General features: G+C 45.6%; 1 protein-coding gene and 1 long non-coding RNA gene across 6 annotated transcripts; one reads left to right on the top strand and one right to left on the bottom strand.

The window, feature by feature from the left end:
• Positions 1-14,985: 14,985 nt before the first annotated feature.
• RALGAPB (Ral GTPase activating protein non-catalytic subunit beta) lies at positions 14,986-79,586 on the bottom strand. 5 transcript variants are annotated; one of them, XM_054644141.2, is made up of 31 exons: positions 79,431-79,586; positions 72,670-72,882; positions 71,802-72,004; positions 67,655-67,818; positions 66,841-67,027; positions 62,337-62,468; positions 61,009-61,187; positions 58,567-58,715; positions 58,240-58,456; positions 53,302-53,337; positions 51,352-51,553; positions 49,807-49,974; positions 48,922-49,036; positions 48,664-48,811; positions 46,083-46,147; positions 45,789-45,921; positions 43,693-43,826; positions 41,619-41,801; positions 39,452-39,603; positions 36,332-36,519; positions 34,049-34,155; positions 32,313-32,465; positions 31,495-31,704; positions 30,366-30,524; positions 28,248-28,413; positions 25,367-25,489; positions 24,556-24,692; positions 23,661-23,769; positions 21,168-21,246; positions 20,621-20,769; positions 14,986-19,003 (listed from the first exon to the last, which is right to left on the bottom strand). In XM_054644141.2, exons 2-31 carry the CDS (start codon positions 72,850-72,852, stop codon positions 18,810-18,812), a joined length of 4,524 nt encoding a protein of 1,507 aa, XP_054500116.1. In that variant the 5' UTR covers positions 72,853-72,882; positions 79,431-79,586; the 3' UTR covers positions 14,986-18,809. The 5 variants fall into 5 exon arrangements, with proteins under 5 accessions (XP_054500116.1, XP_054500117.1, XP_054500118.1 ...); XM_054644142.2 differs by having other exon boundaries at positions 43,693-43,814; XM_054644143.2 differs by lacking the exon at positions 53,302-53,337.
• Positions 79,587-81,922: 2,336 nt separating this feature from the next.
• LOC143695419 (uncharacterized) lies at positions 81,923-95,243 on the top strand. The gene is made up of 3 exons (XR_013184579.1): positions 81,923-82,062; positions 88,005-88,101; positions 93,047-95,243. It is a non-coding gene; the product is annotated as an uncharacterized LOC143695419 (long non-coding RNA).
• The last annotated feature ends 16,330 nt before the right edge of the window (positions 95,244-111,573 follow it).

Here is a 111,573-nt window from a genome sequence, read left to right as displayed (position 1 = left end):
ATGCCGTTGTGGACCCAGCTCTCTCAGAAACCTCAGCAATGGAGTCTCCAGCCCCTCCTTCTTATGACTGGGAAGATTATTCCCACTGCCTATCTTGATTTTCCCTGTCATAATCTAAGCCTGATTCTATTTGTGTTATCTGGCATGGGCAGATTCCTTGTTGCAGGAATAATTTACATTCCAGCAGACTGCTGCTGCAGCCCCCTTCACTCCCTCCTACCAATTAAACATTCCCACATTTGCTATGTTTTCTTGCAGTCATGTTTTCCAGGTCTCTGACATCCTTATCTGGATCCTCTCCAACCAGCCCAAAGGGCAATGTCCACACATAGCTGTCTTCTCCAGCCACTGCTTCCAGCTGTTGTGGAGAAGGGCAGAGCTGCCTCCAGCAGCCCTGCAGCCCTTTCACAGTTACACAACTCAGTATTGTGCTTGCCCCTTTTTTTGCTGTTAGCCCCCTGCTCTGCAGTAATAATTAGCATGTCAGTCCCTCCCCTAGAAACTGCTTCTTGCAAGTGGGTAATTTCTTTGTTTATACGATGTGCTGGCTGTGCTGGGATGCTGCTGGTATGGGGCTGTGCTCCATGATGTCCTGCTCCCCAAGCCTCTTTATCTAATTTCTCAGAGAGGTGGTGTGTAGGGAGAATTTGGCGTTAGGAATCTGCCTTCCAACATAATCTCCACACTTCCTATCTTCCTACTGTGCCTGCGGTTGTGTATCTCATGATCTTACTTGCTGACAGCCACAGCCTGGAGCCTGAGCTGGGACCAGCACTCATTTCACACCAGGGTTAGGCTGGTTATGATCTGCTGCTTGCTGCTGAGATGTTTTTATGGACCTGTGTCAAAGTCTTTTGAACATCAAGCATACACACTGTGTTTTGTGTTTTCTGTCAGAGGAGAGAACCAGACCAGGTTTGCCACAATTTCCCCTGAGAAGCTGGAGTTGGCAATTGCTCCCCAGTGTGCCGGCCTGCAGGGTTCCAGGCTGCTTTGCTGCTTATCCTTGTGTTTCCCAGAGGTCCAAAGCAGCACTGAGCACTCAGGTTTCTCCTCTTTTTAAAAAGTCACACACACTTCTGCTGTCCCAGCTCCCCAATTTTGCCCTCCTGCTCCCAGCTTTCCTGCTGTCTGCTGTGCCTCTATCCACATATGGCTGCCACACCTGGCCTGCCTGCACTGCTCTGTCTCTCCAGGCTCCCCAGCCCTGTTCCTGGCAGGATTGTTGCCTCTCACTGGTGCTGACTGCATATCCTGGCTTGTTCAGGCTGAAGCACTGAGACTGTGAATGCTCTTGGCATCACAGTATCCATCATTCCCCTTTCCACCCCAGAGCATCAGCCCTGGCTTTGCCTGTCCCCTTCCTCTCCATGTGCTCTCACTGCCTTGCCTGCTGAATCCTTTCTCTATTCCTTTTGGCCTTCCTGATCTTGCAATCTGAGTAGATGCATTTACTCTCAAAGCTGCCTGCCTGCTTCCCAGTTGCTCTGGAGTTTGGAAAGAGCACGGGATGTTCCCCATCCTGCCATGGCCTTTGGTGTGGCCATTGCTGTGGTGTCCCACAGCTTCTCTTCAGCTGGGCTGGTGAGCTGTGAACAGCACACATGGCCAGTATCGGGGGAGGGCAGGGGGTGGAGATGCCTGAGGTGCAGAGAGGGGCAGGGCAGCACCAGCAGGATCAGGGAAATTGCTCTAAGGACAAGGTTTTCCCCTGAGGGTGGCTAGACCCTAGCCCTGGACTCACAGCTCTGGGCTGTCCATATGTGGAGCTATTTGAACCATACCTGAACAAGTCCTGAGCATCCTGCTCCCATACCCCAGAGGTTCCTATTCCCAGTCCCAAGCTCTAGCCCTTTCCCCTCTGCAAGGCAAGGAGTTCTTTCATGTCTGGGTGGCATTCATCCCACTGTTTTTCCCCCACAATCCACTTCCACACCCTAAGGTTATAAGCAAAGCTATAGCCTTTCTCTTCTACCAGCCTTTTCTCAAAGAAAAAAATCAGTTTTAAAGCCTTGGAATTGTTCTCTGGACAATCTGTCCCTGCTGTTCTGGTACTGCACCAGCTGCTTTGGTCGGGACATTCTCCATGATCCTGATGTCCAAGGTTTTGGATGAGCCTGGCAATTGCTCATGGAAAGCCCCTCAGCTTGGCAGGATGGCATCCAGGTTCCCGTTGGATTGCAAGCCACATGTATCCAGCCTTCCTATACAAAACAATACATTTCCCCTTAATCCGCTGGCTGTCTTTCCAGAGCAAGCTTCATCCTTCTATATTAATATTCCAGTCATGAGCCTGAGCCCACCAAGCCTTTGTTATGCCAATTAAATAATAATCATGATTGCACATTTAGACTTCCAGCTCCTTTTGTTTATCCCTCTGCAGGGCCCTGACAGGGTGGGCATGCAGTAGGCTGACCCTTGTTCTCCTCTGTGGCCAAGGGCTGTGCTGGGCATGTCACATCCCTCACAGGTGGCTTCTGCAGGCTTCCCCTTCCACCCAGGTGCCAGCAGGTGAGTGAGAATGGCCAGGGAGGAAACAGGGCATGGGGGAGCAGTGAGTACCCAAGCTGGGCTCTGAACAGCATCCATCTCCATGCAGCAGCCCCAGAGCTACTGGAGGCAGCTTTGGGCAGGGGTGCCACTGGCTGGGGATGGTCTGCACTGCAGGCATCAAGGCAAGGAGCTGATGGGAGGGACGGGACTCCCAGACCCCTCTGTGCCGGCTGCAGAGTCCGTGATGGTGCAAGGCAGGGGTCCGTGTGTCCATGTGGATGTGAGTTCAGCAGCAGAGCACCGGAGACGGGAAAAGCCATGTTTGAGTTATTCCAGCTACAAGGCTCTGCTTGGACATTGTCAGTATCTGGTGTAAATCCAAGTTCTAGGCATACTTCCCAAGGGTGTGAACCCTCTCCTGTGCTTTGTCATCAACACTGGATGGAAAAACAAGCCCACTCAGCGCTGCCTGGAGCAGCCTCAACCAGCAGGATGCTCCCTGCCCACACCACTCCAGTGCATGCTGTGGATTTAAGGCACAGCCTTGCTCAGAGGTGCCAAGTCCTTGTTTCCTGGAGGCAAACCAACTCACAGCAGAACCCAGGGAAATCAATAGTGCTAAGGAAAATGAGCTCATTAAACAGCCATCAGCTCAATGTGAGGATCCTCCTGTCTTCCTGCTGCATCCATACAGCTGTTGCCTGGATCTGGCCATAGCCAAGCCCAGCTGCCAGGCTGGCAGCAGGAAGAGATGTGCTTGCTGGGCTACCCAGTATTCCCAGCTCTCGTGTGGGCACTGGACTTCCCTGGCCTGGCAGGGGTGAGTGGGGCAGGTTTTGGGAGCTGTTCCTCTGGAGCAGTCCAGGGCAATGGTCAGGGCCGGGCACCCAACACAAGATTTGCCACTGGCCCTGCCAGACCCCCAGGCAAAAGCAGCATCTTCCTACCACAGGGGCCCCTGGCTGCCAAGACCCCCTCTTTGACCAGCACCTTGAGGAGAAGCACAAAGCTTTTGGGACACACTGGTCCTCCAGGAGAAGAACACAGTTTCCCTGAGCATCACCCCACCCAGGCTGTTTCCACAGCTTTCCAGGGAGTTCTTTTTTTCCCAGGGGAGGTGGGCTAGTAGGGGTGGGAGGAGGGAGCTGGGAGGAGCGGGTGGCTTGGCCACAGAGGACCAGAAGCACACAGGGCTGCAGGAGCAGAGGCAGAACAAGGTTCTTTGCTCTGCAGTGAGGGGATAAGGGACAAGGGGCAGACATTGGGACAAGCAAAGCACAGGCTGGGGCTGGCAGATTCCAGCATCCCATGAGTCATCCTGCCATGCTCCAAGCAAGGGTCTCCACTGAAGATGAACAGAGAAGGAAACAAAGGAATTTTTTAAGGTCTGTGCTGGACCTGAATATTGTGGGATAGGGAAGTTTCTTTTTTGAAAGCAAAACTCAGTTTTATTTTCCTTGACACAACAATATAATTTCCTACCTTTGGATATATTACAGCAATACTTAGGGAACTAAAAAAAATCAATTTCTTACAATTTTGTTACAAACCCTGCTGAACCAGCACAATTATTTCATGGGAATTAATGTTACTGACTATTTCCAGTCCCCTATGTGGGCAGAGGGGTGGGTCCCACAACAGACAGTCCCCTGGAACAGCACCCCAAGGCTTCCTGGCACTGTGCAGCCCTGGTGGGTGTGATGTGGCCCTGGGGCATCAGCTGTTTGTCACTGATGGGGAAACTGAGTCAGGGAGCATCCAGGTGTCACTAAATTTTGAATCCACCACATGAAGGGCTGCTGCTGCTGTTCCTGAAACACTGACAATAGAACAGCCCAAAGCCAAGAACCACCAGGGTGTCAGTTCATTACTGAGCCCGGTGCTGGCATGGAGGAAAGGCCCCGCTCCTCCTGATTTGTCCCTTGCTGTGCCAGGTGGAGGACAAGATTTATTTAGGCCCAAAGCAGGTAAATTGTGGGGGAGGAAGAAAAAAGAGAGACAGAAGCCAATAAGAAAAACTTCAGGCACATATTTTTAGGGCAAAAATGTGGGTTTCCCACAGGACCGGTCAGGCAGGTGGGAAGGAATAGGGGCATGAGGAGCAGACATTTCCAGCAAGTTTCAGCAAGAACAAACTTCAGTGGAATAGGAGGGAGGGTCTTGAAGTGTGAATGTGCTTTGGGAAGTCTCCAGTACCTTTTCAGGCTGAGAGACCATGAAGGATGACCCCAGCCTCAGCCCAGGGTTGTAGCACATGCAGGAGAACACCATGCAGCACTGTGAGGGAGGTGACTCTTGGCATTGTCCCCAGCTGTCACCCTGCCCCACCACTTGCCAAAGGTGGCCCCATCTTCCCTGTCCCCCTAATCCCAGGTGACCCTGGCTCCTGTGGCTGTGCAGGAGGGAGTGGCATGCTCTGAATCGATATTAGCTTGTCAGTTGCTGCTCCCCTGCCCCCAAACACTGGTGGCTTTTACAGCCACTGCCTGGCTGGGGCTCTTGTGGCCCTGGAAGTCGGTGCGCTGGGGCACCTCAGCAAGCAAAGAGCAGTCCCTTGGGACATCCACTGTGCCCAGGGCAGCCTGGCATCAGCCACCCCCCAACAGCCCCGCTGTCCCCTCCCCATCCCCACCCTGCTAGCTCTGCTCTTGCTCCCCTTTCATGGCAGTCAGTCATCAACCATAAATGTTGCTTTGTGTCCCAATGGCCAACAACTGCTTAGGGGGGGAATTAATACTTAATTAGACAAAATTATAAAGAAATTTATTTTCAGAGTGATAGCACATCTGGCCTGATGTGAATTCCTCCTCACTGGGGTATTATTCTCCCAGGAAAAGGGAGCTGCTTCAGTGCTGGGTTTATGCTGGCACCAAGACACAGCTCAGCAGAGTTTTGCTGCAACAAATTTCTGCAGAATGAAGACTGGTCTGTGGGTTGCAAACAGCCATTCTGGGTGGTCCCCATATCCCCAGTGTCCACAGCCTTGCAAGAAACCTGCATAAGATGGATGTGCATGATGGCTCTGGACCAAATAATTAAACTCATCCCCAGGGTAACCCAGCCTGGAATTATTTTAGAATTATCAGGAACAGCAGCACCAGTCACACTAGTGGTGGATGTGAGATTTAAGGCAGAAGAACTCTGGTATTTTTAAGGGAAAACAGCTCCTGGCAGAATATGAAAACCAACTGTGTCCTGGGCTTCTTTCCCAGCAGCATAGGCAGCAGGTCGGGGCTGGGGGTGGGGGGGATTCTCCCTCTCTGCCCCACTCAGGGGAGACCCCACCTGCAGAGCTGCCTCCAGCTTTGGAGCCCCCAACACAGGGAGCACACGGAGCTGCTGGAGTGAGTCCTGTTGGAAGTTAGGATTTTTCCTTTCTCTCAGGGAATTTTCTCCCATATGTTGCCTAAGAGATGATAATAACGAGCTACTAAAGAGAGACTAAAGAAGTGGCCAAGATGGGGGAAGGGGTGAAGCTGGCTTCAGCCACTTCGCCGGGGGCTTTTCACTTGGGAAGGGCAGAGATACTGCGACATTTTTGGCTGGTGAGGGGCTGGGCTTAGCTCCTCACTCGCTCTCTCTCGTTCTTGGGATCCAAAGGGAACAGTTGGGTAGCTGCTACCACGGGGAGAATTTGCTGCCACCACAGAGTCCAGCCCGGCACTGCTTCTTCCGTACCGTGGATGAACATCTGCTTGTAAGAGCAGCCAGTGAACTGGGACCTTATTAACTCCCAATCTGACTGGAAAGGACTCTCACAATCTACTCGAGTGCCTCAGGGGAAAAACCTGGGCTCCAAACCCTTCCCCCTTCCTGGAAGGAGCGTCTCCCCAGCTGTGTGTGGCAGCTGCTTGCAGAAGCTCAGCTGCCACTGCCCAGCCCCGCTGCTTTTTGCCGCTGCCTCCTGAAGCTGCCTCGAGCTTTTTCACCACAGTCTAACCCCATGTCTGCCTGAACCCTGCGGCTCCTGCTAAGGCTGCAGAATTTTCTCTTACATTTTATTTGTCACCCTGGGTGTGCCCACCTCTGCCGTTCCAGCTGCTTCCAAGGTTCCTGCTGCAGTCCATTTCACCAGCCAGAGGTGCAGCAGGATTGGCCGTCCCTGAGGGTTCCAAAGGCAGCCCCTTCTCCATCCCTTCTGCCAGCCTGCCGCCATTGCTGTGCGCAGAGAGGCGGCCGAGCTCGCGCCACAGCGCCCCCTGCAGCCCCAGGGGAATCATTGCCCCGCCCTGCCCGGCCGGGAGCCAGCAGCGCCCCTGCTGGCTGTGCCCGGAACTGCACCGCAGGGGAAGGTGCCTGCAGCCGGGACCAGGCCGGCCCTGGGGCTCTGCGTCTGCTCGTCGGTGCTGCCGGGCTTGGTGTTGGCTTGCCTTGTTATACACACACACGCTAGTAAGGACCTGCTATTCCTTTTCTGGTATCTTTGCCTGAAAGTTCCATCGTTTCAAAGTTATAATAATTCAGAGGGAAGGGGGTCATATTCTGCGTTCCAAGAGAGGTTCCCGCCTTCTTTGGCAGACACCTGTCCTTCAAACCAGGACTGTCCAGATAAGAACACAAAGATGCTCCAAGGGCTGGAGTCCCTCTATTCTGGGAGCCAGACTGGGAGAGCTGGGGATGTCCATCTGCAGAAGAGGAGGCTCTGGGGAGACCTTATAGCCCCTTCCAGTGCCTAAAGGGTCTCCAAAAGAGCTGGAGAGGAACTTGGGACAAGGGCCTGGAATGCCAGGACAAGGAGGAATGGCTTCCCACTGCCAGAGGGCTGGGTTAGATGGGATACTGAGAAGAACTTCCTTGTGGGGGTGGGCAGGCCCTGGCACAGGGTGCCCAGAGAAGCTGTGGCTGTCCCTGGATCTCTGGAAGTGTCCAAGACCAGGCTGGAGGGGACTTGGAGCAGCCTGGGACAGTGGAAGGTGTCCCTGCCCAGGGCACGGGGCCTGTACTAAATAACCTTGAAATGTCCCTTCCTACCAAAATCAGTCTGTGATTCTGTGTTTCCATGTTTATGTGCATGGGTAGGGCTGAATAGGGCTGTACAGGGCTGGGCTGTGTCCTCCCTGTCCCTTCTGATGCATGAAGCCAAAGGCTGAAAGCCATCCTGTGCTGTCTGGGACCTGCAGCCCTGTGTTCCTGAAAGCCACTTTCAAACTGTGATTTGAAAAGAAAACTGCTCCACATCCTTGATTTCCCCCTCCCAGCTTTCCCCTGTGGTTTTTTGCGTTTTTGTTTGTTTGTTTTCGTTGGGTTGGTTTTTTGGGGTTTTTTTTTGGTGGTTTTTTTTTGTTTGGTTGGTTTTTTGGTTTTTTTTGTTTTGTTTTGTTTTGTTTTTTAACTTCCCTTGTCATTTTTCCTGCTTATTCTTTTTTCTTTTTGACCCAGGAAGGTTCCCCTTGCAGGGGACCAGGCAGGGTCCATTTCCATAAAGGCAATGCAGTCATCAGGGGGTCCTGGTTAAGCTGGAGGTGTGTGAGGGGCTGTAGGACTGGGCTGACCCTGTTTGGACACGCTCAGCCCCAGTGAGGAAACTCTGGGTCTAGGACAGGCCAGGAGCTTGTTATGACCCATCTCTAAGGCAGGGTAAAGTCTTGTTATAAATCCCTTGGAGTGAATTGGAGTGAAATAACACTGAATGACCAGTCTATATAAGAGGCAGATTTGTTTTTAAAAAAATTAATTGTAGCAGAAAAGCAGTAGATGGCTGGTTTTGGTTTTCCTATAAAAGTATAAAAATAGCATGAAGAAAATATATGAGCAAAAGAAAGAAAAGGAAAAGACAAGAGTAGATAGATGGTGGAGAGGACATACCACCACCTGTGGATCCAGTGAGGAGACTTGATCACTGCAATTCCGATGTCTATGGTCAGAGTAATGGTCACTGAACCATTGGGAGTGGAGGCTGTGAAACAAAAAGTCAGGTTATATACAACCAAGCTGGCATGGGAATGCCTACATCCTTCTCCAGGGAGGGGATTCTTTATGCCTGATGTAACAGGATGGGGCACACGCAGCTTTCTGCGGGAGAGTTCCTGAAAAGAGTCCAGGGCTACCTGGGGATCCTTGGTGGTATCGCTCCCCCTCTGTTCATCTTGGCTACTCCTTGACTGCACTTCTGCACTTGTGCTATGTTGTGTGGTCACCATGGACCTGAACAGGAAAATTGGCTCCAAGCTTCTTCCCAGCCTCTGCAGGCCCCCCTTTCCAGGCATGTCCTGTTCCAACTTGCTGGTCATCAGTGGTTTGAGGCATAACAATGCATGGACTCCACTGTCCAAGCTTCTACAAAGCTGGAGAAGTGCCCAATGCTCATCCCAGCCACCATCCTACTCCATTCCCAGCTGCTGCCACCAAAAAATGAGGAGCTTTCCTTGGTATGGAATTGTCGGGGCTTTCTTAAACGTGTCCACGGTGAACAGGCTCTAGAGATACTATTTTGGCTGCCCCAGGCAGTGCCACAGGATGCAGACAGGCAGCATGGGTCTCTGCCAGCTGCAGGAGGCAAAGGGTGGAACTCTGGGAACTCTTCCCAGAAAGAGGTTCCCAAAGCCCATGGGAGGTTCCAACAGGACAGTTTTCAGGCTGTGCATGGAAACAAAGGGAGTGGTGGGTGAGAATCAAGGCTGGAGCTGTGGTGGGGGCAGTAGGGGCTGCAGTGCCTTGTGCCCACTGGGCTTGGCACTTGCTGGATACACTGTGGGGCTTCTCAGGACACAGCTGGTGCTGGGTCTGCCAACATCTCCCTCTTCCTTGGCCGCATCTGTCCCCAGAAATGCCGCACAAGGGACTGAGTAGCTGCCAGGGGCAATGTCGTCACCAGCGGCTTCTCCCGCTGTCAAACTATCACAGACCAGCACTGTCTTCAACAGCTGCTGGGCCTCCAGGGCAGGTGCCAGGCTTCAGTGGAACTTCAGGGGGCCTCAGAGACTCAGGATTATGGGGTGATGAGGTCCTTTGAGGCTCAGGAGGTGCTTAATTCCAGTTCTTGCCCAAAGCAAGGTCACCAATGCAGTTTGGAGTGGGCTGCACATCTCCCAGGATGGAGCCTGTGCCACTGCAGGAGTGCCCTCAAGGAGATAAATCTTGGGCCTCGAGGTTTTGGAGTAGCTCTGCTGCGAGGAGGGGGCTCCGTGGGCTCCGTGGTTCCTGTGCTCCGGGCAGGTAGCTGTGTCGGGGCTGGGCTGCTCCCTCTGCCCCGCCACGCGCCGCTGCTCCATCCCCAGGGGGCTCCAGGCTGTGCCCGCGCTGCCGGGAGCTCCAGCCCGGAACGTGGCAGCCGTGCCCGGTGAGCGGATCCCGCTGCATCCCAGCCCTGCTCCGTCCCGCTGCCCTCAGGGCTCCAAATGTACTGAGCCCTGCTGCGCCGTGGTGTCCCGCGGTGCGGGCTCCGTGCTCGCCGTCCCTCCCGTGCCCGCGGGCAGGGCCGGGGCCGGGGCCGGGACTCCGGGGCTGCTCAGCCGGGGAGGAGCGGGCAGCGCCGGCACGGCCGGGCCGGGCCCTCTGCTGGGGCCCCTCTGCCCAGTGACTACCGTGGCACCTGCAGTGCTGCTACACGGAGTCGGTGCTCGGAGACAGGGATGACACAGACTCCGAGATCCACGTGACAACAGCGTTTGCTGATCCATGTAAAAACAGTGTTTTATCGCTCAGACCCTCTTTATATAGAGGATTTGGATTTCCCTGGCTAAGACAAGTGACGGGTTGGAATCTTGTCTCCACCCAGCTCCTTTGATAGCTCCCCATTCTGGATTGAATATGATCGGCTGAGGTCCCTGCTTGGGTTTGAATCCAACCTGTCCCTGCCTCAACTGAGGACTTGTTTTACTTCTAGGCTGGTTGAGTTTGGAGGTCTGATATGACCAAATTTCTTTGGCAGCTACAGGCTAGCTGCAACTGTGACACAGTGCCGCCTTCACTCCATCTCCAGCAGGAATCTCATCCACACCAGTGTGCCAGAAGAGTCTCTATGGCCAGTCCTCATCCCTGTTTGTACCTCTGGGGTATTACAGGGCCACGAAAAGCCAGCTGCCTGGAGAGTGGTCCCTCCTTACACCCCAAATTCCCCACTGGAATAAATACAGGTGGTATTTATGAGCAAAAGGCTGGAGGGAGCAAAATCCATCCTCTGCCCATTGTGCCAGTACCAGGGAAGTGACCTGGGTGCCAGAGCCAAGCTCTGAACACACCAAACCCCCAACATCCACTTCCCAGGAGCCAGTGGGAAGTTGGGAAGAAGCTCCAGGAGCTCTTGACAGGCATGTGAATGTGGCCTGGGCTCCCCAAATGCAGCAGCTCCTGCCTGTGGCCAACACATAGATCAGCACAACTTGCAGCCCTCAGGGAGCGATGGGGGGCTCTCAGCATCCTCCCTGCCTACCTGGCTCTCAGAGCAGGACATCTCTGATGGAAGAAGTGGGAGGTTCCAGGGCTCCCTCTGCACCAGTGCTGCTGTCCCAGAGCCCCTGTGGCCCCATGGCCAGGTCGGACAGGAAGAGTTTCTGCACAGCACCACAAATGGTGCCCACCCAACCGCTCCTGGACTCTCACAAGGTGCCAGGAGCAGCTCCACATGCTCTGGATGGCTGGAGCAGAGCTTGGGATCACAGGACACATCCTGAACAAGAAGACCCCCAGGGAAGAGGAGTCTGGGGAGCAGCGCCCCTACATCACACTCTCCCCCACCTGAGCCCCACAGCCTTCAGCAGGAGTCCTTGGTGCTGGCTCTCCCCCCATCCCTGACCCCCTCCCACTTGCCTCTGATGGCTGCTATTAAAATAAATTGACAAAATAAACCTAATTTGCACTGTAACTCTGTTTTCTCAACCTGAAAGGCAGCGTCCTGTAGTCGATCAGCAGCAAGTCCCTACAGGCTCCTGCTGCTGGGTAAGACAGAGCCGTCACTGCACTAATGAGTGAATTAGCTAATGAAAACAGTATTTAAAATAATCACAATATTTCTTTATTTGCATGTAAAGATGACATAATAAAAGATAATTAGCAGCATGTGAAACAGTTCTACTACTCAATTTTCTCAGTTTAGCTAATTAATTATCTTAGTAAAATGCATCATTATGGCTAATTTTAGAAAATCCAGCAGCTGCAAGGTCAGAGTGGGAACAATTTCAATTTGTAATTGGAAGAAACATTAAAGTGAGTCAGATAATCTTTTATTAGATAATAATAATAATAATAATAATGAATCACACAGGCACGTATATTAAGTACTTTAAGAGACAGAAAATGCACTGAATCATTTAATAATGTCATCAAATGGGCTTTGTTAGGGGCTGCTGTGGGAGCATGAGGGAACTGGGCCCTCAGCCCTGCCTGGAGGAACACATAGCCCAGTGCTGGCTTGGGGATGCCTCTGTCAGGATGGGGCTGGAGCACCATGGAGGGTCTGTCCTGGCTCTCTCTGCCCTCAGCTTGTGCCAGCAGCACCCCAGGGCCTGGGCAGGAGGGTCCCAGCCAGGGGAGTCCCAGCAGACCACCCTCCCTCTGAACTGGATGGGAGGGCTGGGCAGGGACCCCCAGGGCTCACCAGAGTCTGCAGGATGGTTGGGGGAGGCTGTGGGACCCTGGGATGGCAGAAGGGCACATTCTGGCAGGGGGCACATTCAGGCACAAGGGCACATTCCCACTGGCTCCTGGTGGGAATTCCCCAGGGATGTGGGCTGTGGGTACATGGCAAGGGTGGCCTGTGGTGGCCACCAGCTGGGGACAGGGCTGAGGCACAATGGAAGGGAGCCCAGGACCACTGTGGCACTGACCACCAGCCCCACATGCTGGCCCCACACCTCCATCCCTCCTGGGACATCCCTGCTCTGCCTGGGCTCTGCCAGAGAAGAGTCTTTTCCACCCAAAAGCAGCCTGTTCCCCCCACTCCCCTTTCCCCAGGGTGGCAAAGGTGAGGATGTCAATGGCCATGGATCTTCCTGTCCCACCAGGACCAGCTCTGGAGACAGTCAGCAATGGGTAGACTGGCCCATCTCTGCCTTTCCAGTAACACCTTTGTAAGGATCCCTGGCGTGAGCCCAGAGCTGCAGTGTCACTCCATCCTGTCACACTCTGCTGGGGTGCCAGGCCCAGCTGGGCCCTATGTGTAGGGTGGGTGCTTTTGGTAGAGCAGAAATATAATAAATCTATTGTTTATTAATGTTAATTATCATCTACAAAAATACATATAATAAAGAAGAAAATCGCATGGCTCTTGGAGGAAGGAGAAAACACGTTTAAACCTCACTGCACCCAGGTGAACCTCCACCCAACTCCCATGGCTGCTGTGCCCTGGGTGCTGCCCACAGCTTCCAGAGGGCATAAGGGGGATCCCCAGAGCAGCATGAAAAGGCTAAAGCCAGGGCTGAGGCCCCTGGGATGCTCCTGGTTGCCACAGCAACATGCTGCCTTCCTCCATGATGCTGGGATGTTGTCATGGAGATGACCTGACCCACACCCGGCTGCCCTGGGGTACACAGTCAGTGTGGGCATCAGGCAGCCCAGTGTCACCAGGGACATCCCAGCAGCACAGATGTGGGCCAGGGACACTGGGGGCACTGGCATGATCCAGGGACATCAGCACCTGCCTGGCCTGGACACACCCTGCACTCATCACTGCAGCAAGTGTGCTGGGGATACCAGCAGCCATAGCTCATCCCAGTTCCACCTTCAGCCACTTACCTGACACATCGTGACAGACATTTGTTCACTGCAAGCAGCCAAATGTTTTCTCAGTTTAAAGCAGTAACTAAATTACATTTCACCCTGGAAAATTATCTGTACTGCCATTTGGCTTCATTTATGGTGAAAACCAGCTATGCTACAGCGAGAACAGGCATCTTGGGTGTTGGTGTGCCATGCTTCTGCTTCCTCAGGAAGTTTATAGGAACAGCTGATGAAAATAGAGGACACTGGGGAGGAGTCATCTCCTCTACACTCCCATGGCAAACCTGCCACCAGCTTCTCTGCTTGACATGGGGTGCTGCCAGCTGATGTGTGCCCCACAGAGCAGCTCCCCTTCATTAACAAATTAGAAGTTAAATCTCATTTCTGGCTGGGGCAGAGGGTACAGCCAGGGCTGCTTCACACTGCAGCCACTCCTGCCTCATCCCAGGATTTATTATTCCTGTTCTTGCAGCAATCACTTGGTGGTGCCAGGTCACTCCACTCACATGGAATGGAGCACCTGAGGGGCATGAGGAACCTTTCACAGAAACCAAGGAGCTGCTTCTGGCTGGGCCCTCCTGCCCTGAGGACCTGGAGGCCACTGGAGTTGCCTTTGAGTTCCTGGGCTCAGAGAGGAAGGTTGTTCCCTACTGTGCACCTACACAGGCCCCATCTGCCAAACACCACCTGCTCCAAAACCTAGCTGATGGGAGACCCACTTCCAATCCAAACCCTTAGGTGAGATTTCCAACCTCCCAAAACAGGAGTATCAATCCCTCCCCAGTAGGAAAGAAAGCATTAGGCTCCAAACCAGCCCCAGAATGCCCTTCCTGTGCCTGGCCCTGCAATTTGGGACTGCAGAGGAAGATACTCAACTGTTTATCACTCACGTTTGTGATTCTTCAGAGATCACTGTGGGACCTGCCTTAACCTTCTATCCTGGTTTAGGGCAAATTTGGGAGAGAACCTCCAAAGGGTTCTCTCTGAACCCATCACACCTTCCCTCAAGTATTGTGGTGAGGAGCTTGGGTGGATGGCACCAGCTGAAGTTACTGAAGATGAAGCCAACAGGAAAACAAATGTTCATATATCCCAGCTTGAGGTTTATGGACAGTCACTTCAGTGTTTTTGTTCTAGTCCTCAGGTTGGGCGGCTTGGGCAAAGCACCAGAGCTGCTGCAAAGGTGAAATCCCAGGGAGGATTTCCCAGCACAGGGCCCCTGCCAGAGAAACAGCCCCTGCACTGCAGCAGCAAAGACCAACACACTTAAGTCCTGCAGCCCTGACCCACACTGGGAACTCATCCCCTCCTTAAGGAGCTCAGAGATGGTCCATGGGGATTTGGCTGGATGGCACCAGCAAACCCTCTCTCTAATCCACCCAGTTCCCCAGGGCTCGCTGGGTGCATCACCCTCGTGGGACACAGGCCCCAGCGCTGCACAGCTCCTCTCCAAATCCAAAGCTGAGGAGTTCTCTCCTTTCTCCCCTCTCTGCCCAGACAGCAGAACCCTCACCCTCACAGGATTCTGCACTTGAAGCACACGGCTCCTCCCTGTCCAGGTGGGTGTCCACACTAAGATGGGAAGCAGCACATGGAGTGACTGGAGAACACTGGCAGGAGCATCAGGCTCCCTTCAAAAGCCACTTAAATGTTTTCACTCCCCAGACTACTGAAATGCAACATGATTTTCTTACCAATGAGCCTCACTGTTCCCAGAGCTACTGAGGTGTGTAGAATTGCATACCCTCTATCTCCTGTTGTCCTGGGAAACATCTCCATTGGAGAATTTCAACCAAGGTTTTGGAAAATACTAAAAATTGACCAGTGCAAAGTTACTAGATAAGAATCTTTAAAATTTATTGGACTAATTGTGTTACATTCAATATTTGATGTGTTTCTTCTGGACAAAGAATTGGCATAAATACAAACAAGCCTTTGTGTGCCTTCCCTAAACAAATAAGAGATAAGGTACTAGAGACAACAGAACATAGTTCACATCTTCATATTTACATTTTACCTTTACTTTACAACTTAGCGCCAGGAATATTTACAGAAAAATACAGTAAGAACAGAACGTTCATGTCTTGGCAACATATAGGAATTCATACAAATTGTCTATGATTGAAGCACATGATATCTGGCATTCTCACTTCTAATTGCTCCTGCTAAATCCATGGGGAAAAGGGCTGTGTTTGCCTTCAAAGGTATCACTCAATTACACAATCAGGAAAATGTATCAAATTTGTCTGTGAGGCTGAAATTTAGTTTTCTCCTCCTCCTGGGCATGCAGAACCTTGTGAAAAGAAACACTGTGACCTACGGAGCATCCAGCAGGTATGGCCTGGGGCAGCCAGGGCTGCTCCTCCCTCCAGCCTTGCACACTGCTACCCACAGATGCACCAATTTCCACAGGCACTGTCCTCCCCCTCTCCTGCTTGCTGTAAGGTTCTAATGCCTTCCTAGAAGTACCTCTAAAAGAATGGCTTTTCTTTAAAAGTCTCTATTAAGGTACTAAAATGTAAATTCAACACTGTCTTTAACAATGTGACAGTGGTCACTTCCTGCTCTGTTTAAACAGAATTATGGACTCAAACTGAAAGGCTGGATGAAAAGCAGCCCCAGGTTAATTACTGTGGAACACTTGCAGGTCGAGGGGTGGGGGGTGGTGTCAGCCCTCATCCCCTCTGATGGACAGGGATGCTGACCCAAGCCACTCAAGCATCAAGTCAGGAATTCTACGCAGCAGTTTGTGATATTAAAAAAAAAAAAAAAAAAAAAAAAAATCTCAATTCTTGGATAACTCTTGCAAGTCATCATGGAAATAAACCTCATTTGCTCTGACCCTTCACAGGAAAAGCTCTCAAGACAGTACCCTGGACTAGCTAAAGCCATTGGAATTCGGTCAGACTTTGAGAGGGGATGGATATAATTCCCAGACTAGTGGGGTGCATTTTGTTATGAAGCCTGAGACCTCCACACATCCTGGGGAAGGAGTAACAGTCCCTGCAGGCACCCCTGCACTGGCACAGTCTGCCCAGGGTGCCCACTGCTGTGACCAGCACCCAAACCATGAGGGCTGGCAGCACAGTTTTGCATCACGTTTTATACTGAACTGTGATTTTCCTGAAGGCTCAACTTTCCAGAGAGCCAATCCCACCACGTACAGCCATGTCACACCACCTGTAACCTGCTCACCAGCTGGTTCTACAACTCAACTGATACATGAGACATCCATCCCCTGGCACTGGGAGTGGCCACAATGTGCCCAAGTTCCCTTCTTTCCAGACTCCTGCCAAGTCATATGGCTCTCACAGCTGTTACTGCTCCCATGGGTGTCTTTAGGTGAACATGGAAATAGACCCAAGACAACCCTTCAGCCAAGCACAGGTCTTTTTAAAGAAAGTAAATCTTCAGGCAGTCTACTTGACTATCCCTATCAGAAACCACTCAGGGTTTGCCCCAAGGCCCATCTGCATTTGTGACTGCTCCCGACTACCTGGCAGCTGTGCTGCAGCTGCCAGGGCTGTAACACTCAGCCATGGTAGGTGGGGTTGCTTTTACACTATCAGTGTGCAGACACAGGGGTTGCTCAGGATGTTTATTGGTTACACATGCACTGCTCATGCCTTTTAAACCAGTGGGCTCAAGTGTGTTTGGCCATTAATTAGCTCTCATAGATACATACACAGTGTGGGTAAATTTAGCGTCCGTGCATTCAATTGCTCCTGGCAAGAGTTTGGCAGAGGAATGAGGCTGTCCAAGTTCCCTGCACAGCTTGGCCAACGCGCCCAAACACTGACCTGGAGCTCCTTCTGCCACGTGCCACCTGGGCAGCACACAGGTATGGGCCAGCTAGCACACATCCTGATACAGGGGTTTTCTTTGGGTGGTTTCATTTTTTCACTTTTTATTCATCTGGATCAAATTCCAGAGCTCCTGAATTGAGAAGACAGTGCACTTGTTCCTTGCAACAAGCACACATCACCTTGGCTGACCACCTCAAAGTCCTTCCACATGTATTTTTAGGGGCCTGTTTCCATGAACTCTTTGTGAAAAACCACAAGGAAAGCCAGGAGTGAGGTCTGTCCTTGGCAGATAAGCTGTAATGAAACAATTAAGACTGCTTCAGGTCAGAACTGTTGCAAAAAGTAGATCTGAAATACCAAAATTTAATGCCTGACAAGTATTACTGCAATGCATAGCACTGTTATTAAAACCACTTTGAAAATAATGTGAAGAGCTCCCCAAATTCCTGCTCACTCATCCTCTTCCATTACCTGGTGCTGGAAGCATCAGGATCCTGCTGCTGTCATGCTGCACTTCCCCAGGAGTGTCAGCCACAATGCACTGCAGCAACACCAGCTGGGATGTGCCAGGATCCAGAGGTGCTCCCAGGGCTGCCTGCACCCACCACACCTCTGAGATCCTAACCATAGCTGTAAACATCTTTTCCCAGCACATCCTTTGAGTCCTGAACACATCAATGCCACAGGCTGAAAACTCCTGACCTAGGTGGAAGGGAAGCAATGCTGCCGAACATGAGAACATACTGGAGATTCAAAACAATGTGAATTTTAACTCCAAAGGGGCTTTCATGGCATTGGAATTAATAGGGAAAAGATGAATTCGTGAATTTTCTTTTTGAGTTGTTTAGTCTGTTTAACAGGAGCTTCTGAAAAGTGTTGTAGAAGCTGCAAAAACTGCTCATGCTATAAATAACAGGGAGGAGGCAGCCCCAAAATCTCAGATTTCAATCCAATGGAAGGAAGGCAAGTGATGTTTATGCTTTTTATGGAAATAGTGAGGAGGTGATACAGACACTTGAAAATAAATTAAGTAGTTGCATTAAAAAGGAATTGAAAAATAAAAATCAAGCTACTGAAATTAAATGTGACATTTTGCAACAGACCTGAAAGTCATAACCTCGCTTTTATAGAATCAAAAGCTCTATCCAATAATAACTCTTTTTGGAAAGTCAGTTAATTTCAGGTTATGGTGGTTGTCTCGTATGCAGATGGACTCACTTGGAGCCCTGGTGGGAGTGGCCACATACAGCATCTGGGCTTTGGCTTTCAGGGCCTGCTTCTTCCAAGCCATCTTCCTCCTCTGGCTTCTGGTACACAGATGGGTTACACTCAGTGAAGGATCTTCTGTGGAGCACTGAAGGGGGACTCAAAATGTCTTTGAAGTTCTTACAGGGGAAGTTAATGCTCTGGAACAGACTCCTCCTCCAAGGAAAGATCCTGCTCTCTTGCCCTTGGACACGTGGGTCTAGCAAGGCATCTAATGGCAGGTTGGTTTGTATTCTTATGTCCATCCTCATATGCAGAGATGGCTTTACTTTGATTGTTTTCCCCTCAGAGCAAGACACCTACAGTTCCTAATTAGTTGGGAAAGGATGACTGGGTGAAGAGATTATTTTGCTAGCATCCAGGAAGACTAGAATTCAGTAATCTTCTGAGGGTAGGTGAATCAATTCAATATCCCAACTGCAATGTTTCGGATTCATTTCTCATTCCTCCCACGTGGTATCTGCTGACTTGTGCTAGAACATGATTTCCTGAATTCTGGAGGGCTGAGAAAATTTGTTGTTGCTATTTAACTGTTTTCATTCGTGTAGCCACCAACCTCTTATCTAATTGTCCTGGAAGGATAATGACCTAGGGGTTGCAGTTCTTGAGCCCAACCTCCTGGAAAAGTGAGGTATAAAACTCTGGCTCCAGCTGCCTGTTCCGGTATTTATTGACAATATCTGCTATTTTCTGTTTTCGGCGGACGTGGGGGGGGTTGTATGAGTCACTTTCCAGCCTCTTTCTCCGACAAATGTTTATTACTGTCTGTCTCACTAGAAAACCTGAAAAAGAAACAACATTTGAATCAAGTTTAAATTCAGTCCTGCATGCTTCTTCTGGCCTCCCAGGCAAAGACAATTTTTTGGGTTCTGTCCCATCTAAAGCCAGGGAAGATGTTCAGCACCACCAAGTCAAGAACTTAACTCCATGAACAAATGATAACAGACAGCCATGGTCCCCAGGCTTCTAATGACCTTCACAGTAAAGAAGGAAGAAAGGGACTCACTCAGTGGTGCCCTAAACTAACCAGAGGAGAAGGAGCAGTATCCTCAGCTTTGCCAAGAGCCAAGCAGCTGCCTGGAAGAAGCACCCTCGGGACAAGAGCACAAACCCAGGGCAGCCAATACAAGAGTCACAGTACCACAGCCCCAGCTACGCTGCACATCTGGACCTTAGGTGGGCCCTGAGGTCATACCAGGTAATTCCAGGGGAGCCCTGAGAATGAAAAAAGTACCTGTCAGTACCTTTTTCCAGTAGGAATTGCAGAGCCTTCCCCTTGGAAAGGAGATGAGGAAAGACCTGATGGGTTGTGGCTGCAAACAAGTTTCTCTTCCCCTCACTGCCTTTTCACTTTTGTCACCCCTCTGTAACTCACACTGCTGGATGCAGATGGAGGAGGAGGCAGGGAATCAAAGTAGTAGCACTCAAAAGCTGGCAGCTAGCTTTATCTTATTTTATTCTGAAAGGAAATTTCTATGCTTCTAAGGAAGCAAGTATCCCTTATCCCCCTTGCTGTTTCACAAGCTCCTTCTTAAAGACAGAAACATGTAGAGGACCTCACTGCACTCAAACGACACCTGCTGAACTTAGAGAAGAGAAAAATTTCATTATATTAACAGTCCTGATGCAGCAGAAAAACAAGCCCAACTCTAGGAAAACATACCTGATAGTTTTTCAGTAAAAGCCACTGTCTTCAGCTGAATTCATAAATGCTATTTAAGGGGCCAGGTCTGGCTTCAATTTGCCAATCACTGAATTAAGCATACCAGCCCCAGAATCTGAAAGTCACCTCCAACAGCAGGTATGTACAGGTATCCTAATGTTCATTATTTCATTTTACTCTGTCCTGTGTACTGCTCTCGCTGGGTGGAACTTCCAGTTACTGAAGCTAAATAGCACCAATACCAGGACAGGTCCATGAATCTATCCAGGAACAGAGGAAAAGGCAGAGGGCACACATGGAACCTGTTAACACACACCTGCATGGCATTTTTATTGAACACAAGAAAATCCTCAATTGCTGTGGTTTTAATCCCTGTCTGGCTTCTAAACCAGAAGGAACACACAGCATGCCAGCAAAGTAACAAATTCCATAGCACCCTCTAGTGCACCTTGGTTCTCTGTGCTAAATACCAGGGTCACATTTTGGATGTCTCCTATTTAAACAGGTCTGTTCTTACTTCCAACACTCTTTCCTGCTATTCTGGCAGCCAAGTGCTGCCCACCTGCTCCCTCTGCTGTTGCTGCTCCCACTGCTGCTGCAAAAAGCATGGCTTTCATTTGTTCAGCAATGCCTAACACTTTTTCCAAAGAAAGATTCCAGACCACGTACTTTGCAGATATATCATTATTATTAAAAAAGCCAAAAACATGAACATTCCTAAAACCCTTTAGCTTACCAAGAGCTCTCCTACTGACTATCATTCCATCCACCAGTGGGATAACCATGTTGAATTTCCCAGTTGCTCCTTGTAGTTTTATCCTGAATAAGCCAGTGTTTAGAGGATGGATGAAGATCACAGGAACTTCCTTCTCAGGAATGGTAGATCTTAAGGGAAAAACACAATTGTTGAATCAGTTTTAAAGCACTGTTTCAATTAATGACCCCTTTAAGTGTTAAAAGAAAGTTTTAAAATGCCTCATGGCTAAGGCAGCAGGATCCTGGGGCCCTCAGAAGGGCTCTGTCAGCTCTGCCATGCCTATGATCTCTGTCCCCACAGGACTGGAGAGCCCTGCAGTCAGGGTACAGTGTGTATGCAGCATTAACCACTTCACAAGGGAGCTAGTCAGCAGGGAGGCTCATCACAGACTCAGATAATACTGCACATTTTCTATTCTTTAATTTATATTTTATCTGCAGTGATATGAAGAAGTCTTTCACTTTTTCAACCAAAAACCAGTCCACTGAGAAACCAGTAAAAATAATGAAAATAAGAGTGGCCTTACCTCAGGGAAGTGCTACTATTGGCTGTGGTTTCCACACCAGTGCTAGTCTCAGATACCAGATCAGGGAGGGGGAAGTTTTCTGTAAGAACAGGATGCACCAAATAAAGTTTATCTAATACAGTTTTGGATTTTTTTTTTTTTTGTTTTTTTTTGGTTTTTTTTGTGTACAAGGAAAAATTATTTATCATCAGTCAAAACCATGCAGTCCTCAAGCATTTATACCACTAGTGTTCTTTGCACAGCTAGCATCTTTGGCTTCCAGTTTCAGCATTCATGGAGGGTACACACACCTCAGCCATCTGCACTCAAGAGATGAGGTCCCAAACCTCAAATTCTCTCAACCCAAAGGTAAAAATCTCTAGAGGAACCATGAAAGCAGGAAGGAGATGAGCTACTTCAACCACAAAAAGATCTTTCCAATTATTGTTCTCTGCATCTTCACCCATTCACAAGTGATCAGCCTCCAGAATACCGCAAGGAGCATTGAACAATGCCAACCACTCACACCTACGGTTCCCTTGAGCCCTGATCCCACAAACATGATAGACTTCCTCAAATCCAAGCTCTGTGGATCTCTGCCATAATCTACAACTCTGCTGCCATGCAATTGGTAGCAAAGACTGGATACTGAACATGAATGAGAAAAAAGTAAGAACTTGAGTCCCTTAAGGGGATTTGGCACTTCCCAACACCTTGTTCAGGGGTTAAGAGATGTTGAGAGTTACTCACAAAAGTACAGTTCAGGCAGCAGGAGAGTGCTTCCAGCAGAAGGAGCCTAAGGCCCAAATCCAGATGAGGCCACAAAGTGTTGTGTGCACTTAGCTGGGATGCTAAGTGCACACAACAGCTGGAGCAAGCAGAGGGAGATCATGGCAAGCCATGGACACACTCTGAGATGGAGCAAGAGGGAGGGCAGGCAGTTGGACCCAGGGTGATAACCTTGACTACAAAGTGACAGCTTTTCAGTGTCCAGACTCCAAGATGTACCAGAAGCATAAGGCGACAGCCAAGAGCATAAGGAGCATATGGCAGAGCCTCTGGGCTAGGAGTAATTTCCAAGAGCTGCCCTCCCCTCCATCCAACTGCCAGGCTTACTGAGGCTCACAAACTCATTTCTTCAGCTTCAGGCCCAGAACTCTGGGAGATTCCTATGGCTGCTGAAAGAAACAGTCAAGCAGTTGCGCCTGTGTAGCACAGCTGGTGCCCCAGCAGTGAAGGGGGTCAACTGCCACCCAAGAAGGAAGTGGGTCAGGGACACCAGCTTGGAACACACTCTGGGCCAATGTCTGGACAAAGAAATGATGATGCAGAACTTGCTGTTTGCTTCCTGATCTCAGTAAGGCTCTGAGGGACATGCTACGGACAAGGTGGTCTTCCCGAGAATTTCCATCTACACTTAACAGGAAGCTTCCTATTGATTGCTGCTCCCATTCCCTTAGTCTGGAAGGAGCTAAGGCCTTAATTAAGGTCCACCCTTACTGCCAGACTGGGAACCAGGATTAGAAATCAAAGACAGAATAAAACAGCAGTTCCTGGCCAGTCTTGCAGACACTGGTGGGCTAGGCCAGTGCACAGAGACTCTCACATAGCACTGAGGCCAGGCCATGGCTTAGAAAAAGTACACAAGAAACTCCTGGGGACAAAGAATTCCTCAACGCTGCTCACCATGGCCATGCCATGGCTGTAACAGGATAAGCAAAGCTGGGTCTCTCCCAGAGCAGCAGTAACCTAAGGCAGAGAGGAAACACCAAACTAAGAAAGTTGCAAAAGGAGCCAGAGCTTGCCTGAGCAACACAGCAGAAAGGGAGCATGGAGCAGGCACCCTGAGTGCAGAACAAACAAGTCCTCCCCTGATGAGAATATGGAGTTCCAAAGGTGCAATCACACCAAGGAGGATGATGATCCCTCCAGCACAGAAGCAGCAGGTGTCAGAAGCCATTTTTTTAAAGAAAGAAAACCAGATCCACCCATAGGAGACAACAGCCAAGGAGGACTCAAAAGCAGAGGAACACACCTGCCTTGGGTGCTGAGCTTAAGAAGGTTCATTCCAGCATTTAACAAGTACTGCAGTGCTAAAGGAAACTTCAGACCTCCACATGCCACTGACTCAGATACACCCTTATGGATCACAATTCAAATACTGAAGAACTGATTCAGAATCTCAGTGTTGTTATAGACATTAATAAGGACTTATTTTGATTGTGAGGGTGGTGAGGGCCTGGCATAGGTTGCCCAGAGAAGCTGTGGCTGCTCCATCCCTGGAAGGGTTCAGGATGGATGGAGCTTGGAGCAATCTGGTTTAGTGGAAGGTGTCCCTGCACATGGAAGGGGGTTGGGACTAGATGAGCTTTAAGGTCCCCTCCAATTCAAACCAGTCTGTGGTTCCATGATCTAGCATTTTATTTAATTAAAAAAAAAAAAAAAAAAAAAAAAGGTTTTCCTCTGGTTCCTGCCCTGTTGTTACTTTTGTGAACAGTCAGAAGCTGTACATACCTATATCATCATAACGTTCCACCCAGACCACATACACTTTGGTTTCAGGTCCCATTGGTGGAATGGTTCGGCCCTGAGGCATCCTCTTGGATCTAGAAGTTGGACTGAGCTGTTTCGAACATAAGGGAAGAGTAGCGAGTAGCATTTGCAAACATCATGAATCCAATAATGCAGCTAACAAGTATTTCCCAGCTGCTCCTCAGTCATTCATATCTCAGCCAGGTACAACCTCTGCCAGCTATTGAGCAGGGGCAGCTCTGCTGGAACTACTCACTGCAATCTGGGTCACCAAGCTACTAGTATTCAGTATAAACTAATATATATATATATAATCAACCTTGAATCAGTTAGACGTTTTTCTTAATGTTCTTGAAGACCTTAAATGAATAACTAAATACACATTTGGAAGCGAATTCTAAACAAGTAATCAGCAGTAGTAAGTCTTTCACTTACAGATACAACAGATCATGGTTTTCTGCTTGTTAGTGTAGAAAAGCAACTTCTGGTACTTCAGACACAACTGACACTGTAACTGGGTAGGTAAGAAAAGTGTTCATATCTATCCACCCCCAATTTCCAAGCACGGATGCGAGGATGAATTACTCTGTAAATACTGCATATACTCTTCCCTGCACGCATTTCAAGATTTCAGGATGCACAGTATTACCACTTAGCATGTCTAAGTGCTATATTTAAGTAATGTAATCTTGCTATCTGCTACTGTAGAGGCAGGACCAAAGCAGATATCAAAGATTAATGACAAGAAACAAGTAGCTCTACACACCAGGAAACCAAATCATAGACGATCAAAAATTCTGAGCATTGCCAAGCATGCTTCTTGAAAGAAAAAAAAAAAAGAAAAGAGCACAATTTTTTAATGCAAGTTTTGCCTTACCCGCTGGGAGGGATTAAGATTGTCTGTATGATTGGGGAAGAGTTCAAGTGTCAGAGGCTGCTGCTTCAATATTCCTGGCAGCAGATCCATGTTGGAGTCACTTTCTTGGTCAGAAACACTGCTTTCCAGTGAATCAGCTGTAAGTCAGAAGAAAAAAAAAGATGGGTTTTGTCTATTCTTCCACCAAAAAAATTAAGCTGCCATCATATATAAGGTTTTGATACTAAAAAATGTAAGGCCTTTGCAACTAGACATGCATAAATGTACATTCAAGTCAATATAGTCCTCATAAGCAGGAAGATAAGTTAGGAGATAACTGCCTGTTATTCCAGAAACAGACTGCCAATAAAGCACTCCCTATGGGCTTACACACATCCCAGCAATTTCCTATAGAATAGTCTCCTATGGCTACACCATATTTTATTCCAGGCAACTTTTAGCATGCCAAGAATGCCATGAAAGCTGCTGCTTTTCTACTTAGCAGTGGTACAAACACTGACAGGAAAGGAAAAAAAATAGGCATCACCAGTTAATGGCGAACCACATGTCCAACCTAAAGCACCCAGGCAACAACAAAACTGCTGTGCATGCCTGGACATCTACTAAGGTTCAGAGAAAGGTACAGAGCAGATGCCACATCTAGAAGGAGTTTAAGGATTAGAATGCTGTAATTTAAACGTCCACACCTCTCTGATAAGGATCTTGCTAAACATGCTACTTAATTGATTTAGGTTTTGCTTCTGAAAGAGTTTTCAAACAAAAAAACCTGTTGGTTTCATTTTTGTATAGAGCATGTACAGACAGATCTTACTCAGGGATTCCACTGGTGATGGGACAACAAAGGCGATTTCTGTCAGGGCATCTGCATAATACAGCACCTTCTTCTGCCCATTGAAGATACTTGCCCCAACATCTTCTGAGATAATTAGATCATCTGAAATGGACAGAAAAGGAAAGTTCAGCCAGAAGGAAACTCTACTTCTTAACACTCTGCATCAGAAATGACCTTGAAATACAAGGTGCAATCAATGAGAAGAAATCATGCAAATCTCATTTTAAAATGAAAGGAGTCAAATCTCATGGCTAACAACCTTTCTCAGATAAATATTTTTACTATCTTGAAGGAAAAGGCATTTTGGGTTGGGAATGGCTTCATTTTGAACACATTTCCAATGTACTGGATTCTTTATTTCCTAGTACTCTAGTAAGCACATCTGCCACAAGAATACATCTACTACCTATTTCTGAGCATTCCGTCCAGCAACATCATGCAGTTAGTAATTAATTTCTAAAGGATTCTTAACATTTATCACTTCAGTCTGATACTATTCTAGAATTCCAAGCCAGTTTCTACAGGCTCTCCTCAGTCTTTTCTCTGTCAAGCAGAGTTAGAAAATGATCTGTTACCAATCAAGTAAACCATGCAAGAAAGGTCCTCATTTTCAGTCCCCACTGATTCCCTCACCACAACTGACCAATACAGGCCATCAGAGCAGAGAAAGAACTTCCCTCTCCCCTTTTCCTTCCCCATGTCCCCTCCAGAAAGACTAGCAAGGACTTTAAAATGAATTGTTTCTCTGATCCAGTTTACAGAAGGGTTCCTGGGATAGCTGTCTCAGCAAAGCCACTGGAGCAGTGAAATTCGGCATACTGACAGAGAAGTGGCCAGAGACTCCAAGCCATTCTTCAGCATGAGGAAAAGATTCCCACAGCTCCAGTGCACAGGCTCCCAAGGAGCAGCACCACAACTTGAACCATCTCTTTAGGAATTTCTTTGTTTTTGGGGGTGCTGCAGGGAAACATTCCCATGAAATTATTTTAACCACATCTCACCAGAAGCTATTTTAGACTCACAGGATCATTGAGGTTGGAGATCATTGAGTCCAACTGCTAGCTCAACACTGCCCAACTCACCACTAACCCATGTCCCCAGGTCCCACATCTGCACTTTTAAATCCCTCCAGGGATGGTGACTCCACCACTATCCTGGGCAGCCTGTGCTAATGCCTGACTACCCCTTCCATAAAGAAATTATCCCTAACAGCCAATTTAAACCTGCACTGAGGCTATTTCCTCTCATTGTGTCATTCATTACCTGGGATACTGACCCTGACCTGGCTACAATGCTCTTCACGGAGTTGTAGAGAGCAAGAAGGTCTCTCCTGAGCTTCCTTTTCTCCAGGCTGAGCCCTCCCAGCTCCCTCAGCTGCTTCTCATTGGACCCGTGCTGCAGCCCATCCGCCAGCAGAACCAGATTAGAAGTAACCTGCCCTTCCTCCCTTCCATTTCTGAATGCATTTTCTGTTTCCTTCTTCCCTGAGCTGGTTGAATTAATTCAGTTATTTCGTGGTCTGTGTTTTCATTCAAATGGCTGAAAAAATTCGAGCTGAAAAGTCCACATCAAACCAGGTCTCTTGCTAATTCAGGGACCTGCCTTCTGCAGTTGTTCTGACACAGGGAGGTCATAGGGCTCTGCCTCTGAGAAAGTACAGCCTGACTCTGTCCTTAAAGCAAAATTAAATCCAGACCTGGCCATTCTATAATCCATCCTGACTTGCTCAGAAAAAGCAATGCTTCTGTACTCTAACCTCTCCTGAACACTTCCAGCCTTCTGTGGTTTGTACTTTTATTCTGTAACTTAAGGGAGAAGCCTCCAGCTGGCTGCAGATACAGGTGAAGGGCACTCCTAAGACACTGTGAATGGACAGCAGAGCAAGTGCTACTTAAGCACTTACAGCTGTAATTGTGTCACACCTGATGCCAATATCAGGTCAAGGATGGTGAACAAGCTGCACCAGCCTTGCCACTGGCTTTGGGTGGCCAACCTGAGGCTGTGACTCTGGAGATCAACCAGAACAGGTCTGGGCCTTGGAGCAGTGACACTGAAACCAGCACAGATACTACCAATTCCCAGAGGATTTGACCAAGTTGTCCAAGGGAGAAGCTTCCCCAACCCCCAATTTCCCATCCTGGGATAGCAGCTCACATTCCTAAGGATCATTTTGGGTGACAGAATGGGGAGAGGGTGGTGTATGTCAAGCTCAGGGTAGGAGTTGCTCTAGTGGAAAAAAGCAAAGCAAATGAAGCAAAACAGAGAGCCATGAGGGGGTTCCAACACCTCCAGGACCTATAAACAGCAGCTTGAGTCAATATTTCATTTTAATCTACTTAGAGAACACTAAAAAAAAAAAAAAAAAAATTAAAAAAAAAATCACACTGTATTTCAAGCCTATTTGCCAATACACAGAACAATCTGCAACAGATTTCACCTGAATACTGGTTTGGAATAATAGATTAAAGACTCTTCAAATCTTAAAAAATATAGCCCAGAGGTATTTTTTTTGCTGAGGCTACTTCCTCCCATACTTCCTCCCAACAACATACAGACATTAGTTTTGCTGACTCTGACTTGAAGCTTCATTTAATATTTACATGTTTCTTTCTAGCAAACATCATTAATCAAAAAAACCAACCAAACAAAAACCCCCAAAACAAAAACCTCAAAATCAAAGAAAAACAAAAACAACAACAAAAAAAACCAAACAAAAAACCAAAAAAACCCCACCAAAAAGACACCAACCACCAAAAAAAAGTGTGCCAGTGTTCAGATAGGTACACAGGAGCAAAAAAATTGTCTTATAAAGGAGCCTAAACATTTTAGTTTACTACAAAGGACATTTACTGTGTCTTACCTTGTTCATGTCCCTCTTCATCACTGCAGCTGTTGATTGACCAGCTTGTTGCGACATGACCAGTCCACCCAGGGTGCTTCCCAACATCAACAGACCAGCCAAGAGACAGCAAGAACTCCAGGAAGTGAGGCTGAACAATTCTGGAAGACTCCATGTTCTTCAGGATCTGAAACCACCAGCAGCACCACATTGGGACAGAAGCAGGAAACAAGTCTCTTCCTCCCCAGCTTTTTAATTAATTTTTTGTCACCAACTTGGTTTGGCCCAAATATAGCTACAGAACAAGCCTGGAACCCCAGACTTTCTACATGGACATTATTCCCTGCTCCTCAGCATCCCCTTTCCCTGCTTGGCCTTGTTCTATTCAATCAACTTGGCTTTCTGCCAGCATTTTCAAAGCCTGTAAACCAGTGAATGAAATGGCTGGAAATGGTAATTTTGAGACTCAAGCACCCATCAGAAAAAACACTGAGTACTCAGTGCAGAACCTGCATTTGCACCAAAGGTAACACAAGAGTTTTCTAGACAGTTTTCACTATTAGACCAAGTTAAAATTTGAGGAGGTATTTTCCTCACTACTCACCTGTACATGACACATAGTACTTTAAAGGGCAGGTATCACAGCACATTGAAGTATGAAACAGATTTTCCAAAACAATTTTCAGTAGCATTGAGTGTGCACTTTAATCAAACATCACAGTGTACCTTAATCCAAAGATCACACTTAAACTTTAATTCTACTTCTGACAGAGATCTGGGATGTTTCCACATGTTAAGGCAATTTTTATCTCATTATGACCAAGTGAGAGTTGAGCTCTTCACCAAACAGCACACAAGGACACGTGTGATTTGGATACCAGAACCACTGGGGTTGGTGGAACAAACAATCTATTAATTCTTTCCAGGCCATGCAGGAATTTGTTTTGCGGCAGAGGCATCAATCATTTTGGCTTGTGCAGGGGCAGAACACTGGGACACAGGCTCCAACAAAGCAGAAATTGCAGGGATGGCTGCTGAAAGGAAAGCTTTCAGGCTGGAGGCTTTGTGTAGCCATATAGTCCTGACACTCCATCTTCATGTCTCATACAGTGTTCAGCAGTGACTAGACACACTGCATTGAAATATTATTAATCCTCATTACTGAGCACATTGAAACCATAGCCGTGCTTCAGAAAGAGTCAGGGTAAGTGTGGGCTGGAAGACATAAGAGCTCCATAAGAGCATATAAACATTGTGCTAGTTGAGCAAGTGCATGTCTCAACTCAAAGGCACACCTAGCATATCTTGTTTCATAGCTCACTTTGCAGATGAAAAGATTCTGCACTGGCTACTCTGAATGACCATTTGAACACTCACAGACAGACGATCCTGGTTTCAAGAATTGTCCCCCACATCAAAGTAGAAGGTGTTGCAGTGCTCTGCCAACTGTGCATTCACAGTGACACAAGGAGTTGGCACAATGATTTATTACGGAAGCCACGCTTCTACTCTTTACTACAAGAGTTATGAATGGAATGAGAAGGTACTAGAGAAACATCCTTTCCTAATGAGCCCATTAACCCTCTTAGCATGTTTCTAGGTCACAAAGAAATCCTAATTTAGAATTGCACACATTAACCTTATTAACCTAATCGCCTTTGAATCTAAATATTATAGCATAAAGACTTACAATACAATAATATTTCCTTACTTGCAGAAAGTTTTTCATTCCTTTAATATGTGTTTAGCATTAGAATGAAACCAAACTACCTTGACATTGCTCATTGCTGGAACAAACTGCAACCTTCCCTGCAAGCTGAGCCAACAAAGCTGAAATGCCTTTCTGATCTGAATCTTTGAACTCTACAAATAAGGACAATAAGGACAGAACAGATAATAAAAATACTATTAATATTATAATATATCTCTTATCTATATTTTAAAATACAGTAATTTGTTACAATAATCCTAAGTGTGAGCAACATACTTCAATCTACAGATGAAGGGAGTATGCAGGGACTTGTAGCTCGCACTGGTTCTGACACTCCACTCTAATCACCAGCACTGATGCTTTACTCACTTGGAAACTACTAGAAACAAGACAATATAGGCTAGTTGGCACTCTACACTTTCACTTACCTCCTGGCTAGTTTTCTGGCCTGCCTTCATGTAGAAAATGAAAACAGTATCAAAAGGACGACAAGGTAACAAATCCAAGTAGCCAAGGTCATCAAAAAACCCAGGAAGACCAGAGTCAAGTGCAATCAGGTGAGGAGGTAGACGACTGTTAGTGGGTTCCTGCCCAATAGACAGAGTTCAACAGCTTAAAAACCCATCTACTAATTGAAAGGTCTTTATGGCTTCAATGGCAATCCATTAAAATACAAAAAGACAGCTTCCCTTCTCTAAGAGCAAAATTATACAGGGACTTCTGATGCAATATAATCTTGTCACTGTAAATGAGTAATGGCAAGCGTAACAGGTTGACAATTTGTTGCATTCCACTGTCATTAAATAAAAGTGGCACTTTGCCAGTGAGAGACATAATATTTTGCTCAAGAAGAGCACACAACAAAAACAGCAGATGCTTTCAGAATATCACAGCTATGCACACAGTTGCATGTGCAGTTTCAGATTAACATGTGCAGTTTCAGATTAACCAGTGATATGTAATATACTGAGCACTTTCAGACATCATTTTTGCAAACGCTCTTTAGTCTACTCCTCCTGACAGCTTTCTGGAAGGAAAAGCAACAAATACAAGGGAGACTCCATAGGTAAGAGGCAGCATTTCAAATTAAGAATATAGATCACCTCTAAAAATAATTATTTTAATTTTAAAAATAAACCTCTACATCTACTATGTTCCAAGTGTTTATGTATGATTAAACCACCTCAGCACAACCACCTCTGAAGCAAAACTTCTATGGCAGTTGTATTTCAGAGAGTCTTCAAGGACCATCCCAAAACCTAACTCAAGTTGTGGAATGATTTTAAGTGTGAACATCTGAGTGTGATGGCTTATGCACCCACTAAAAACAAAGATACAGACACCTATTCAGAGCATTATCAGCTTGAGGCCCAGCCTTTCACAACCTTGTTCTGAATCCTGGAATACTGGATTCTACCACTTGATTTGATTATATTGCAGCTGAACAGTAGTTGGAAGTACATAGATCTTCCACTAACAAAACTTATTTCTCCTTTTTTCAAGCCAGACCACATGAAAACTGGAGGAACTGCACAACACCAAGAGGTATCAGATCACCTTCAATGCCTCTAACGAGAGGAACCCGAAGTGAGAGAGGAACAGACGTGCTGTCTGGAACTCCTGTGCTGGCGGCGGGGGCTTACACTCCGTGATGGGATCAGGAAAGCTCTTCTTCCGCCACTCCTCTTCACTTCTCTGATCTATGGAAGTCTCAAAGACAATCTGCTGGGCCATGCCATTCCTCAGCTTCTCATGGCGCTCTTCAAGCTGGAAAACATTGCATGAACTGCTGTTGTCACCAAAATTACAAATATCCACTAAGAAAACAATTCCATCACTTAGGAAAGCTCTACAGCAGCAGTCCACCATCAGAATGGCTACTAAAACACTTTCAAAAAGACCTTGCAAGATTGCAAAGTGAGCACTTTAACACCTGTTGGCACAGGAGAGCTCTGTGAATATCCAGTATCAGCTATGGCTTCTCCTATTCAAGAGGACAGAAACTAAAACAAATTAGATCCCGTGAAACTTTAAAACATGAGACATGCATTCTTTTCTTCCCTCAGAAAGGTCTCAAAAAAGACCCTTCAATTTCCCCAGAAGAAGCAACAAATGCAAGTCATTGTTTCCTACAATACCAGGATATTAGGATCAGTAATAAAACATGTTGAGCAATGTCTCCCAAATAACTCAACCAAAGCACTGGCATCTTCTTGAGAAGTGCATAGATTTAACTAATTTTCAAAGGTTATTATTCCATTAATATGAAATTGGATAAGCCAAAGAGTAAAACTATTTACACTAAGACATAAGTGCACAACTCATGAACAGACCAAAACCCCAAGAACAAAATCAAGTCAAAGATAGTTACTTACTTCCTGATTCACAATTTCATGTAAATCTGGAATGCTCAAGTCAGCTTTCACAAATGGAATCTTGTCCACTTCTTCAGGAAAAGGGCGTTGTTTCACACTATGTTTCAACCCAACATCATTTTTAGGAGCTGGTCTAGGTTCTGGTACAAATGTCTGACAAAAAAAGGTTGTTTTTACATTCAAGGTATTGCATCAATAGACAATATCGTAACAGATGAAAAACATTTTCCCTGCCCACCAAAACTACAATAATCTATTAGTGAGCAGCATTATTAAAAGATATTAAATACTTTAAACTAATAGACTTGTATTGAAAATGTGACTGTAAATTTTAAAAAGACACAACTGTCCATTTTGAAATCTATGAACCCTGCTAAGCATCTAGCCTGTAAACAGTTGCAAACTCCCCCCCCTCAAAAAAAGTAAGTTTACATAGCAACATCTTTTTTTTCAGCCCATTCTAACTGTATTCAGAGAAAGCTGGCCAGTATTTGAGAAGCTCCATTTGAACCCTCCTGACTGTGATGATCACAACAAGCCAAGGCCTCACAGCAATGCCGTGGGTCAGGAGATGCACTGCCAGAATAGCCAAAGGACTTGCATCATGGATCATGATGCAATTTTGACATTGCTACTACATCATGTTCTATACTGTCATTATGTAATTCCAAACTTCAAGTTACCAAAGAATGCAGCAAATTATCTAGGTGCAGGTTTAGAGGTGCATCAGCTCCAAGCAAGCAAGACTTTATGGCATCTTCAGTGCTGTTTTCTAAGTTCACTACTGATTACATTTCAAAAGGCCAAAAACATTAACAATTATGTTATAGAATGTCTTCAAGTTGGAAAAGTTCCCTTAAAACTGGTGAGGAGGTCAGCAGTCAGATCATGGCTTGCCCTTTAGTGAAGCAGGTAGCACACCTGGACTGAGATTATTTAGCCAAGGGTCTCAGCTCCAGAGACAGCAGAGCTCCAAACACATCCTGATGGTCTTCCCAAAGGCTACTTTACAGAGACCACATTCATCTAAATGTGAACATGCCAGCTGAGACTGACAAGTCTTCATTTCAGCTACATTAGTGACTTTCTTTTACGGAGGGTCATGAGAAGACTTGAAAGATTTGGAGAAGTTCACAGACAGAAATTCTCATGACAAGAGTACATGCTCCATTAGACAACTGCAGTAAGAAATTTTACTGTAAAATAAGACTGAGGTATTTTTCCTCCACCATTCCTCTCCAGAGCTGTTCCAGAGTTCCTCTAGATAGTTTTTTTTCACAGCAGGTTCACAGCCAACTTTGCGACATCAGGCCTTGTAGCTTGAAGACCTGTTCTCTCTGCAGCACCGCATTCTACACCTCCAAACTTCACTCTCTCTGCTGCATGGGCTTTCTTTGTCTGACACCTGAAAACTAGCCCAGCCTACACACTAAAATACACTGTACCTTATCCCATCACTTCAGAAGATGCTTTCAGGAAAAAGAAAAAAAAAGAGAACTCTCCCTCCCTTTAAGCAAGTCTGCAAGTCGAGAAAGCAACAGCACTTTCACAGTCTGTAGTTAATATTAATCACAAGTGGTAAAGAGTCACCAGAGATGTGGCACATTACCTACAGCTAAAGGCCCCGTGGCTCAGCCTTAATGCATAATCACCAGCTCTGGGGGGCTGTCTCACATTAGTGGAATTTCTGTTGAACATCTCTAATTAAAGATTTCTTTATGGGCTTTGATAGAGACCTTTTGATTTGCTTTAGCTCCTCTTGGTAAAAGACAGAGTTGCTGGGCCCACGCAAATCTTCCAGATGTCCCACGGATCAAAACCGTGACAGAGGGGAAAGAGTCATCTGCAAAGCACATGGGTAAAGAGAATAAGACATCATCATATACTGCAAACAGTTCACTGTGTAATCATTCAAGAAGACGAAAACGCAGGCATCACAGTAGAGGTTTTTCTTTCATAGTTAACTCCCTCCCTGACCCTGAAGAAAACTCCTGGTGAGAATCAGGCAAATCTTTCTGCAGCAGCTAGTGCCAGTCTACTATGTCAGTTCAATACTTGCCAGCTCAGTTTCATCATTAAAAGCAACTTTAATGATGTCCATCCAAATTCATGCAGATCACAATTTCTCCAAATATCTCCAAAAAAACCAAAGAAGATTGTCTAGTCACTGCCTGTTTAGGTGAGACAATAACCATATGGAGGCACCATTTCCATGATGCTTCCATGACCTTCTGCAAAAGTTCCTCACAAATAGCAGCAGTAAGGAGAGTGGAAGGACAAAAGATAATGGTCAAACAAAGACTCGGAAGATTCTGACTCCACATCACGGAGAATTTTTCCCCACAAGGAATAGGGACACAGAGAAGCTGTCCTCTCAGGTTTGCAATACCCACTTGGGCAACACCAGATTGCGTTATCCTGGTCCAAATCCTGGTCCAAATCCAGTCTTGGCCTTGACTACAGCAGGAGGTCAGAGACTACAGAGTCCTGAGGTGCCTTTCTACTGGCACAATGGTGGTTTTAACATTGCAGGGATTTCAGTCCTCCTTCAAGATTTAAAAGTCTACCAATATTAGTCACCTTGGATGAGATCATCATACTTCATATCATAAGCTTTTCTTCTTAAAGGTATTTGCACTTATCTTTTGTGCACATAAACGACACACTGGCACTATCAGGTAATTAGCAGAATTCTATTCCTTCCCCAGTATTCCCTGGGAAGTTGAGGGTGCAGCACAGCCTATGCACACCCTGTACATAAGCACACAAACACAGAGAGAACCCAAACCAGCTCCTCAGTCACTCACTTCTGTGATCTGCCTCAGAACTGGCCTGATGTGCATTATTACAATTAATCTTGCAATTCAAAGGGGATTTGTAAGCAAGTTATACACAGCAAGAAAAGATAATTTAACTTTTGATTCCAACAGCTTTGCAGGATTCCACAGTAACACATTTAGCAAAGACAGCGTGAGGATGAGAATTGCTTAGCAAGCTCTAATCCACTCCAGTCAGAAACACACTTGCTCCAACACAGACTGGGGGTGGACATGTGGCAATGGCTCCCAGCATTGACACTTCCTGCAAGATCTATTCAGTGATTCTCAACATGGTCAGAGCACTCTGGACAGCAACGCAACTTCTCAGCACTAGTTCATGCAGTTCTGTGCAATATCTGCTTTCAAGATTAGTTTTTAGGCTCCATCCCATCTACAGATGAGGAAAATGTATTTGGGACAGTACATCAGCTCTAACGTAAGTTAGTCTTTTACTGAGGTAACATGTTAAAGAATTTTCATCTGTTCTATTAGGCAACACCATGACACGTGAAGACTTACGGGGGATCAGTTATTCTGTTCAAAGCATCATTTAATACCAGATTTTTGTAATAGAAGTTCTTGATGGTCAAAGTCTATGAGGCTGAAATGAGTTAGGCTCAGCTGTGAAAGGCAACACCCTGTGACAAATCTCCTTTACAAGAGGTGTCATTGACAGAACAGGATCAGACACAGGAGTTTTAACAGCTCCTAAGCAACTTAAACCACCTGAGCTGAAAGCATCCACAAAAATATGCAGTAATAGGAGGTCTAAAGCAAGCAGCAAGGAGACATGGTGCAAGCATAAAGGAGACATACGAACCATATGTTAAGCACTTTTCTCTATCAAGTTTCCTATACTCCTTAGATTTTTATTCTTGTACGAACAAGGGTGTTTCAAAGCATAATGCTATTACTTCACCCATTATTTCAAGGGTAGTCAGCAGCAAGAATGTGATCTAACTCGTTGAAAGACTTGGACAACTGCATAAACAATTTGGGTAGGATTGTCCACGTTTGATTATCACTGGCAATGAAGTTATTCCCAGCACTTCATCCCAGAGCAACACTCTGCTCTGTGTGCCCACCCACAGACAGGAAAGCCCCTGAAATGTGAGAGAGACACTTAAAGTAGCTTTGTTTTGCAGCTCTATACAGAAAGTTTTAGCCTGAGAAAGAAGGAAATGGGAAATCTGAACTTACTCTGTTCATTTCCTAGAGGCTGCTCCAACATGGCCAGGATGACACTGTTGTCCAAAACAAAGTAACGGAAGCTGTGCTTGTTTATGGTAGGGAGACGGGAATATTTAATTAACGTGGTTTCATTCACCAAGCTGCAAGGAGAAGCAGGACCACTGGGAGAAGGAAATGCTCCAAGTAACTGCATAATGCTGCAAGTGAGAAAAAAGTTGAGAGTTATGTTAGATTAAGTGAACTGCTCCACCCAAGCACAAACTTTCACTCAGATTCTTCATCTGTATCTTGACCTAGCAGTTACATTATCAGGGCACATTTGCCCTCAGCCATCAGGTAGTTTTAAGATAACCAGCACCTTCAGAAAAACATGCATGAAAACCTACAAAGAAGGGTACTCTGCCTACAGAATGAGCTTCTTTATAACCTGGTTATAAAGCTATTAAGACATTCTTTAAAGCATGAAAATCTGTACCCTTCCATAGCTTTATGTTCATTTTTAAAACATTATTTCTCCAACCATCCATACTTTAGCCCTTTCATATCAACAAGTAGGACAGACACTGCAGTGCACTAGTTAAAATTGCCTTTGCTTTCTTCAAGTCCAGATTACAGTACCTTAAAACCCTTTAAGAGGTTGGCACCCTAAAAGGTCCAGGATCACACAAGCTCAACTATCACAGATTGTAATCTTCCCTAGAAGAAAGCCTCCAGGTGGGGTCCAACAGTGCCCACCTCCTTGGAGCCACAGCCTTAGGAGGCCCCTAGAAGCATCATTTTAAATCATTTGAAGTTGTACAGGGTCTCACTAACCCTATTATAAATTGAAAATTTCTATGGCAGGAACCAGTAATGAGAGTTGTCCAGTGTCGGACTGAAGTTCACACAATCTAAGTCAGGACTTTACCACCCTTAACACCAACACCCAGAGCAAAAGTAAGTCTATTGATTGCCCTCCCCACACACTTTTCCACTTTACTGTGTGTCATGGTTTGACACTGGCACAATGCCAGTGCCCCCATGAAAATACGTTCTCCTCGGTGTTTGCTGTGAGATGTGACCAGGAATAAGCAAAGCAGGCCCCCACTTAGAAATAAAGAAAAGAAAAACTTTATTAACTAAACTACAACTGTAAGTAACAAGAAACACACAGGGAAAATGAAAACTTTCCAAAAACATTTCCTCCTCCCCCCACCAAATTTCCAATACATCAATCCCCCAAAATCACCAACTCTCAGTCCATCACCACCCTTTAGGTAATCAATTCTCAGTGCACCAGAGGAGAGGAGTCCTTGTGCCATAGGCTTCCCCTGGAAACACCATTGAAACCTCATGTGTTTCCTGTCACTCATGGCACCGCCCGGAGAACATCTGCCATCATGACCTCTTCCTTCCATGTCCGGTGATCTCACCACTGCACATGGACCAGAGCTGCTTCTAGGGTCATCCTTTTAAGGATGCTTTGTCCCGTTCCAAAAAGAGCACAATCTCACCTTTGGGACACCTGTCCCCCCAAGATTTCACCCCCTGGGGCTGAGGGGTCTCAACACTGAACTCTCTTGGCTCTGAGCCATTGCCTCCCCCTGGATGCAGTCTCTGTGTCACAAGGAACATGGTTCTGTCCATGGCTATAATAAGAAGAGTCCAGCTAAGGCCACTCCATCATCTCTTCCCACCTAAGATTCTTCTCTACCCTCCCGACATCTTTCACTTGCCCAGACCTTCACACTTGCACATCTCCTTCTTCAATTTCATCTCTATCTCTCTTCTAGGAAAGGTTAGCGTTCTGTAAAGTTTTCATTGTCCAAAAAAAGGGTCAAAAGCTTGGGCTCTACCCACCAAGAGCTCCCACAGTAGCTCTTCTACACTGGCTGGGCTGTGCTGCCAGCACATGATATCAAATTTCAAGGTGGCACAGGCTGTCTCTCTGTCTCCTGGGGGGAGGTGGGGTGGGGGGTGCTGCCCGATGCCTCTTGGTGCTCTCTCTCTCTCTTCCACCCTTCCATCCTGGGGGCCAGGCCTACCTCCTACCTCACCCGGCCAGCCAGCAAGCAGCTGGGATGGGGGAGGTCTGACCTGCTTCCCTCCAAGTAACTCGAGATCTTCCCCCAGGAGTGCTCTGCTTTTTAACCCCTGTGTTCTCAAGGCATATCCATGTCCCCAGTGGCCACTCCAGGTGCCAATATTAAAATCTGAACACCTATTGGCCTGACCACTTCATATCCCAGAAAACTTACGTCCTCTCAAACCACGACACTGTGAAAACAGTTTCATCTCTCTAAATTAAAATAAATACTTTCAGGCAACAATATGGATTTGTCCACAAATTCCAATGAGCAGTTACTTTTTCTTGGAAATTACACAGTTGTTTTTACTAACAGTAATGTTTATAACAGTTGGATTCTTAAGCAGAGCAAAAAAGAAACCAGCTATTGCCTTTTGCAAAACATATTTATCCTCCCCATTATCAATCTGTCCTGTCTGCCACTGTGCTGTTCAGCTCATAACACAGTGCTTTCCAACTTCTCTGGAGCAAATCCCAATTTTCCTCTCTGTGCTTCCCTTCCCCAACCCACACATTATCTGTTACTGCATTTCCAGCAGAACCTCTCAAATTTATTAATCAAGCCCAATGCTGTGGGCAAGAAGCCATCTGATCCTGCTCCAGCATCCGTGTGCTGCATGTGCCATTCCCTGCTGTCACAGTGTCTACCAGTTTCCTCACCAGAGTGGGGACAGCATATGCTGTCAGGCTGAGAAGAAGAGGAAATGGGAAGACAGGATCACTGGGGTAAGTGAAAGAGAGAAGGAATTGCTGTCTGCAGAGAGGCCTGGCCAGGAACAGAACACCTCGGTTGGAGGAGGTTCTGGGTTTTGCTGTGCAAGGAAGAGAGGAGGCAGGAGGGGAAAACAGTGATCAGAGGGATCTGTTTTCTGTAAACACCTGCAAAGGGAGGGGGAGAGAGTTAAGGCAGAGCACAGCCCTGCCCAAAGGGCAAAGATAGGGAACTTCTGCCTAATTTCTTAAACACTTTTGTTACATCAGGGACCACCAGCTGCAAACTCCCTGTTAAACACTCTCAGATAAGGCAATACTGAACATTAAAGGTGCTCTGACAAATTACATACCATGTCAGTGTAGCTTCAGCAGCATCCTTCACTCGCATGGATGCAGGGTTTGGCTCCTTATCTCCTTTGTACTTGACTTCCTGTTCACTGTTTTTGGATTTACTCCCTGAAATGCCCAGCTCCACAATCTCCAGTACCTCTTTTAAACAATCCTAAAACACAAGAACCACACTGAAGCAGAAGCACTTGGATAAATCTATCCAAAACCTCAGGGAAACAGTGATATATCATTACATAAAAAAACCACTGCTTGTAATATGAGTTCTTTATTTAAAGGCAGAGGATTACTCCTACACTGTTAAAATAAGATCACGTTTGCTATAGAACTGGTATTTTTTCCTCTTTATAGATGTGTACTTATATTATCTATTTATATTCTAATGGCAAAAAATTCTCTGAATGGATAAATACACACAATGTATTTCATTGCATGAGGACTATTATGAATGCAACAGAAAAATGTAAACACACTTTAAGAGATAATACATATATTTCTAAGACACTCTGCAGAAGTTTTAAGTACTAAGCACATTAACAATGAACTCATCTGGAAAGCTGCAAGATATCCTTTTCCAAATTTTTCAATTGCCAACATCATTAGTAAAAATACATTAGTATTTCATTAGTAAAATACATCACGGTATTTAATTCACCAAGAGAAAAATAAGAACATTCTAAAAGCACATTCTAAAAGCTTCAACAAATCTATTAGAGGAGAAGCCAACACTCAGTAGACCTACAGATATGACACACCAGTGCTGTGCAGAACAAAATCACCCGCTGAAAATATTCAGATTGCTACAACAAAGGTTTGGGTATCATGGCTTGAGCTACAGAATAATAAATAAGTGATTAAAACTGAACACAATTGGTCAGGTTGTACCACCAGAAACCAGACAGGTTTCTGTGTCTTGGGCTTTGTCCTTCCTTATATTCGTTGTTGATACAGAATAAAAGGTGAAGAGAAAAATCAAAGTTCTCTAACAGAGTAAAATTAACCAGCATTGAGCTGAAAAGACTGGCCACAAAGAATTGCAGCAGGAGTTTACAGACTAGCAACACAGCATGTGAAATTTAAAGCAACTGTCACAGCAGGCACCTGGGAAGCTGCACTTTTAATACTTGCAAATGTAGGGAAAGGTTATCATCTGACTATCATGACTCAGGAATGAGCTACTCAGTGTTCAGTATATAATGCACACAGTATGTAACACTAATCTCCTTATAGTGGTAATTGAAATAAAAAAGACCATAATGAAATGGAATAAAGCATTATGCAACTGACTAAACACAACCTATACCCCATACAGGGAACCTATCCTATCACAGTCAGCTGCTGCCATGCCAGTACTCCAAAGCACATGCAGAAAGCATCTTTAAATGGAGTACTGCTTGTGAATTTTCAATCTTCTTTTTTAAATATATATATATATTTTTATATGTTACAGAATAAACAAAATATAAAGATATGTAATGCTCTATCTAAAAAGATAACAAAATATTACATAATACATATATATCTACTATCCATAAAAACACAGAAAGACCACTAAGTTGGCTCTGAAAGAGACTAACAACGAAAATGTGCATTCAATTTTTTTTCATTTTTTATTAAGCAGAAGGGCAGAAGGCAATTGAAAACACGTCTCTCATTTCCTGCTCTTCTCAAGCTTACCAAGTAAATTCCACCTTATATTGAGATATGCTTTGCTCAGTTTCCAGAAAATTGGTGAAACAAACTCTGATTATCAAAATATTAGCATCCAAGGAATTCCGTTAAGCCTAGAAAATGCTTTAGTCAGGTAAGAGCTGAGATATGAGGAGAGTCATGGCTACCTGCAGCAGGTAGCTATGGGATACCCCATTCATTTCTATATTTCTCTTTTGGTTTTCTCCAGGTTTCTTTTCTCTCTTTTTCCAGTTTCACAAAGTAAGAAGAAAGACTGAGACATTCCTATAACTATAAAGGTAATTTTAAAGCCAAAAACTGTATCAGCAAATAAAGATTAGGAATTAAAGTTCAGAAGTATTTTGCACAGAAACTATTTTTGAAATTCTTAAGAAAGCTAAGCAAACCACACTATTTTAAAGTATTGAGAACAGACAGGTTGGGCACAAAAGGCATTTCGGATGCAGCAGTCCAAATCTGTCCATGGGAGACTCTGACCTTCTCATCCAGCATGTCGGGGTGCTCCGTGAGCCAGACGCAGAGGCACTGGAAAGCCGCCACGATCATGGAGTGCAGGTCGCGCGAGTGCAGCGGGGCCGGGCGGCTGCACTGGTACACGATGTAGCTGCACACGGAGCTGATGGCGCGCTTCCGATCCGTGGGATCCACCGCCACCTTCACCTGCGGCGGCAAGGGCAGCAGCGTGAGAGTTCCTCCACAAATATCTCAGAGACAAAAACAGTTCTTGAAAACATTTCTAAATGCAGTTTCAAGAAACAGCAATAAACTGAGCTTTTTTTTGATTACAGCTTAAAATTGCAGGGAAAATTATTTAACAGTGATGGATATTGAAACTAAAAGTAAGGAAATGCTGCACTGAGGTGTGACCACATTGCATAGCTTGGTTTCAAAGAGCAGGAGTGGTACCTGCTCTTGGCTTGGTAAGAAACCAAATGTGTGCTGAATTTGCTTGGTAAGAAACCAAATGTAAGCTGAATTTGCAGTATTGAATTTTTTTTTCCCCACAAATGCCTCTTCTTCAGCTCTAGCAACCCATTCCGTATCTCCAAGAACCCACTCACTGCTAACTCTCCCTTCCACAGGGCTTCATTCTGCTCAAGTAACTTTCCCCTAGATATATTCCCAGGACTTTCAGTATATATTCCCAGTAACTTTCACCATTCATAACAGGAACAAAAAAGCCATCCCTGGACAAGCAGACTGATAAAAACCTCATAACCTCTTCCCCAAAACTCACTGCAAACACCTCTCTCTGCTTCTTTCCCAGCTCAGGGCTGCAGAGAGCAAGGCTCCAGATGAGAAGGTCAGGAAACAGCACAATGAGCCATGAGGACCTGAACTGTAAGGCTAAAGAACTTTCTCTCTTATTCATGGCTTGTGACTCAGCACAGGAACAGATGGATTTTTCTACTCTGTAGCATCTGACCATGCTATCCAAGCAAGAAGGTGGATGGACTTGCTAGCACCAGCACTGAAGCCTGGCAGCTGTATACCACAAATGGGAGTGACAATTCAGTGCCCCAGGATTTAGCTAGGACATCCTTCAGAAGCTCATGATCTACAGCAGAGTCCCCTCGAGGTAAGCTTATGAAAGGCAGGTTTGTGAACCAACACTCCTGCAGGAAACATTTTGATTTTTGACTTTTCTAAGCCCCACTAATAGCTGCTGAACAGACACGAGACAGGGGAACGGCCCCTACCTGAGAAAGGCTTTGGGACCTGTCACCTCCAAAGACACATGCAGAACAAGTCCCCACAGTAGTTCAGTAGGAGGAAGTGATCTATTTTTTCCCACTTTGTTGTAAAGGGGAAATGTATTCCAGGGCAAGAATTACCTCAGTTGCATGAGAATTATACATAGACTACAGTATTTAACATTAACCTGGGAATACATTTGAAAAGACAATATATTTCCACATTCCCATAATCCTGGAAGAAAAAAAAACAAGAAGACCCTGGCTTAACCACACAAGCTGCAGAAAGCCCAGGTTCTGTATGGTGCTCTATAAGATCCAATAATACACATTAATTCATTTCAGAACACTTTCAAATACATTCTTCAGCTCATGCTACTGCAGCAGTGAATAAACACCCAGTCCAATATGGCTCAGTGCTGACTTAATGCTCTAAAAACTGCCTGAGACACACATTAAAAGAGATCTGTTGAGTTCCTGAGGGATTATGACAGGAAATGATGAATTGTCACACCAGGTTATAATGGCTGCTCTAAGTACACTTCCTATTAGCAATACACTACATTTTATCCAACTCTAAAAACTATTTCCAAGATGAGAAGGAAGAGGAAAAATGGAACAACACAAGTTTCAGCTAAAAAGCATTCCCAGGCCACATGTCCTTTGAACCACAGTGTGCTTACACTGGGAGAAAATTACCTGCAACGGCAGTACTGTTTCCTTTTAATTTCCAAACAGAAGAGTTGCTAACAAACTCAGCCACAGAATCTGTTTTGTGCCATGACTTTCACCCAAGGCAGCAGGACCACAACCACTCTATGAGAAGGGGCCAGAGCACACCAAGCTGCATGTCTCACCTTTGCCAGTCCAGAGAGCAGCTCCAGGGCAGCCAGAGAGATACTCATGTCCTGCCTCCACTGGGAGTTGAGCCTTTGGGTTACCAGGTGAATGCTGCGGATCAGCAATCCAGCAGCTGTATCTGTATGAAGAGCTAGGATATAACCCCAAAACCACACACCACAGGGAGGGAAAATAACTAAGCATTAGTGACAAAAAGCAAAGCACAGGCACAAGGCAAAGCAGACACAATACAGACATAAAATAAACCCTAACCATCTTGAAACTGGTTGATGCCTTTTGCACAGGCTAACTTCCTCACATATTCTCCAGGCATTATACAAACCCATTCGGACCAGCTAGCTAAATTTAAATTTTTTAAAGACATTTTGAATAATCCCAGAGTTCTGCTGCTTTTCAGCAGCAAAACAGCCAGCTTCAGGTTTTGCTATTGTACTTAAATTGTCTGTCATGTTATGTCTTTTAGTCTCTGGAAAATACATGCTGTGGTAATGTATATTAAACATCAGTAGTTGTACTGAGGAAGCAAGGAGAACATGTCATTTCAGATATCTGTGTTAGAAGTTAACCATTCTATCCACACCTAATGTTTATCAAAAGCTGCACTGGTTCAATAGACACAGATAATGAAAGAATTAGTGCTAGAGAAACAATTCTTTTTAACCTTCTGTTTTCTTGAACCTTTAACTGAAAATTAAAAATGGAAAACGTTTTAAGTATCAGTTGCTCTCATTTCAAAATGCTATGAAACATTAATACTATCCGTATTTGTTAAAACTAAAGTATGGAAATTAATGTCAGAAATAAAAAAATGGTCAATGACTAGTTATAAAGAGACATGAGAACTATGACAGATAATGCATATGCTTCCCAAAATTTAAATTATCTTATTTAACACTCAAGAACTATGTCCAATGTCATAGCAGGAGCAGATTCAAGAGTTTACTATGGCTAAACAGTAACAACAGACCATCATGTTTTCAGTTTTCTCTTGTTTGAAGCATCTAGTAGAAACACTAATTTTTTTCATAAGCTCATAACAACCTTCGGGGCACAGGAAATTTTAAAAATCCAATAAAATGAATACACTACAAAAATATATTTCAAGTTATGTCATGGTATGAGACTGTAATTCCAATATTTAGAAGATTTTTAAAATCTTACAAATGGGTATTTTTACAAGCACTCATCAATGAAAACCCACATAAATTAAACAAACAATTTAAATGGTGTGCAGAAAACTAGCACTTTGATAATTTCAAACAAGCAAATCCTTGGGAAAAGGGAAAGCACCAACATGCTTATATGAATCCCTACAATATCCTGAAGCCTTTCCTGATAATCTCCTTCCTCTGGCTGTTTACTGAACTAGATAAAAAAACCACCACCGAACATTTTTGGTTGGTGATGATGGAACTGTCACTTTAGGCTACATTACAATAAAGGTGATTTGTTCTCACATTTAATTGGCCAACATTAAACTCAAGACTAAAGGAACAAATGAAATTTCAGGATCTTGACAGTCAGCCAGCTTACCACACACAGATTTAGAACATGGATTTTACTACAAAGAGTCAAAAATGGACAGTACAAGACATAGCAAACTAAAGTTAATTACTAAATTCTATTGTTACAGTGTATGACATATCACAAGCCTCCTGCTTACTTGCTCTATAAAAGTCAGAGTTCCTGGAATGTTCTTAAAATGTGGTTTAAGAAAAGGTGCTGCAGAGGTCAGGTGAGCATTTGGAATGCTATCAAAACTAATGAAGTGATTAATTCAAACTTGATGTACATATATCTCATTCTTGTTGACAGAATTTAGGTATCCTGAAAACCTAAGTTAAAGTTTGCAAACACCTTTTTCATAAGCTTTTACATTCTGATTTTGAAAATGTTTATAGAGTCCTTCAGTAGGGTTAAAACAACCACTGGAAGGGCACATGTGAATGCAGACTTGCAGCACACAGCTGGGCTATCCCCCTGGCTCCAAACACCTGGGCACATTAATCCCGAAGCCAGAACTGCTACAGAAAAACCCAGAAAACACCAAGCTGGTATACCGTGCCAGGGTTTTCCAAAGAGCTCTCCTTACCATAATCCCTCAGGAGGGCCTGTGCTGGCCGCTCACTGTCAGGTGTTGTGGGCTCTGTGCTGCCACCGCTTGCAGTGCTAATGCCACTGTTCGTGCGACTGTGGCTTTTGAAGAGGTTGTTTTCACCACCATTCTGCAGAATGAAAGGCAGTTTAGAGAGATGAGAAAATTTCTGAGTTGCCCATGTTCTCACATGCAAAAGACCAAACCTCAAGATGCTACCTGAGCCCCTTCCAGTAACAAGTGAGGAATGCATTCTTTCTGAAGAACTAATTAATAAACAAAAATACTCACTGTTTCCATCTGACAGCCAATGGCTTCTAGCAGTGCTGAATCCTGAACAATATTTAACATTGCACCTGCAGAATCAGATAGAAGAAGGTAACTATGGACTACAGAAGAATTCATTACTAGAAGTCACCAAGCAGCACAGAAGGTCTAACGTAGAGGTTTGCAGTCCTGTCTTATAAAATCTCTTATTAAAACACAGGACTTGCTTTGAGCTTAGCCATTTTGAAGCAGATGAAATTTGAGACAGAGAGTAGTTTCAGCTATGTTAAAAATGCCTTGAACAGAATCTAAAAAAGACTGAGAGGGGATCTCGTCATTACACATCAATATCTCAAGGTGGGTGTCCAGAGGATAGTGCCAGACTCTGTTTAGTGGTACCCAGCAACAGGACAAGGAGTAATGCACAAACTAAAATACAAGAAGTTCTATCTTGACATGAGGAAAATGTTCCATCCATGGAGGGTGGCAAAGCACTGGAAGAGGCTGCCCAGGGAGGTCATGGAGTCTCCCTCTCTGAGGACATTCAAAACCCACCCAGACAGGTTCTTGTGTCACCCACTCCTGCTGACTCTGCCTTGGCAGAAAGTTAGACTGAATGATATCCAGAGCTCTCCTCCAGCCCCAACTGTTCTGTGATAGGTCTGTCAAATTCCTCAGTTTGGAAGGATTTTGGCTTCACAGAACGGCTGGAGTGGTTCCTTGTCTCACATCAGACTGTGCTCATTTAAAAACTCAGGTTATCTGCTTGGAAGCATCACCTCCAGATAATGAGGAAAGCAATAAGGACATGGACCTGAAACTGGCTGACACTGGCACATTTGGTGGCTTCAGTTTAAATTTTCTGCCTCCTTCCCTTGTCTCATCCATCAATGAACATTTAGGAAAACACAACTTACTCTATGAAGGGAAATGACAGGACAAGGGGGAATGTTTTCACACAGAGAGGGCAAGGTGAAGTGGGATGGTGGCAAGAAATTCTTTCCTGTGTGGGTGGGAAGGCCCTGACACAGGCTGCCTAGAGAAGCTGTAGCTGCCCCATCCCTGGAATGGTCCAAGGCCAGGCTGAACAGGGCTTGGAGCAACCTGGGCTAGTGGAAGGTGTCCCTTCCCAGGGAATGGGCATAGAATGCATGGTGGAACGACATGAGCTTTAAGGATTTTTTCCCAACCCAAATCACTCTGTGATTCTATGAAATGCACCACTTGCTGCCAAACATTTATTGGCAGATGGAAACAAACCCTGCTTTTTTGAGAAGCTGGTGGCACATGTGAGAATTTCTGGCTAAAGTGGAGATTCATGAATCCCCTCCAGCTAAATCCAGCAGGAAATAACTTCACATATGGAAAAAGGAGCTTAAGAGGAGGATTACAGGGCAGGTGAACTGGCAGGGACTAGCATGGGAATAATAATTCTCAGGAGAAAAGCCATTCCAGGTAGAGCAGCTATCCAGCCGGCTGCAGACCAACTCAGTGTGGAGGGGCATAGGACCACAGGGGTGGGATTTAACAAAGCATCACCCTGAGGTGTCAGACACAGTAGTGGAGGTGGGACAACCTCAGGGGCACCAATGCTCTGAGAGTCTCACTTGGCAACCACAGATATTCTCACCCCTTCACAAGCACTGGGTGCAAATTATTCTTTCAAATTATTCTCCTCTAGTCTTCTGCAAGAAAAGAAACTGCTCAAACTATTGCAAGATAACCTTCCAAAAGTCTTTGCAGACTTGGATTTGTTTCCTTTCCTTTAGCTATGCATCATTTTCTTGCTCTCCCCTGTTAAGCAGGTAAACTATCTGCCTCCCAGAACAAGGCAGACACTCCTCTCACACCACAAGACTGTTGCCTTTTTAAACAGACAAGAGGAAAGTTGTAAGGGCAAGAACACCATCATGTTGAAAAAACCACTTCTAAAAAGAGAAGAATAAGGGGGGACAAGTAAGAATAATAGGCATGTACATTTGTACTCATCTGAAAACATACTTAACTTGACAGATTATGCACTATCCAAGTTTTCATCTTCTGCTTCCTTTCTGAGTATTCAGCATAACGTTAATCCACTCACTACTTTGAAGAACAGTGTGCTAAACTGTGAATAGTGCAGCTCCACACTCTATTCCAAAACTTCTGGATTTTGTCTGAGGATTTACACACCACTAAAAAAATGTCATCTGTATTTTGCCAATGCTGGATGACCAGTCACCAATATGTCAATATGTTTCTTAGGCTTAACCATGCCAAAACCAAAGGTTTTCTCTGAAATCCATTAATCAGGAATCCTTCCTAAAATTATGACTTTTTACCTACTTCCATTTCCAGTTATGACTGACTTTCTGTGCTAGAATGTGCTTCACTCTTGCTTCTACTTTTCAAGTACTACTCCACATAAAAAGGGAGAGATTAACAAAAATGAGAGGCTTTTTAAGATGTTTTCATAGTATGAGGGAGATTACACATATGACAACCTGCCAGGAATTTAAACCTTCTTCTTGCAAAGCAACACATCACTAATAACCCATATTATCCCAGGACAGATTAAGACAGACATTTCTATAATACAGTTAATAAATTAAAAAGCTGAAATAACCTAGTATCATTTGAGTGTTGTTGGGATCAGTTTCCGTTTGCAAAGCTCCTATAAGGATATTCACAAGCCTCAGCTTCAAGGACAGGAATGTTACTGGTTTATCATATGCTGAGCTTTCATCATTGCTGAATTTCCCTTCCAGGACAACCTGAAGAAAAAATATACTTATTTCAGTATCAATTAAAGATCATGTCAGCAGGGTTTCAAAAGCCAATGTTCACAGCACACATTGCTACTGACAAATGATAAATGTCCTACCTCAGACTTTATTGTTCCAAAATGATGAGGGAGAGGCAACAGAGACAGCAAGATGTTAATAGAAGCTCTTCTTAGCTCTGTGGGGTTTACATAGATTTTAAACTTTGAGAGTTCCCTGCAAATCAAAGCATCAGACAGTTAACCAACTTTTCACAAGAATCTGGAGCCAAATGCAACTAAGTTAATATCAAATATACACCCACCCAATGGTCTTAAGTTATTTGCAGTATGCAATGTAGCTGTTTCTTTCTAAGACCTATCCAAAAGATGCCGCAGGTCAGATTTAAGCCCAGGAGATAAAGAATGCTTTTTGTCTAAATGCCTAACATCAAAATGAAACATGGTACCAAGACATAACACATACATTGAAGAAGACATGCAGAGACTACTATTAAGTGCCTAACTTAGCAAAACATTCAGAAATCTATAAAGCTCTGATAAGAACCTACTCCAACTTCATCAGTCTAAATTATCAACTTTTCCATTTAATGATGCATAAGATTACTTACTTATTGAATACATTGCAACAACAGCCACTAATGAATATCTTGTGAAAGTTTACTTTAAAATCAATAGGCTTTCAATATATTTTTGACATATTTCAATATATTTTCCTATTCTTAAAGGCACTGCTTTGCATCAAAGAATATGCAGCTAACAACTCATATATTTAATTTAAAATAAGTACTGTTATTGCATTAAAGAAAACTGCATTAAAGAAAACTGAACATTTGAGCTCACACAGTGCTGCTATTATTACCATTGAATACACACACACTGTGGGCCCTACATCGCAGAATTCCTTTGGTGAAATTATGCAGGAATGACAAAAGACAAATACCTCTCAACATCTCTGATAATGTTTATATGGAAATGGCAATTTACCTGTCAGGTAAAATGGTCTCCAGGGCCGAAATGAAGTAGGGAACCACAACATCAATGCCTTTCAGGTCACAGCAGAACAGAGGAGGGGAGTTTAGAATAACACTGGCAAGAACTGGGTGGCAAACGAAATCTGCTATCTGCAAACCCTGAATTAAAAGCATGTAAAATCTGACAAAGAAAGATAAGATTTAATTATTTGCACATAAAATCATCAGAATCCCACATGATTCTGCAGCCACTATTTGATCTTGTCTATATAAAACAGAGTAAGTTTCAAAAACAGACCTAGGAAACGTTCATATAAATCTTCCCGTATGTTACTTAAACACAGGCAAGCACCCCTGACCAGCTTAATAAACCCTCACAAATGACAGGTACTTCATATGAAAAGCTAATGCAGCACAGTTTTACTGAAATCTTTGACTTGTTGCAACACCCAGACTGGGAGCTGTGTAAGCACAACCAGCTGGTTACTAAGAGTGGATCACCTGCTCTCCACTACTCCCTTCCCATGTAATGGTGGGAACAAGACCTTGATTTTAGCTCCCCAATACAAGAAAAATACTGTGAAACCTTGGGGGAGGCAGTGGACAGAACAATGGACAGAATGTCAGGACAAGACACACTGATCAGCAATTTGGAAAACAAGACTAATCTTAACCATCACAACCACTTCAAATGAAAAAGCAAGGGCAGAAACCCAGCTACCCAGTTAGCTTCTTTTGCGGGTTCTTGTTAGAGAACATGTATGCCCTCTTAATTGTTTCAAAGGTCTTGCAGACATAGAGGAATCCCACTGACTGGCCAAGAGAAATATGAACTATCTATACAAAAAATACTACAACATCCAAGAAATAAAATTGTTCAGTCTTCTGGGAAGTTTTAATGCCATCTGGGCCAAATGTACTTGAAAAGTTTGAGAGAATCATTATTTAAAACTGATTCTCTGCCTCTAGCATTTGCTATTTTACATAACAAAAAATTGTGAAAAAGCTATACTATTACAGGCAATACTGCTTCATTTTCTCAGAAATAAAACTGAACACAGAGGTAGTTCAAACACAACTGTTTCAAATAATGGGATATCACTGTATTTCAATACTCAGAGGGTGAAAAAAAAAGCAACTACAAAAAACCAAACCCAGTGATGTGGTATTTGACAACACAAGAACCTTTACAGTCTAATAAAGTGTACAAAGTCTTATTTTTTCCATCTGAACAATAATCAGTGACAAACTCAACCAAAATAAAAAATACAGGAGTCAAGAAAGTGCCAAAGAAAATGTTCCTTCCAGCTTGAAACACTTTAAGGTACTGTCCTTCAACTGAAACTTGAAGAAAACCCAGTGAAAAGCAGCATCATGAAAATGTGAGAAGAAAACAGTGCTGGGCTTAGCCAGGAATCCCACCTCCAGCCTCTGTAAGCCAGCTAGATGTTTTTAAACTGGCAACACAAGATTCAGACAGCAAGTGAATGCTATTCACTGGGAATTAGTCTGCATCATAAAGTTACACCAATAAAGGAACTGGAAGATAGGTTAGTACCGGGATAGATAAGCTGGTAATATTTCCTCCCCAGTCTTCTTGCTACAAAATATCCTACACAGTGTCCCGCATGCCTCTGCCCTTCCTGCTTCATAGTTGTCTGGGAATTCACTTGCATCAAACATGGGGTTGGAAGCCATAGTGTCAGTGGACATTTGGGATCCTTTCCGGCGGAACTCCACACTAGCCTGCGTTGCTATAGCTGGGAAGAGAAAAAACAGCGTTTCACTGTGCATGATAATGTACAGAATAGGCTCATGGGATCCTGGACACAAAGATCAAGTCCAATTTAGTAGTTAATATGAAGCTATTAGTTCACTGCATTTGAGCCAGTGCCTCTGTTTAGGAAATATTTGTGGGTGTACCTAGCTTGTTTACTTCATAAGGATGACAACAACTGACCTTCATATCCTAGAGACTGTCTCAACTTTTTGCTGGGAGGAGAGCACTTATATCCAATACTAGTTTCCTATCCTCTCTCAAAGGGCAAGGATCTGCCTCACCTGGTTCTGGTCCCCACAAAAATGAAATGCCACCTTCCCTTGCTCTCTTAAAAAACAAAAAAAAATTTCAATGGTGCCATTACTATTAACCTCCAAGGAAGTGCCTCACTTCCAGCCGGCCAACTCATCGCATGCTGCCCTGAATACCTAGCAGCTTTCATCCAGTTTTGTGGTACAAACATACTTACTAAAAAATAATCAAAAAATTTTAACGCACCGTATGACAAAGAGAAGGTTGTGAAATCCCATTCTCCTAATTTGGTCCCTCTCCTCATATGATCACTAAAACTGTCAAATAAATAAGAGAGCCTCCACAGAGCAGCTACCATGGGCTGGGCCATCTGCTGCTCCCTTATCCTACAAGAAGCTCGATGACCCTATCAGAGGGTCCTGACCTGGTTCTGCCCAGCTCTGTGCTCCCTCCCTGCAGGCCAGTTCTGCCAGTCCACACCACTCCAATCCATGTCTTTCTGGAGAGATTTCTGGTCTCCCTTTCACATATCAGCATTGTGTGGATACAAGACTACTTGCTCTGTTGCCTACATCCTGTCTTCCAGGATAGCTACCAAAACAAAATATATACTACACTCAATGTGATTTTTTTTTTCAATTGTTTTTCCTCTTCCTTGGACAGTTTTGCTCTAGGATTACTAACAAACATCTTAAAGAGTGTGTTCTTGTTTTTAGCTAAGACTAGATGGTTTTCCAAAACTTTTATAAACTACAAAAGCAAACAGCAGACAACGTGTATTCCTGACATAATTACACCTATGTGTTTCTACCAGCAAAAGAGAACTTCTCCTGTCTCAGCTCTGGGACACTAGGGAACAGCAGGTTCACAGTCAGCTTTGCAAACAAAGGCATGTTAACACTTTAGCAGTTGGAATACCGATAATTTACAGATAGGGTGCTTTTTTGTTTTGTTTTAAAGGAAATGTCTTAATGACAAGTGCCTACTCCTAATTTTTTGTTCTCAAATTTATCATTTAACCTACGTTTACCTCATAAATTTTCATTGGCGTTAAGTAGAAAATAAGTACAAATCTTTATGCATCTTCCCATGAGCCGTTTTTTGTCCTAAATAAGCTATCCAGCAATATACTGTAGTTGGAAAAAAACACTACATGCACGATGCATACAAATCAAACACTAGGTCTGTAAAATAAGCTTTAAGTAAAAAAAACATGGTTAGTGCAAAGTCCTGAAATTCATGACATGATCACAGACTAAAGTACAGAAAAGATGGGTCTGATTCAGGCAGATTAATTTGCTTTTGCCAACAATCCTCCCCATTCAAAAACACACACAAAAAAAATTACTTGTCTTTTTCAAGTAAAAGTGCAAAAGCTACAAGAGACAATGAGAATGAATTTACAAATAAAATATGGGATTATGGAAAAAGAAAAGCATGACCGCAATTAAGGAAAAGCTACTGGTTCCTACTTACAAGATTTATAAGAAAGAAGAATTTGGATAAAAGATGCTGCAAGATAATAGAAATAAAATGGAAACAAATCAAAGGACAGCAGTAGTTATAAAATACTTTTAAGATGGTGAAATTGTAATATAAGTTAAGAAGCTTTTAGCTTTCTAAAAAATAGATTAAAAGCTTTATGATACAGCAAGCTTGTTAAACACATAGGAAATTGGCATACAGGTCCAAAATTATGGTTTTGAAAGTATCATGCAAAACAATGAACAAAAAGTTACAAAATACTACTAAAATTTAGAGCCGTTCATATCAACATACACCAGTTCTTTAACAGAAGGTATTAACCCTTCTCAGCTCACAGACTTGTCCCCATGCTGCAGTGCACTCCAAGCATACACCAGGCTATCCTAAGGCTCCTCTGAAATAGAGTATGTCTCTCAGAGGGAAAATTACTTACCTGCAATCTCCTCACAGCAGCACTCCTCCTTCCAAACCAGGAGCTCTCAACACTAGTACAACTCCTATTTCCCTAAGCCAAGTTGCTAACAACCTGAATACCTGAGCATGCCTCCCCTGACCACCAGCTTCATTAACAATCTTCCAAAGCAGAAACAAAAGGTAAACACTCCCAGAAACATTAACATCTCAAACAACGCCCAGAGAAAGAGAGTAAGAACTCCAGCAGCCAGGTACTACCCACCATCTGGGGAGAGCTACTTATTTGAACAGGTAGGGTCAGACCTATAACGAAGCCCCTCAGCAGCACTCACTATGATCCCAGACAGGTCTGCTTAGAATTTTCTTCTAGAGCCCCAGAAACATTCTGTGGGACATTAATGACAGTAGGGCCAGAAGAGGTGAGGGTAATGATGCACCCCAAGGCTCTACAACTGCAAACAGCCCCAGGGCCCAGCAAGCCCTGAGGTGTGTCCTTCAGCTGCTCTAAAGTGCAGAGCTGACATCCTTTAGGTACAAGGATTGAGAATGAACCCATCAGATCGGAAGATTCAGTTGCTGAAATGCTGGCACAAAGTGCTGGTGAACCTCTCCCCACTCTCAGAGGCTGAGGACAGTAGGTAGCAGTAGCATGCACCATACAGTCAAGCTTGTCTGAAATACATCCTGCCACTGAAGCTGCCCTGGCACAGATACACACACCAAGCTGTCATTCTTGGGTTAAACTCATAGAGGCCCTGTAGCCAATTTCTTATTGAGGTGTTATTTATCATAGGGATCTATTTATCCCACACTATCAGCTACATAAATGCCACGCACCCATCTAATTTTAACAACTACACCAGCAGGACCCAGCTGCTTTCAAACCACCTAGGCATCTTTCAACCAGCCATTTTTACTCTCTCACCACAACACAGTGATGTTTATCAGCTGCCCACCAAAAAGCTTCACCATTAAAGTCTGTGTGCAGAAACTAAAACCTGATAAGGACACTCAAGACCCAAAAGCATCATGCCAATCATGGCAACATCATTGCTCTGCTTCAGAATCCAAACAATGACACAGGACTACCTTGAAGGACAGGGCTCAAAGAGCAAAGAGGACAACTGCTTTCCAGGTGATAAGCTCCACCAGCAGCAAACTGTATACAGATGACTTCCAGCTAATCTTGAGAGAGAACAATTCTCTCTTCCCAAAGACAGATAAAATCAGAACAATCACAAATGTGGAATACCTACAGTTTTCCAATCAAGAGTTGGTACAAGGCGTTCACCCATGAGATGACAAAAAACTGAAAATCCATGAAGCAGCAGTTAACCTGACAGAATCAGGAGAGGTGAGGCTGAAGGGGCCTCTGGAGATAGTCAGCTCTCCCCCACAAAGCAGGGCCAAGTACAGGAAGTTCAGTTACCCTTCTACACATCTAGACAGTTTTTTATCTCAAGACTTACAAAAAGCTTGACATTTTTTCCACCCATCATTTTTCATTATTTCCTTTCTGGAGGTTAAAGAGTTCCAGTGGGAAAATGTGAGATCCTGGGACAAGGGAAAAAGGAAGGGTAGAGGGGTAGTCATTCGCATCAGTCTTCATCAAGTACGCTTTATTTCCAAGAGCTCATCAAAAAGGTGTGCAGTAAGATGGGACAAGAACAATGTGTGTCAGTACGATTTGTTTAAAAGAACCAAACTAAATTCTGAACTAGAGCTTGAGACCACAGCTCATCCACAGGGCCCCTGGAAGGCACTGCACTGAGCTCATTAATCTCTCTGGTAATCACATCACAGGGATTCTCACTGAGACTGTGCCACACGACGGAAGAGGAGAGAGAAACACACACTAAAAAACGCAGTGTTCCAGAAGTACCCCAAGGCACAGAGGTCTCTAAAGGACCAAGGAGCAAGTTGTAATACTTTTGCAAAATGGTTCTCAGTCCTCCAGCCAGTAATGTAACAAAGAAGCCATATCAGACAGCCAAAAGAGAAAGAATTCTTAACTGCATGGCATTGAAACAAAGTAAATATTAGAAGGGTTTAAAGCTGCTGAGTTCTTACACAGCTGCAGTTCCAGACTTAAAGAAAAATAGTGTGTGTGGGCCAGTGGAAGACAATACTACATGGCAAAGCTGATTTTAAGTGCAGACAATTCCCAATCAAAACATTTGAAGTGCCCATAAAAATAACAGTGCTTCTTGAAGCTAATGCTAAGAATATCAACAGCAGTGTCAGACATGGTAAAAATATTCCAGGTAGTAGTGGAATAGCCAAACTGTAGCTGTAAAGCATCAGATTTATTCTGGACATCTTTCCTAAGAATGGGGACTGTGGCAGATAACTGTCCCTTCTCTACTGGCCCTCCTCCTCCAAGCTGCATCTACATTGGGCAGCAGGAGGATGGGCACAATGTGCAGATCTGATTGTTACTGATGAGTCCCACTTCTGCGATGGGGGGGGCCTCAATACAGACCTCTCCTGGCCCACCTCATCAGCCAGCATAGCACCTCTTGCCTCATGCTCATCAGGGAGGAAAAGATTTCACTTGGAGGCATCAGGCATCACAGGTCAGATTCCCAGAATAAAAAGTTTATGATGCAGATTTAAATCTCTTTCAAAAGACACTGATGCTTCAAGCAGAAACTCCAGGGGCCTGGCTCTTTACACATCTTACTCATTCTCCCACCTTAAGCAGAAGCTGAGCAAAATAATAAATCAGGCAATCAGAGTTTGGGGCCTCTCTACAGCGTTTCAGAAATAGGGGTCCACGCTCAGTTCTCTCTCCTTCAGCCAGCTCATCTTGGCACCACCGTGACCAGTGATCTTACCAGGCGGTAACAACACCCTGCAAGGGCAGCAGACACTTGACTAAATTCCTGTAAGTTAATTCTGTCTTCCAAATTGCTAAAAAAGCAGAACATGACACAGCTAGGTTCCTAGGAGTCCACCAACATCATTGTGTCAGAACCACTGCTGCTAATACACAGCAGATCATGTGATGTGCAAAGACTGGTCTCACTACAGACAGCTTGGAAGAGCACAGAGGATGAACAGAATTAACTCCATTCCAAACAGCTGTCTCCAGTTTTCAGAAAGCCAGTAAATATCCCTGTAAGACTAATAACACAACAACTTTCTGATTGCTTTTAGGTGATTTAAGACATTGCATATATGAACAGAAGGCCTTGTAACCCCTTCAAGGAAATTAAGCCTTTGGATTACGGACGACTGTGTACTTCTGCCAGCATAACAACATTTCTGTTTAAAGCTGACACTTTTGCATAAGCACCATCTAAGCCGACATCCTTCCTTTACAGGTTAAGCATTTCATTAAAATCGCTCAAAAAACAGGTTATGTCAAATTTAAAATGATCTAATCAATCTGAAAAGCACTAAATGTAGTAATACATTAAATGCATCTGTAACTGAACACACCCTCAAAGGATGCCTTGCTCCCTCCTAAGCTCAGCTGTTTCCCCAGTCATGAATCATAGGCCTTTTACAGAGAGATTCTGAGCTCCTATCACGAACATCCACAAAGAACACTTTCAAAAAATTATGTGCTACATACCTAAAAACACCTTTAGAAGATCCCAAATCCTAAGCGTTCACACAGGAATTTGACACAATAAACAAGGAAGATCACCAGTTTAACTGCTGCTGTCAAGTCACACTATACATCCAACTTGCTATAACAAATGGTTTTCCCCTCTTTTGCTTAGACCAGTGAGTTACTGACAGATTAATTAATAGATCTCTCAGAAAAGTTAGCAGACATTCAAAATACACAAGGAACAGGAAAACTGCAGGGGGTGAGAAAGATTATTCTTTTCTGAATATTATCACCAAAAGTAAGATAAGAGCTAAAAAGCCTCTCTGAGCAGAGGACTAATTCTGATATGATATCTCAAAACATCTAACCTCTGCAGCTGAGCAAAGCACAGGAGACAAAATAAGTTTGGCAGTTAAGGGTTGAAGACAACGAAGATATGAAGTCATCAAGGGAAGCACACAGCAATCATAACTGATAGGCAGCAAGTTCACTAGCTATTTTAAGGACTTCTGTTTCCGTAACACTCTACAAAACCAAGAAGTTTTCTTGGTTGTGCACTATGTGGAGCCATGTAGGACAATTTTTCAAATATTAAAGAGTTGATATAAACAATTTTTATTAATCATAGATAATCAAGCAGATTTAAAACTAAGAAGTGGACTCCTACCATCTTATTTCCTTCGCTCAACAGCATTTTCCCCAATATCATAATTGGAAGTGCCATGCTTGTTAGAGCAAAGGAGTATTTCATAGTCAAAAGTGGACTTTTTTTAAACTTTGAAATCTCCAAACAGCTGCTCAGCTAATAGCAGATGCTGGCTCAGCTCAAGGGATTAATTACAACAGAGCACTTCAGATTTTACTTTTTTTGGATTATGCATGTGTTAATCTTGAAGGTAGGAAATATCAAGAAAACAAGGAAAAAAGTGTACATATATTTTTGTAATATTTACCAGTCATGCTGCTGTCTCTGTTTATTCCATTATGAAGTTTACAGTGAACAAATGCTGCATCAAACAACCACGATCCAAAGAGGTTCAAGATGCTGTTAACCTTTGGCCTGCGAGGAGCTGGCAGTGGCCGAGGCTCAGAGCTTGTCTGGTTTGGGCTAGAGAGTGGAGAAGTAGAAGAGGGTTGGTGCTGCACTTTTGAAGCATGTGCAGTAGTTACCTGTTTGAACAGAAGAACAGATTAGCTCCTAGAATCAAGGAAATTAGTTCTGCTAACTGAAGAAATAATCCAAAGGGTCAGCTACTCCAACAGAGAGTATGAAATCTTACAGTGCTGGTTTTCATGGTCACTTTGTTCACAGTCACTGCCCGATGCCGCCGGTTGTGGGGTGGAGTGGTGTTGGTAGCAGTGCTCTGGGGCATGCTCAGCCTGTTCACTGGCGTGGGTGGTGCGCTGTCTGACCGGGGTCGGGAAATGCCTGCAAGGCCAGGAATAAAGCAGGCTTTCAGCAAGAATTCCATGGGCTCACAGAGAGCAGGCCTTTAGTAGGCATAGGAGCCTTTGGTCAATAGCCATGCCTCCCATGTTCCCCAAAACGGCAGTAGCAACAAAAACACCTCTCCCTATTTTACTATTAGCAGAAATAAATGCATAAGCAAATGGAAACAGTAATTACATCAGATAAGCAATTGATTAAAAAAACACCAATGGACTCCACACCTTAAGGTTGTGGGAAATGGCAGATGGGAAGAATCAGACTAGAAGCAGGCAGAGGGAAAGGAGCAAGGTTCATTTGCCAAAGACAATTTCACAGCTCACTTCTGCCAAAATTCAGGTGCCTCTCACCTTTGCCTTTCTTTCCCAATCATAACTCCCACACCCTTCTAAGATGTCTGGCCCTTAAAGCCACCTTAGCTCACTAAATTAAGATGAAACCCATCCACCACACTGCTTTCTGCTCGGTTTCAGCTGGATTGGCTGCTGAACAGTCAAATACAAAGGCAGTACACAAGACAGAGTAAGAAAGCACAGCAAACTATAATTTTTCTGGCAGCAGCAGGACATGAGACCAGTTTTTAATCCAGCTTCAGGGAAATTCATGGTGTACAGAGCTCTTCCCCATCATAATCAGAAGCAACTCAACATCTGCAAAACTTGAAGGGACAAACACCATTTTTGCCCATTTTAATGAATTCCAACAACCTTGTGCCCCGTTTGAAAAATGAAGTGGGGAACCACAGTGTGCTTGGGAATTTGACACAGATTTTTTTCGACCCTGTTAATTAAAGCACCCAAGTACTTTTCATAACACGTTACAGAACAATTTGCTCCTGCAAAATCATCAGTGTTACAGCCCAGGCAGAGTATGCACTATGAAACCTATTGTTTTGGTACATTTGGCTGGAAAAGAGGACGTACTATTTTGCCAAACACATCATGTAGGTACCAGGGAGAGCAAGATAAAACCCAATGTTTTAGCACTTGTGACAGAAGGTAATGAGCTCTCCCATCAGCCTTCACTGAAGATCTTTCTGCAGCTCTCAAGTCTGCCTGAGCACACTCTCCCAATCCATACCTACAGCCTGAAATTAATTTTTTAATAGAAATCTCCTGTGCTCCAATGCATTGTAGTCTCCATCTCTGCACTCCAGATAGGCTATTATCACTCGGGGTGCTTCATCTTGCTACAAGATCTTCAGAAGTCTTAAGTGTCTGATTCATAAAACCACAGAATAGTTTGGGTACAAAGACCCTCCATTCCATCCCCAGTCACAGGCAGGGACACCTCCACTAGACCACGTTCTTCTGAGTCCAGTCCATCCTGACCTTAGACACTTCCAGGGATCCAGGGGCAGCCACAGCTCCTCTGGGCAACCTGTGCCAGGGCCTTACGAACCCTCACAGGGAAGAATTTCTTACCAACATCCAGTCTAAACCTGCGCTCTGTGCCCCTAGGGCCTGCTCTTCTCCAGGCTGATGGTCTCGTTCCACCAGCAGGTTTTTTATTATACTGTTTATATATCTGCTCTAGTCTCCTGCAATCTCTCATCAGCTCAAACTTATGGCAGATGACATTTGTTTGCACACATTTAAGCAGAAAAGCAGGGGGAAAAAGCAGCTCTTCCAAGTTTACAATAGCATGTATTCCCTGAAGAACTTTCAGTAAGTCTGAAGCATACTAAGTATAATGCTTTAAATTTCAGGTACTCCACACTGTTACTTAAAACTGACCAGTTAGAGCTACTCAGTTACCAGCAGACACAAAGAAATACATCTTTTCTACTCAGCAGTAGTAGTAAGCCACTAACCATAAACTAAGGGAAACTTGAAAACATCTGAAGATGACAGTCCCAATTCAACACCTTATAAAACAGGCACACAGCAGTTGCCACAAAGATTAGAAACACGGTGGTGAGTGCTCAAGCAAGTGTAAGTGCTAGAGCATAGCACTTGCACTGGTGATTAGATGGAAAGAGAAAAGAAGCCTTGTTTGGGAAAGAGATCCCTGGTTTTGTTTTATTTTATATTTCTGATTTATTTGTTTTGCATTTGAAACTAAGGCCATCTACAACTTCATGCATTCAAATGTTACTGTTGTGCATAGAGATTTTTTTAGAGGTGATCTCAAGTCTCCTCCTCATCAATTCCAGGATATACTTGCAAAAGATTAATTGTTATTCATGTATTTACAGAGAAAACAGATTTAAAGATAGTAAACTAATTTTTAAATTATTATTTCTAGCTACCCATGGGCAAGACAAAAGCATTACCTAGGAATGCATCCACTAAACAGCTGATTCCACGCATGGCACGAAAGAATATTTGAGGCAGATGTTTAAGGCAGGGGTACTGATTCAGTTCTTGAGTCATCCCACTCACATTCAGAAACTGCTCCTGAAATCTGGGGGTAGAGCTAATAATGGCTGGGTTACTCAAATCCACAGGATTACTGCACAGAAAAAGAGCAAAATATATGTTAGTCGGTTTAAGAACAGCTGTTAAGATTTAAAAACACTTGAAGATGCAGTAGTATAAGGCATTCGAGTAACACCACAAACCAGCATCCAATATCAATACATTTTAGCCTCTCATCACAGGAAGGCAATTTTCTCTTCCTGGGTTGGCAGTATATAGCTGTCTTAATGTCAAACATTATCCAAACATATTGAACAATTATAGTAAAATAAAACAAACCAGACCACACACTTGCTAGACTAATTATTGCAGAAATAATAATTACTTATGAGGTCTTTTGAGCCCAGTGAAGAGTTGCTTATATTGTTAAAGTTATTCTAGAAAGGTAAGCAATTAAATACTGTCAAACATACTGACAAGAAGGGAAGTAAATTGTAAAAGTTTGAGCAATTTTTCCTGACTGACTCAAAATCCTGAAACAGCAAATTTGTAAAAAGCCAAATTTGAAGAGTACAGTACTTGTGACATTTGTACTACAAATGAAGAAAGAGAGTCTTTTAGTTAGTTAAGAAGAAAATTTCAAACAGCCTAATGTTTATCTAGCTTTAACTATTAAATAGTATTTAGTATCAATTTTTTAATATTCTGTCCATTGAGAGCATTAATGTAATGCCACATCCGAAAGTCTTTAAAACAAAACACAGCATTTGGTTCAGTTGTGCATTTAAAATTAACATGTATGGTAAAATTAAGTGTATAGATTTCTTCATAAAAATAAATATATAAACACTCATTTTAAAAATAAATTGTAAATTAAATTTAACCTGGAGAATAAATGAAAGTTGTAAGCATCTCCCAGATCTATTGTTCAGCTTTTCCTGTTTGTTACCTCAGAGAAACAAAATTCTATTGAACTCTTGTTTTTCAGATACTCCAAAATGCCAAATAGCTAAAATAGATTTTAATTAACTGAACCAGTTTACATTTTGAAAGAGTCAGAATTCAAACCTGAACACCACTCACAGCCTGCCCTGAGCTGCTTCATGGGCACTGTCACAAGTCTCTCGTTTAATTCTATTTAGGTGCTTAATCTTGGCAATCTCCAGAGAAATGTTTCATTTATCATGCAAACGTATAGAGTTGATTCAAGAACAGGAACAGTGGATGGCTGTAATTACAATACCTCAGCATATGTAAAAAGCGAAACCATGTTTGTGCAACGCACTCATTATCCATTTCAAGAGGAATCAGACCAGCATCTTCATCGGGAATTTTGAATGGAGGAAATGAAGGTCCATATGTAAAACGCAGCAACCTAGAAAGCAAGTCAGACAGACCTGGCTCAAAAATTGAGCATTGCCTTTGCGCCCCAAAGGTATCAGCAGCCCACAGGTGAGTCCACAGGCAACAAAGCAACACTCCAAGTTTTCCTAGAGATCCCATTTTATACAATCTCTCAGCCTTGGATAGTGTGCACCTGGAGCCTGCCTAAAGCTCCAGCTAAACCCAAAAGCTATTAAGGGACAAGACCCCTCAGCAGCTCTCCCATCACTTAGCCAGAGGGGTCACCAGTTATCACAGCCACATGTACATCGACAGGATGCTACATGTGAAGGAAGAAGGGATTTTTTTTTTAAAGAAGGAATCGAAGCCCTAATCCTCACAGCTCTTTAGCTCAAGCTTTCAATGACACCAGCAAGTCATATTAGGTTGCAGCTCTAAATTCCAGCTCACGACTGATGACCTACACTGTACCTCAGCACCCTGAGCAGTACTCACTGTTGGCCTACAAGCAGCACAGGACTTGCAAGCCACAGTTTAGTGAGTTCTTCAAAACAGATGACACCACATCTGCCAGAGGCTAGGATCTACAGACCAGCAAAGAGCAAACCAGTGATCCAGTGCCATAAGGACAATGCTTAGAAGTGCTGTAAGAAGAATCACCAGTGACCTGAAGAATCACCAGTGACCTTCACTGAGCTCCTGCTGTCTAATCTGACCCCTGCTTCAAACCCAGCTTCACGAAATTACAGTTCAATTTCCCTGATAAACATAACCTTGATGTTTTCTAAAGGAATGGAAGAGATCTGCACTGCACCTTCTCAATATCACAGCATTCCCAGAAATCAGTTTGTCTTTCCCTAAGTTAACTTCCTTGCAATAGTCATGAAATGTCCCACTCATCCTTACTTATAAAGCCATATAGTTTTCTAAAGTCATTACAACTAGAAGAAGAGAAGGAGAAAAGTAGTTATGACTGACCCCTAAACCAAGAGTCAAACAGGCTGAATTTCCATCTGCCACTTCTCCCAGCAGTGGGTACTACAGTAACCTGCAGCCAATTAACACAAGTGTCTGAAATCAGAGCCTATTTACAGTACCTAACCTGGACAGAAAAGCAAAAGAGCTTTAGGACACGAGGCCTTCTCCAGATGCAAGGATGATGAGGAATCCATTCAGTGCCAGAGCTGGTGGTGCAGCTGCAGTGACAGCTGCAGATTGAACTCCCTGAAGGGAGGCTGGGAAATGCCAACCCTGTGCATAACAAAGGGCACTGGATCTGTGGCCCAGCCAGGTGCTCAGACAATGCAAGAGCCGAGGACTAGGGAGGAAGAGCCAAGACTTGCACAAGCTTGGACTGTGAGGGGATAAAAGCCCAGGAGTCCTTTGCTGGGCTGCTACTAGGAGGCACCAGCTCAAGCTGTTTCTCTGTTACTGTGCTAGGAATAAAGGGCTTTATGGAACGAGACATCCGAGACTCCCATGGGAAACCTGGGGTTGAACTGGTGAGAAAGCTGGTCTGCCTGTGAGAGTGGGGAGTGCAGGGAGTCAAACAGGGCACGCCTCAACTCACTGGAGCTGCTGCTGCTGCAAAGGGGCTTCAGTCCCAGCAGTTAAAGTCACTGGTGGTGGAAGAGTGACTGCCAGAGAGTCTTTGGCATGGGACAGACTGGGAAGTTTCCTTAAAACCAGAAATTCACAGATCTATACCGGCAGGAAATGCTCTCCAGCCCTGTGTCCACCTATATTTAGTGCCCAGAGGCACGACCTCATGGTACGGTTTTGCTGAGGAATTACCTGGCTCTAAAAGACCCAAAAGAGCCTGGCCCAATCCCATGCACCGTCACGCCCCACACCCACTGCCTGGCAACACAGTGCACTGCTTCATTTCTCCCTATGACTGCAAGAAACCAGTTTTTCAAAGAGCATGATCAAATCTTTAATGACATATGGAACATTTTCAAGAATGATTGAAGACAGAAATAAATTTTAAGCCACACATCCAAGACAGTTAAAATATATTGAAAGCAATCTAGATGGGGTAAAGGTAGTATCTATTAGCATGGCAATACATTTGAGACTCCAGTTTCATCATGCTAAAAATCATAGCTAAGGACACAAATTAACACTGCTTATGTGTACATATTTCCAAATATAATTTTCCATATGGTTTTAATTCGAAACATTTACTCTCAGCTTATTGCTAATAACCTGATTCACAGAACTGTTTACTAAAACATTTTAACTGTTTGAAGCTGGAGCTTCATTGAAATATTAAAAATTCAGCTAAAAATACCACTGAACTTAAAGGTAGCCTCAGAAGAGCCTAAGCTTCCATGTATCAGGCATAAACCAACATTACTGAACACAAACTAAAACATTCCAGAAACCCTGCATACTCCTGTGCACCAACAGAACCAAGACTCTTAGTCAACAGTGGGAGAGGAAGTGTAGGCACAGTGTATGGTGCAGAACATCAACACATGTTTTGAGACAGAGCTGTTCTTTTCAGATCACTGAATCATAAAGTATTTTCCGTTATGTAATGCTACATCTAACAAGCTAAAAATAGCTGAAGAAATAACGTGGGAAATACACAGAACTCATATTGCAACTTTATTTCCCAGGGGTTTAACAAATAGCTGCATAACCTGGAAAAATCTATCCACGCTTCACATTTTGACAGGTAATTCAAAGGAAAAGTTTTCAAAGTTGTAATAAAACCTTGCAGAAAAAGACACTATTGAATATTTCACACTGCAGCAATTTTAACACATCTTTGAACTTTCACAGAAATAAGTTACTGATGTTTCAGGAGAGCTGGAAGGAGACCCAGATGACTCTCTTCCAAGCAATTAATTCAGTTCTTTCCTCCAAGAGTCTGAGATTCGTCCCACAAAGACTTCACACCAAAAAGACCTCAATATTAAGGGTACTGAAACTCTCCTCACTGTTCAGAACCTTCTATTACAGCCAAAACTCTCCTGCAACCCCCAGATGTGAGTGTTCCTTTGGTCAGTTTGCAGGTCACACTGATGTGGGCGGGAGCTGACCTACTGAAGGACAGGAAGGATCTCTAGAGGGATTTGGGCAGGCTGGATCAAGGGGCTGAAGCAACTCCATAAGGTTCAACAAGGCAAAGTGACAGGTCCTTGGGTCTCAACAACACCAAAGCTACAGGTTTAGGGCAGAATGGCTGCAAAATGCCCAGCAGGAAAGGCCCTGGGGGTACTGGCTGACAGCAGCTGAACAAGAGCCTGGTGTGCCCAGGTGGGCAAGGGGCCAATGACACCCGGCCTGTACCAGCCATGGGGTGGCAGCAGGACCAGGGCAGTGACTGTCAACTGTGCTGGGCACCGGTGGGGCACCTCCAATCCTGGGGACAGTTTTGGGCCCCTCATGGCAAGAAAGGCATTGAGGGACTGGAGCATATCTGGAGAAGGGAACAGGGCTGGGGAAGGGGCTGGAGCACCAGGAGCAGCCGAGAGAGCTGGGAGGGCTCAGCCTGGAGAAAAGGAGACTCAGAGGGGACCTTCTCATTCTCTACATCTACATGAAAGGAGACCAGAGCCACCAGAGGGTTGGCCTCTTCTCCCAGGTAACAAGGGACAGGACATAGGGAAATGGCCTCAAGTTGTGCCAGGGGAAGTTCAGATGGGATGGAAAAGGTTTGTCAGGCACTGGCACAGGTAACCCAGGGCAATGGTGGAGTCACCAAAGGGTTTTAAAAGATCTGTGGATGTAGCAATTCGGAACACGGGTTAGTGGTGGGCTTCGCAGTGCTGGGGGCATGGTTGGATTTGATGATCTTAGAGGTCTTTTCCAACTTAAACAATTCTATCATATATGATCCTCACTGTTCCCATACCCAGCAAGACTCAGGACAGCTCTTCTCCCCCACTCTCTAGAGCAGAGAGCCTGTGGTCTGCCTCTGACCCATCACATCCTCACTGCCAGGGAACAAGTGCCAGGCAGCTGTAACACAGTTCCAGCTCCACAGGGTCCAAGCAGAGTCCAAGAGTCACCTCAAACCCAGCAGCATGAGCACTAACAAGCACCTAATAATTTTGATGGTGACACACACACATAATGCTATACTGATATTCTTGAGTCACTCCTCAGGGGATATGATGAAGAGTCACAATCATGAAGACTAATACACACACACCGTAAAGTGCCAAATATCACAGAAGTGCTATGCTTACACAAAAACAGAGAATCCAACTCAGACCTCCCCTTGCAGAACAAAGGAATACCCGCACAATCCAAGGATACAGCAAGATCTCTCACTTTGTATTGCTTATTCACTTTTGGATTGCTGCACATTCCACAAATAAGCAACTCCAAAATACGTATAACCATGATTATCCCCATACATGCATTTATTTCCATGGGATTTCTCCTACCTGGAAGTAAGGGCACAAATGACCTTGCTCCACTGCTCAACTACTGCAGGATGATGTCGCCAGTTAGCCACCATCTCTTTGGCAGTTTTCCAGTAAGGAGGTGTTGGAAAGCACCGTGTACAAGCGAGTAACCATACCTCAAACAGCACGCCAATTAATTTTTCAGCCAGATTCTCAGCAATGCCACCTTGCAACAGAAACCAAGCACATCTTCAGTTAGTGTTCCATCTAAATAACTTCAAATATCTCCCCAAAGAGGTTCTGGTTAAAGTGCATAAAGATTAAGCCCTTTTTTCCATAACTTGTAAGAATGATCCTTGGTTGCTTCCTACAGCCAATTAACCTTTTTGCAAGACCACATACAATAGATAAAGCCCAGCCACATGTGTGTAATAAGGGACAGAAGGAATCCACCAATCTTAGGCAGTCTTCTATTGCACTGTGTCTATACTGAAGTCTTTTTTTTTAATAACTAACACTATTTTTTTGCACTAGGCAGGCTGAACAGCAAAACAAAGGAATTTTCACTGAAACAAACAGGAAACAACAGTGTCTTAAACTGTTCATACCAAACTGTTCATGTATAAAGTTACTGTCTTGCAAAAATACTTTCAGGAAAACTCAGCTCCAAATCATCCAGTCTTTTCTGGCAATGCTTTATTTTGGAGTAATGGGGAAGAATTAGGAGCGAGCTATTGTGCTTTGGATAGCTCCTAAGAGCTTTTAATAGGTTCCCCCATCCTGCTCACAGCTGAATGTGAAGAAGAGACAGAAGTTTTTTAATAATTGAACCAAATGAAAGATGAACATGAACCTTGCACAGTTGGAGCTGCTAGAAGAGTGTCATTGATCTGAAGAAGAAATAATAACAAAACCTCCCAGGTTTCTCTTGCCATAATTGTTGACTCATGCGCCAGCTTCTGGACAGCTTTCAAAACCTGCAAGCACAGTCTGATCTGACTGGATCCCGGGTCTGGCCTGCAAGAGAAGAAAACAATGCTTGAGAAATAGAACTATTAAGTGATGTATTCAGTAACATGAACTTTCAGCTTGTTCAACTTACAAAAGGAAACAAGTATTATTGAGTGAGACCCAAGAACATAAGCCAATATGCTTCTGTGCACCCCAACTCTGTCTCTAGGCATCCTAACTCTGCCTTAATGAGCACAAGATGCACCGTAACGCTCTTTTCCACATGAGACTCAATACATAGAGCAAGCACAATCCATCATCTCATATTTATCTTGGGTCAAACAATGACAATCTAGTTGCAACATCATGAATTATTACATACATAACTCTGAAGTGGCAAATTAGGAGAACATATTGTTAGCAAAATAATTTAAATTCTTCCTAGTTCTCCTCTTGTTTCCAAATCAACTCTTATCATTTCTACCTTTAGTCTGATGTTCCTATTTAATGACCCCCTTCTAGATCTTCTTCTGTAAGCAGTTAGAAGTAAGGAAGGAAGAAAGGAAACAGTTTCATATTTCCTAGGTTTTTCCTGTAGTAATAATCAGATCCACACTGGCACTACTGAATCACTCAATACAAAGTTGCTCAGAAGCAGCACAAAGCAGCATCATCTCGTCCCATCAGTTAGTCTGGACAATGCAGAACAGGCACAAAACAGTAATGTGACACATTCTGGACAGTATCTGAGGACATTGGTAAAAAACCTTAGGAAGCCCAAATTTTAAAGGGTGAAAGAGGAGATTAGAAATTAGAGTGTGCAGTAAGGCATATTTCCACCTGTACATCATTTCATGATCCCTCCTACCACCACTGAAGAGATGACAAAAAAACCCCATACATGTATTATCTTCCACTGGACTAGTAAGTAGTACTATCAGATTCCTTCCAAACATTTTCAATGTGGTATAACCCACAAGTCATATTGCATAGCAAGCACCTCAAGAATGTGCTGGTCCACTAAATACTATCAACTTTTATCTTGATAGCATAATGTTGTATTACAGTATTGGAAAAAAAGATTACAGAGACAAGATAATGCATAATTGCACATTACTAGCCACAGCTGAGGACCTCAGTGAGTTGCTTGATGATAGTGCTAGATCATAACCCAGAGTCTCTGTAGAATAACAAACTTTGGGATAAGTGAACCCTGCCTTTCTTACAGCACTATTTTTGCCTGAGCAACAACAGAGAAGATTGCTTCAGTTGAAAGGTATCCTTAATCAATATAGGCTTGAAGCTTCTAAGGATGCTTCAAGACTTGTTTCCCTAATCATTTAGAGAAACTGTAAAAAACCAGGGCTTATATGCAAGCTAACGGGATACTTCTGTGCTGATCTTGTAAAGGCAACTTGAACATTCCTGTCCATCTATGACTTCCTCTTGTTTACAAAGTTGACCCAGTGGCAGGCTAGACAAGCTATTTCTAGACTTCTGGATTTCTACAGACTGTGGCCTTTTGGCCATACTCCTTCAGAAATACTGTTGCCATGACTTCATATGAGAAGCATATGAAGTTATTACAAAAAAAAGTACTTTGGCAGTCACATGTTCCACAATCTCTCAAGCAATTCCAGACATTTCTGTTGCAGAGGACCTGGATATCTGTACCTCACTCTCCTGGAGAGGCACTAGAGGGGGAGAGAGTTCTCCTATTCCCTTCCAACAGTGTTTGTGGCACTGAAACTTTATCTGACAGCAGTAACAACCACTACTGCTTAAGTCATCTTCAAGACCTCTTGGATATTCTAGGGTTGCCAGAAATTGAAAGCCTGGGGGGTTGCCTGGTGACTATTCAAATACGTCAACAAAGTGTTTGCTTCTTCAGAGTGGACAGAAGGCCAGTGCAGGAGGGAAGGAGGCAAACACCCTCTCTCCTGTCACTGCAGCAGATAGAGGAAAGCTAACTTGGCTCACCCAGCCTTCAGTTTTCTTTTTCAGCACCACACAATTTCAAGGACTGTGCATGTCAACATTTGATTCAGCTGAGCACTCAGACTAGAATAATCTATATGCACCTGCTCTGTATGGGTGTACACAAGCTCCTGAGGTGCCATTTACACTTCAGGCTGCTGCTGTGTTTCGCACCTCACCTATATGTCACCATCTGAGTCTGATGCCTCTACAACTCTGGGCCACCACTTTAAAGGCAGCCAAACCAACAGCTACATCGTTTCCAGAGAACCAGAATGAGGAAGGAAGCTATTTTATTTCACAACCTTCCATAGGACATAGGCTTATAAAAAAGACTTAATATCTTCAACATAAGAACAGATTTTTCCAGGAGACAGTTCAATACAGGTTGCTGTAACACCTCCTAGGTAAGTATTCTACATGAGTCCATCATCAGCAGCAACCTGCATCAATTGGGTAAACCCAGAAATCATTCTCCTCTTCCCCACCACAGACAGCTAGGTCTGAATCTTTGCTTTAATTCAAGGCAGGTGTGCACAGCTTAGTTCTGTACTCCATTTGCAGTATAGAAATTTCTCCTGTTGCTGGAGTGAATTCTGAACATAGCACCCTGGAGGGCAAAACTTAAAAAGAGTAGGGACTTGAATGTCCAGTGTTGACAGCAACAGCCATGAAAAATCAGTGTTTCAGATACATCTCAGAGGCTCTTGAAAGAAAAACGTACAGAACAGCTATACTACAGTATAGCTAATGATTTTTCAGCCCTCCCTGTCTCTAGGTATTAACTATTTCATTCAACAACTATCACATGTAGTCTATCAGCCTACATCAAGGTCCAACAATAATTCTGGGACAGAAGGATAAAGTGGAAGCTTGTGCCAAGAGCATGCAAGAAACTGTACTACTGAGCTGCCTGCTACTAGGGTCCTGGTGTGAGAGCAAGCAAGGCATCACAGAAACAACTATTTAATGGACTAGTGAAGAATTTCTTCTCTGCTGTGCCAAGGCAATAAAGGATCCCAGACAATAGACTGTATTCTGCACTAATTAAAGCTTAGAGACAACCTCCTGCCACAGTCTAATCCAGAAGCTTGCACCCCTCAGACTTGTGTCATTGCCTTGACCATGCTTTAATGGGAATTAAAATACATTTTCACTGCAAGTTAAGAGCAACAGCAGCTAAGAGTAGGTGGTAGACTTCAAAGCAATCAATAAACAGCAGAGAACTCTGAATTTGCACAAATTACTATTCAAAGTCCTTTATAAACAAAGCCTTTAGTAAAGTGACCCAAGTGCAGCTGAGCACTTTGAAGGCCACCTGCAGTGACACATATTTAATACTGATAAAAGCAGATGATCTGATATTTAGGGGCATATACTTAACATTGATCTGAAGTTAAGTACCTTTTCAGGGGATGCTGTTATTTAATCTTACTTATCCAGTATGTATGTCCAACAGCAGCAGGTAAACTTGCCATAAACTATGAATAAGGTAATGATGTTCGCGCACTCTGACAACGTAGCTGTGTACAAGACCCAGAAACATGTCTATCTCAACATCATCATCCAAGGATGTCAGGCAGCAAGCACTCCACCACCAGGTTCTTTCAAAACTACCAGTGAAGGACAGTCAGCATAACCATGCACATTTGACAGGCAGTAAGATGCAGGCACAGAGCAGTCACTTACTACAAAATCCTTCAGTAAATCACAAACGTAGTCAAATCTTGACTAACAAGGGCAGGGACTGTCATGATGTTCTCTTAGTTTACCTCAGTTTTACACAATGAAAAGCACATGGTAACACAGTGATGCGCTTCTGCTTTTCCCCTTACCCTCCAGTCATCCAATAGAGATAAATCTTGAACCTCTTGGAACAGTAAACATTAAAGTATATGAACTATATGTCATTCTAATCACAGCAGCAAAAACTCAATTTGCTACTGCAAAATTACAAGACATTTGGAGGAACACTTTCCTCCTAAGTTTGCAGCACTAGCAGTCTCATTTGACTCAAGAGCCTCCACACCTGATGAGTCCTCTGACTACAGCTTGGAATCCCTAACACTCACCTTGGTACAAAGAGATTTTGGAGATGTTTGAGAATGCTTTGAACATAAAGGTTTGGTTCCTTAATAACAGGTAAAGGAATAGAGTCCTTAGGTAACACAAGAGCCATAATCCAATCTGTATACACATCCACACAGTATTTCACAGTATCGCCGTCCAAAGGGAGGGTCAGTCCATAACAAACCACCTCCATAGTCCATTTTACCTAACAAACATAATGCAAAAGTTATTAAAAATAAATATTGGTAAGTAAGTGCTGGTCAGAGCACATTAGTTCTAACTCAAAAAAAAAAAAAAAAGCAACAGTAGTTATGTTGTATGGGCAATTCTGTTTAACATATCCTGCAAGAAAACACCAAACCATTAACTCATATATCATGCTATTACGAAGATGAATAAATGGCAAAACACTCTCTAAATTCTGAATCTCTTAAATCTAAACTATAGAGAGCTCTTCAGAACACACAAAAGCTGTTAGTGAAAGATTTTCAAATTCTAACAAATACTTGTACTATACAAAGACTTTTTTTTGAAGTCACATACTGTTGCTTCAAAACTGAAGGTAAGTAGAAAGGCTTTGTGTTAAATGCTAAATTCTTTGGGTTTGTTTTGATGGTTTTTTTGTTGGTTTTCTTTAGCCTGAATTTTGTGGTATAGTAGCTCAGGCAAAGTTACTATTAAGTCATGAAGTACACTGTTGCTATGATCTAGCTGCTAATAAAAACCCTATGGAGATCACTAAACTAAAAATGTAACACACTTCATAAAACTTGGGACAATAAAGAGAGAAAAATAAAAGAGGCTGTAAAAATCTATTAAACTGTCACTCCAGCATAAAGGAAACTATCATCTCCAAGGAAAGGCACTTACTTCTTTGTCTGTTTTTAGTAAACTCTCACTTCCAACAGATGATGTAATTAAAGCTTGTCCAAGAGGACGCACCACTGCATTTGCCACTTCTCTCCCCACATTCTCAGGATAGCTGTGAAGTACACTGGTATTCCCCTGATCATTTTGAATGACAAGATGCAAGGATCTCCACTCTGAGTACATAGTGCCTCTATGCTACAATCCAAACAACACCTGGGGGGGCAAGGAAGAAAAAGAGACAATTAGTTTAAATGTCTATGACATGAGTTAGCAAAACTGAGGCTGTGTATCACAATCCAGACCCTTGTAAATTCTAGATGCACATATACATTTCATACATTTCACAATCCAGAAAAGATTCCAACAGTTGTCCTTCAACCTTAGTATGTTTTTTACACAGACGAGCTTTAACATAGGTTGATTACAGAGATTACAGCAAGTTTCAGTTCAGGACTAAATGTCTATTTTAGATACTTAAACCTGTGAAGTGACTTCACCTCACACTTCTGCTTACACCATCTTTGCAGGAAAGCTGCTTCCATTTACACAACATCTTCAGGTGAGTAGAAAACACTTCTACAAGTATTCTGCTCATGAAGCAATGGCTGCAATTCACCCTGTTCCCTTTTTCACCTCAACAGCAGTTAAAAAGAGACCCCAGGAAACTTCCAGGAAAACCTTAGTCATCTGAGAAGACAAAAATTCAGCCTCTTTCATATTCATAAGGTATTTCTACAGCAGGTACTACTCAAAACTGGTAGCTGAAAGATGCAATTCAGTGATAATGAAGAGTGCCCCTTATTTGCAGCGAGTTCAGGACTGGCTGAGCCTTAGTGCATCACTAGCTTAAACCCAGCATCACTTTACTGTTTCATTACAGCACATACAGGTTCCAAATCTATGGCGTTGGGGTGCATTTCAAATCATTGTAAAGTCAATACACAGAGAGAGTCACTCCATAAAAATCTACATTTGTCCCACAGATTCCAGGCAGAAAAGCCACTAGGAAATTTCCCAGGCAGCACTCTCAGAACTAGACACAGCTCTCCTTTCAGTAACAATCCCAGCACAACTGCAGTTACATATATCCCCTCACTGCCATTTGAGATCAGGAAGCCAAGCTGACTGTGAACTAACCAGATTTTTGCAGTGATAGGAAATTGGGATGGGTATTCTGGCATTGTTGTGAAACCTCAACCAAGAGAGGCAATTAGAAGCAGAAGTTCAGCTGTGCTCCCACAGTCCACCTCCAGTCAGCAGCACTCTTGTGTCCTGAGCAGTGGTTCATGCTGCACCAGCAGCACAACCGATACCTCTGTGCTGTATGGGGCAGGGCTGGGAGCCAGGCCAGAACCCCCTACCCTGGGAATGGGTGCAGCAAGGCAGCACCAGTCATGGGACTGCACTGGGCAGCTCAGAGACACCTACCACACACAGCCAACTTTGATCCACACATCAAACACATCCAGAGATCTGATCTAACTCAGATGAGAAACATCTGTGGCAACATAGCTGTTTTGTGAGGAGAGCAGTGAGGATCCAGGGCCAGAGGGGTGGCAAGAACATCCCTCTGACAGCAGAGTGCTTTGTACAGGCTCACAACAACGTTAAACTGCTGCTCAAGCAGGTGGTACCACAGCAGCCTGTGAGAGCCACCAGAACTGCGACTGCACCATCTCCTTTTCCTCCTCTCCCACCAGAATTGACAGCCTTTTATCCATTATCTGAGCCAGGTGACCACATGAACAAGGAAAACAGGGTTGGCACAGGAGAAAAGCAAGGAGTGTTCAAGAGACGCAGCTCAGAGCAGCTCAAGCTGTCATGGATGGCACTCCAAGATCCGTATGCCAACTACACTTACCTGGCACAATTTGGAAGCCAGTTAGTTATACGGGGAATATTTTGAACACCTCCCTTAGACATTAATTGGCCCAAAACCAAACAAGAAACCAGGCCTGGAAATATGCATTCCTAGGGAAAAACCTATTTAAACAATCTGCCTACTTAGCTGACTCCCCAGATGTTTATACCCAAAACCTATGCAAAAAACCTGATGATTCCCTTCAAGGGAGACAGAAAAGTAAGGCAGCAAGATCTTGTCTTCCAAACTACATCCTTCGTGGTTTGAGACAGCAATCGTGTGTTTATCTGCTAGTGAGTTAACCAGAGCAGCAGCAGCCTGCAGGACGTCCAATCCCTACATCCTTCAGGTACCTTCCCTCCTCTGGGGACTGAAGCAGGGGGAGTGCTCACGTCACTGTGGTCAAAACCCTTAGGCTTAGAGAAAAATGGCAATTTCAAGACACAGAAAAGTCCCGTGCACACACACAAATCCCCCCAAAATCAAACCAAACCAAAAACCCAAACAAAATACCCTCAAAAACGAAACACCAAACAAAACCTAAAAAATCCCAATCCTCAGTGATGGCTTTGATCACTGCTTAGCTCGACTATCTAGGTTTCCATACTGGTATCTTTTCCTTTCATATCCTATAGCTACAGACGTGCTTCATCTTCCCCCTTCTCTTCTACCTGACCATCATCTTAGTCTCCAGTTTGTGTTTGAAGTCAAAGCAGAAGGGACAGAAGTGAGATATAATCCACTTTCCAAGACTTCCCCCTCCTTTCTCATCCCCACAGCACTTTGCCTCTATTCCCAGAGCAGAGGCCCTACCCCCTATCCCACAAGGGAAGAGGGGAAGCACTCCCCATTCCTCTTCTGTGACATAAGTTCATTAGAAGCATGTAACCCAGTAACAGTATTTGAGGAACATTGGTTTAAATAAGCTGATTTGAACTGATAAAACATCATCTCCTTTCCATGCCTGCCCTCCAGCTGGCAGTGAACAGCTCATGGCAGGAGCTTGTCAGTGTGTGATAAGCACAGCACATTCACTGTGGCCGCCCTCATCCCAGAGCAGGGTGCCCAGGTGTGTGGAACTGCTGTACAATACAAGCAAATGGCAGGCAATGCCTATGTGGGAGCTTTCTCATCTAGAAGAATCCTGCTGTAGTTTAGAAAACCTTAATTGCACTAAGGCAGGGGAACGCGAGAACACAATCACCCATCCTCATGCAGCTCTCTGCCACAATGAAACAAAGATGCAAAGCTCTTCTGGGTGACCCTTCCACACTTCTGAGGAGTAGCACTTTTAACAGATACAGGATATATACAATATGCCATGCTGAAGAGGTTTAGCAACAGGACAACCAAAACTTCTCATACCACACACTCCCAGCCTGCTGCCTGACATTCTTACATAAATTTAATCATCAGCCTGTATCTTGTTAATATTTGAGACTTCCTTTCATCTTGCTGTAAAAGAAACCTGTTCATTTTAGCAATACACAGGAATACTGAAAGAAGTAATTGCTTCAGATGCAAAATCCTTATGAGGGAGATTTATCAGGGTATCGATCTATCCACCCCCCTATATTTAGCAGTTAAAAGTTTTTATTTGGAAGGACTAGAAGTTACTTTTTATTAAAGACTCCAGTTCAACTGCCACTTGAATTGGAAATGGCTGCAATCTGTTAGGATTGGACTATCTCTAAATCAGTCTAGTATGCAGCTTCTCCTAACTGGACAGGAATTAAAAAAGGCTGGAAAGTCTCCACACAATGATATCCAAAACAATGTTCCTGACAGATTCCACACACTGACAGACAGTTTCCTCAAAAAGCACCTACTGCTGTGCAGCAGCAGGACTCCCTCCCAAGACGCTGTATTTATCAGTAACTACTGAAACACCAACAGCAAACTGAAGACCAAGAAAGCAACTGTCACATCACACCTGATTCTGACTTCCGTTTTTGCAATACTTCTGTATTTCAGAAGCACCCTCACTTGCCCAGCTAACTTCGCACAAGTTTCATGAAGCTGAATATTCACATTTCACATACACATATGTCTTATTGGGGTTCAAATCACTAAGGACTCTCAGAAAGCTGATTAAGAGAAGGGATGAGTAGAATAATGAATAAACCCCTGTTGTTCATCAAGCAGTTTTACACACTCTTGTATGCTCTATGTTCCTGAGACTGTATGTTCCTGGAGACTGCACTAAATAAAACATCCTCACACTCTCACAGACAAACCTGGAAAGAAATCACCAGCATTAAAACTAGCAAAAGCAATGAGACATTATGAAACTGAGCACTAATTCCAATATTCCCTAATGTGGTAAATAATCTGGATTTCAACGTATTTCCTCCCAATCTGTTTCATCTTAGGAACTTCAGTTGTTATTACCATATAAACCACAGAAACTGGATGTCTCAGCATTGAGGATCCAAGATCCTCAGTTCTCAAACACTGCAGAAGCCAGTGAGCACAAAAGAATAACAAGTCCATAAAACTCAAACAATAAAGTTCTATTTCCAGTTTCCGAAGACCTAATATGAACAGCTACAGCCAAAATATTTAAACTCCTGGATCACTACAGTTAGACAGCAACAACTAAAAAGAGCCACATTCTGCAGTTACTGTGAAGGAATGCGCAGAAGGTCCAAGCCTGAAGTTGAGGTGTTCGGAGCATGTGCAGGGAGAGGTCAGGGAATCACTACTCAGGTACAGAGCAATTCCTCAGAAAATGTACACTAAGGGAGGGAAGTGCTGGGGGCAAACATGAACATTTGGTCGTGTTCAGCAGCTTCATATGTAAAATGAAGTATTTTCCTACGATGCAAAAGAACTTCAAGCACAAAGACAAGCTGTCCCAAAAGTGGACCCTTCTTGGCTTTTACTAGAACCAAAAAAGCAGAGCAGACAAAATGGACAGTAGGACAAGAGACGCAAAGAACATCAGCAGCGATATGCTCAAGGAAGGCTGAAGGCCTAATTGAGCCTAAACGAGAGAAGCAGCCACAAAAAAAGTCTACATCAAAGTTCTGGGATATCAGATATGCTTTATAAGTATTCCCTGGAAAAAAAGAAAGTCCTCTCATTTAACATGACCTCTGCTACCTAACAGTACTAACATTTGCTCTTCAAAGGAAACAATTCTTGCCGGAAAGCCATCCTGCCACAACCCACCTTCCCCCAAAGCACAAACCAGACATTTATGAGCAATTTTTCTCAGTTGCATGACATTCTAAACATGAACAGCTGCTATATGCCCACTTGTCCCACTACCCTCCAAGTTTATGTTGGAGAAGGCGAGTTACATCTAGCTGAGACTAACTGCACCTCTGGTATTAAGCCTACCAGGCCTGAGGAAGCACAGCCCTCCTGGTAGCTCACCTCTGGAGCCACCTAATATGTTAGCTCCGCCTAAGGCATGCACTGTGTGTAAAGAACAACAGCCAGAGCAGAGAGCAGGAAAAAATAAAAATTGCAAGAACCAAATAGAAGACCTATCTGAGAGAAAGACCAGCAGAAAATTAGTATTTTAAGTATTTTGCTCAAGAAATTAAAAAATATGCACATCAGGGTTACTATCAATTTTTTCTAAAAGTCTATATTCAATGCAAGAAGAGAAAAGTCAAACAAAAAACCAAACTCCTGTCATCCTTTCCCAAGCCATTCAGCCACAACAGTACCAAGGGTCAGAGAAGAGAATCCCAGCTGCCCTTGCCCCAAGAAGACAAATTTGTCAGATTTTATTGCATTACTATAGCAGAAATTAATACATGAATGTGCCAAAGGGAAGACTGGGTCTCAAAGGATCCCACAGGATTCCAGCCTCACTATCTCCAGCACTCCCAGTTCATGGACCCCAATGCCTCTAGTTCCTGGAAACACTGCTGGACACAGCCTGGCCAAAGCAGGAGGCAGGGCACTTGCTATAGAGAAGGCCACTGCCTACAAGTTGCATACTGTTACATGTGAAGATGAGCAGAGCCATAGGAAAGCAAAAACAGTTTTGTATGTTTTGGATATTATTCTGCTTTCAAGCATCATTACTCAAACATCAGTACTACTCTGCTTCTCACTATCACTCTCATTTTTAACACTAGATTTGAGAAAATTATCTTCCAGGCCAGTCACCTGACAGTTTAGTAACTTTTCAAACCCCTCATTTATGCGAAAAACTATTTAATGAACTTGACCACAAAACAGTGCACCCGACTGAACAAAATTTTTACTCAACAGTTTCCTTTGCATTGGCACTTATTCGTCGGTCCGGTTTCTCGTGAAGTCTCCAAACTGTTCAAGCAGGAAGGACTCTCTTGCAGGCACGGCCCCCTTACTCCGGGGAGAAGCCTCGCTCGCTGCTGAGTACACCAAATAAATAGGATCTACTATCAACTGGGCACGGAGACCAAAATGAGACAGGGAAAAGCAGAATCCCGACAGACCCCAGGAGGCCTGAGCCGGGCATGCTCGGCACCAGCGCGCTGTTAGTCGGACTCTGCGGGGAAACAGCGACACAAACTTTTTCCTCCCTCAGGTCCAGCTCCCGCTCGCAGGATCCACACGGGAGGAACGGTGCGGGTACCACCTCACGCTCCTCCCACGGACCCGAAACGCGATTCGACCCCCGGGCCGGGGCAGGGGCCGAGAGGGGCCCTGGGCCGCGGGGGGTCACCGAGAGTCGCTCCCGCCCGCCCTGCGGTGGCTCCGCGGCACCAACCAGGCGCGAGGCGCTGGGGGAGCCCCGGGGACAGGCTCGCCCATCGCCCGCCCCGCTCGGGCCCCGCCGCAGCAGCGCAGAGGTCAGCGCGGTGGAGGCTCCGGGCGGCGCCCGCGCCACAGGCCCTGCGGGCGGCGAAGCGGGCCGAGCCCGACAGCGCCGTGGCGGGAAGCCTGGCCGTCTTACCTGCGCCGAGAGCCCGGCAGACATGTCGGGGAGCGCCACTCCCTCAGGCCGCCGGCGCCACGGGGCCGCGGCCACACGGGACCGGGAGCGCCGCTCGCTGCGCTCGGCCCGCACCCGCTTCCGGCAGCGCCACAAAGCGCACGGCGGGATCATGCCCTGCGCATGCGCGAGCTCACTACAACGCGATTCCCCGCCCCTGCACGCTACTCCAGTGCCGGCGGCACCGAATAAGTCGCAGGGACAGGCTGTGCGCATGCGTAGAGCGGCCGCCGCCGTGCCTGGCGCCGCCGTGATGCTCTCACTCTTAAAGAGGCCGCGCACACCGGCCCCGCCCATACCCCGCGCTGTCCGCGGATCCCGGAGCTCCGCCATCTCACCGTTCCCCGGGCGCTGCACCCAGGCCTGGGGAGGGCCTGTGCAGCGCACCGGGACTGAGCACCCCCGGGCCCTCGGGTGGAAGGAGTTTTTGCTGGGCCGCTCTAGCTCGAGCTCCAGCGACCGGCAGCCGCCGGTGCCGTTCTAGCCTGGCTCCGGCTTCTCTTCCACTGCCACCGCGGGCTCTGCTGGTGTCCGGCCCGGCCTTGCCCTGCCCTCAGGCCCCGCTACTGCTGCGCCCCGGCAGCCGCAGCTCAGCCTGGCTGTGGCTGGGAAGGGACAGTGACAGCACCAGCTCTGTTTCCCCAGGCTGTGTCTCTCTCTTCCCGCGATCTTTATTCCCATTCCGCGTTGATTTGCTACTCCCCTGGCCCATAGTATTGACTAGTTTGCGGGTGCTGCTAGTACTTAGCTACAGTGACATAGGTTACCTGAGTTCAAACACTCTGGGCAGCATGTGAGAGGGGGATTCTGCCCCTCTGCCCACTCAGGTGAGACCCCATCTGCAGAGCTGCCTTCAGCCCTGGGGACCCAACATCAGAAGGATGTGGAGCTGTTGGAGCAAGTCCAGAAGTCGCCATGGAGATTGTGCCAGGGCTGGAGTCCTTCTGTCCTGGAGCCAGGCTGGGAGAGCTGAGGGTGCTCACCTGGGGGAGAGGAGGCTCCAGGGAGACCTTGGAGCCTGTTCCAGTGCCTAAAGAGACTGCAGGAAAGCTGTGGAGGGACTTTGGGGTGAGGGATGGCGAGACAGGACAAGGTGGAATGGCTTCCCACTGCCAAAGGGCAGGGTTAGAATAGGTTTCTTAAGTATTTCTTTAGTATTTCTTTACTGTGAGGGTAGTAAAACAATTTTCCCAGAGAAGCTTTGGCAGACCGCCCGTGGAAATAACCAAGACCAAATTGGACAGGGCTTGGAGCAATCTTGTCTAGTGGAAGGTATCCCTGTTTATTGCAGAGGGCTTGGAATAGATGTCCTTTAAAAAGTCCAACTGCTTTCTGATTCTGTGAAACACAGCCAGTGGAGAAAGCAGCACAGGGCACTCTGCAGGGAGCAGTGCCTTGCTCCACAGCCCAGCGCTGTTTAGGGATGGTTCGAGGGCCTGGTGTCCTGAGAGCCCCTGGCAATGGGCCCCTTTACCTCACTCCCTGCTGCAGCTGGGAGTGGCACCATCTGCCTGCCTGTATCACCCCTGTGTTCACCTCTCTGCAGTGTTCTCTGCTTTCTGCAAGCAGTCCAGCAGGTGATAAAGTCAGCCCGGTCTCACAGATTCCTTATGGGCTGTTCCACAGGGGCCAGGTTTCCAGGTCCTTTCTTCAGCACTTGCCTGCACTGTTTCTTGTTCAGTGCAGCGCTAAGATGTTAACCTAAACAAAGAGGAGCCTGCAAAGTGATTTTTAACCTCTTATATTGCCATCCATTGAAGGAACATCAGATGTCACAGTGCAAACTGTATTCCTGTTCCCCTTCCTGGCAGGAAGACTTCTAGTCTGCACATTCTCTGCATGGAGGCTGCTGAAAGCAAGAGATGTGAGTTTCATAATAAAGATTTGCTCAGTGCTTTTAATGTAAATCTTTTCCTCCTCTTTGTTCTGTCCGCAAGGGCAGAACAGGGCCTTGCAGGACACATCCCTTCACAATACCATTAATCTTTGGTCCCTAATTAAAAAAAAAGAGAGATCTGGGCTGCTGGGGGTGATAGAATGCAGCACAGTTGGAGAGGACTGAGTGGAAAGGGCATTTGTGTCTTAGTTTGAAAGACAGGTGTCTGCCAAGGAAGGCAGGAACCTCCCTTGGAATGCAGAATATGACCCCCTTCCCTCTGAATTATTATAACTTTGAAATGACGGAACTTTCAGGCAAAGATACCAGAAAAGGAATAGCAGGTCCTTACTAGCGTGTGTGTGTATAACAAGGCAAGCCAACACCAAGCCCGGCAGCACCGACGAGCAGACGCAGAGCCCCAGGGCCGGCCTGGTCCCGGCTGCAGGCACCTTCCCCTGCGGTGCAGTTCCGGGCACAGCCAGCAGGGGCGCTGCTGGCTCCCGGCCGGGCAGGGCGGGGCGATGATTCCCCCGGGGCTGCAGGGGGCGCTGTGGCGCAAGCTCGGCCGCCTCAGTGCACGGTAATGGTGGGCGAGGGTGGAAGGGATGGAGAAGGGGCTGCCTTTGGAACCCTCAGGGATGGCCGGTCCTGCTGAACCTCTGGCTGGGGAAACGGACTGCAGCAGGAAGCTTGGAAGCAGCTGGAACGGCAGAGGTGAGCTGATCCTGTTGTAATAAATGAGATGTAACAGAAATTCTGCAGCATGAGCAGGGGCCGCGGAGCATCCCAGCAGGCAAGGGTATGGGTAGCGAAAACTGGGAGCAGTGGCAGAAAGCAGCCTGGCTCCTGAACACGGCTGGGAGACCCTCCCTCTGAGAGGGAAGGGGTTCGGGGTCCCAGGGCTTCCCCTGAGGCACCAGAGCAGATGGTGAAGGTCCTTTTTTAGTGAGGTAGGGTGTTAACAAGGTCCCAGTGCAACGGCCACTCCCACAAGCAGAGCTTCACTCATAGTAGGAGAAGACAGCAGGAGACGGAGCCTCTCAGGGGTGGCAAATTCTCCCTACAGCAACTACAGCCTGTCTCCCCTCTGATGCCGAGAGAGCCAGAGAGAGCCAGGAGCTATGCCCAGCCCCTTCCCCCTGCCCAAATCTCCCGGTATCTCTGCCCCCCCTAGAGAAACCCCTCAGCTAAGAGAGTAGCCAGCCCAACCCTTCCCCTGCACCACGGCAACTTCTTTTTTCACTCTTAAGTACCAGTCAGTTTTGTCTCCTAGCAACATATGGGAAAAAATTCCCTGAGAGAAAGCAAACAAAAGGAGCAATCCTAACATCCAACAATTTGTTACACATGAGAGTCTCAGAGCCAACAGGCACATGTGCAGAGGTGAAACTGCAAAGCTGGCTCATGGACCCCCATTCCCCAAATCACAGTCTGCTTGCTGTGCCCATCTTCCTCTTGGCCCCTTACCTGCTAGATCAGAGGAGCAAAAACTCCTTCCAATCTCGTACATTTTGCTTGACAGTGGCAGAGCAAGAGAAGTTGAAGTTCACCTGTAGCAGCCCATGGAGACCCACCTTTCCCTGTGTGCTCACTATGTGTGACTTCAAAACCACTGAAGTCAGACATAGTGATCACACAAGGAAAGGTGGCTCCTGTGGTCCCCTGCACAGTGGCCTCAGGGCTGCCAGCTGTGGTTGTGCTGCCTCCCAGCTCTCTGCAGTTCACCCGGTGTGGATTCTTCATGAAAGGAATGAGAAGAAAGTGTTATTACAAAAAACCTGTGTGCCTGATGGTAAATAAGGCTAGATACAAAGAGGTGAAAGAAGCAGTGGGGAGAGCCATAAATAACATGGGAATTCCACTATTTGACACAGACTATTACTCACCCAAGACTGTGCTACATCTATGGATTTAGAGAGAAAGAACAGAGACACGGGGAAAAAGAAAAACGGGGGGCTGGGGGTACATTAGAAGGGAGTATTAAGCATTTTGGGAAGTCTGTACCTCTCAAGTACCACAGCCACAGGGGAAAGAGAGAAGGGAAATGCGGCTGGGAAATTAGGATAAAAAGGAGGCTGTGTCCTCTAACAATTTTGAGAGACCTCATGGGGAATGCCCCATGGCCACTGCCTTTATTCGCATACTGTGAAAGGACTCCTCTGTCTCCTTTTTGGGCAGAAACCTCTGGTGTTTGTAGATTCATTTTTCTGATATCCTTGTGAAAAACGCCAATCACTTGTTTTTAAAATTTTAAAAGTTTGATAGTAATAAAATGGTTATAAAGATAGTAATAATATTATAGTAATAAAAATTTGGACAAGTAGGATTAGGACAATACAAGACAATAAAAACAAAGAGTTATGGACAATCAGGTACCTTTTTCTGGGCAAAATAAGCCCGAAAAAGGACCCCCGTTAACAGAGGATTAACCCTTAAAAGCAATAGCCTGTTGCATATTCATACATTTCATACATGATGCATAAATTCCATTCAAACAAAGGATTCTGTCTGGTCAGTGTCAACTTCTTCTGGAGCGGTGGCCAGTGGAAAGTAAAACGCCCAGGCTAGATAAGTGTCCAACCAACCTCCAGCCAGTAAGGCACTTCCCCAACCGGAAGTCAGGGCCTTGTGCCCAAGGCGATGTCAAGCCTTGCGGACGTGTGGCCACAGTAGAGAGCTCCAAAGTCGCAGGATGAAATGAAGAGGCGACTCTCAGTTTCTTCAGGGAGGGTGGTTTTATTGGTAGGGAAACGTGGAGGTTCAGGTAGAAGAAGCTGAGAGCCCCGAGGCAGGGAAAGCCTCGGGTTTTACAGAGGGTGGGAGGGGTGAAAGATAGCAAATCAGAGAGGGATACATTAAGGATTGGCATAATCGGAGAACCCATCAAACACAGTTGTGGGAGGGACCCTGGCCCCTAACCCAATCACCCGACATCCTGGCCCGAACTTTCTAGAAAAAGAGGCAGGGGTGTCGAGTGACAGGCAGGCCGTCAGGGGTGGAGAACAAGAAAGATAACCAAGACAACTGGGGAGGGGTTTGGGGATTGACACAAACTGGTAACAGGGCAGGACCTTCTGAGAGAACAATGGGGGGAAAACTGAACAAGCATAAAACACACCACAACATCTCCCCCTTTTTCGTTTAAAAACAAAAGAACTGTAAGGGCAAACACCATTCAAAATGAAGTTTCAGCCTGCTCCGCGTCGCTAGAAACCGAGCTGGAGTCTTCAGGATCGGAGTTCTCCGACGAAGCGGTGTCAACTCTTTCTCCTTCTTCTTCTGAGACTTCCGCTCGGCTGACATCTGGGACATTGATGGTCCTGGATATAAGTCTCTTTACGAGTCCCCAGACTATGGAGCAGGCAATCAAAACAATAAGCAAAACTAAAAGGGTGGAAAGTATAGTCTTCAGGATGGACTCAGCCCAGCTTGACAGGCCCCATCCTTGAAAGAGGTCCCCCAGCCAGTCTGATGTCTGTTGTTTTATTTGGTGGACAAGGCCTTGCATTTTATCTATGGCCACCCTCGCGTCCTCGGCCCGAGATGACAAATTAAGGCAGCAGAGGCCCTCAAACTCCTCGCAGCGGTGGTGATGCAGTAAAAGCAGGAAGTCAATTGCCGCGTGATTTTGGAGGGTCGCCTTCCTTGTAATTTCCTCGTCTGTGAGGAGGTCTGATAGCATCGCTGATGTTAAATTGGCTTGCTTAGCTACCCAACACTCCAGGTGGGCCAATTCACCTAGAGACTTGGCCACAGACACCCAGGGCAAAAACAGGGTGAGTGCTACAGTTTTTGGTTTTGACCAATGTTCAATTTGGGAGTCACAATCCGGGTTGAGATCTTTGAGATCTCTTTTGGAGCGGGCCGAATTCAGTTGTGCTCTTTTCATTTTCCAATCGCGAATTTGGGTAATGTTGGGTGTAAGCAGCGACAGCCGCCCAAAAGTGCAGATACCTCCGGCTAGACGAGCGGGGATGCCAGCCCAAGCTCGGTCTCCGCAAATGAAAAAGATACCTTGGGGCAGGGACAGCGGTTGGCTACCCAGGGTGGAAGCAAGTGGCATCGATGGTCATTCGACACCACTGGGCAGCTTTGTACTCGGGCCTTGATGGTTTGATCCACGAGTACCTGCTGTCCCAAGGGTTAGGGGCGAACTGAAACCAAATACAGAGGGAAGCATTGGCAGAGCCGAGCAAATTAAGCTCTGGAGGTTCAGAGCTCAAAGGGGCCAGCCCCTTGACTCCTTCTCCCCAGGCATTTTGTGCATTGATTTTTAGAGGAGGGGTCTTGGATAAGAGGGAGGTGAGGGAAGTATTGAAAGGGGAGGGAAATTCATTAAGGGAGAGAGGGATGCCCACAAGGCATGACGACATCGGGTCCTCTGCTGAGCCCATATCTAAACATATGTGTTCTTGGCCGAGGGCGCTCGCGAGGGTGCGCCAAATGTTGGCCTTGGGCTGAGGGACGATCCATGGGCCCACTGATGGCATCAGGGTCCAGATGAGGACGGCTGTCAAGCGGGCTAAGATGTAGACACGTTCCATCGGGGGAAAACTAAAAACAAACAAGAGACAGACATAAGGAATGACTCTGAATCAGGTCCTGCCCGGGGCAGGGAGAGGGTTAAACTAGGAGTGGCTCCATCCCTGGGAGCTTCCGCCGCCGCCGCCAACATGCCTCCGTGACCTGTTCTACGTTTTCTGCTCTCAGAGTCTTCCCAGGGCAGAAGGGCTTGACCCACTTAGCGGGGATCCATCTCGGACCTGAGGGGGTGGACACGCAAGCGTATCCCCTTCCCCAGGTCACGAGATCGAAAGGCCCTTCCGTTTTCCAGGTCTCCGGATCCTTAATCAGGACAGGAGGCCTGGCCCTGGGCTGCAGCTGCTCATGTCTCCCGAAATGTTGCACGATAGGCGGATTGAGATTTTCGAACGAACAGTTTAGGAAATTAATGGTAAAAAGCGCCTTCGCGAGACGGATATGGGGGGACTCCACCTTCACGGCCACTCGTTGTTGTTCCAGAACTCTTTTTAGGCTCTGGTGGGTCCTTTGTACCACGGCTTGGCCTGTCGGGGAATAGGGGATGCCGGTCTTATGCTCTATTCCCCATTGTTGCAGGAAGCTTCGCAGCTCCCTGGATTTATATGCCGGGCCATTGTCTGTTTTCAGGACCTTGGGGATGCCCAGGACAGCGAACGCTTGAACTAGATGTTTTTCACAATCTGCTGCCTTTTCCCTTGTGTGGGCAGAGGCATAGACTGCGCCGGAGAAGGTATCCACTGAGACATGTACGAATTGCAAACGGTCAAAGGAAGAATGTGGGTAACATCCATCTGCCACACCTCGCAACTAGATAGACCTCTGGGGTTAGCTCCCAAGGGTATTGTTGGGAGCTGGTGGGACTGGCATTGAGGACATGTAGCCACGATCGCCTTGGCCTGTTCGCGTGTAAGATGGAATTGTCGAACAAGGCCAGGGGCGTTCTGATGAAATTGCTGGTGGCTGATCTTGGCCTGACTGAACAGATCAGGGAGTGGGGCAGCTTGAACAGGAGCGGCAAGGGCGTCAGCATGCCTATTGCCTTCCGCAATAAACCCAGGCAAATTGGTATGTGACCTGACATGCATCACATAAAAGGGTTGCTCTCGGTGGGAGACTAAGTTCACAAGCTTAGAGAGCAAGTTAAACAAAGGGATGTTTGATACCTCCTGTAAAATTGCATTTTCGGCTCTGGAAACTACACCCACGACATAAGCTGAATCAGTGACTAAATTGAATGGTTCAGAGAACCTCTCAAATGCTCTGACGACTGCGTCCAACTCAGCAACTTGAGGCGAGCCTTCCACCTCGGTGACATCTGCCTCCCACCGCTGAGTCTGAGGATCCTTCCAAGTCATCACTGACTTGTGGGATGCTCCAGACGCGTCTGTAAAAACTGTCAAAGCCTTCAGAGGGGTTCTACTCTGAACTGATTTTATAGACAATGTGAATTCCTGATTGAATAATTTGTGGGCCGGCCGATCTACTGCAATTTGGCCGGTGTAGCTGTCCAAAGCCAGTTGAAGCGTCTCATTTGTTTCCAGAAGGTTATCAATCATCTTTCTTTTTAGATGGCCTGAATCAAATTTTAAAGGAATGTGGATGCAGTCAAAGTCACAACCTGCCAACTCTCTGATCCGTGATCTAGCCTTTCTGATCAATTCTGCCACCAGCTCGGCTGGCTGCGTCATCCTTTTGGGCCTGTGATGGCTGAGGAACACCCACTCTATGATTAAGAGGGGATCCCCCGAGCCCCAGTCCTTGCCCTTGATGGAATCGTCCCACTGGAAAATCACCCCATGGAGGTGTGGCAGCTTACCTAGAACAATGAATTTAAATGGCAGACCCAGGTGATATCTGTGGGCCTGCCTGGCCGAGATGGAGTTTTGGATCTTCTCCAGCGCTGTCTGGGCCTCTGGGGTAAGGGACCTTGGAGAACTAAGCTCTTCTCCCCCTTTCAATAAATTGAAAAGGGGGGCTAGGTCTTCTGTTGAAATGCCTAGCCAAGGCCTTACCCAATTCAAGGACCCACACAGCTGGTGGACATCTGCCAGGTTTTTGATGTTAGTTTTAATAGCTAATTTTTGCAGAACAGTGGTCCGCTTCGTTATTTCCAGGCCCAGGTACTTCCAGGGTGGCATCTGTTGAATCTTATCTTGCTGGAGCTCGAACCCTGCAACAACCAATGCATCGATTGTCAGGTCAAGCGCATGGGTAAGTAGGTCATTGGTCGGAGCGCACACTAGGATGTCATCCATATAGTGGTAAGTAATGGTGTCTTTGGTGGCTGCACGTACTGGGGACAGCAAGGAAGCGACGTACCATTGGCAGATCACTGGGCTGTTCTTAAGGCCTTGCGGAAGAACCCGCCAATGATAGCGCTTGCTTGGGGCTTCACAGTTGATGGCAGGAACCGTGAAGGCGAAACGCGGAGCATCGTCCGGGTGTAAGGGAATTTGGAAAAAGCAATCTTTTATGTCAATTACGACCAAATTCCAATTTTAGGGGAGCATCGTTGGGGACGGCATCCCTGGTTGGAGAGGCCCCATATCTTCAATGATGTTGTTAATTTGGCGGAGGTCGTGAAGGAGCCGCCACTTATCTTTGTTGGGCTTTTTGATAACGAACACTGGGGAGTTCCATTCGGACATGGTCTCCACCAGGTTGCCTTTAAGTAGCTGCTCCTTAACGAGCTCATTGAGCGCCGCTAATTTTTGCTTGTTGAGCGGCCACTGCACTACCTGCACTGGTTTATCTGATTTCCAATTCAGTTTCCAGGTAGGGCGCTCATCAGTGACCACTGCCCGAAAAAACCTGGGGAGCTACTGGGAGGTCAATTCGGGCTCCCCACTGGGCCAAGAGGTCTCTCCCCCACAGGGGTTCCGTGTAATCTAATACGAATGGGCGCACTGAAGCCAATTGCCCATCCGGCCCCGTAATTTGTACGACGCTCTTAGATTGGCGTGCCAATTGTAAACCCCCGACACCTCGGACGTGGCCAGGCGCGTTTTGCAATTCCCAATGTGACGGCCATTCCCGGGAAGGAATGATCGTCACATCTGCTCCAGTGTCCAACAAGCCTTTAAGAGGCTTGCCCTCTCCCCCTTTCGAGATATGACAGGTGATATGAGGCTTTTCCCGCCCCAGGACCTGGGCCCAAGCTACTGTTGGATTTTGGAGTTCAGCTGGAGGAAGCCCCAGGGCCCAAGTCATTTCGGGAACAGGGATCGCTTGCGCAATCACCTGTCCCTTGGGCAGGAGAGTGGGGGGTTGGACACAGTGCAGCCCCACGGCGAACAGTCCCAGGTCAGATGGCAGAAGACCCAGGATTATGTTCACCTCTAAAGGTGTGTGTTTAGTGTCTCCGACAACGACGTACTTACACCTTATCCACCCCCAGTTTCCTGGGCATTCCGGGCTGACTGACACGAGTTGAAAATCGGAGTTCTTAAGATGTAACGGCTCTGTCAGCTGCAGCCGGAAGGGTCTGAAAGCAGAAAAGGTAGTTAGCACGGGTCTAGGTTGGAGACATGCAACATATGACAAGTCCGGTGAGAATATGTCTTGTTTGGCAGGCGGCGGTCCCTGAGATCTCCCCTCCCTGCATGGTGTTGGTTGTCCCGCCCTATTTTTATCATGGCGCAGGGGGGAACTGCGCTCAGATGTTAGTTTTTTGTCTGGGTTTTCCCCAGGAGTCCCTGCCCCTTTTTGAATTCATAAAATTCCCGCCGCAGCGGGCAGTCAGGCATCCAATGCCCGAGCTTTCCGCACAGATGGCAGGGTGATTTGGCGGCGGAAGGACCGGGAACAGGCGAGCGGCAGGTGGCTTCAGAGAAGGTGTCTTCAGGCGCTTCTTCTGCGGCGCTGACTCGGGGCGGCAGCTGTTTTTTCTTCTCTCCCTCCCTAGATGGCATGATCAGGACCTTCCGGGTGCAGACCTCGAGCATATCGTGCAGCGAGGGGGGCGGGTGCACCGGGAGGCTGAGGATGGCATCCCTACACGCAGAGTTTGCATTCGTGGATGCCACTTCCTTCAGGATATGTTCCCGGGCAACCTTGTCCGCCACTTGCTGCTCAACAGCTTTTCGAAGACGCTCGACAAAATTGAGGAAAGATTCCTCGACGCCCTGAAAGATCCTGGAAAAAGAAAGGAGAGGAGCCGCCCCCGGCAGCGCCAGGAACGCCTTCTCGGCTGCCCGCGCTGACTCCCGGAGCGCCTCCTGGGGGATGGCACTCACCTGCGAGTGCCCATCTGCCCAGCTCCCGGTCCCAAGGAGTTGATCGACGGCCAGGACATTGCCCGTTAGGTCCAGCCCCATGTGGGGCTGTTCCCACAGGCTCGGGAGGGCCTCTGTCACTCCCCTCTTCCAGGCTGCCTCCCACATAGCCCGCTCGGTGGGATTGAGCAGGCACGTGAAGAGGCGCCGGATGTCATAGGGGGTGACATCGGCTTCGGTAAGTGTTGCCTGCAACACTCCCCGAAAGTATTCGCTGTCCCGGCCGTAATCTTTCTGTGCTTTGCACAGCTCCTTGATCTGCGAGTGGTGTAGTAGGACCCATTGGCGACGCACCCCACCATCTCCCTCTGGATGGTAAACAACCGGGGCTGCAGATGGTATCGCAGCAGACCCCGGTTCCCGGTTCCCAACTCCCCCCCCCGCCCCAGAACCCAAAGTGCGGGAGCCGGAAGGGAGAGCGTGGGAACCGGGAGAGGAGGAGGTAGGGGCGTGGCTGGGAACTTGGGCAGGGCGGTCTGATATCAAGGGACCCTCCCAGGAGGCAGAGACAAGGGGTGGAACTTTTTGACTGGCAGGGGGTGGAGAGATGGGAGGTGGTATGGGAGGGACCGAGGGAGGAGCCATGGGCGGGGACGTGGGAGGAGAAAGGGGAGGGACTACTGAAGGGGAGGTTTCGGGAAAGGAGGAGGGACCAGGAGGGGGGAAGGACGAGGGGGTAGAACATTGGGAGTGGCCGAATGGCAGGAAGGGGTTGGAGCTTGGGAAGAAGGGATTCTGGGGAGAAGAAGAGGGCTTTCCCGCCATTTCGGCCATGTGGCCGCCTCCATCTTGGGCTCCATAGGAGCCATTTTGGGGAATTGGAGGCGACTGGGAGCAAACTGGGGACTTAGAAATTAGGGTTTTGGATCTTGGGGTTTTAGAAACTGAGGACCTGGGGACGGGAACAGGGGAGGTAGGGGAAGACGAGGAGCCCCTAAGAGTCTCGCCAGGACTCTTAGGGCGGGGGGGACGAGGATTCTGAAGGGGGCCAGGGGACGAATGGTCACCCTGCACGGGGCTGGAGCGCGCTGCACCCTTCAGAATCCCGGTTTTACATTTATGGGGACGGGAAGGAGGGTTAGGGGTAGAGGGAGAAGCGGAAGAACTGGGGCGCGAACTAAAACTGACTGAAGGTTTTTCTGAGTTTCCTCCTACTTTCAAGATAGATCGAATTTGTGAAATCCAAAAAGCTAATGGAGAAAGCGAGGTGTTTCCTGATCTAATCAAGTTCGATAACTTGGCATTTGCCCTCTGCCAAAAGGCAGGATCCTTGATTAGATCGGGGGAGACTTCGGGAAACTCAGAAAAAAGCCATCGGATTAATTTTTTAACTTCCTTTTTATCAACGGAACAACCCCCCCCAACTAGGATACCCACAACTTGGTAAAACAGCCCCTTCTGAGCTGCCAAGAGCGAAAGCTTCGCACCCATCGCTCGATGTTCGGTGGCAGCCGCGGTAAAGCCCCCCCGTTCCAGTAAACTGGAGAAAGAAAGAAATAAGGGTGCCCACCCCCGGCCCCTGTCTAGAGAAAAAGAAGAGTGGTGACGAAACACCAATAGAGGGGAAGGCGACAGGGAGAGTAGCAGAATACTCACAAAGTCCGGAGGCAACAAGCGAAAAGCTGGAACGAGGAGTTTCCTGCGACAGGACAACTCCAGGGTGCAAGGAGCTGCCGTCCAGGGTCCCTGGGGAGCGCCACCTCGCGAACAAGGTCTGCTCGACCACAGGGTAGTTCCGCGACCGCTGGGATTCTCGAAATCCCGTCCGTGGGGTCCACGAGTCGGCGTCCAGGCTCTACTGACATTGTCCGGTCAGGAGCAAATCTGAAAGAGGGGGGGCCCCACGCCAGGCGCCAAAACTGGAGCGGTGGCCGGTGGAAAGTAAAACGCCCAGGCTAGATAAGTGTCCAACCAACCTCCAGCCAGTAAGGCACTTCCCCAACCGGAAGTCAGGGCCTTGTGCCCAAGGCGATGTCAAGCCTTGCGGACGTGTGGCCGCAGTAGAGAGCTCCAAAGTCGCAGGATGAAATGAAGAGGCGACTCTCAGTTTCTTCAGGGAGGGTGGTTTTATTGGTAGGGAAACGTGGAGGTTCAGGTAGAAGAAGCTGAGAGCCCCGAGGCAGGGAAAGCCTCGGGTTTTACAGAGGGTGGGAGGGGTGAAAGATAGCAAATCAGAGAGGGATACATTAAGGATTGGCATAATCGGAGAACCCATCAAACACAGTTGTGGGAGGGACCCTGGCCCCTAACCCAATCATCCGACATCCTGGCCCGAACTTTCTAGAAAAAGAGGCAGGGGTGTCGAGTGACAGGCAGGCCGTCAGGGGTGGAGAACAAGAAAGATAACCAAGACAACTGGGGAGGGGTTTGGGGATTGACACAAACTGGTAACAGGGCAGGACCTTCTGAGAGAACAATGGGGGAAAAACTGAACAAGCATAAAACACACCACAACATTCTTCCTCTGAATCCTAACGGCATCTTCATGGCTGAGCAAGACGGGAAGAAGTTGGTTTCTTCTGATAAGGGAGCGATAAATTCTTTTCCTCCGAAACATTTGGGTGTCCTGTGGCTGCTATCTCAGTGCCAGTACCTCATTCCTCTCTTTAAAAAAGTATCTTACATAGCATAGTTTCTATTTTAGCATTATGCTATAACCTAAAACTATATTTAACACACTACTTAAGAAAATGAATACAGCATAATTTCTAACATAAGGCATATAATATTCATTTTAATATTTGCAAAAAGCCAATCATAAAATATGCATTGTTCACATCCATGCATTATCACAAGGTTCACGTACCTTACAATTGTCATGTAACCTTTATTTATGTATAAAAAAGCTGAGATTACTGTCTCTTTTTTCCCTGTTCACTCAGGGCTCTCTCTTCAAACCAAGCTGCAGCAGAACTTTTCACGGAGCAAAATGGAAGATCCCCATTCCCAGCAACCACATGGATCCTGATGTGAGAAACAACTCTTACTTTTAAAGTTTCAAAGGTTTATTAAACCTTAACAAAAATACAGAGACAGTACATTATAAATGAATAATGTGATGGTTGGCTCTCACAATTAAGAGATGGATATTATGTGTATGTTGTAGTATATGGTAGAGATAATTCATGCTATTTATGTATAAAATATTGTAAAATCCAAGCTATGTCTTTTGACCACCCCAGCTGGGAGCAGAGTCTTATTTTTATTCAGTTAGTTCCCGGACAACATTAAGATAATATCAAGTCTGTTAACATATGAATGGAAACTTCCTGGGCCATGATCACTGACTTCCCTGGAATGTCCGGGCCACTCAAGAGTGATCTGCAACTCGAAGATTGCATCTACTACCAGCGCCACCGTTTACATGTGAATGCTGACTTCTCCGGAGTGCTCTGACATCATCTAGACACCTGGAACCAGACTTTTGTCTAACCCTGCCCATGTATGGCCCCAGTTCTGCATGTGAAGGGACACAAAGGAACATTCGGTCATTTCTGCCCCAGGCAGAATAAACTGTATATAAGCTCGATGCGAGAAGCAGTCAGGGTGAACCAAAGGGGAGACTCTGACATTTTGGCGGTCAGATCCAGGTTCACCCAGCACCGATCCCGGGGTTGATGCTGCCTTGGCTGTGGTGGTTTTTTCTCAAAATTCTGTTTCGCTGACAATCTAATAAATCATTGCTAAATTTTCTTATAAATTTGGCTCCCGATTTGATAATTTATAACAATTTGGTAGACCCCGACATGATGATACTGGGGTTTGGGACCCCCTTTCCCACCCGGGGGGCGCCCTGCTGATTTCAGCGGCCCAAGCGGGATTGGATTCCGAAAAACCCAATCAAATTCACAAAGAGCCACAACCGGAGCCGTGAGCCGTAACCGGAGTCATGAGCTGCAACCAGAGCCACAGCCAAGGGGGATAAAAGGGCCCAATTCTCAGCAAGCTCGGAATGATCTAGAGTGATCTCCAAGACTCGAGTTTTTTTTCACTTGGAAAAATTGACATGCACAAAGAAATCCACACAGGAAAAGGAACTGTAAGTATTGTATGGTTGAGTGAAGCGTGATCAGACACGTGTGTGAGACGTGACTTCGTCACGAAGTGAGAGCAGACCCCACGATCGCAGTTCCACCATCCCACGAGGGACATGATTGATCAAGGGGGAAGTGCAAGGCTTTTTCGAACACACTAGACCCGGGGCTCAGAGAGGGAGTCTAGGGGGAAAACTGGTCATGGTTGGGATCAGGAGGGGGGAAGAGGCAAGCCTGGAAAATTCCAGGAACCCATCTGCCTTATGAAACTGGAGGAAACAGGTAAAAATCAGCCCAAAAAGTCGGCAGAGTGGTTCGCTGTTCGACTGAGGCAGGCTGGTGGCTTTTTGTGAGCTGGGAGACCTGACATCGGAAAGAAAGACGGGACCTGCGACGGATGTCCCGGTGAAACAAGAAAAGGTAAGAAAAATTGTAAAGCTTCTTGAGAAAATGGGGTTGGGAAAGAGCAGACTCCAGAGAAAAGCTCAGGAAAAACCCTCCCAAGTCCCTGGAAGAATTGTACCAGAAATCCCCAGAGATAGTTCCCTGGGATGCATGCTGGAACACTGGGACGTAAACCTGCGGAGAGTGGGGAAGTCCAAGGAGAAAATTATCCATTTTTGTATGGAAAAATGGAGAGGGAGATTGGAAAATACGTGGTCTGGCCGATATTCAGCACGTTTGAAACCTGGACTTGTGAGTCTTTGTTTGACCACGTGGCTGGTCGCAGCCCACGGGATCCTGAGGAAATCAAGTACGCTGACATGTGGAGGCATGCTTGTTCGGGTCTATACCCGGTACGAGCTCTCCGGCACGTGGCAAAAGCTGGAAAGGAATGGGAACCGTTGGAAAATCTTCCACCCCCTTACCTTGTGGCCCCGCAGCAGCCCAATCCCCTGCAGGCACAAGCAGCACCAGGAATGCCTCTCGAAGCAGGGGCTCTGCAAGCCCAGGTGACTGCACCGCCACCACCACCAGAGTAGGCGGCAGCATCCACTTTCCCACATGGCCACGCAGCAGAGGCACAGCCGCGTCTGCAGGTGTCTCTGAAAATCGAGGAAAGAAAGGTAGACGTCTCTAGGGACATCTCTCCCCTGGCACGTCTGTTGCAGTGTGATGCCATTTCCTGCTTCAGCTATTCCAGTAGTTTCCCAGGTGTGGCAATACTTTCTCCCTTCCCCTCCCCTTTGCCTCCTTGCTAAGTGCTGTCAGTCAATCTTATCATTCCAGCAGGGGCGTCCTGTGATTGGCAAAAGTTCAAAAGATGCCCCTCAGCCCTGGGGTCATTAGGTTAGCCAAGTGTCACTTTTCCCCTGAGACCCTGCCCCTCCCACCTGGTTGGTCCCTTACCTCCCCCTGCCTTCGAGCTTAAAATACACGGAGACCATGCGGTCAGGATTCTGTGGAGCTGTTACCAAGATTCAGACGTATGTGACTTTGGAATAAACTCTGGATTAAACCCTCTGCAGGATCTGTCTCCTTTTCCTCTTCACCTAGCCTGGAGCCTTTCCATCAGAGGTAAATTGAGTTTCTACCATGCCTGGACTTGTTCCAAGTGCCTAACTGCAACTTCCAGCCAGCCAAAGGTATCTCTGAGGTGAAATACCACAGCTGCCGCCTTTGGCCCAGCAGCAAGGGTCAGACAGGCCCAGGCACTTTCCACCTGGTAATATTGGGATTTTATTCCAATACTGCTGGGTTAGTAGGTGCCAAGAGCTGCTGTACCGGGTCCCCACTGGCCATCACCCACACAGGTTCCTGCCTAAGGCCTCCGAGACCCTGCACAGCCGAGCCTGTCTCTGACCTTCAGCAGCGCCGCCGCTGCACCTCTGGGCCGGTGAGCGTTGGGAGTTATTGTGCCAGGTCCAGCTTGCTGCTACCCACATGGCCTCCTGCCACAGTTTCTGAGACCCTGCTTCTCACACAAGCACAGTCAAACACCCCCTAAATTCAATAACCCTCAACCTGGCACTCCCAGGTATTCTTGAGCCCCCCAAAATCTGGTGACCCTCAACCTGGTGTCCCCAGGTGTTCCTGAGCACCCCCAAATCCAGTAACCATCAACCTGGCATCCTCAGGTGTTCTTGAGCCCCTCTGTATCTGGTAACTCTCTCAAGTCTCACATGCACTCTAAGCATACTCTTGGACTCTCACACACACATGCAAATACTCACAATTTTCATCTGCAGTTTTTTCCCCGGGGAATTTTTTCTCCCCCCTCTTCTTTTTCATTATTTAGTCCTCTGCTGTCCCTGGGGTGTTGACCTGCAATCGCCCCAATGGTCCCAGGAAAACTCATTTGAGCTGCTGAACTTTTATCAGAGCACATTTCTCTTTCAAAATCTCCTGGGGCCACTGAGACGAGGTTTTCTCCCGGACGACTCCCCAAAATCATCTGGGAGAAAATATCAATCCACAAACATCAGAGGTTTATGTCCAAAAAGGAGACAGATGAGACTTTTTTACTTTATTCAAATAAAGAGAAAGGCCATGGGGCATTCACCTGGGGTTTCTCAGCTTTTGGAGGACGCAGACTCCTTTTTATCCCAACTTCCCGGCCGCATTTCCCTTCTCTCTTTCCCCTGTGGCTGAGTTACTTGGAAGGTACAGACTTCCCGGAATGCCTCATACCAAAGATTTTCCTCTAATGTACACCCCCCCTTTTTCATTTTAAATTCTTATGTAATTTAGGGGTTTTCCCCATTGCTTCTTTCATTTTTCATTATTCAATTTCATTTATCAGTAAACCTACAGTTTGTTTGTAAAGGCAAATATCTTTTTCTGTTCATCAATCAGTGGAATCCTTCCCGTTGTTTCTTTTATCTCTCAATGCTAGTTTTATCTACCAGCAAACCCACAGATTGATTGTAAAGACAAATCCGTCATTTGTCTCAATGAGAAACAATGCTCATTATTAAAATTTTAAAGGTTTATTAAACCTTAACAAAAATACAGCAGAAGACTGAATAAGGAAAAATTACAGTGCTGGGAGCATGGAGCTAAACCGCCACGTGCTTGTCTAAAAAATGGATGTTCTGCCTTTTATATTGTTAGCCCCTCCCAAAGTCTTGTCTGTCGACTCCTTCCTCACCTTCCAGTGGTGGAGATCACTTTCTTACATCTTGATATGAGGTCAGGTGTCACCATAGTACCATAGTAACAAGCTGACCCTCTCCAAATGTCCCAACTACTGAGGCCATCCTGTGACAACAATACAAGGGGGAGGAGAAAGAGGACTGTAGGAGGACATATTACAGTAACATAACTATACGTCTACAATACTTCTCTTAACATATGCGTAATATTCACCACTCAGTTGTGAGAGCCAACCAACGCATTACTCATCTATAACACTGACACGACACTGCTGGGCATCGAGGGGCTGGGCCCATGCAAGCACTGCCCCAAAGGATGAAGGCCTTGTATCCTGATGGCATTAGGGCATATTCTGTATCCCTGAAGTCCTGTACTCTGTGGATCTGATTGGCAAACCATTGAATCCACATGGTGCAGTAATTGCAGTCATCCTTTCACCCTCCTAGCCAGAGTCAGGGACTCTCTGCTCCTGGTCAGTGTATTCAGTGTTGGATTCCTGCGGTTTCAAACCCCAAGTCCCCTCACCAAGGTCTGGAGAAGTGGTCTCAGCCCTTCTTCTGCATCTGTAATGATGAAGTTATCAGCATGATACATACATTCAGGAGCATCAACCAGTTCCAGTGCAGCCTGAATAAGTCCATGACAAATGGTAAAGCTGTGCTTCTACCCCTAGGACAGTCAATTCCAAATGTGTTGGATACCCCTTCACATAACCGCAAACTGTGGCTTTCTCTCTGCTGCCACAAGGACTAAGATAGACAGAGGGGCAATATCAATTGTGGCCTTCCATTGGGCTGCTTGGACTCTAGTTGGTACTGGAGCTCCAGCACATCTGGGACAGCAACACTTGGTAGTGTTGCGACTGTCAAGGTGATGAGAGCCCACTTCTATCTCCCCACTCCATCAAATTTTAACGGTGGCCATATGCAGTGGTTAAAGAGTGAGTGGATTCTGCTGATCACTCCTTGCCTCTCCAGCTGACAGTCAGCTCATTGCTGGGAACCAGGGAGTGTCAGACAGTGGGTTATTGCCACCATCAGCAGCTGCTGCTCTTCAATCTCACAGCAACCCCACAACAGAGGCATCCTCCAAGAGGCCAGGCAAGAGAGACAGCTGCTTAATTTTCTCTGTACCAACAGCAGCAACACCAAAGACCCAGCAGTACTGTAGCCACAGCTCTCTTAATAGAGAGCAAGCAGGCACAACTTCCCAAGGATATTTCCTGGGAATCACAGTGAGGAACCTCAGAGAAAGAAAAAACAATTCTTATCTCATTTGCTGCTCCTGTTGTTTTGCGCATGTGGAATGTGTTGGAAGATTATTTACCTGAATTAATTTGGTAATTGGATTCTGCTGAGGATTGTTTTGTTTCCTTGGCCAATCACAAAAAGCTGTGTCCTGACTCTCGAGCAGAGAGTCATGAGTTTTCTTTAGTATTCTTCAGTAGTTAGTAGTAAGTATGATATAGTATAGTATGTATCTCTTTAATATAGTTGTAATGTAATATAATATAGTTTTAATAAAGTGAGTGTTCAACATTCCAAAGACTTGGACTCGGATGCCAGTCATTCCCAGACATTGGGGTTGCCTGATTTTACTATGCAGTACCCCTTTGGGTCTTTGAATTACCATCCCTTGACATAGCCTGTGCCAAGGCTACACAGGCCTTTCAACTGGTTTTAGCACTTGTGTCCTATTAAGTTCACTTCAGCCTCCAATACAGACAACAGTTGGGCTTCACTGGCTTGTTTCCTTTAGCTTTTATTGCTGAGCTTGACGCCATTTGGCCAGTCAGGGTCAGCAGTCCTGGCTGTGTCCCCTCCCAGCTGCCTGCTTACCTGCAGTCTTCCAGCACCTGGTAGGGAAGATCCATCTCTGCAGAAATTTTGGTACATGGGTCAGGAGTGATGTATTTCATCTTGGAACGACAAGGAGACACCCCTCACGTTCCCCAGGGTTTGCAATGTGTAAAATAATTTCTTTGCCTCACACAGAACCTATGTGGAGCTTACCCAGGTTTCACCACAGCTTTTGTTTGCTGAGTAGTAAGTATTAGCCCATGTGAAGTTCTGGCCTCTGGCCCCTCCAAAGGTCCTCCATGGCTGCTGGACCACAAGACAACTGTGTGGTGGGGTTTGCACACCACTGAGCTGTGGGGCACAGAACTCGGAGGGGAGCCTGATGGCTCACAGGGCCATAACCTCAGGCTGCACTGAGCAGGAAAGGGGGCTTGGTAATAGTTCTGTGCATACCAAGAGCCTTTGGTGTAGGATGATAATGAGGCACAAGAATATATTTAGGCACAGGTGAACCTCTGAACTGATAGCTCTACATTTCTTTTATGTGGACCACACATTTTATAACACAACCACCAGGCATGTTGGGATCTAGTCTATGTGAATTTTTTCCTTTCCCAGGTAAAGGCAAAAATATACTGAGATTCCAGATGCACAGAAATAGGCCAAAGGCTTCACACAACTCAATTGCTGTAAACCACTTGGCACTAGCAAAAACAACGTGGTTATCATTGTTGAAGGATCAGGAACTACTGGCTGTGGTACAGTCACTCATTCATTCATTGCTCACAAGTCTTGGACAAGTCTATAAACCATTTTTCCATCCAAGAGTAGACTATGGTTTTTACAGGCAAGGTTGGAATATTACAGGGATACTTATGGGGTATTGAAGGAAAAGACCACATGTGTTGGGAGCAAAGAGGCCAGGGAATTAGAAAACTGGGGTTGGTACTGGGTGGCAGTTCCCTTTGCCCACAGCTGTGCCCACCAGAGCTTAAAACTGCTCATAGTTACCACTTTGCAGTAGTAACCTGTGCAAGCTGTTTTCCCATCCTGTGACTCAAGAGGATTTCATGGTGTGCTGGGAAACTGTCTTGGGGTGATTTTATAATGCTGCTTTATTTCCTAACTACCTGCTTTTATGCCCAGAAAACGACTGCTGTAGCTTTCCCATGGAGCTGGTGGGTTGGGCGGGGAGCCTTGGGCTCCTGTGGGCCCTGTTCCAGCTCTCCCTGGTGTAGCTGGGGACTACAATGATTGTTACTTCGTTGCCCTTTTTTGGCTTTTTTTCCTGGATTAATTTTCACCAATTTAGGCAAGAAGCTTCTGGGTTTTTTTGTTTGTTTTATTTCCCTTCCCCTGGCCTGGAGGATTTTCCCTGGTAAATCTTTTCAGCAGCTTTTTTTGTTGTTTTTGTCTTGTTTTGTTTTTTGGGTTTTCGATTTTGGTTTTTTGTGGTTTTGTTGTTGTTGTTTGTTTGTTTTGTTTGGGTTCTTGTTTTGGTTTGGTTTGATTTTGGTTTAGTTTGGGGTGTGGTTTTTTTGTTTGTTTTTTTTTCTCCAGCCTGGGGAGCCTGCAGGGCAGCTCTGGCCTCTCGGAAAGACTGAGCCAGAAAAAGAAGGGACATTAAACTCCACCAACTTTGCCTGCTGCGAGGAGAATACTCACTCCAGAAACCCAACAGGTTCTCAGCTGCTGTGAGCTCTGTTCTCCTCCCCTCACAAGGACAGGCAGCCACGCAGCGGCGAGGTGAGGGTAGTGTTATGTTTGCCCAATTATCCCATCATAAAAAAAACCCCAAAATATTTGAGATAGCAGCAATTTTAATTGAATAGTTTAGAAAATATATATTGACAATATAATTTGATTAAAAACAAGGGATAATTTGGTTCCAATAATAGTGTATAAGCAAAAGATAACCGTGGGGTAGGGAGTGCAGGGCTCTTGGACCCTTGCCACCTCACGTACGAGCTTGCCAAGTGAAGATTCCCCCCTTATATGCCATGTGTCAATGTCATCTCCTCCCATTTTCGATTCATCACACTTCTACCTCCGCCCTCATCTCCACCTTTACCGCGCATGCTCCACCACTTGTTTTGGTTGTCGCACAAGTCTTTGGGGGTCGTCATTGATGAAGGCCTCTACTCTTCCTCTTTGTCCTTTAATTCACCTTTGGGTTACACATGCGCACCAAGCCAGTGCAATGTAACCCAAAACTAACATATTACTGCATTTAAGCAGCAAAGCAATAAATCTCTTATAGCTGGCATTTTCCTGGGACCCAACCAGATTTTCCCTTCTTTCTCTTAATTTTTAGTAACTGTTATCTCTTGCTTTTTCCTCCTGTCCTTGAACATCTGCAGGGAGGGGGGGTGGAGCCCCTCCTTTCCCTTTCTTTTTTTGGCATTACAACTTTTAACTGTTTTATTATTTCCAAATATTAATTACTGTATCAGTATTGATTACTGTTTCAATTTTATCAGCACGAATCGTACCTATTTACCACAGTGGGGTGTAAGGTTCCATTTCCTTTTTTTCCTGTGCTTTTTGGGCATCTTGCTTTGTTAATAAAGAGTTTTCTTTTTTTTTCACTTTCATCCCCTGGTATCCATTTCTCTCATTGGCAGAAGAAAAGGGAATTATTAAAGCCCTCTCTCTTTAGAGAAAAACACTAATTTTAGAGCATTTTTCTCCTAGAATTTGTCTCCAAACACAAGCCTGACTGACAAGGTAGAAGGCAGCAGTGCTCAGCCAACTCTATTCATCCAGGGTTGGAACTACAGCTTTAAAAAAACAAACGAACAACATCAGAGGGAAGACCATTAGCATTCAAAGGAGCAAAGGAAAAGATTTGTTTTGTTGTAAGGCCTTTTTGCAATCTAGAGAGTGTCACTCATTCACTAATCATATTATTAACGCTGCTCTACTAGTTACACTCTCTGACAAGTCCTGTTGTGGTTTACACTGCTGGCAGCAGCATCTGGGACAAAATATTGCATAAACCAAATGGAGAATGGGGAACTAAAAAGAAGTTTCCAACTTTCTCTGGAAAGCTCCTTTCAAAATTCAGGGTTCATTTTCAAATCTCATTTGAGATGCTTTGGTGAGGAGTCACTGGTTTCTCCCTGGTGCGAGAAACGACTGCGCACTTTACATTTTAAAAGGTTTATTAAACCTTAACAAATATAATGAAGGACTGAATAAGGAAACACGGCAGTGCACTGGGAGCATGTGACTGCCTGCCATGTGCTCACCCACAAAATGGCTGCTCTGCTTTTTATACCCCTGGGGGGTTGCCCCAGGCAATCCTGGCCTCTCCCAAAGTTTGTCAATTAACTATTCTTCACCGTCCATTGGTGGAAACTAATTTCTTACAACTTGATTGGGGGTCAGGTGTTGTCATGCCACGCCACCCTAGCAACAAGCCTCCCCTATTCACAAATGCCCCAAGCAAGGGGCATGTGTACCTGCCCTCCCTCTGCACCCTGATGACCTAGGCTGATCAGGGGCAACAATACAGAGGAGGAAAAGGGGACTATGAGGAGAACAGAGGACATCCAAAAAACAGATCACAATAACATAAGCATACATCAATAAAACTTCTCTTAACATACACACAGTATTCATCGCCTAACAGCGAGAGCCAATCATCATATTACTCATCTATAACACTGGCCAGTGACTCAGTACTGACAGCTGCAGGTAAGGGGACATCACTCCATGCCCCACCTCTGCCCACTCACAATTCTCCCGAGCAGCACATTGGGCACCGCAGGATGCCACTACCCATTGCTTTTGAGGAGCAGGCAGTGGGAACAGCTGCCAGGGAGCAGCAGCCTGGGATGGCGGAGGGGACAGGACTCTGTGCCAGGCACTCTGCTGTCTCCTGGTACCCAGATGGAGCCCTGCCCTCACTTACTGGGGACCTCCAGTCTCTCTGCTTCAACACTGAAGCACTTCCCCCTCTATAAAATCATCATGATTAATCACTATTTCTACCAGATTTTTTTTCCATCTTTCTATCAATCACATTCTCTGGAATAGCTTCCATATGTTTGCCTGATAGAGATGGTAAAATCAGTGGTTCCTCAAATCCCTTTTGAAAAGTGGAATGGCATTTGCCATGTCCCTGTCCCCTCCTGTCAAGGGCATTTTATCTTGTGGTTGCATAAGCAGGTAGATGACTAATGGTTGTTTAGTCTACAACACAGGAGTATGATCTAGTGCAAGCTATTTCTTCTTATGAGCAATTTGTCTCAAGATTTCTTCTACTTACTTCAGTTTGAAACGGATTTTATGGCTGACTCATTCCACATAAAGAAAAATCTCAGCCAGTGAATTGCCTGAAGCTGTTTTGGAGTAAACAGCATTGCAAAGGCTTCATCTGTCTTCTTGAAAACCTTACAGATTTTTTCCAGTCGTGAACCTCAGTGCTGTTGGATAATTAGCAGACAGAGATGGAGTTTATCTTGACTTGGCGCCTCAGAGAAATTTTTCATCACATCCTTGTCCAGCTGCTCATCCTGGGGTGTGGCTCTCCCCCTGCCCACATTTGGCACCCAGCTGGGCAGAGGGCTGGGAGTTTCATCCCAACCTTCCTACCCAGAAAGACACCACTGCTCACAACTGCCTGCTTCAGAGCCTGCTCTGAGCCCTGTGAGAAACAGGATGTTTCCTGCCCAGCTGCATCAGGGACAAAATTTGTGACACAGGTCTGCTGTAGAGAAGCAAGTGCTCAGGTGTGACTGAGCTTCAGAAAATTGTATCTAAAGTAGATTTCTTTTTAGTAAGCATTTAATCAGTTTTTTTTATTATACTGTACCATGCATAGAAGAGGATGTCTTCTATCAATAATGTTTTAATTCACTAATTATTTTACAAACATGGAGCATATTTCCAATCCGAAGCTCCAGCCCAAACTACTCAGTTTCCAGGACTATGCACTGAGTTAATTCTACATCCATTTACATCAGTTTGATATGTATTTTACATATAACATATATGTCATGTATCATTAACATATCATAGATAACATATGTATAATCTTAGCCATTCATTTACAGACAGACACCTTTATATGTATATCTTTAATCTGGATGTTTTGGCTGCTTCCTCAGCCTGCTCTTATGAACCTGACAATACCACAAGTGTCTTATGAAGATTTTCTTCCCCTTTAGTATAACCCTGGTGACATTGTCCCACTTAGAGATTTTTCAGAAAAAGAGATGTGAAAAAATGTATTCCATCAGTCACATTCCCACATTTTCCATTGCTTCCACTGCACATCTCTAACATGGAGATGTACTTTCAGGCATGCTGAGCTTTCACTGCTTTATTTTCCATTAATACTTACAAGGGAGTGAACACAAAAAGGAACCACAAAACAAGTAAACGCTTACTGATGGAAAGGCATGGATTTGTAATGGAAAAAAGGAATCTGATGTCTACTTTCTAGGCTGAAAGACAGGGAGCTACTCCTATTTTCACACACAGAGCCAGTGTTCCCAGCTGCTGTGTCTGGAGCAGGGTCTAGCTCAGGAAGAAATGGAGTTTTGCTGAAAAGAAGCAGAAGTATCTTTTGTGTTTGGCTGCTGGACAGGTTGTATGGTTCCTTCAAAGATGGTCTGTGTCAACAAACCAGCCTACACAGAGTTCTCTGCCTTGAGAGCACTGAGCAGTCAGCCTCAGCCTGGCCCTATTTACACCATGAGCTGCACTGCCCCTCAAGTGTCCTCAGTAAATGGTCAACATGACAGACATGCAGTGATGGTGTGGAAGGTGTTTTCAACATGCCAATGAAACAAGAAGAGTGCTCCTTTAAACTCTTCTGCTTTCATGAAAGACTCGGAAAGTCACAAGTGAACCATGGGCTGTGATACAAAGCAATGAGGTTAGTGGAGAGCAGCATTGCCCCGTGCTCTCAGCATTACAGTCTCTGTTTTATGGGGAGAAGCAGCCTTTTGTAGTAGTTCTTTGAGCAGCTGGTATGAGCCAAGGCACAGCATTCAGGGAGCTTTCTGGATATGAGCTCCATATCCTGGCTGGGACTGAAAGTGAGGAGTCATCACCTGTGTAGCCTGGAGAGATGCTGGACAGATGGAGCCAGCAGGAGAAATCCATCCTGGCAAAGCAGAGCTGCAGGCAGCCCCTGCAGGAGTACAGGCTCCAGCCAGGAGCTGCCAGGCAAACTTTGCTCTCTGCATGAAACTGGAAAGGCATGGAAAATTAATCTTACTGGCCCAGTAGATCTGAACAAACCTTGTGAGGCCTGGGGATGCAGGGATGGCATAGCTATGCTTGTACCCCACTCTTCCCACGACTACTTCAACAGAAGGCAGAGGCGTCTTGTCAGAATCAGCCCCAGGTTCTTCACTGCCTGTCACCTGATCCCTATTGACCCTTCCTGGTGCTCAGTGGAAACAAGGCATCCGTCAACTGGGAAAGCCCTCAACAATCATTCTCCTGTGGGAAAATCAATGGAATAGGCCCCCTTCACCGTGCAATGAAGAAGCATATACATGGCATGCTTCTTTCTGTGCTGTCACAAGAACTGTCAGAGAGGAAAAGTGAGATTTTAAACTCCTTGCAGAATCAGACCAATCCCAGCAGCCTTCCAGCTCTGTTAGATGCTTTGATGGGGACTCAGTTTTGTCAAAGTTGTATCTCTGGCAGATATTCCCTCCTCAGAAAGGGCTGAAGGCAAATATGCAGAGATGTTCCAACATCTCTGATTGCAACAAAAACCAATAGTGTTTTGGAAAATCTGACTTGGATTAGTTAGAAGAGAGGCTGGCAGAGACAGACTGAATTCTAGCTGTTATTTTCCAAATCCAACTTTCCTCTGAATGCAAACACTCCATTTAGCTGCACTAAATGTGCACACTGTGCAAGTGATGGGTAAGAGTTATGTTGGCTTAAGACAGTTTTATCTCTTTGTAGTGAACAGTTAATTTTTCTATAAATCTTGAAAGATAATTAATTGAATTAAAATACATTACAATATTGTTTCAATACTGTCTTAGTATTTTTAACTACAGACCTGAATGGAGGGAGTAGTTGCCTCATTACTACTGATCTCCTACATCAACTCACATAAACTGTAGATTTTGAAATGAAAGAATATTCAGCCAAAGCTTTGTGAGGGATTTAGGCTGACACAAGAACTTTTACAGCTATATCTTGCTTGTTCAGAAATGAACAGAAACCTGTGCTCTCCTGATGTTGATAAGGGCAGTAGAACAGAACAGCATTTACTCTTATCAAGGACAGTGGAACACAACAGCACAGCTTTGGAGAAACAAATAAAGGATGTAAATCAGGCAAACAGAAGTCAAGCAGGCAACAAATTGCAAGAAGGATGCCAGCTCAGCTCTGCAAGGCTGACAAAACAGAAGTTAGGCAAAACAACAACATTGCATTTACTCAAAAGCAGGGGTTGAGGAATAGTCACCTAAAATGGACACCAGAATTTGAAGACTGTTATAAATGATCAGCCAGAAATCCAAATTAATAAATGTGAAAGATTTTATTTCCACAACCAAAATAGGGTCCTCAAAAACCACAGTCAAGGAGACAGCGTCGAGCCCAGGATCGGCGCTGGGTGAACCTGGATCTGACCTCTATCACAGGGGATATCCCTCTGTTCATGAATGCCACTTCCAGCGGGGCTGTTTTATTCATTTTTTTATGCCTCAGGCAGAGGTGCCCCGATTTCTTTTGTAACCTCACATATGTATGACAGTTTCTTTCACTGTGCAGGGCTGGACAATCGCTGTTTCCTGAGTAGTGGCAGGCACTGATGTGTCAGGGAAGTTGCATATTCAGATGTAAGTTCCTTGGCAGATGGTTATCTTGATTGATGGTTGTCGCAGACATCTTTCATGAAAAATCCTTTCTTAGGATTTTTCCTTGTGAGAAGCTGCAGTTTCAGCAACCAAAGTAAACAATGGTTATCTGCTGCTGTGGAATGCAACAGGTAGACCCGTGATTGGTCTCCTGTGGGTGTTTGGATTTCTTGACCACTCATGGCAGAGCTGGCTCTTGCTCTGTCTGAGACACAGATCTTTGTTATTCATTCTTGTCTATTCTTAGCTTAGCTAGCTTCTGAAGAAACCTTTTCCTTTCTATTTCTTTTTAGTATAGTCTTAATGTAACATATATCATAAAATAATAAATCAAGCCTTCTGATCATGGAGTCAACATTCTCATCTCTTCTTCATCCTGAAAACCCTTGTGACCACAGTCACAGATGGTATCTACCAAGCAATGATCACCCTTGGGTGTTCCCTGGTGGCTCCAGAGGAAGCCCATCTCTGTGCTGGCCACGTTCTTTCATTGGTAAACGAAGCATTGTTCTCCTGCTGCCTCCAGGAGTTTCAAAATTCCATAGTTATCTGTCTCTGGGCTGCTTGTGGTCCGAGACTTGGATTTTACAATTTTTATAGTATACATTATCCCCTAAGCATGAATTATCTTATAACATATATTACAAAGACGGACTCCAAAGAACCATGTAAGGACTTCTGGTAAGATGTGTGGCTATGTAAAATAAAGCCAAGGAAGCAGGGATAGCTAATGAATATGTAATCAGTGTGCATGATAAAATCCCTGTTCACCCAACACTCATCCCACTGGAATGGAGGAAGGATCCCCCTGAGTGACCAGCATGTTACAATAAAGAATGTCTTCTTCTAATACTCAAAACTGTGTTATAAAGTTTCTATCCGGCCAATTTCAGTATCAGTGCAAAGTCAGCTGGCCCATCCAGGGCCTCAACAGCTCCATCCTCTTGGAGCCTTGGCCCAGAGCCACACTGAGCACACTTGGCTCGACTGAACAACTCCAAAAGCACTGAGGAACCCCATCCCTGACTGCCTGTACAGTCAAAGAGCCATCTGCTTCCCAGCCCCCACCTATGCCCACATGGTGGTTATTGCTACATTGGATGTTGAACATCTCAGTGTATAATTTTGCATGACATTGCCAGCAGCACCACTTTTCTTCAGTGTCTTCCAGGAAAAAAATAGAAACAAACAATTTCTGGGAGAACTGCAGGAAAAAACCCCACAGGTCAGTCAAAAACACATGGGGAGGAGGTGGTGTTAGGGCAAATGCTGCTGCCTTTTGTGGGGTCCTGGACTGCTGTTCTGCAGCACAGGCACAGATGAGATAATAATGGAATTATCACAGAATCACTAAGGTTTGAAAAGCCCTCTGACACCATCAAGTCTGGTTGTTAACTCAGCACTGTCTGGGCCACCACTGAACCACATCCCTCTGTTGAGGAATCCATTCAGTGCCAGAGCTGGTGGCGCAGCTGCAGTGACAGCTGCAGATTGAACTCCCTGAAGAGAGGATGGGAAATGCCAGCCCAGTGCATTACAAAGGGCACTGGATTTGTGGCCCAGCCAGGTGCTCAGACAATGCAAGAGCTGAGGACTAGGGAGGAAGAGCCAAGACTTGCACAAGCTTGGACTGTGAGGGGATAAAAGCCCAGGAGTCCTTTGTTGGGCTGCTCCTTGGAGGCACCAGATTGTTATAAATGATCAATCGAAAGCTAATGTAATATATGGTAGGGATAATTCATGCTATTAATGTATGGTATAAAATATTGTGAAATCCAAACCATGTCTTTTGACCACCCCGGCCAGGAGCAGCTGTCTTATTTAGATTCCACTAGTTCTGGGACACAAGTTAAGATAACGATCTACGCCTTAATGTAACAATAGAAGCTTCCAGGGTGATAATTACCAGTTTCTTGAGTTGTCCAGAGCCACCCAAGAGCGATTATCGCCTTGCCTATTGCGTCTATCAAGATAGTCAGCTGCACCAACCTGATACACCTGAATATAAGGCTCTTCCTAAGCAGATCGGCTCCTCCTAAGTGGATCGACGCCGATGGCACACCTGGACTCATCCTTTGTCCACCTCTGCACATGGAAAGCAACAGTGATGCATGTGAAGAGCCACAAAGGAAATTCGGTCATCTTTGCCTCGGGCAGAATAAACTGTATAAAACTTCACTGCGCAAAGCCGTGAGCACGAACGGGGGAGACCTCTGACACTTGGGAGGTCAGATCCAGGTTCACCCAGCGCCGCACCCAGGCTCGACGCTGTCTCTTTGGCTGTGGTGGTTTCGAAGACTGAACTTCGGTCTCACCGACAAATTAATAAATCTTTGCTAAATTTTTGATAATTTTGGCTCACGATTTGATCATTTATAACACTAATTTATCAAAAAATGAGAAAATATTTATTTATCTTTTTCCACAATCAAAATACAGTCTTCAAAACCACCACAGCCAAAGAGACAGCGTCGAGCCTGGGTGCGGCGCTGGGTGAACCTGGATCCGGCCTCTATCGCATTGGACCCTCCCCCGTTCACGAGAGCCACTTCTAGTGGGGATGTTTTATACAGTTTATTATGCCCGAGGCGAAGGACTACAAGTTTCTTTTGTAACTCCGCATATTCATAGTTGGTTCTTTCACTGTGCAGAGCTGGACAATCGCCATTTCCTGGTTGATAGCCAGCGTCGATCAAATCCGGAAGTCGCATATTCACATGTATCTTTCTGACAACTTCAGCTATCTTGATCAATGTTATTCACAGGGCAATGATCGCTCTTAGGCATCTTCCTGATCACTCTTAGGCATCTTCCGATGGCTCGGGATGGCGGTGATCATTGTGATCATTGCGCTGGGTGCGTCTATTCATAAGCTAAATGCCAAGCGTTATCCTGCTGCCTTCATGAATTTTGGAATTTGAATAGACGTCTGCCTCTCAGGCTGCTTGTGGTCAGAGACTCATTTGGATTTTACAATCTTTATAAAATACATTCTTTTATAGCATTAATTATTTCTCAACATATATTATAAGCTCAAGCTGTTTCACTGTTAGTGTGCAGGAAATAAAGGGCTTTATGGAACGAGACATCTGAGACTCCCATGGGAAACCTGGGGTTGAACTGGTGAGAAAGCTGGTCTGCCTGTGAGAGTGGGGAGTGCAGGGAGTCAAACAGGGCACGCCTCAACTCACTGGAGCTGCTGCTGCTGCTGCAAAGGGGCTTCAGTCCCAGCAGTTAAAGTCACTGGTGGTGGAAGAGTAACTGCCAGAGAGCCTTGGGAATGGGACAGACTGGGAAGTTTCCTTAACACCCAGCTGCCCCATCCACATATTTTTTGAACACTTCCAGGAGTGGTAACTCCCACACTGCCCTGGGCAGCCTGTTCCAATGCCTGACTACCATTTTAGTGAAGAAGTTTTCCCTGATATCCAATCTAGTCGTTCCTTGGTAGAAACTTGAGGCCATTTCCTCTTATCCTGTCACTTGTTGCCAGAGAAAAGAGCCTGGCTCCATCCCCCTGTCAGGGAGTTGCAGAGTCTCACCTGAGCCTCCTTTTCTCCAGGCTGACCCCCTCCAGCTCCCTCAGCCACTCCTCATGATCTTGTGCTGCAAACCCTTTTCCAGCTGTGTTGCCCTTCTCTGGATAAACTCCAGCACCTAATCCATGCGGACAACATCAAGGACTGTAGGGACCAGCCACACTAGAGAGCCTAAAAGCAGCTTCCTGGGTGAGAGAGCCATCAAGGACTGTAGGGACCAGCCACACTAGAGAGCCTAAAAGCAGCTTCCTGGGTGAGAGAGCCAGGGCAATGATTTACAGTCATGTGGCAGGAAATTCCCCTCTTTCTACCTCTGTTCAAACAAGCTCATCTAGTTTACATAATCCCTAAAAATGTAAACATTTCTGCTTATAGTGCCTGCACAAGTCCACACTTACCTCCTCTTCCTTCCTCTCTAGCTCTTGGTAGCCCAGGCAAGTTCAAAGGTATTACAAAGAGCTGGAATTATGCTTGGTATTGTGCAAGAAGGGGCAGACATTACTTGTCATGGTACTATTTAATAGCTTTTTTGTTCCTATATGAAACAAAAATTAAATATATGTAATTAAAAATTGTCGAATTAGAATAAGGTTGGTGGGGTGTAATACACATTGTAGGGGTCTGCCCAAGGGACAAGCTACTTAAAAGCCAAGGTCCGTTCAGAGCCAAGCTGACAAGGCACAGCTGGAGACAGGCACCTTCCTGTAAGTGAGGCAGGGAGGAGGGCACTGGGCTGAGCGGGAATGAGATCTCCCAAGGGTGGGGTGGGGCTCCCAGGTGAGGCTGGCCAGGGCCATTCAGGCCTCCCTGGGTACGCTCAGCTCCACCACGGGGCCATTTCAGCCAGGCTGGCTTGTACTCAGTGATCATTTAGTGCACACTTCTGAAGAGGGATCTCAAAGAAAATCCCGGTCCTCGTAGGGAGGCACAGTCAATACAGCTGGTGTGGTCTGCCTGAACTGCTGTTTGCTCCAAGACCTATTCAAGGGCAAAGACCACAGGATGGCACCAGAAACCAGGGCACAGGCTAGGTTTGGGAAATACCTCGATCCTAAATGTTTAGGGTAAAGCCCTACCGAGGGTAAGGCGAGAGGCCTTGG

This window comes from Agelaius phoeniceus, chromosome 17 (genome assembly GCF_051311805.1).
Source record: "Agelaius phoeniceus isolate bAgePho1 chromosome 17, bAgePho1.hap1, whole genome shotgun sequence".
Lineage (NCBI taxonomy): Eukaryota > Metazoa > Chordata > Aves > Passeriformes > Icteridae > Agelaius > Agelaius phoeniceus.
The sequence above is the reverse complement of the archived record's forward strand: the minus strand, read 5'-3'. Positions and strand labels throughout refer to the sequence as shown.

Coding starts and splice junctions, on each gene's coding strand:
- RALGAPB (XM_054644141.2), bottom strand. CDS start 72,852: ATGTACTCAGAGTGGAGATCCTTGCATCTTGTCATTCAAAATGATCAG. Junction 31,705..32,312: donor ATGAAATTGTGAATCAGGAA/GTAAGTAACTAT, acceptor AATGTTTTCCAG/CTTGAAGAGCGCCATGAGAA. Junction 30,525..31,494: donor TCTCGTTAGAGGCATTGAAG/GTGATCTGATAC, acceptor TCTATTGGGCAG/GAACCCACTAACAGTCGTCT.